Source organism: Lipophrys pholis (assembly GCF_963383615.2).
Source record: "Lipophrys pholis genome assembly, chromosome: 16".
Lineage (NCBI taxonomy): Eukaryota > Metazoa > Chordata > Actinopteri > Blenniiformes > Blenniidae > Lipophrys > Lipophrys pholis.
The window spans coordinates 10,684,792-10,827,661 of NC_137634.1; the positions used below are offsets into that span (position 1 = coordinate 10,684,792).

Here is a 142,870-nt window from a genome sequence, read left to right on the forward strand (position 1 = left end):
ATATTATGCCGTTTTCTTCTCTACTTATTTCTTTTCCCCTTTCTCTTTATTCAGAAAAGGGGAAAACACATCCTGGGGAACCTGTATTAATTAAACCGTAACATAAATTAATACTCATGCTTACGTTTCTCTCCGAATGCCAATGAAAAGTAAAAAACAAAACAATACAATAGTAGAAAATATGTTCACACCACTTTTTAATTCCAATTCTCTTCTTAACTCACTTCATTTTGTTGGATCCTGGTGCAGTGTATTGCTGTTATCATTACTTTATTTTACTAATACATGTTGCTTGTCTACGTTGTTGTTGTTCCTTTGCACATATTTCCCAAAACCAAACTTGATATAAGTGGGTTTTCAGGCAGAAAAGAGGTTCCTTTAAAGGGATGTATTCCAGTGATATAATACAGGCCAAATAAAATATCCTTTGTGTACACATTTGTCTCTGTTGAATAGATGGTAATGCCTATTGTATTATCACGCTTTACTTTCAAGTTATCTGCTATTTGTGCAAAAGTTAAACTAAATGGTGACTTATATCTTGAAATGAGTAAATCATTGAACTATTGGGTCTAAGGAGGAGACACCATTATCATAAAGTAATCAATAAGTATGTTTGTGCCTGTCGCTCGGGTGTTGCTTTGTGTGTGCTTTGTGCCTTTCTGGCCAGCGTCTCTGCTTGATGTAGTTAATGTCCATTTTAATATTCCAATGTACTGTATTTTGTAACAAGTAAAGTAAAAAAATAAAGCAGTTTGTTTCATATACAGACTTGCAGGAATACTGCTTCTTTATAAGCTTTTAGTTTTACTTTTTGGCAGCGTAGCTTTGCACATGTGGGACTTGTGTCATTTGAATAAAATATAGGGGAAAAAAAAGACTTTTCAGATTTAAAACTGTGGATTTCCTTTTGTCTTTGAACGTGGAAGCGCCTCTGCTCTTGCGAGCAGGCGGAGACGACAAACGAAAAACTCAGTGCGTTTGCCCTAATTTGCCTATGATGTCATCTTTTTCCTCTATCTCACCTGTGATTGGCTGCCTGGCACAGCATCTGCTCAGTCTCATGGCTAGTGCTTCTTACCCAAGGTGGAGGCTGATCTGAGGCTCTGTGAATCATGGCTGGTTGTCCTGACAACCCCTGTAATGTCGATTCCTCGCTGGAGAGTAATATGGCTGTTCTGTGACACCGCTCCCTCCAATGGAGGACCTGATGATAAGAGGAAGACGACATCACTCTTCAGTCTCTGAGTCACACCAGACAGTGGCTGTTGAGATCTCTGAAATAAATTGCACTTTATTATATATTAAATTACAAATAATTAGAAACTGGAGAAATGTGAGTCACTATGTAAACAATTTGGGTTATACCAAATGGGAAATATTATTATTATTATTATTATTATTATTATTATTATTATTATTATTATATACAGTATATTTTGAATTAAGTCATAATCCAATGCATAGTTTTTATTACCTTTGTATGCATAAATATTTGGATATATTGAAACCTGATCAAACACTGGCAGCTTTGACAAAAGAGAAATAAGGTAATGTGAGTTTGTTGCAGTAGTGCCACACTCTGAATTAGCAGAACGGCTGAGAGGCAAAGGCTGAAAAACACTCCTCAACCTGAGGCAATCAGCGCAACAAAGTTTTTAAAATGCAGAGTTATCACGTTTGGCTCGTATGGGCGGGACTGGATGTTTTAACAACATTACGACATTGTTGCCTCAAGGCATTTTGCATCATAATGAAAAAAGAGGAACATATGAAGCAAGAACTACAGATAACAATTTTAGCTTTACAGTCAGGGATACCTGCAGGAAGATACACAGACAGACAGAGACACTCAAATCTTTCCAAATCAATCACATCACATGTTTAAGACGACTTCATCAGTTGATTCAATATTGCTCCAATGCATATGACTTATGTAGATGAGGCCGTAATTAGAAACGTACACCGTAGTCGTTCTGGACCAGGCTGCTCTCCACTACAGGTCTCACACAATCTCAAACACTGAAGCATTTCACTGAGTTTCTGTGAACTCACTCACCTGACTTACACAAAGAGGAATTTAAACTATGAGAAGATTCAGTTTGAGATGTCAGTGCTAAACACTAAAACACCAATACACCACCAGACTGAATTTCCTGCTTTGAATTATCTATTTTTTTCCCTTTCATCAAACAATTCACAGATTTTAGTTGGTTATTGTAGCATCATTTATTGTGATGTGAAATTAAGCGTGACTCATCATGTGGTGCCTTGAACTGTCGCCTCAAAGCATGGATGGATGGATGGATTTTACCTTCACTTTCTTCATTTAACTGGAGTTAATAAGTAAAATGGACAGAAGATTAGACATCTCACCTGAGTTGATGCACAGCAAGTGGTCTGAAAGCAGAGCGGGCCTTTTCTGCTCTGAAAGAAGCAAACTGTGATGGCAACAATGATTAGAAAGGGCACAGGCTCTCCACAAAAATCCTGCGTGTTCATTTCACAGCCATGTGTGTTGTTGGTTTGCCCTTTAGAGTTCAGAACGCAGACCTGCTGCCTCATTGTAAGTCACAATAGATGAGAATGTATGAACCATTTTAATTGGGACTTGCACACCAGACAGCAATATAGGGGGGAAGAAAATCTCATTTACATTCATAGTGGCCCACTACCTACATCTCTTCTTGTGTATCTCGGTTACTGATCCAATTTCCCCTTCAGTCCTACCTGTTGCACTCAATCAGGCTCGCTTCTGTTAAAATTCTAAAAATGCTAAATATCAAGAGTGATGCTGATGGTTTTCTTAATGCTCAGGCTGACAGGACAACCTGCAGCTGCATGGTGGAGAATGATGGTTTACTAGTATCCATAGGTCTACTGTCAGTGATAAGGATTTTATAATGAATCCTATAAATATCCTGGGAAGCAGAGCACATTTCTCCGGTGACATTTCTCTGGGAGTCCAGAGAGATGGCTTTCCACAAACCTTCACTAACCTAATAAAAGTGAATTCTGACTAAGATAGTGATAATTAGACCGTGTTTATTATCTGCAACTGGGTTTCTTCTTAACAGAAATTCAAAGCTTCTCACAGGCTTGTTATTATATTGATTCCTCTACTTCTGTCAGAGGCCTCAGGTGGTTTGACCACTGCTGTCCTTCCTGTCTCATCATGAGTACTAAAGTGGCATGCTGGAGCTGTGGCTGGCAGACACACCTGAAATGGTCCCTCTGATTACACACTCTACCCTTGTATAAAGAGCCAGATGCATCGGTGCAGCCTGTGTCCTCCAGGCTACATGGTTTTGGTTTGCTTGTAATTTGGATATAAAATAGCTCAATTTGCATAAACTGAATTTGCATGCACACACGACACCCCTTCAACACACAGAAGTATTTTTGGATTTCATTTGGATTCAACATTGGTTAAACATGTTGCTTGCCTGTTTAAATAAAGGTCCGATGAACCAATAGACCGTGTTCAAATTCAGGCCTAGGTGCATGTTATTTCCACTACACCCAGAATCAAAATGCACGATGGTTCGGTTGATGGATGACTCTACTGAGAATGTGAGTCTGTGCATTTGATTTTGAGTGTTTGCCCTGTGCTCAACAGGCAGCCCATTCTTGTGCTCCTCTTCTCACCTAGCTGTGGTCGGCTCCCTCCCCTGGAACCATGCACTTAATGAAGTGGAGATGGATGAATGGCTGAAGCTGTAACAGCATCAAAAACAGGCGGAGGCTGGTAATCAATTAGCTTTAAGGAAACACCACAGGTCTGCTTTGAGGATACATTGATGGTTGAACAGCCAGCTACTTTAGATTCAAATCTGAACTGGAGAATCAATCGAGGACATTTTTCCAGTACTAGATGGTTCATCGCTGATCTGTTTTATTTTTCTTGAACATCAGGTCATGTTGTTGGCTTATGATAATATTCTTTTAAAACTAATGATGTCGTCAGAAGCATCGGAAACTATTCAGTGGGATTTAGATGCTGCACGTGAGAAGCTCAACACAGCTGCTGCCATTCAGGCAGCCTCCTATTCTTTCTATTTTATGCACATTATAAGACATATATAATGGATTCAAAGAGAGATGCACCTGGTATTGGCTTTTTTGATCTTTGAAGGTTTTTTGCCTTCAGGGTAAAAGGAAATGCCATGCACTGCTGCAGCATGCTCAACAGGTTCTCTCATTTTAAAAGCAGACAAGCTTTAGAGTCGAAATTCGGTCGTTTCGACTGGTTAGCAGATCTTTTGGTTTACCCTCCGAACAATGCCAGCAATGAATCCACCAGAAGAGGCATCTTTGGTTTAAATTTCTTCACAGTTTGTGTGCAGCATTTTAGGGAAAGCTCTCATCAGCATGCTGCGATGAAATTGATCACAAGTCAAAATGAAGGGATACAATTTGAGAAGATGGGTTGTTCGGTTTAGAAATCAAATAATAACACGACTGGTTAATCACAGGTGTATAAAACATATCTAATTATGGTCTGGATTATCATATTATGGTGGGGCTCTCTATGTCTTGGGAACAGAGATGTAGGGAATCCTCAGAGACTCGCAAGCCTCAAAGGAAACGATGATATATGAGACGAGGTGAATCCCTCAGTACAAAACATTGCTTCCTGCATGAGGCATCAATAAAACCTCTCACCTCTGCCTGAAAACACATTTCAAATCAACGATGCATTTTTATAGCTGCCATTGGGTAATGCGGTTTAGGAGAGCATACTCACATCCCAGCTTTGTGTTTTACTGGTTTCAAGCTTGAAAAAAAAGGCAATTTTTTACTGATTTGATGGAGCAGTTTACGATGATAGAGCAGGTCTTTGTGTAATGAGACTGCAAATGCCTGTTTTGAAAACAATTATTCCTTGAATGTGCAGCATGAATTTTCCATTGCAGCAAATATAAAAGTTTAATGTGACAAATGGGAGGCAAAGTGTTTTGTGTTTGTATAGAAAACTGCCACAATATTCATCAAATCAGTACATTTCAAATTAAGGCTGATGCTAATGGGGATAATGAAATAACCTTAAAAACAAAAGTAGCCGGACAGACAGAAAGATTTCAGCCACTTACATATAAGATAATGTATATATATATATATATATATATATATATATATATATATATATATATATATATATATATATATATATATATATATATATATATATATATATATATATATAAAAATACAACATTTCTATTGAATTCTATTTCTTATTTTATTTGCAAATTAACATGTGAATGTGAATACACTAATAGTAACACTAATAAATGTCACACTATTGAAATACTTAACACGAGCAGAAACCAAAACTGAAAAACTAAAAATGCTTAAAAAATGTTTGCTTAAATTTTATAAATCCAAAAACAACTGACCTAACAATTGTTTTTGTTTGAGATGCACCTGTATCTACAAATAAATAAAAAACAAAAACATAATGAACTCTCAAATATGTAGCACCAGCCTATCTAGTGTAGGATACTTTATATATTCATGTGACATGTGATATGTGTACACAGAAATATGGAGCAATAATATGCATGTGTGTGGATAAAGTAGAAGAGAGACGGCTGGAGCAGGCTGTGTATTATAAATGCTCTTGGTTTTTCCATATCAGATTAACTTCTGTAAGCCCTGCACTGGTATCTTGGCATGTAAAAGATAATGGGTCACGCTCATCCAAGCCACGGCTCCAGTCACAACCGGGGGAAACTTTCAGTGTGCCGGCACAGCAGAGATTACCCCCCAAAGGAAAATAATCAAGGTTAGTAGGGCTCCGTCCTGCTGATTATGGGTAACCTATTGATAGGTTACGACAATCACTCATTAAGGCTGCCCGTTTTTCAGAGAGAAAAAAATGTATTGGAAAAAAAAACAACCTCTGCAGTAATGCCAGCACTGAAAGCCGAGCACAGTAATTACAGATTACTGCACGGTTTAATGTTGTGCACTTAACACCTTGGCTGATTTGCCAAGATTTTAAATGTAGGCTACGTTTCATGTTTCAACCTGCTACTTCAAACAGGACGCAAAGCAAAAAGGAGGAATTTAGTCTGTCTGTCTATTCAATCGTGGACGCTAAACAACGTCTCTGTCATAAATGTGTGGCTGCCCACAGTGAAGACAGTAATTTGGGTTTGGCGGGAGTTTATTAATTTTATGTTGTCATAGTTTGCTCAAATTAATGGATGTAAGACCGCTGTGATATGTTTCATTTGAACTAAGTTATTACTGTCGATATAATGAATGACAGCCAATTTAAGAACCAACTGCTTCTGTGTTGGGTGAGATTATTTTTTTTTTTTTTAAATAGGCCCACAATTTTAGCCATGTGTCTAAAATCTGCCATCCTGCTGCTATTTTGGTCACGTCAATGCAACTTCTACTCTTCAACATATCACAACTCTAGATTACAGCACAGTCTGTTAAATCGGTTCTTAAGGGGGATTTGGGGATTTTTCAAATATAGCATTTGTGTGACTACAGGCTTACCAGAGTACAAACCAATTGAACAATTTAAGACTTTTTTTTTTAAAGACAATGAATGAGGGCAGTTCCTGGCTGTGATGGTTTGCAGTTTATACTATTCTATTTTTATTCATAAAACACATTCACAGATACTGGTGAAAAAAACTGCAAAGGTGTTATTCAATAGATAATAACTAAAGTAAAGTTAAAAAATAACAGATTAGATCAAATGATGTCACCCACTATATTATCTTTGGTCTAAAATTACGATGAAGTGTTTGATCGCACTGTAAGGGCAGATGTAACGTGGGGTTTTGACTCATAGTCTTAAACCATAAAATTCGACAGCCCTTGTTCTCCAGTGACTCCTCCGTTAGTATAGCACACGAAGCAGTTGAAATTCACACAAAACCTAAAACACCCAGCAAGGACATCGTCTCTGACTCTTCCGACAAGATGCATAGGGACACACCTATGAATGCAAAACAGGTGTGCAGAGGCCAAAGAGTTCCCAGAGGGGATTAGTGGGAGGGGCTTAGCGTGGGAGTGCTACTGGAAATATAAGTTGTTAGCTGCTTCACAAGTTTTTTGGAAATAGATTCAACGTGTGTTTTTCTGCATTGTCTTAAATGTCCAAGCTTGTGTGTTTTCCTTGTCGGGCATATTAACATATGCAACAGGATCGGCTTGGACAAACACAACCGCAGTGTATCCATATTCACTTCAGCCTTCCTGACATGACTGCCTTGAATAACGTGAACGTTGCTCTCTTTAACTATGCTCACTTGGCTGTCCTCAATCAAGCCTTGTGTCAATATTAATCAGTGCATGGCAGCCTCCCATAGGAGCACCTATCAGCTCTCAAAGGGCAGCAACACAAAAGTACTATCCATGACAACACTGGTCTGAACAGGCCCCTCCCTCTGACAGCTGCTTTATTGTGTGCTGTGGCTCTGAAGCGGCCTTGTTTCCCTGAGCTCGGACAGTTCAATAACTAATCACAATGCAGCGGACAGCATGTGGCTTTGAAAATGAGGAGGGCAGACTCGATGGAAAGTCAGGATCCGCTTGTCAGTGCTGGGTTAGTTAACTGGGAGGGCTACCTGATCGGTTCAAATGAGGATTCAAAGATGGGTCAGTAACCGTGTGGTTGCACAACCCTTGAGTATAAAAACAAAGTGAACGTAGTTTCATGAGTTTGCAAAGAGGAAGTGCTTCAACAAAAACGTCCTTGGGTGGCGTTGTGAAGGCTTAAAGACTTTGGTTTAATATTCAACAGCATGCTTTGCACAGGTCTTCTGGGGCACATTTTGAAGTTGTTTTACCTTATTCGACTTTGGATTTTTGCCGATGCACTTCACAGTTTAATCTTTAAGTTTGTTGCTGGATAATTTGCAAGTCATTTCAAAGATAATCGTTGCACGTTGGCAGCCATTCTTTGTAAAATTTCAGAGGACATTTTTGTCTGCCATTTTATCTGCCCCCAACATTATTGAACTTGGGAATGGTCGATCTGGTCTCCGGTCTTCAAGCCATTCATTCCATCTGGCACATGTCGGACACCCGGATTTGAATAATGTCAGTGAAGATGATGCATGTCACCAAAGCTTTACTAATTAGTTCACGGAGGGGAGCACATTCTGTTAAAAAATAAGATTTAACTGTTTATAAAGTGCAGTTTTTGTGTCGTTTTATATTAAAAGTATGTGTGTTTTTCGTCTATGCACAGTTTAAATCATGCCTGTTTAAACTCTTCATTTGTCTATGTCTCCACCAGACATAAAGATTTGGACTTGAATTGTGCCTTATATTCAAAGCAAACGGGTCATTCAAAACATAATCAGTCACAATATATATGACGTGATGCACTTCTGAAAACCCCACTTAAAAAAGCATGTTGACCTCTCGAATGATCTCTCATCCAACGGTTCTTTACAATGACATCAGTCTGAACGGAGGGAACAAATGCTTGCTGGCCCCGACGTTGCTGCACACGGGGCACGCGAGTGGCCTCCGCCCTCTGTCACACGCAGGCTAATGAACAGCAGGCTCGTGCTCTTGATGGCGGAGCCTATTGGGCCACAAGAACCATGTGTACTCGCCACTTTCTGCTTGGACACACACAAACAATTGGACACGTCTGGAGTGCTTGGGGCCCAAACCCTGAGGAAGGGCAGATGGTGCCCGGAATTGAGGACCGCACCCCCATTAACATAAGAAAAGAGTAGGCCAGAGGCGGGGGGGGGGGGGGGGGGGGGGGACAGACAGGTACCCTCTTTCCTATTTTCTCCTCTATAGAGATTAGAGAGAGGGGGGTAACTCATTTTACCCAAAGTCTGCAGCACTGTTTTCGAACCCAATTAGGAGCATTCTGTCAACTCGACTGCAGTGTGACAAAATCAAGAGTGAAGGGGGAGAAAAAAAAGGGGGTGGTCTTATCGTGAAACCATCTTGTGATTTGGGGAATGCTGGTTTGTCAAAAAAAAATAAATCTAGCCTACAGTATCAATAAAGGGGCAGAAGAAGAAATACCGATCTCATAATTAAATAAAACTCCCCTGTTGCCACAGCTGCAGATTGCAGTGCCGAAGCCACTCCAAGTGGAATGAGGCCTTTCTGTTGTTATGACTCATTAATCACACCAACCACAATGTCAGACTCTAACGACTACAATATTAACTTCTAAAAGGAAACACTTTCCTTGATCACTTTTATTACAGGATAAACCAACTTATTGGGAAAGCTGAAGTGCAGCAATTCATGTTTCAATATACTGAGATGCAACATGGTTAAGAAGAAATCTGCTCATAAAGAAAGGACAGGAATGAATTACTACCCAGGTGTGTTTCTCCACGTAATTCATCATATTGTGTCTCCTATTCTGAAATAATGTCTCCCCCTTGTGGCTATTTGAAGGACAGCTGGCATCGCCAGAAACTGCAGATGTCCTTCCAAGTCTTTTTACATAATTCCACTGGACACTACAAAGAACAAAAAAAAAAAAAAATGCATGAAATTTATTGCCATATTACTTATCTAAAGCTGAATATCAAATGTCTGGCATAAAGCAATTTTCTGAGTCGGCTGGAGTGTAACAAGAATGTGAGTTCTATTCATGACATTGGGTCATAAATTCAAATACAAATCAGCGACATTCATACAACTAAAACTTACCACTGTCACTTCACAGAAACATTATACCGAGCTCGAGCTCAGGCTGTGGGATCTTTCTTTGTACAGTTTGCATGTGTGTGGATTGTGGGCTGCTGATCTTTCCAAAGTATACCCTGATTTTCCCACCTGTCAGGAGGGATTTGCTCCCGCTATTCACAACGCTATGTGTATAAAAAAAAAAAAAAAAAAGCATAATTATGATTCAGGAAATAGGTCACTGGAATATAATGTACAATGTGACATCCTGAAAGCTACTGAGAACATACATTTAGAAGGTCAAATACATTTAGACTGAAATGAAATATGTCAATATAGCACAGTTCAACGGTACATATCTGACAATGCGACTCCCTAAAGGACACTAGCACTACGTTACAGTTCTTTAAGCAATTTATATTTAATGATTTGTATTTTATTTATTATGCCGTCTAAAAAAAGGATTGAAAGGTAGTTTAAAGGCATGTAACAGTTCCAGTGAAACGTTATATGGGCTTGATGCACAGAGCAGTCTGTCTAATCTTCATCTATCCTCTACATCGTTTTATCAGACTGAGTGTTTCAGGGCAGCTGAAGCCAATTATAGCTGACTGTGGGCGAAGGCAGGCCACAACCTGGACGGGTCACTCCTCCATCAAAGACAGAAACAACAACACGCGCACTCGCATTCACATCCATGGCCGTTTATTTTTAACCAGTTATCCTTAAATGTATGTTTTCTGACTGTGGGAGAAAACCGGAGCCTACAATAACATAGCGAAGGATGTGACAAGAAGCTACCACGCTAACTCAGCAACATTTTCTCCTACATCATATCCAGAGATCTAATATCAGGACTTACCCTAAACACTGGTCCCAGACACAAAGACAGGGAAGACATGCATGTCTCGTACAGTAAGCCTTCACAGTGTAACCACGACACCTCCATCTGACTGGAAAAAGACAATGATAGTAAAAATAGAACAGAATGAGGTTTGTGGGTTTGTCGATTTGATTTATGTTAAAGTGAATTTACTTTGTTACTCAAACTCACATGTAAAACGGCAGCTTTGGCGGATTATGAAAATCTCAAATACTTTTTCTTTGGGTGTAAAGTGTAAAACAAATACAGACATCGTCTATTAAGTAATAACAAGTCTCTTAAAGAGATTTGGATGGGAAATGTGAGACAAATGCAGGTCAGTGTTCCTGACCTGCTAAATGAGATCGAACTCATAGATGTATATAGAAAAAACTCAATTATAGATGTAAAATACTGCATTTTGAAAGCAAAACAATAAACAGAAGTTCATATCTCAATGAGCATGACACATTTATGTTCATGGTTACTGTACATGTCTTTATGATGATTATATCTTTTTGCTTTCTTTGTAGTTGGTTGGTTTGTCCCTGTGGTTATTTTATTATTACGTCTAGGTATTTTTGGCTCATTGAGATTATTTTATCTATTTATTTGATTATATGTGTCTTTAGGCCTTTATCAGGGGTTTCAAACACTTGGGCCACAAGAGCACCCAGTTAGTTCTGCAAAGTGTAACAGTTTAAAAGAGGACTAAAAGTAACTCCCACATCTAATTTGGACACTGTTGGTTTCACTGGTTTAAGGAAGGTCAGCAGACTCAAAACATAAAAACTAAACAGCCGATAGCAGTAAAAGGCTGCAGCTTATCAACTTTTTGCTAGTAAAGTTACATAAGAAACAACCTCAATGTGCAGCCTGAGAAGCTTTTGTCATCATGAGCCCTGAAGAGCATCACTGTTGCATGGAGGGATTCAGATACTATTTTAAAAAGGGCATTTCAAGCTGTTCAAAATACATTTTATGAAAAAGTGCACCAAGAAAACCTTAAAATTATCACATTATATCATAATTCACTGTGCGAAAACAAATCATTGAACTGGATTGACTCACCTGAAATAAACAGGGATATACACGTGGCCTCTTTACAAAAATGAGTTTGATGCTATATGGAGGTTCTACATGATCATCTTGCACCATTATGGTAAATTGTAGAGAGGAGAGTTTTTTTAATTTTTTAAATCTCTTTAAGTGTGTTTATATTCTTTGAGGACATGTTTTTGTGATCATTTTGTGTTTTCTCCTCTCTCTTTGTGGTCATTTTATAGACCATTGTGATCACGATTTTGATCATACCAAATGTTTGATACATTTGGTATCTCATTGTGGATGTTTATGTCTTTTGTTGTCATTTAATGCCACTTTGTGCTGGTTTTAAGTTACTTGGTGCAAGTTTTGACAAAAAGAGCAAATCTAAAAAATACATGTGGTCATTTGCGTATAATCTGTGCAAACTTTGTCAAATATGAAACATCTAGAAGCCTCGGGTCCTGAGGAAAAGGATTATTAAGTGCTGCTGTTTAAATAATTTAACTACTATTGCGTTTGATGGAAAGTTGTGTGTTTGGATGTGGGCCGTTAGACAATGTGATGTTGGTGGTTGGAGCGCGAGGGGAGGCTCGTGCTAATACCCGGAGAGGAGTAATCTACTCTTCAGCACCTCGCGGGCACCAGGCGGAGATCTCCGCCCCAGACTCGTCTTGGCTTCAGCTCGGAGCCCGGATGCGCCGCCATGCCGCTTCTGTCAGCGACTGGAGTAATTTATTCGCCAACCTGCCCGACTCTGGTCGACTAAACCTGGGAGTTCACCAAGCAAGTCGACGCGGCAGTTTGCGGAGCACCGGAGTCGACTCGTCGTGTCCGCTGCGTCGCGTGCTGGGCTCTGCCGCGCGCCGTAGTATCGATGCAGGAAGACTTGTGAGCTAGCTGCTAACGTTAGCACGAGTGGAGAGAGAGAGAGAGAAATAGAGAGAGAGAGAGAGAGGAGGGGGGGAGAGAGAGGGAGGGAGGGAGTGCGGGGTAGTCACAGTCCGGCCGGAGGCGGGGAGGAGGAGGAGGAGGAGGAGGAAGAGGAGGACTCTGCGAGGTGAGACTGTTATTTTGATGGTTGACTACACTGCTGCTACTTGCATGGGAATAAATAGGCTGGCCATCTGGGAAGCTCGTATCACTTTCACAATCGCGACTTGCGGTGTGTAGCTGTCTTCAGGCGGCGGCGTATCGATGAGTTGACGGTTTGTCCAATAACATTTTAATTTTTTGGGGGGCGGGGTGAAGCTGAACGTTTACTCGACGTTTCAGTCCTCTGGCCCGCGGTGCCGCTGGAGCTACGAGCTAACATGCTAACCAGAGGACTGCCGGACAGTCGGGGGCTGAGACTCCCAAACTTTTCAGGTCGGTGGCTGCCGAGGCTTCAGATGTCAGGTTACCGGTCGGAGGAGGGTGTCGCCCCGGACACACACTCTGCATCGGAAGCGGAGGCTTTAATGTCACTCTGAGACGATGTTAGAGATAACATGAAGAGTTTTGAGCAGGAGATCAAGCAGTGGGAGTTGGGGGGGTCAGGTGTCTGGACTTTACCAGGGTCTAATAGACATGTTGTCATTCTGCTTCACTTCCTGCTACTTATGATGGTAAATTTAGTTATTTCAAAAGAAATACAACACCTGCTCTTTATAGCCCCATTCTTTGTCAAACTTATTTTTACGTTGTTTAACTGTATATTACTGCTTCATAGCTTCAATGAAGCGCAATGGTTTTTTTAATTAATAAAAAACGGATTATTACACAGTCTATAACATGTAATAGCACAGCTTTTTTATTCCCCACATTTTTATCTTTAAAATAATCTAAATTAGTTGTTGATAATATGGGAATTTAGAAAGATGTGAAGTAAAAATTAATAGTTTTTATTTATTAAGGTGTTGATTAACTGAAAGCCCTTTTATTACATTTGAAAATGATTGTGTTGTACAATGCTGAGTTTATTTTTGCTTCTATCTAATTGCATAGAAAATCAGTCATCCTCTATCGGACAGTGACGTTATTATACCTTCTCTTATCTTTATGGCTCACTGAGAGATGTGAATGTAATGTACAGTGCTTTTTTATTGCACACAGTACATAAGATCCCATAATGACTTCATAAAAATGTGCGTGTGGTGGAGAGTGAGGCTTATCAGCATCAGGAAAAAGACATTTTACACCTTGGACAGATGGCTACACTTTGAGTGGGGTAACACAGAGATGGGCAATCTCACACACCTATACAGAAAATGTAGATTCACCCAAACAGAATGCTTTTGTATTGTGGCAATAAGCTGGGGTACATCATGAAAAATTCAGCTTCAGCAAAGCAAGAACATTAACTTCCTTTAGGTCTCATCATCCAGCTATCTTGCGGTGAAGCCACAGTGTTAACCACTATAGCATACCGCTGTACATTTGTTCAATTCCAAGCATCAAAATGGTTCAGCTTGATTGAATTAATTCAACTAGCTTATAATGTCAATTTAGAAATATTCATACAACCACTCCACTTAAAATGCAGGTTGTAAAAGAAAATCAACACATTCACCTTAATCATCTTTTTATGAAAAATGTGGAAAAGTAGGATCTGTTTTGTAAACCTGAACAGATCCTCGCTGACTGTTGCCGCTCAGAAGCAGGCGGTGTGTCTTTGTACGTTGGAATGGAAGAATAGGGGAAGATTTGAGGGTGTTGGTGTTTGTGCTTTATTATGTATTAAATGTATAATTACACCGTTGAAATACCATTAAATAACAGATGTGGTTATGTCAATGCAGCATTCAAGAGCCTCTTGGCATTGTTGACTAAACTTAGAGTGAAGAGTCCTCAGTCGCGGTTTCCCATTTAATTCTCGTAACTACTGTTTTCTTTCTTTCAGCTCTGGAAAAACCTGTGTGTTCAGATTTGCAAATCAACCAAGATGTCTGTTGAGGAGGATACTGCAAAAACTGGCTGTCCACAGTCCAGCTCAACATCACCTGTGCAGCTCTCAGATTGTACCGGATCATACGGCAATCTGTCCGTCATGATGGAGAGATCCGCAGCTACCCCTGACTTTGCTGCTGCGTGTCCTGTTCCAGGCACAACGGCCTCACCAAAGCACACCAGCACGACTGATGCGCTCAACCTTTCTGGCGAGACCAAACAGAGAGGCAAAGGCAACGAGAACAACATCAATCGTAGGAATAGCTTTCAACATTCCAAACAACAACAGGCGCAAACAAGAGTGACGAAGCGCCGCAACACAGCAAACTCTAGTTTTAAGCATCCAATGTCTGGCAAGAGGAGACGAAGGGCTAACTCTGAGAGCGACTCCGTCCTGCCTACCAACTTCCTCTTAGGTGGCAACATTTTTGACCCTCTGAATCTCAACAGCCTGCTAGATGAGGAGGTCAACAGAGCACTGAACGCAGAGACGCCAAAATCTTCCCCACTGCCTGCGAAAAGTCGGGACCCGGTGGAAATATTGATCCCCAGAGACATCACAGATCCACTCAACCTGAACAGTGGGATAGCAGACAGCAGCTTTTTGGCGTCTCCCTTCAAGAGTAGTGGAAGGAAGAGACACCGCAATAGACACCATGGGGGAAGTGGTGGAGCAGCTAGTGGTGGTGGGATTTCTACCACGCAGACAAGCCTGTCAGAGTCAGTAAAAAGTGAGGTCAAAACTAGCACATCTACTCCGCTTCCGGGTATGTTGGCTTCATCTTCAGCACTAGGTGTCTCCAAAGATTCAAACAGTTTCTCCAGCATCTCAGCGGGAAATTCCCATGAACTGACGTCTGACAGTTCAGCCAGCTTCAAGGAGGAGCTGACATCTGTATCTATTGAGGACACTACATCCTCTCTGTCTTGGGGTCCAAACCAGCACACAAGCAGACGTAAGCGAAGACGCAACTCAGGCAAAATGGAGCCTCCATTGACCCATTCTACCCCCTTTGGAAAGTCAGGATCTAACGAGAGGAGTTGTGCAGTGGGGCCAAAAAATTCCTTTCACACGCCAAGAAGTGGTTCCAAAACAGGCCCTGGACCTCGCCAGCACCAGCACCCCCACAATCAGGGCAAGGACCCGCACAAGAAGTTCCAGTTTGGGAATTACAACAAGTATTATGGCTACCGCAACCCTGGCTGTAGTGAGGACCCCCGTGTGCGTGTGCTTCGTCCTGAGTGGTTTGAAGGAAAAGATGTACTGGACTTGGGGTGCAACTCTGGCCACCTTACTCTTTATATTGCCAAAATGCTAAGACCTGCCCGCATACTGGGCCTCGATATAGACAGTGGTCTGGTACATGCAGCCCGTAAGAACATCAGACATTATCTGTCAGAGCTGCAAACTGAAGAGGCCAGGCGTGCAATGCAGAGAAAAAAGACTAAACAGGAAGAGAGGAATGGAAATGAGAATCACACGGCCGCAGAAAAGAAGCACAATGAAGCGGAGACCAGGGATGAAAATGGGAAGCCAGCGAAAGAAGAAAGTGGCCCTGCGAAGGCTGCAAATGACAATGACTCCTGTCACACAGATGAGAAAGGGACCCAGAGGCAGGACAGCAAAACAGAGGAAATGAAGCAGGAAGATTTTGATTCACCCCCTGCTGATCACGCTGTGAGCTGCTCCTTTCCTGTGTCCCTACGGATCTCCAGGGGGCCCATCGCTGCTCCCCCTCTTACAGAAACATCCACAGTGAAGCCCGGGGAGTTCCCCTCAAATGTGTCCTTCATCAAGGTAAGACAGTTTTGTTGAGGAGAACTTTTTCTGGAGAATTTCTGAGATTTCCATTTAGATATTTTATGTGATAAAACGGAAATGAGAGCATTTTAAGTACATCAAGAATAGGTTTTATAGTAACGGGGACATTGCTGGAAATAATCTGAGGACTGCCGATTTCTTCTTTCTATCTACCCTGACATGTTGATGACACTTAACTTTGAAACAAGTTTTTTTTATTTTATTTTTATATATATACAAACACAGTGTGTATCTGTAACCGGCTTTCCTCCTATTTAAACAACAGAACTTTTAAGTGTCACTGCTGGTAAGTATGCTTTCTCTAAAGAAATCCTATTTTGTGTTGTCCCTCAGGATTCTATTCCTGGTCCTTTATAGTTTTTCTGCTGCCTCTAGTTATAAGACTTTTTAAAGATATGTCGTATCATTTCTATGCTCATGACATTTAGTTATGTCTCCTAAACCTGACAATATGTATAAGTAATTTTTTTTGCTTGAATGTGTGAACTGCACAAAAGATTTGATAGGAGAAATTGTTTTGCAACTAAATGCTGAGCAAACAGACTCAACGTGTCACAACTGATGTGACTCACCATTTTGAATTTTTATGATCGGCTGTTGAACCTGAATTACACAAACCTTGGCGTCTCAGTTGACCATTCTTTAAAACTCAAGCAGCATTCGAACAGTTTCTTCAGTATTTTAGCTTCTAAAAAACAATGTTAAGTGGAAACGATCACACATGCTATTGTTTCATCTCGTCTGGACCTTTGCCACTCATTATTTACATAACTTGTCTCTGAAGCCGCATGTTTGAATCTCCTGAAAGTGGTTCAAAATGCTGCAACATGACTTCTGACTGAAGCTTACAGATGTCATATGGCATGATAAAGTAAGAAGTTGTATGATTTATCAGCAAAGCAAATGCGTGTCAAGAACACATGCACAGTTTACATTTTATTTTATGTTATTTATATATATATATATGTATATATATCAGTAGATATTTTTTGTCTTTATTACACAACTCCCATCATGTTTGGTCTTGTGCTTGGGAGCGATTATGAAGAAACCAGTCGAGTTGAGAATAGAAAGTTGGAACCTGAAAAGAGGAAACACTCTTTGCTTTTCTCCAAATAGTTTCTGTGATGTGACGACAAGCATTTTCACTCAATCTTGCTCCCGTTTGGGTGGGAACATTACCATTTTGTGCTGGATTTCTCGTACATAAATGAATAATTTACCCTACTACAATCCACAAAGGAGGGTGTAGGAAAGGTTCCAACAACTATGTGAATTGGTTTGATGTAGAAGTCCTTTCTGAATAAAAAAAGTTCTGGTATACAGGTAATGTTAACACAGCTGTACATTTCTGAAATACCAGGAAGCGTTCGGTTTAGTTTGGGATTTAAACCGTAATAGTGAGGAACCTGTCACTTGGCAATAAGCTTTCACCAGATTGTTGACGAGACTCTCGTTTTCTTCTATTATTAGTCTTTACTGGGTGATGGACCAAACCAAAGCTGTTATTAGTCAAACTTTTCCATTACTGTGGTCTGTCCTGATTATCTAGTTTACTAAACTTTGTTCTCTATTTAAAAGGTGTTTGGGATCAGATAACAACTCAACTTCTTTCCTGTTCTTCATTGTGCTTTTTCTAACCCAACGTCTTATAATGACACCTTGCAGTTATGCGTGTATCGTGTGTGTGTGTGTGTGTGTGTGTGTGTGTGTGTGTGGGTGTGTGGGTGTCGGTGTGTAATCTTGGCTCTACTGGTCAGCCTTTGCCCTTTCTATTGTTTACTGTCGGCTGTTTGTTGTGTTGATGCAATGATTTTGTTAGGCTTTTGCACTTCTTTTTTTTTCTTTTTTTTTTTTTTGAGGTCTTTGGTTTATTAAAGTTGTTTTCTGCACATATCAGCATCCATATCAGTTTGGCAAAATCTGTAAGTAAAATACTTGAATAAGGAGTGAAGTATAATCGTATGGATCCTCGCCAGATTAATGTAAGGTTTACGTCACTAGAGATAAATATTTACCACTTGCTTGAATATACAATCACAGAATGCATTGACTTTTCAGGAAGGAATGATAAAAATAGATACTATAAATCAGGACTTTGGTTAGAAGCTGTTTTTATTGGCGATGGAACTGGATGGGGTCATGAACTATAATTGACTGTTCTCTTGTGGTTTGTTATTCCAATCGAAGGTCAGTTGATGAAGACATTTTAGCACAGTAACAAATCTGAAGTCTCTATCTGTCCTGTGACATGTGTTGCTCTTTGCAAAACTTCTAAAGACCCCAAAAAGTACCATTATGAGCATCACTTGAACCTTCCACAGTTCAGGTTTTTAGCTGTACCCCTCGTCCAGCTAGTATCTTACGCTGAGTTTCTCTCGCCTCTTGTCCTTTCTCCTCCAGGCCAATTATGTCCTGGACAACGATAATCTCCTTGTGACTCAGCGGCCCGAGTACGACGTGATCCTGTGCCTGAGCGTGACCAAATGGGTTCACCTGAACTGGGGAGACAGTGGCCTTAAACGGCTCTTCAAGAGAGTCTACCGACACCTCCGACCTGGAGGCATGTTCATCCTGGAGCCGCAGCCTTGGGAGTCCTACGTGAGGAGGAGAAAGTTGACCGTAAGATCCCCAGAAACAAACTATTTCTGTAACAACGCTGCTCCACCCGCATGTAAAGCATGCCGCGTTGTTTTGCTGAAACATATTTAAGACTGAGTTTTCTCTCTCACAGGATAACATCAGCAGAAATTATCACAGCATCCGCCTTAAACCCGACCAGTTTTCTTCATACCTCGTGCATGAAGTGGGCTTTGCCAGTTTTGAACATCTTGGGGCCCCCAAGTGTTCAGTGAGAGGTAACTACCAGATAAATTCTCTGAACACTCTTGTGCACGTTCTTGACTATTTTTAGCTTCTCACCATGTTTGTTTATTCATCTCCAGGTTTTCAGAGGCCAATCTATGTTTTTCACAAATGACCGTCCCTGCCCTGAACATCATTGGATGTGAGTAGCTTAAAACGCCGCTGTACATTCACCCAGCCAGCTGCAGAGGGCTGCAGGGAGGCGTCTGATTCCTGGAGGGACACGGCAGCTTCTGGAGCGGAGGAGGAAGATCAGAGAGGAGACGGGGACCAAAAGTGGAAATGATTGTGTAAAGATGAGATCTGTCGTGAACGGGAGGCCGAACAGTGAAAAAGGTTGGACTGAACTCTTGAGTGCAAAATCTGGAGCCAAAAAACCCCCAAACCAAACATTTATTTGGCCCGCCCGTGGAACGGATGGAATATCCTTGGACTATCTTATTGCTAATGACGCCCCCGTTTGACACTTAAGGCCAAAAGTTGTTTGAAAATCTTTGGCCTCGTGTTTTCTACCTGCGTTTCACTGTGCCGCCGCATCACCGTGCATTGGCCATGTTAGGGTTGGGCAACAGATCAGACTTCAACCATCATGATGACACCTCCATCAACTGGATCCCAAAGTCATTTTTAGATGTTTTACACTGACGAGGAATATGTTTTAAAGCCACACTGAAGTGCAGGGAATGTGTTTCATGCTGTGTATAAGACTGAGCAGGCGCCGTGAAGGATGTACCTCACGATGACACACAAACCACAAACTACACCTTCCAGAAGTTCTGCTTAATTTCATCTCATTGAATTTCTCAGTCGTGAACATTTGACTTGTGGCTCTGTAGCTTATGGAAACTTTTCACTCCTAACATCCTTTTTAGAGATTCACTGGAATGCGCTTTTCTCCTCTAAATAAACTAAGTTTTACATCAATTACTTCACAGAATAATTTTTTTAGTATTTGTTAATGCTATCCGGCAATAACAATTTCCATCATAATTTGAGGTTAACAGATTAGCGACAGCTGCTCTTTAATCCACCTGGTCTCGATTTTTCCGATTGATTTATGTTCAATATGTTCTGACTCAAAGGTGGAAGGATGGAGATTTTCATTGCTGATAGCTTTAGCAACCTAAAATAAATGTTAAATTATAATTAAAGTAAAAAGGTTTTTTTTTCTTCTAATGACTAAATTATAAACCTTGTGGCATTTTCAGATTATTATTTGCCACAAAAATAAACAGTGGAGGTCGAGGCAGAAGGTTCAATGGCTTAACTAAACCCTCCACCGAAAGATGCTTTTTTTGTTTGTTTGATCAAATGATTAAAATCATAATCACACAAACACAGGGAAGCTAATGAGTGTTTTTAGAAAGTTGAGCTACAGAGACAAAATACATGCTTCAATGGGAATGAAAGAATCCGTAAGAATTTTTTAATTCTGAATTCTAATAATTTGAATGACAAAGACTCGGTCAAAGGAAGTCCTGCAGTCGGTGACATGGCAGCTGGTGTTTTTGTCTTTTCTTCCAACCCTAACATGTGGCTACTTGTGTGTTTTCTTTTTTTTTGTTTGTTTGTTTGTTTTTTATTTGCAAAATGTCTGAGAGTGGATTTTAAATTTTAATTTCATTGGAGCATTTGAAGTGTGCATGTCTGTATTGAAACCAGGAAGAGCCTCCCTCATTGCACAAAACAACCCGAAGAGGCGGACGAAAGAAGGTGGTCTGAGCGATGAAGACGATGTTGCACAATGTGAAAAAGTTCCCTCCAAACAATCAGACCCACCTTGTTCCAGTTTTGCTTTTGCACAGCCAAAGTATTCACAGTCGCAGTCCAGTACCTCAGAAAAGACATTTTGATCCTCCAAACATTAGATGATTCACATCAGATGGGCCACACGGTGGAGTAGTGGCAGAGCTTGCATATTCTCCCTGTTTACCCCAGCTTCCTCCCACGGTCCCAAAAAACAGGCCTGGCCGGTTAATTGATGACGGGAAAACGGCGTTGCTGTGAGTCGGTGACTTTGTGACTTTGTGACCTGTCCAGGATGTCAAAGCTTTGAGGCCCCGTGTGATATCCGGCTTCCCCCCCAGGGGGTCCCCGCTCCCCAGCTTAGGAAACTGGTTTGTACTGTAGTACAGGCTTGAGATGAGAAGTCATCATTTATTTCAACAGTTTGCCGAGAGTTTCGGTTGCACTGAGTTTGAACTTTTCACTTCATGGTTCTTTCTCGGGTGTCTCAGTGTCAGGGTGGGGGCGGGGGGGGGGGGGGCAAATTTGAGCTGTGATGACAGTGGCGATGTTAGTTTTGCTCCAACGTTTCAGCACACAGGCCTGCAGCAGTACTTTGCACTCAGCACGGCAGCAGGCGGCGGCCCGTTTCTTTACAGTCCAGCTCTTTTTGTGTTGCTCAGTTTGAGGCAGGAGGCCCCGGGGGTCTCTTCTGGACAGGCTTGAAGTCAATTAACCTGGCAGTCATTACGATGGGTTAAAAAGAAAAATAGATTATAAAACACAATCGCAAGAAAACGCTCCTCATTCCTTTGAAGGTGTAATGCAGTCATTCTGTTTTTATTGAAGTGCTGCCAAAACCTCCTCTGGCTTTTTTTTTGTTTTTTTTTTAAACTGCCGGTTCATCCACCTCTGCCTTCATCAGTTCTGACGGCTTTGAGTTACAGGTTGTGAGTGTTTGTTTATGTGTGTCTTTCCACGCGCACAGAGCGCCACTCCTCTCCAGTTAAACGCAGAAAACTTCTTCCTCCTGTTAAAACGACTTCTGTTGGATTATTTGGCGTGCGAACACAGCAAGCGATGGATAACATATGTTTCTATTTTGATATGTGATCTGTGATCAATGTAAATACATTTGGAAATTTTTGTTTAACTTTTGATGTTGAGTTCATAACTGCTTTTGTCATTTGCCAGTGTTTTTTTTTTTTTTTTTTTTGGTCTTGTTTTGAAACGTTTGCTGCCAATTGAAGAGCTGGGGTGTTTCTGTCCTGAAAGCAGATTGTTAATTCAGCTTTTAACAGCAAAGCAAACTTTGGAAATTTCTGTTGCGTTTTCACTTTGTTCTGTCCTGGCAGGCACACGGATTGTTAGATTAGTGCTTTATTATCTTCTTTTTTTTTTTTTTTTTTTTTTTTTCATAAATTGTTTGAAAGCAGCTTCTGTGTCCATGCCCTCTCATTTCACATCATTTTACATTTTTGAAAATGAAAAAAAAAAAAAAAACAAGGCTTTTCTTCATCAGACTTGTTATTTGAAGTTCTGGAAACGTTGATTAAACTAGTTATATATCACATAAGTATGAAGTAAACTGGCCTCCAGCTCAAACACAAGTCATCAAATCAGTGTCTTTGCTGTAAATGACACTTTGACATTTTGTCATTTACTGTGCTGCATGAACGCTGTGCTCCATTTGAACGTTTGGAAAAGTGTGAAGTCGGTGTAATTGTGCTTCTGTTATATTTAGCTGCTGCTGGAACCCGAAAGTCAAAACCGGCAGATATGTTTTGCCATTTATTTGAGTACATGTGTCCCCAAATGCAAAGCCCAGCGCAAGAAGAGAAATGTCGAACTTCCCGGGATCACAGTTGTGGTTCAGGACGTAGACCCGACATTGGGAAATTTGGTACCGACGTCTGTTGCCAATCGAGATGTTCCAGTCGTTCTTATCTCAAGGACACAGTGACTCCTCAAGCAGAGCGCCTCCTGCAGGTGTTTCATGTAACTGGTGCTGATGTACCGCTGACTCCCCGGTGCAGGTGTTTTCTGTCCCTCAGACTTCGGGTAGCAGGTCAGTCAGTGTACAGTACTTTTTAATTTACGTTTCAAAAATAGTTCCACTCTGAGGGAAAAAAAAATCATTGAAAACATTCAATAGCCAAACTTTGATTTTGGGTTGATTACAAGTAAAAGTTTAAATGTGGGGAAAAACAACATAGTAGGCTGTTCTGGCCTTTTGGAGCCATTAACATGTTTTCTTTTTCCAGGTTCCATTTAGCAGTTATGTGGATACGCATCAGGCCATCTTTGTGCAAAAATGCCCGTGTGAATCACAACTAGAGTCACATTTCTTAAATTCAAGATAACTTGAGCGAAAACACAAAGTACCCTTCCAGAAACTGCTGTCAGTATTGGTTTCTCTTAACCACTGGATGTTTTCTGATGTCCATTGCAGACTTTTGATTCAATTTACTTGAATAAATCTCTGTGTTAAAGCACATTTATCAGATCGAGGTTAGGTCTATAAAACTACACCATTGCTGTTTTATTTGTTAACAAATGTAGATTAAAATGTAAGTAGTAAACTTCTCATATGGACTTTAAACAAAATCTTAAAAAGTTTTAAATATTACTTTAAATTGTGAACGTACTCAGTCGAAACTTATGATAGATTATGTATGAGCAAAATTCCATAAAAAAATATATTTATATACTAAATGCACCTTAAAATGCTACTTTATTCCAGTAATGTCAGTTGCTTTGAAATTGTTGCATTCACTCCTGATGGCAGATAAATAAACACTGTTCTCACATTTTCTTGTGAGATAAGCGCTTTTACATCACGAGAACACAAACTAGACTACAAGTGCGTATTCATATTACATGACAACTAATATTGAAAACAAAACCTGTCGTCTCAAAACCTGGAAATCAGAATTTAGCAGCAGTCGTGATTAAATGTCCTGTAATTTATTTACTCATCACACATTATAGATTCTGAAGCTCCATTATAATGTTCACTGAAACCCTTTATTCATTTATTAAAATTTCAATATCTGTAATAAATGCACAAACTTAATGAGTCTACAATTCTTAGAGGCACTGAAATGTTCCTCTTCTTGTTGACTTTGTATTGACATGAAACCTGCGAATTAAACAGGACATTTTTGCAGTTAAAGTTTTGCATATTTTACCACAACTTGACCCGGAATCCATTTTCCTGTGACAAAATGCATATTTACTTTCTTTACTGTCAGGAAGGCTTGAAATGGTCATCCCTCTGAATAACAGAATATATGTGAGTGTTTGTCTGTGTTAAACATTTTATTTAAACTACTCCGTTTCTGCTTTCACTGTATTTTAAAGCGTCTCCGTCTGGAATGTCCTTTCTGACCTGTTTTGCTGTTGTTTATGCATTTGAATATCAAAGACCAAAAAAAAAGCAACTTAATGTGAAGCAAACACATCTAATTTAAGGGTTTCAAAAGCAGGGAAGGAGCCTGACCTGTTAATGTTGATGTGATGATTAGTTGGGCAATAGCAAATGATTTTTAACTTCAGAGAATTACATGTGTGATGCTGCATTTCGTACCATAAACAGACCACACATATGTTACTTTATGATATTCTTACAATAACATCATGCAAGAAACATTAAAAAAAAAATGTGTGAGACATTTACTTTGATAAGCCTTTGGGCTTAGATTGTCTATTTGCAGTTTTAAAAAAAAAGCAGCATCCACAGCTCAGGAATAAACACATGCCGTAATAACTGACAGCTTTGTGAAGACAGACGTGTAAACAGGTTTGGGGGGGTTTGCCCCCTTTGTGGCTTGGTCACGCTGCGCTGTCTGAATAGTACAAAGATTCAACCCAGATGACAATGCAGCGTACAATACAGCGGCTCGTGTTTACAAATAGCATCAATGCCTTTAACACCCGCCAGCCCAGGCCAGCCACCAACCATCTTCAGGTCCCGGCTGACAAAAAAAAAAAAAAAAAAGATAATAAAACCAAACCAAATGTTGCTCGCAGGTTGTCAGCATGTATAATTTATCCCACCGGGCTTTGTGTCGATCAGTAGTGATTCGGCATGGCAATCAGCATGTGCAAATGTGTTTTTCAATTAATTTCTCTGTTCTTTTTTTTTTTAATACGGAATGAAAAATGCGAGAGAGGAGGGGGAAAAAAATGTTCAAAGTTCACTCGCAATCTAACCTCAATCAAACTCAAGCTGTGCGACAGTGAAGTCGCGTTGCAATCAAGGCTGTTGGATCGTGACGCGTGTCGTGTGTCTGTTCCAGACAATGTTATCCAGACAGAGCAGAGTGGGGGAGATAACATAAACACAGACAAGAGACATTGCTCTTCATTCACAAAAGGCTCGACTCCATCACAGCTATTTGGGTCAGTCACTTGACCATCATTGTCTCCGGTCGGTACGGGGCCGGGGCTAAAGCGTGCCAGACTCAACTCAGACCGCTTTTCATGCTGTTGTTTCCCCGAAGGTCAAACTGACTGAGGCGGGGAGCGCCGCCGGGGAGCGCCATCGACAGAGTTTCTCTGTTTCGCTTACGGTTTAAAGGTTACATTTTTATCAGGAGCAAAGATCAACAAAGTAAACATCAGTGCCATCACTCTAACACATTTATTGTCAACACTGTGTTCCAGAGAGCGTGCGCCAGTGTTGAGATCACACAGCGTCACTATCAGGTACCAAGTTTTCAGCTGCACGCCTGATCGTTTTAAACGTCTTAACTACATCAAGACCACTTCAAAAGCACTCGTTGTCAAATCCCACAGGACGCCTGGAGGTCAAGAGGGGTGAGGGAGGAGTGAGAGACGTCAGAATCCAGCGGCGAGCTGCGTGAGTCAGCGTGGCTGGACACATCAGACTGCACACCGCCGCGTCTCTGCGAGCATCATCAGCGGACCGGCAGGGCGCTAGGACCGCGTAGCGCAGCACCTGAAAATGTGTTTAGGACAACCTGGGTTACTCTACCAATTATTGATTCTTGAGAGTAAACTTTTGCAATAAAAGCAGCAGTGTCACAAAACCGTTGCGAGCTGTATATATTTATTTGTGCAGGCCTACCTGTATCGCCGAGGGCAACCGTGATGGCCAACAATATACTCCTGGGCATAGCAGAACCGTCTGCAGAGTCCTCTATACCCACAGGTGTAGTAATGCATTTCGGGATCATTTCCTGAAGATAATAATTTTTTTTTTTCTTTTAATAATGATCATAAAGCCAAAATTTAAATCCCCTGAAAAAAAGTCAACCTGATGCATAAAAGTATTTATATGTTATAATGACAATGAATCCCTTCAATGTGAGGCCAAACAACAGTTTGAATGACTTCATGTTTCAGAAAAGTCACAATCAGTCTTATTTCTCCCCAGAGCATCACAAACAGACAGAGTATGATGATATTATTTTGTAGTTTTGAATTAGTCATATATTGATTTGATGTCATGCTGCTACAAAACGGGTGTATCTGTCGCTTACCCTCTCCGACTGCGAGCATCAGGAGGAGCACAAGGAGAACCAAGCTCAGTCCCTTCATGTTTGGGTACCAATAAGCTTTCAGACACTGCTGTTGACAGGCCGATGCTGCATTTATACAGCATTTCAAGCACGGGGGAGGAGTCCGTCGTGCTCTGTGTGAATCACAATAACAGAGTATCACTGAATGATGTGAGTCTGAGGGCTGAAGGTCATGACAATCAGCTTACTCAGCTTAGTCAACAGCTGCAGCCTCTTGAGACTTTGGGATTGCTTTTAGAATTCTTTTTTCTTATTTTTTTTTCCAGAAGAATCATTTTGTACTTTTCTACTCTCAATGTGCAAAACTCGGACCTGTTTACATGATAGACAGTCCGTTTCCTTTTCAACAAAACAGAAAACTGAATTCAAGAAATAGAGAGTTTCCTGGTATTGTACTTACATACGCCTCTATGGCTGAACAGAGGAGCGATAACAGACCACAAAGGATCCCTTCAAAGGAACAAACCCTTCAAAAGTGGCAGATTAAGATGAAGTCCTAACCAATCTGTTTATTTTAGGCACAGTGAGCAGCGCGCTTCAGTCCATCCCGTAGTATTTTCAGGTCTGCCCCATGTTCATCAACCGTTCCCCACATCTGAATATGGCTGTACTTCATGTGTTATTGCTGATGCTGTGTAACAACAATCAGACTGCACAAAACAGCTGCTCCGGTGACGCAGGGTGGGATTGTCAACTGAACAATGCCAAGGCATGAGCACGCAGACAGGTATGTACAGCGTGCCCCCTAGTGCTTATCTAAAGGTGCTTGTTAGCCTTTTTTATTTACTCTCTCACACATGCAACAATGAAGAAAATATAGTTGAATTTGTTTGAGATTATATATATATAATTTCTTCACCATGGTTAGTTTGGAACAAAGTAGAAAAGAACAGCGGGAGAGGTTCTGCAGGAGACTGTTTGCAAATTCAACAACCTCACGCAAACATTTGGAGAAACTTAATTCAATAACACAAATGAGAAGACATGGAGATGGTTTATTGGTGGCGAATGACTTGAGGAGTGTAAAATTAAGGTCACTGATACAATCAGATAATGAAATGGATTTATTGGACTGCTAAAGTGCAGAAACTCATCTCCATTAAGTGAGTCCTGACAATATGACACATCACACTTCATTCCAATTTTCCTGTAACTTTTCACTTAGCCTGAAAAGTTTACAGGGAGTTTTAATTGAGAAAGAAGTGGAGAAGTGTGGAATAATTCTACCACTGTTATCTGATTACTTTTAATTAAACACACACACACACACACACACACACACACACACACACACACACACACACACACACACACACACACACACACACACACACACACACACACACACACACACACACACCACCACCACTAAATAAAAATTACTACACAAAACTAGAAGAGAAATGTAAATGTGATGTAAAGCAGGAACAGCAACAAATCAAAACTTGAAAATTCCAGACGAAATTTTGTGTGCCTGCCTCTCCTTTTTTCTTAGCGTCTCCATGGCAACAGACGCTGCGCTCATCTGATCTCTTTTCATCGCCTTCCTGAGGTGCCTCTCCCATCCGCGTGGGATCGTGCAGGACTAGTTACTTGCAGAAAAAACGGTCTAATAATAATAATAATAATAATAATAATAATAATAATAATAATAATAATAATAATAATAATAATAATAATAATAATAATCAGTACTCCTTGCGCCTTGCCACTAACTCATTCACGAGAATCATGTCATAAACAGCTATGTAGGAATGTTGAGTTATGTGGACGTAAACTGCAGCGTCTTCATCTTGGCCTAGTTGTTTTCACGTGTAATGCAACTTCCTGCAGGACAGGGGGCGATATTCACCTTTGCACTCAGTTTTCAGGGAGAGAAAAAGAACGCAGCAACATCACAACACACCGGACGCTCTGCCCCCACTTCCAAGATGGCGGACCTCCTCGGTTCCATCCTGAACTCGATGGAGAAACCTCCGACAGTGGGAGACCAGGAGAGCCGGCGGAAGGCCAGAGGTACACCACGTCTTACCTGAGCGGCAACTTATTTTGAAACAGTGTGAAAGTCAATGCTATCTAAAACAGTAGAGGCCAGACGAGCGGGGGCTTTCTAGAGCTGCGATTGGCCACCGGTGCAATCCTGGGGTTTAGCACCGCCTCACCGGGACATGCAGCCCCCCCCTCTCCCTCCGGCTGCACACTGCCGCAGACAGTGTCCCGAGCCCCGGCTGCAGCTGCAGGACAGAGCCGCTGAAAGCTGTCCGACTACAAGCAGCAGTAGTAAATGTTGTTAAGTTTAACCTCTCGACCCCCTTACAGCTCTGCTACTAGTTCATTCCCCTCCTCGGTTACTTCAGATCAGCATTCTCCTGAAGTTATTATTGACTTTGTCCACTTTCAGCGCGCCACGGCGCCTATTTGACTCACAAACACCATTTAGCGCCAGAGATGTGGGTATAATATTTCAGATCAGGAGTTTTCAAAGTGTGGAATGGTCACAATGTACTCCCCTGGCTCTCATGCTGCACATCCTCTATTAAAAACCTGCACGTCTTCCTCTCTTCTAATGCTATTTACATGCTTTCTTTTGACCATAGCTGGTTAGCATCCACTTTTGGTTTCACACTGAATGTTGTTTTACATATTTAACTCTCTAGTACATTGACAATAAATTCGGTTAAAACTAATTTAGTTTTAATGGAAAATTTGTTACAGTTTTTACTTTCCATTTATATTTTCATTAATATAGTAGTTAAGAAGAAAAAAAATATTGCTGGAAAAAGGCCTCACCTCAAGAATTTATTTCTGATCCTGCACCTCCCTCAAACTCTTGTGCCCCACATGGGAGGCTCCCCCACAATTCCCTTTACTGGTTCAATCCCGCAAATGTGAGCGAATCATAGAAATACACAAAGAAGTCCGATTTCTTCCTGAACAATTATCTTCACTCACAATGTTTTTAATGATTAAATCCAGATTTAAGCATGCACAATAATTTCCCGGCATAGCATTGGTAGCCACCTGAGAGCGCCATGCATTTACAATGAATGTCTGATTAAATGTAATTAATCAAACTAGCCTCCTAGGGCAATGTGCACAGTTTAAACGGCGATTAAGGCAATGTATCCCCCAGAAGCCAGGCAGTATGAAAGTAAACAAAGTTAATTACACAACAGGAGAGACTCGATGCAGTCTGCTGTTCAGCATAAACAGATAATGGTAAACAGTGGTATGAAAAATCAGCTCTGGCATTTGGAAAATATCACTATAATGTCAACCAAAATTCTGCAATCTGGATTCCTGCCTAAAAACAACTCATTGTGTCTTCAGGAACTTTTGCCTTCATTGACCAATCAATTAATTCATTGTGGCATTAAAACTCAAACTGCCTCATGCCCCCAGTCACAGAGGCGCTTCTCGTCTGCTCTGTAATATTTCCTGTTAGCAGATGTAACGTTCAAAGCATGTTTCTCAAGCTGAGCCAAGCTCAAACTCGTAACTCTGTGCCAACGTTGAACTGGAGCGCTGCTACAAATAAACAACTTGATCCTCTTTCCAGTTGATGTGAGGACAGAGCCACAACACGGCTGCGATAAAAAAGTGACCAAATCCGTTTAATTAACCGTTAAGAGAGCGCACACCAATAAAACATCAGACTGTTTCCCTGCAGACACATGCAAACAAACAATTGTTGGATCTTCGTCAGCAGATTTGGAGACCTGAGTGATCTGGAAATGTGGTTTTGTGGCATCACAGGAAGTCTGTCTCTTCATTAGCCGCTCTGCGACTTGAGTCATTAGCGGAAACAAGTTGGGCCAGCGGTGGATGTGAATCCTACTGAACGGAATCAAACCTCAAGAAGGTTGAAAAAAAAACAAACAACCCCCAACTCATTGTCATTACAGAGCAGGCAGCCAGGCTCAAGAAGATGGAGGAAGACGAGAAAAGGAAGAAAGCCGAATTCAGGAAAAAGGTGAGAGCCGAAACGTGGCATCTGATGAAGGTGTGATTGTGTTGCGCTGCCTTGGTTTGTTTTTACCTCTCAGGCTCGCTGCATCTCTTGTTTAGATGGAGAAACAAGTTTCGGACTTCATTCAAGACAGTTCACAACAGAAAAGAAAATACAAACCGATGGGGAAGATTGAAAGGAGCATATTGTAAGAAGTTACTTTAATATGTTTGAAAAGCAGCACTGTTTGTCCCCACATGCCGTTTAATAATATTCATTTGTCTTCGAGGCATGACGTAGCCGAAGTGGCCGGTCTGACTTCTTTTTCTTTCGGGGAGGACGAGGAGAGCCGATACGTCATGCTTTTCAAGAAGGTCTCATTACTGTTTCATATCCCTTGTTTTTTTTTATATCCACTGTTAACTATTAAGGCCAAGTGTCATTAGAGTTGACCCAAGAGGAGATAACTGGTAACCGACTGACCGGCACCTCGTGCTTTGGCAGGAGTTTGCTCCGTCAGATGAGGAACTGGAGGCATATCGCAAAGGAGAGGAGTGGGACCCCCAGCTGGCAGAACAACGGCGCAGACTAAAAGTAAGACTGAAGGCTCGTGTGTGTTTGGGAACAATGAGGCTTTCTGTCAGTGTAAATGCCTCGGACAGCAGTGAAATCAGCCACTGTCGGTCGGGGTTTGGCTCAAGCTTTAAAGCTAAATGCTCTTTCAGTTTGGAGTAGTCAGGGAGTTCAGGATTCAAACTGGTGGGATCGCTCTCAGTTTTTAGTGTTTTAGTATCTTCCAGTTGTTTCGAAACTGGTTAAAAAAAACACACAAGGTGTAGTGTTTTTGCGTGGCGATAAACAGAAAAGACACGTCCAGTAAAGCTGTTCTAGTAAAGTCTTGTGTTCTTGCTACAGCAGAGCTTAAAAAAAAAAACTACAAACTGCTACATGTTGCACTGCATGCAGACCCGTTGGATAACTTACCTCAGAAATACTCAAAGTATTCTGAGATGGTCATGGGAGTAGCAGAGATGATTGCACTTGAGAGAAGGTGGAAAGAAACAAGAAGGTACAGGAATAGAATACTCTGCTGCAGTAACGCCGAACAGAAAAAAAAAAACCAAAACTAATAACTTGTAAGTTTTAGACCCTTCTTAAATTTGTCCCGCCCTCATTTTGTTCTTCGTGTTCTCGCCGCAGGAGCAGGCCGCATTGGAGGAAGCCGCCGCCAGCAAAACGCCACAGTCTCAAGCATGTCCCAACTCCAACTACAGGGACAAGTACAGCCACCTGATCGGCACCTCCGCCGCCAAAGACGCAGCCCACACACTGGAGGCCAACAGCGCCTACGGCTGTGGTGAGTTCACACGCCGCCTCACAGAAACGTCCCGTCGGTCAGTCGCCTCGCTCATCTCGGCGGTGTATCTCTCCTGTCTCAGTGCCGGTGGCCAACAAGCGGGACACCCGCTCCATAGAGGAAGCCATGAACGAGATCAGAGCCAAGAAACGGCAGAAGCGGGAGGACGCCCCGGCGGCGCACAGCAGCACTTCATGAGTCTCCCGTGTTTCCCCCTGTGCTTTTCCGTATGCCGTGCGAGTGTGAGCGAGTGAATTTGGGCGCTCATTCATCCTGTATCGTAGTCCCTCGTGCTTCAGACATCTAAAACTTCCCATTTACGTGACAGGCTGAGATTTGAACACGCGAGTCCCAGTTTTATTAAGGCTGTGCTGAGACACTCTCTGGTGTGTCTCAGCAAGCAGGTGGATTCGTCTGGTCTCCTGTCAAGTACTTCATTTACACAATGGAGGGACAGTTTAGGTGTCTTCTTTTTTTTTTTTTACTCTTGTTTTTAAGATAATGGGTACTTCAACACACCTGCTGTCGTCGTACATGCTTTTTAAACAACATATAGGAGATTTTTAATGCAGATGTGCTTCCACAGTCCTGAGCTGAAGCTCTATGCTCAGAAATATTGGCTGGTGTTCTTTCTTGGATTTAAGGCTCAAAAGCCAGATTTTAATCTCTCACTGGACATTTTTCAAAATATCAACTGCAGTTTTTAAGACGAAAGGAGGCGAGGGCCATGTTTTAGCCAGCTTTTGTTTTGATTTGTCTTTTTTTTGTCCATTTTGGGGGGAAAACTGCATTGTTGGTTTTAAATCAGGTCTGTTTCCGTTTCGTTTCTCTAAATCTGCACTGACTGTGAATTTTTCTGTTTCTCCAGCCTAAATGTTTTATTACAAAGCCATGTGATGGCTGAGGAGAGGCATAATGGTGGGAATGAGTGACTACATTTTGTTTTTTTCTTTTTTTTCTCTCTCTCTCTTTTTGTTTGTCCTGCCCAAGTACTGAGTCAATCACTGTCCATCAGCGCTCTGATGTTTGACTCAACATGGTTGCACAATTTTATCCCCATGTGTAATTATTAAAGGATGTATTGGTATTAGCTCATTCTCTGGTTGTTGCATTAATTTCTGCAGACCCTGATGATATGTATTTGATCTGGTTTGATTTCTAATCTGATGTGCATGACGCTTTGAATTTTCTCTATTTTCAGTCTTTATATTAGTAATACACATTTTTGCACCTCATACTTTTTGCCTGATGAGTACAGTGAACTAGATTAGGAAGTTATCTTAACTCCTGACATATAACACTCACGCAATATGATAGGCAACTGATATTTACTGGCAGGGTTTAATGTGGCAGAAAGCTACAAGTGGAACACATCACCACAAACAAAAGATATAAAAGAAAGTCTAATTACACACCTGACTGTGACCCGCTTTGAATTAAAACAAACTTCTGAGTCATTCTGTGGAAAACAGATGCCCGTTTGATAAGCGGAATGAGCTTTTACGTGCATCAAACGCATCATACAAGATTATGACCCTAAAACATTTATTTGTTTTGGACTCTGTTCTCCTTCCTGTTTTGACCTCGGGTAGGGCCAAAGGTCAAACGCTCACCCTGTAGCACCGTGTGTGTGTGACAGCGCTGTGGTTGTAATAATCATAGTGTTGTGCATCAGCATGATCAAGAGGCAAGTTTTGTTTAGATCTGTAGTCATATTATTTTATTGAATTCATCCATGATCAATGTACAAATAACTTTTTTGGTAAGTGATATGTCCATAATATAAAACTGCTCATCAAGACTTGCAATGTGTACACTATTATTATTATTAGTAGTAGTGATATACAAAACACTGCCAAATTAAGACTACGCTTTATAACAATGTAAGTATTTTATATTACACACCAGAACGGTTTGAACTTCTTCCTCCTCTTTTTGGACATGTGGAGAAATCAAATGGCCTTTTTTGTTCTGTTTGGGGCCTTTTGTGTTTTATTTAGTGCCTCACAAACTATGACCGTGCTAACGGCTGCTTCCCTCTACTGTCTAGTTTGCTTTAATAACAAATGTAAATAGAAAATCGGGATTTTGTCACATAAAGGACAGATTTATCAGCTAGAAAGGTCTGGGTGAATGCTTTGGATCATAAACGTTCTTGCACCAAAGTAGTAACTTGTGATTTTATAAGAAGAAAATCAGATTGCACTCTTAAATATGAGTAAAAAAATTATCTACGTGGGGGAAAAAAACCGGCAGAAAAACAATTCTCCATTAAAGTGAGCCTTTGAGAATACTTCAACTATTGAATGACAACCTTCTTTTAAGTTAATAAAGCAGTTTTTCCTTTCTATTGTGTGTCAGTCAAATGTTTTACAGGACCAACCTCTTTTCCCTCTTCTGCCATCCCTGTCTGTGTCCTGAAGAAGGCGCCATAGATTAACCCATAACCCAGGAACGTGTTGGAAGCGCCCCCCCCCCCCCCCCCCCCCCCCATGTAATCCCTCTTTCACACTGTCCTGCGGTGTCTGTCCTGCAGAAAACACACACTCACTGAGGACTCAGACACACGCACATGTCAAGAAATGAAGCCCACGTTTTTCTTCTTCCTGCTCCTCATTTGGTTTGCAGCTGCAGAATTAAAGCCCCGGAAAGGTAAGAAAGAACCGCAGCCTGCTTGCTGTCCTCCTGTCCTCCTGTCCTCCTGTCCTGATCCATCCACTCAATGAAGAAAAGAAAAGCATGAAATAAGAAGTTTGCTCCTTTTCCGTCACAGCTTGACTCATATTTGTTAAGATCACCGCCCTGTGCTGCTTTTTGTTTTGTTTTGTTTTTAAACACTTTTACTGTTTGCTTATTTGTCTAAGAAACATACAGAAGTTTGGTCACAAGTTATTCTGGCTGACATTCACAGTTTTAGGAATGACCTCAGAAGTGAATTGGTTGTATCCTCCCTGTTTTTGGTCCCCAGTCTCCGGGGTGGTTTGCACTTTTAAAGATAAGAGCTACAGCCCAGGAGACAGCTGGCATCCTTACCTGGAGCCCTTTGGATTCATGTTCTGCATGCGCTGTGTGTGCTCAGAGGTACCTCTCAATGTCAAACTAAAGGGAGATTACGCCCAAATTCCCCAGCCGCTTCCCGAGAGGCTGGAGGGAGGAGGCTCGCACTTGTTAAAGGATGATGTTGTTGCTCTCTGTTAAGACAGGCCACGTGAAATGTAACACAATCAAGTGTCCTGCACTGTCCTGCGAGAACCCGGTGGCTGAGCCCCAGCAGTGTTGTCCAAGGTGCACAGGTGAGACTCCCAGGACCTCCTCAGCCTCACACAGGAGCTCCTGGCTGTGGTAATGAAGACCTGCCGTGTCCTCCTCAGATCAGCCCAGGATCCCTGCAGGGCTCCGGGCCCCAGCCAGATCCTGCAGGTACAATGGGAGCGTTTATCAACCCGGGGAGACCTTCACTAAACAAGACCTGTTCCCATCCAGGCAAAGCAATCAGTGTGTTTTGTGCACATGCTCTGTAAGTTGTAATTCACCACTCTGGGTTTTTTTTGGGGGGGGGGGGGGGGTTAGACAGTGCAGGAAATTAGCTGTAAATTTTTTTTTTTTTTTAAAGCAGGGCAGAGGCTTCCTTTATTGACCATAAAAATGATATAAAAGTCCCCCAAAAAACGACATTAAAACCAACCGAGGTCTGAGATCTTCTCCAGAGGCCACTGTGTTTCTGATCAAATGCTTTCCCTCTTTAAGGTTTTTAGAAAATGTTTCTCATGATGTTCCTCTGATGAAAGGCGGGTTGAAAAAAAAAAAAATTGAAGCATAATATAAATCAGTATTTTACTCATTAAGAAACAACAGGAGAATCTGTAAGTGCAGCTACTTAAATTATACTAAATTACAAGTACAAACTTTAATTTAAAAATGATTCCTCTCAGAAACTGTGAACATTTTATTATGATTTATTTGACCTTAAGGTATTTATCCCCCCGTTGTGCCTCTTTGATTTACTTCTGAGAGAGTCTTGATTTTCGATGTATTTTTAATGTTGGTTTTTATGGCTGCAAATGTTCCTAACGGGACCAAGAAACTACCTTTGACTGCTTTATCAATAACATAGGATTTAACTGTATTTATACCGTATCTATGTTCAAGGCACATTTTTCATATGCACAACAGTTACAGCAATTTGCATTGTAGATTAATTTAGATAACTCCGTTTAGTAATAATTCATGATTGTTAAAGTACATGCTGCGAATTGTTAAGTTTGACTAAAAGTACATGCTTTGAATGGAACTTAATTATTTTCAATGTATTCATCAGTGCATGTATTATCACTGCTTATCTGCAAAGGGGCTATTTTCTGTTGCTTTTGTTTTGCTGGAAAAGGAAAAAAAAGGGGCAACCGAGTTATTATTTTCATTAAATTTATAATCCTTTAGCGGGTGGAAACATCTTGCTCTGGTTTGCGTTCTGGCTCGGCTCGGCTGTGATGGGTGGACATCAAAGAGGGGAAAAAACGGAAGTGAAGCCAAAACTGAAATCAACAGGTTGTCTTTTAAAAAAAAAAAAAAAAAAAAGTGTGATGTGATGAGAGAAGTTCGTTTTGTGAGTTGCTACAAGTGTTTTGTTGTCGGCAGATGTTTCTCGGGCGACGGGGGCAACAACAGTCAGCTCACGTAAACAAAGTAGTTGTGAACATCGTCGCGAACGAAATTCATAAACAGTCCTGGAGTGCGCCCACAGTTTGAAATAATAGTCCACATTTTTGATTTACATTTGTTCATGGACCGAGATTACACATTTAAAGGGAAACATCCCTGCGTTCTTTCTCTATTTGTTAAAACAAGTACACAGAAGTAATTAACTGGTTTGTCCTTTTGCTCGAGTATTTTTGAACAGCGGTACTTTTGCCTCCATGATTGAAGCGATGCGACGGTACCGATTCAGTACTTCTTACGCCTTCGCAGTTTGTTGACGATGCAAATATATTTCACAACAGATCACTTTGTCTCTTCGCAGAATGGAAACATCTTCTGTGCCCTGAAAACGTGCCAGCCCATCACCTGCTCCTCACCGGCGCCACATCCAGAAACCTGCTGTTTGGTGTGTAAAGGTAGTCCCACTCCTCAATGCTGAGAACAAAAAAAAAATAAAAATAAAATAGCCTTTATTCTCTTTCCAACATGGGACACAATAGTGTCAAGAAATTTATGATGTGCTAGAGTTGAGCTCCATCACTCATTATTACGACTGTTTATACCTTTTTTTTTTATCTAACAACACTTCTGCGCACAGCCTTTTGACAGCCGTGCAAAAATGAAATATTGCAACAGTAAGAAAAACTGCTTTGAAATTGCAGGCACACACACACACACACACACACACACACACACACACACACACACACACACACACACACACACACACACACACACACACACACACACACACACACACACACACACACACACACACACACTCACTCACCTGCCTTCCTTTACCAGCAATATTTGGTTTGTCCTGTTATCTGTCACCCCCCTTCTTTCTACTTCATGCAGATCAGACGTAACCCAACGAGTAATTTTAAGGTAAAGCGTCACCTGTGAGTGAATCTTAAACAATATGACAGAATTCACTTTATGGACAGCGCAGGGAAAATGACAATGAGTGAACCAAAAAAGGAAAACTTACACATTTCACCACACAAATACAATAAACATATACTGTAGGCATGAGCTCAGACCAATTGGCAGCACGTTAAGCTAAATTATATATTGTATTTCGAACAAGAACATTTATTTTAGTATGGCTCCAAAAACATCCTAAAACTTCATTAGAACCGGTAAATGTCGCTTGCCTGCCAGTCTTCCTGTATTTTCACATTAAAAGATATTGCATTCCATAGCTGTTAAGACTGAGAAACAGAACTCTTCCTCTTAGGCGTGATCATTAGTGAATATATATGTATACTGTATTTACAAGCTGCAATGGTCACTTCAGTCCTAATCATTCAATCATTCTCTCCTCATAGAAAGAAAGTCTTTGTTTCAAGCTTGAGTTAGACTCATGGGCCTTCCCGTGGGGAGTTTGCATGTTCTGTTTGTGGGTGTGTGGGTATTCCCTCAGTACTGTAGTTTGTAATATGATTGATTGGTGACCTGTCCGGGGTGTATCCTGCCTTCGCACGAACTCCCCGGTGACCCCAAAGTGGATAAAGCAGTATAGAAGATGTATGGTCTCTCCTCCCCAACCTATTTTATCACTTGAATTCACCCTGTTTAATCATATACTCACTTTATTATGTTATATTCAGCCCATACAAGGTGTGGCTTAGGACAATTGATTAATAATTAACCTCTGACTTTTCCCTTTGTGTTATGAACCGCCATTCTCCCATCCCCATGACAACCATCCCTCTCCCTGTTGTCTCCCACACAGGACACACTAATGCACTCAATCACAAAACAACTCCACATTATGATCAAACTGTAATTATATCAAATGACTGCCACATTTTCCACGTCACAGTGTAATCGTGCTGTTTTTCTCTTTTCCGCCCCGTCAGATCACGGCTCCAGCAGCGGGTCCTCGTCCAATGAGGATGGAAGCCAGCAGCTGAACAGGGGCGTTGTAGGTTCTCACTGTTTTTCGTGTTTTTTTTGTTGGTTTTTTTTTTTCATTCGATTAACATGTTGGCATTGCTTTAAAGTGGAAACTGTCCATGTTTGACCTTTTTTTTTTTTTTTTTTTTTTCTTTCTTACATTTTTTATAACGTATAACAAGAATGCAAAGTGGTGTCGTCAGTTTAGCAGCTGCACTTTCACTGCAGGACAATGTCCATGTCACTGGAATCACTGTAAAGAGTCAGGAGACAAGCATATCATGTCGTTTAACAAACCTGACGCCACGCGATGAAGACCATATTTGTGAAAACAGACATTTTGCTGCGAATTGTGAAGACGAAAGCTTCAAATGTCCCCCCGTGCAGTGTTTCAGCGTGAGGCCACAGTGAGAAGTGAGCCGTCGCTCAGATGTCTGGAGCCGGGCCATGAGCTGCTCCTTCAGCTAACACTCGTGAAAATGTGAGTCAAGACAACAGCTGAATAGATGAAGGATAACTGCATTTTATGATATCTGTGTTTACAATAGAGGCATTCAGTGGACCAGTGTCCTGCAGAGCGGAGCAGGGCGCGGTCCGACCGTGCCACTCCACCCAGGGTCAAGACTCCATCCAGAGGCCTGAACCTCAGCAAACTAAACCTCAAAGGGGCTTCGGAGACCACTGTGAAGATCCTGCTGCAGAGGAAACACCAAAGAGGTGAGACTCTGTCAAAACAAAGATCATTTATAGGTATTTTATTTTATGGACGTGTTCCTCACTACATTTACGATTGCTTCCATATGTAGCACAACGCTCAGATGTTTTCCATTTCTCGCAGCATGTTTATACAATGGCAAGACATACTCTCATGGAGACATGTGGCACCCAGTTTTGGGGAAGGTGCTGGAATGCATCCTGTGCACTTGCACCGATGGCCTCCAGGACTGCAAACGCATCACATGCCCCAGTCAGTACCCGTGCCAACATCCTATGAAATTAGCAGGGAAGTGCTGCAAGACTTGTCCAGGTAGTCCGACGTGTCTCCGAGACTAATGACCTGTTTATACCAGCCTGATGTTGATTTCTGTAAACATCATCTGCTCAACTTCCCCTTGCTTTCTTATTTTTTTTTTTCCATCTCTCCAGAGACTAAAGCTGAAAGTAACCAGACCCAGTGCTATCTGGGATATAAAAGTAACCTGTTGGTATACAAGGTGGACTCGTCTTTGAGCGTGGACTCGCCGAGCGCAGTCAGGATCATCGCTGTTGAAAGACAGAGCCCAGCCGAGGTCGAGGTGCAAGTGTGGCACACCGTGGAAGGTGGGCAACAAGTGGTCTCAACACTATAAATGAAAACAGTCATATATTGGGAAATGAGTGTGTTGTGCAGCAATGCCTTTTTTTTTAAATGGAAATCTGGCATTCAGGAAACCTTTGGTGACGGTAAAATTAAAGTCACAGTACAGATTTGAGGATTTCTCTGCCGCTTCAGTTTTATCTGAGTTCATTATTTTCACAGGAGTTTTGCAGTTGATGGAAATCGGCGACGTTCAAAGAAAAGACATCATGGATCATCCGGAAAATTACACATTGCTCACAACACTCAATGAAGGTTGTTATCAATGGCTTTTGTATATGCAGGTTTACATTTGGACTGTTAGATGTTGTGATTACTGGTATTTATTTTAGTGTCATTTTCATTGTTTCAGAGACGTGGAAGAAATTTAAAGAGGAGGGAGGAAACCTGGGCAAAGCTCCTCAGATCAGTGTTTGTGAAGACGGCATTCGGGAGATGGTGACTTTCCTAAATCCAAAGCAAACCGACGGCCTGTGTACACCCTGAACGTCCCTCTTTATATCAGTGTTTGCCAAAAACAACACGGCTGACCTATGTACTAAATGCATACATGTTGCACTTGGACGTGATTCCTGTAAGTGGAATTTCTCGTTTATATTTCTCTTTAATCCGTTAACTGTCTATCATGTTTTAAGCGTTCCATATTTCATTTGAGTTAAAAACTGAAAAAAAGTTAATCCAAATTCAAAAGTATTAATATGGAGGCTTGATCTAAGAGACTCCTCATCAACATATAAATGTGTTTAGGTTTGTATTTTCGAATGTATTTGGACAAGAGGTCACATTTTATTAAGAATATTAAAGTTTTTTTTTTTAAAGAATGGTTTGATCTTCAACACACTTATTTAAATACAAATTTGGTGTTTTCGCATCTTATTTAAAGAGTACTAATGCTTTCTTCATGCTTGTGTAAATACATTACAGTGTTGAAATGATTTCACTGTCTTGTACAAGAAAGAGGTATTTGGGGGGTAAATACACAATTGCTGATTGGAGAAAAAAAGAGCCTCCCTGTTTCTTTCCATCTGAAAGTCAAATTTAGACTCTGCAGCTTTTTTTCCATGCAGCTGCGGGATTCAGTTTGTTATCATAACCTGACTTTTTTTTTTTTAAAGAACTCCACATACCGTAAGTAATTGTATTTTACTGTGGATGTTGCTCAAGTCGCTGTATGCACGCTGTATCCTCTGCTGGCAGTTTGGCACCACAAATGTGTTTCATTGTGGTTTCACACCAGAAAAAATATTTGTTGTTTTTGGGGAGTTTCTTCTATATTCAAAGAGAAGCACGGCCTTCATGCGGCGGACCTATGGACTTCAGATGGAGATAGATGGAATATATGCTGGCGATATGGGGATGATCCGCTGATTCATCAGGGGTCTGCACGGCGGAGAGGGGTCCTCACGCCGCCATCGCCCCAAGGTTTCCGGTGAACAGATCTGCGGAAGGCCGGATAAACTGTGTTCCCGCTGGAAATGAAATGTGATCAGAGGTTAGGAAATCAAAAGCAGAAGTTGAAACTCCCGTCACCCTCACAACTTTCACACACTCACTTATTTTCACAACACCGGCATTCTCAAAGCAAATGTTATTATGAGTCGATGTCAATTGTTCGGTTGGTGTTTGCCAGGCTTTGGTACTCGGAGATCATTTGTCTGTTACTGTGGGGGAAGTGGTTAATGCTCTCACCTCCCAAAACAGTCAATCGATTTTATACAGCACGAAATCACACCGTAGCATGTTTGACTCACAAACATTCAGAGAGGAAAACTCAACAGTTCCTCATGAGTGAGTACAGTGGAAGAAAAGTCTCCAGATCGAGGCGGTGTTAGAGATAAATGAGAAAAGAATGAGACAGAGAAAAGAAAACAACTTTATGAGGGAGGAAGCACAGACATCAAACATCCAGTTCGGCGGTCAGAGATCCTGCAGGAGGGTACTGAGAGAGAGGGGAGAGAGCACAGTTCCAGGAATCACATAAAGGCAGTGACATACAATAATAACTTATGAATGTGTCGAGGGTGACGAGAGGAGAGCAGCTTGGCGCATTAAACAAGCCCAGACTTCTTGATTCACAGTTGAGAAAGAAGGTTTGGTTGTCTTTAAATGACCCTTCCTATTGAGGGCTGGTAGTCCTGACTCGAAAAATATAAGTCTTTGTCATGCCCTCCGAAGATTCAGTGTATCAACCAACTTATTCATAATCACCGCATCTATCGGAGGCCACTTGTTTCACTTAATCAATCGCATAAAAACCTCAAACTCAAACTTTCCTTCTTATTAGTTGAAGTCTTAATAGAAGGAAATACAAATATGTTTTGTATTATGTGTACTGACAAGCACTGCATGCTTCCAATTTTGTGCAATAAAGCAAAATCTCTGAGCCAGAAAGCAGTAACACCCTCCTGCAAATTCCAGTCTACTGGCACAGTGAATCATTTATCCCTTTGTAATAGATATTATTGATTACATAGTCACATTACATAGTTGAAGCTGCCCTTCAAGGGACTGGTAAAGTTGCTTTAGTCCATGTTTTTCAATCCATAAAGTATTGATTTATGCTGCCTTTTAGGTGATTATGGGGGTTTTCTCACAGTGACTTACCATTAAAAGTTATTATTTAACTCTGCAGCTCATTCTCAACTTTGGATCTTTACAGTTTTTCATTGTTTTTATTGTCCGACCCAGAATTCTACTGTTTTGATTCACTGGGATGGCTGTCATAGTGACCTTTTCTGCAGCTGTTCACAAAAGAAGCTCTTAATACTTTCTGTACACATTACGCTCAGTATTAAAGGACACACAGCAAAGTATTTAAGAGCGTACACACTTTTCCAGACATTGGTAAAGGCAAATTAGAGCCTAGAAGAAATTTATATTATCGCTGCAGATGACCAAAACATGACTCTATATAATGATGTTTCTTAATCATTAGATGTATGAATAAATAAATATAGGTCGTGCTCACTGCCCTCAAGTGGTCAAACAATGTGAGTGGAAATATAGGCCATCTGTTTTTTTACTCAAGACAGAGTCGAGGAAGCAGATACCTCAAATCTACATCCGTGCCACCAAAAAACAAGTAAAAACTTTAAAGTCATAGTTCTGTTAAGCTCGTACCTTGGGTCATGGAAAGAATGAGCTCTCAAGAATGGCTGAGCGAGATTTGCGCGAGTGGTTTCGGGGCAGCAGCGCCGTGTGCAGTCTTTCCACAGGCCTGCTTGATCAACAGGTGTCAAATTATCACTGTGGTTCCCATGACTCAGTCAGTGTGCAACTGCAGGTTCTGGTGGGCCGAGTGAGGGCTCACCAATATTATTGCTTCCTTTGTCTGTGAACTCCCGACATGCTCGCTGACAATGACTCATTGTGTGTGTGTGTGTGTGTGTGCTTTTCTTTTTCTTTTTCTTTTTTTTTTTAACCACTCTGCACCAGACATTACTGATCATCCCTGGCTTTGTTACTCTACCTGACAGTGGAGCTCACAGTTCACAGCATAGCTCCCCCATTTCTGCTAATATAAGAAAAACTGTGGCAAAGACATGAGAATGGGACATTTTTAATTGGACGCTGCTCATCAAATATGTCTTTAAATGCAAATGCACATTGCCCTGCTCGTCCTTAAAATTGACTTTTGGTATCTTACTCTGCGGTTTTTGATAGAGTCCACGTTTCATGGATTCAATTTTTCAATTCGTCCCGTGGGCTCATTCAGCTATGCATGCTTAGTCTTGGCTGTGGCGATTGTAGCAGCTGGGGGCAGTCAGTAGGTATAAATCATGCTGCTGGTTAGCTCTCTGTGTATGTGTTCTCCCCTCTGCTGCCCATGCAGCCCAGACTCAGTGAAAGGAGAAGAAAACTGGAGACCCGGGGTCACGATTCAACTCAGGACTGGAAGCCAAAATTGTGAACAAAACTTATTTACTGCTGTTTTACATGTAATTTCTTCTGGGCCATCAGAGGACATAAATCCTGAGAAGATCTTTGACAAAGATAGAGTTCGTATTGGGTAACCAGGGATGGATTTTTGTAGTTTTGCAATATTCAAACAAACAAAGCACTCGACTTGAATTTATTTCGATGCAACATATCATTGTGTGCTGCAGCGGGACAGCCCAGCGATGTGTGCAGTGTTTGCGAGGAGCTGAAGCATTGCAAATCAATCAGACAGTTTTTCGATTCACAGGGAGCAAAACTGTGTTAAGTTGATTAAGTCTGATAGATGTGTTTGCTTTCATAGCTGATTAAGGTGCTCACCAGAACCCACCGAGTTTATACCTCAAAATACTTCCGAAATCTATCAAGCGCTGTGTTTTTTACACCCTCGCCCCCTCCTTAATTAAGTTGGCCCTGATCATTTTAGCTGGTGATTGGAGCGCAGCCAAGGAAACATGAACAAAACCAGGACACACGTCGTGAACACTTTAGTCTGAGCGGTTGAGCTTAAAGGTCATAATTTTAAACACATGCTTGTAATGACTGTTCACTATTAAACACAGACCACAGTGAGGTGTACTGTTTTTCTTTTTCTTTTACAAGATAGAGAAGAGAGACAACTTTACGGTCATGAGCTGCAATTAATAATAGCCTCCTTTCTGATGTCAGCCGGAGTGTTTGAAGGCTCCAGCGGATGATTGTGTGTTCAGGTTCAAATGTCCATCAGGAGAAATAATGAACAAGGTCCGTTCTGGGGTGAACTCATTTGGCACTTGTGTAATGAGGAGCGTTGATGAGGTATTCATGCCTATTCTTCCTGAGCCAAACCTGGTGTCTGAGCCTCCGCAGGGTTATTCTCGAAGCTTAACTGTTGGCCCCTCAATTTGAGAGTCAAACAAATGTTAGCCAAACATTTCTCAGGCTTGATTGCTGTGATGAATGCTCCAGATGTGAAACTGTACTGTGTTCAAATATACAGAAAAGAGAGAAAAAGAGAAAAGAGGAAAAAAAAAAAGCTCCACACAGATACATAAACACAGATCGTTTCTGACTAAGACGCAGAGCACTGATGCCTTTTCTCTTCATCATGTCTTTTGTTATTATTCCTGCCTTTGGACAGACCATCGTGCGCCGCTGCCAGATTGTCTTCACTGAGAGCATTGATGAAATGTGTTTTCAGTTAATAAGTCACTTCAACAGTTTTTCATGTGAAAGGGGGAAAAAAGAAAAATACATCAGAGCCTTTTTTTGTGTGTTGATTCTGTGTTGACGCTAGAGAGATTCCTCCAGGAATAAAATGAGACACTATTTGCTCCTGGCTTTGCGCCGCGGTGTCAAATAAACTAGCTTTCAGCTCGTTACACTGAAACTGGGATAAGTTTCCTGTATTTATTGTATATATAAACCTGGACTGTGTAATTACCTTCATCATGCATGCTGCCATTTGATCAGATAGTGAAAATAACATAAAACATATATCTTAAAGGAGCATTCAGACAAAGAGTAGGTGAGTTCTCTCACTGCGTTCTACTGAAAAGCAGTCACACACACAAACTGCACCCCCCCCCCCCCCCCCCCGACATTTCATGAGACAACTCCAAGACCATCAAAACCGTAAAAATTTCTTCCGCGGTCTCGGAGATGTCCTCAGTTGTGAATCGAATCGAGAAGTTGAAACAGCTTCAACATCTCAAGCCAGCTGCTTTTATGACACAATTATGACAAAAAAAACAAAACAGATACAAGAGATATAAAAACAACAGCTAACAAGTGTTGGAGGACATTTACTGCTCCTTGGCTAATGCATCATAGTAACAGCAATGTTTGTTAGTTGTCTTTGAGCCACAGAACTTTGTGCACAAACTATTTACTGTTATAAAGCCAAAAGTAGACGTGTTGTATCCCCAGTAAGCTCCAGGGTCATGGACTTCAGGCTGTGTGCTTGAGACCATTAAAACACATGGTTACAAACTGGAATGGGAGATTTCTCGTGGTGTCATTCACCTTTAAATATAGGCTGTTTATTAGCATATAACCTAAAGTCACTGTATTTCTGGATTTACTGCTTTCCATTTGCCCTACTTCCTCGTCTGTGTCTTTCGTTCACGGCCTTCATGTGATGCGCTCAAAGTAAATCGAAGCTGACTTGTCAACCACAAAGGTTTGGAAGTAGTCTGTAAGAGTATTTTGGGTACGCCTTATATCTGTTCCGAACAAAAGCATTTTCTGACGTTGTGATTATCGTTGTGAGCTTCTTTTGTATTCAGCCGCCTGTTTTGAGTTTTTTCTCCTGATGCCAACATCTTCAGAGATGAAAACCAAAAAAAAAAACAACGTTTTACTGCAAGCATGTGTGTGGTCGGTCAGGATGGACTTAATGCCTGCGTCCAGTTTCAAGACGTACCGTTAGGTTTACTCCTCTGCTTACACGTAGAGGAAGCCGTTTTGGTAGGTTTGTAATATCTGGGCGCAAATGGTGAATAAGTCAAATGATGAAATGTGAACTTTGTGAAGCATTTGTAAGGTCACCTTCGAGTTTCATGTTTGTGATGAGGTCAGTGAATGTGTCTGGAACATAAAAGCCTTCAGCGCGACTGATCATTGCCCAAAACTGTGGAGAGGTTAAGGTGGAGAACAACCTCTCGCACGATAGTATGTGTTCATTTAGTTGATTGTTTTTTTTATGACTTCAAGGAAGCCCAACATCAAAACAAAGCAACCGAAGGTGAACGAAGCACTCATCATTATCACTTCATAATTGCGTTGTAACGGCATTCTGGTGAGGTGAAATAAGACCAAGCCAGAACCCACTGGCACAAGAACAAACTCCAGCAGGCAGGCAAAAGTCATCTGCTCGAGTCAACACTTCAAACTGTCAAGGTACAAAGAACATAACAGAAGCACTGAAGGATTTAAGAAGATTCGGTCTCTAAAATGGTTGAACTAAAAATCCGTCCGGAGAGAGACAAACGTGAACTACGTCCACCAATAACATTATGATCACCGACATATGAAGTTAACAACACTGATCGTGGCACCTGATATGGCTGGCAGGTGGTCATAATGTTATGGTTGGTGTATAGTGCTGTTCGGATATGAAATGCAGTTATATCATAGGAACAGATAGAGTTGATTCCATGCAGCCCTGCAACCGCTCTTAAAAGAAATGATTATCACATTGCACGGCCCTGCTCACAGTAACTGTGAGGCTTTCGCTGATTGTATGAAGGAAGCACTTTGGTGAGTGTGTGCACTTCATAAATTATGTACGGTTCAATACATACAGAGGCAGAGATTAATATAAAAAATGTACAATCCCCGCGTATTGATTCGTTCCACCGAGGCTGAGCGTGCATTCCACATCTGCAGCCCGCTCTGACCACAAATAATGGAAATCATATGAAGCAGAAGAGCTTGAAATCAAGAAGAGGAAGGAACAACGGAACAGGACTGGAAGCTTACGAAAGCTTCTGTTGTGAGCTTTTCGATAGGATGATAAAGATAAATTGAAATTATTCATAGAATCCAGCAGATCTGTGGACCCTGAATAAATCATCAATCTATTTGTTCTTACAGCTCCACTCTGTTCTCAAACCCTGCTTGTCCGTGGCAGATCACGTGCAGCTGCTCCAAAACGTCCGACTCACAACAAGTAACTTGGTCACCTGTGCAGGTAAAATGCCCATTGTTGCATTATTGCATTGGTGCTGTGGTTAATAGCCGAACTTAATAGTCCCCATGACTGATTCATTAACTTATAAAAGCTCAAAGTGTTCAATTCAAAGTGTTTTACTGGCAAGGGGAGACTTTACAGAACACCTTTCCTCGTTTATGAACAAAAGAAAACCGAAAATAAATAGCAACCGAACTAAACGTGCAGAAAATACAATCTAATATAGAGGTGAGGTCGAATCTTCTTTCGCTGGGTTTATTTTCTCATGACTTTAGCTGGTGTCGGAGTCAAAGCTGGTGACGTCCTCCATTGCTCGCTCATAAACCAGCTTGTACTTCGCCCCCAGATCCTCCAGCAGCGACCGAGCTTCTTCCCATTCATCCTTGTCATTGCCGGTGTCGTGCATGGCGCTGCCTGTACACAAGGAGAGAACGCTGAGCTCATGAAAAGTAAAGCGCTGGATATTTTTGTGAGGCGGGCTTACCTAAAGCCACCGCTTTCATCGTGCTGCTCTCTTTGAATCCCCTCACCATTTCCTCAACCCTCACGCGTGGATTTCTTAGAGTTTTTAGAGGCGGCAGTTCCTTAATCTGCGTACAGGGATTGAATGTCGGTGGGGCGATTTATTAGATTTTGACCATCACGGTGTGGACAGGTCATTTCAATGTGCTGATTCATCAAACCCGTTTCTCTTTTTCCCTGTACGGCTTCTGGACGCTGTCCAGTTTTGGTCTCGAGTCTCTGTAAACATTAAGATTGTTGAGCGTGTGCTTCAGCATCCAGATAGCTGGCTGAAATCCTGTTGACAGTAAGTGAGAAGAATGAACTCTCTGGAGTGGCTCCGTGGCCAGACTTTTGAGGATAATAACAATAATTAAAAAAAAACCAAACAAAAAACCCCACAAATGAATCAGTTGCAGGTGAAACTACATTCTCACCAATGGGCTTCGCCGCATCGGGGATTGGTTTTTCATTCACCAGCGTTTTAGAGTCTGTGAGTTGTTTCAGGCCGGTTTTGTTTCTGTTCTTGTTCTCTGCAGCGTCTTTGTCCTCAGATGAAACATCCAGTTGAGGAACATCTGCTGCCTGAGTTTAAAAAAAAAAAAATAAAAAAAAAAAATGGAAATTCTTTAATACTTCCCAAATCCTTGAAAACTGCACATGTGCACACCTGAGTGATGAAGAAGTGCTCTGCGTGTCGGGGGGAAGTGGGACGCCGGCGCTCAGACGCTGCTGGTCCCTCGGTGGGGGACTTTCTCCCGTCGGCCGGCGACAAACTGCGTGAGGGACGACTCGCATGCATCAACTCGGATTTCCTTGACACCTTCGGGACTTTCTCCTCCACCTGCGGTACAAAAATGTCAAAGAAGATAAATGTTGAGGCAAATTGACCTTTACGGTAGTTTTGGGGCCGACGCTGAACAATTCCTGGTCGCACGTCCCGTTCTGCTCAGTGAATACCGGTACGACTCACACACACACACACACACACACACACACACACACACACACACACACACACACACACACACACACACACACACTGATAAACCGTCACAGAGGGAGTCGTCCAACCTTCCATTTGAGAGAAGTGGACAGAGTCAGCGGGACCTTCTTGACCTCCTCGATCTTCTGGCGCTTGATGGCGATTCCCAGTCTCTCTTGGAGATACAGCAGCAACGGAGAGTCTCCTACGTTAAAGCGGACACGAGATGGTCCATGAAGTTCTGGATCAATCTTCAGGAAATTGTCTTTGACAGAGGAGGATTACCTCTCCTCTGGGTTGTTAGAGGGTTCGACCGAATATCGATTTCGTGAAGCATTGGGAAGAGGGCGGCGGCCATCAGCACTTCCTCTTTGACGATCTGATGACAAATCACTGATGAGACATCGTGTTAAAAGTACACACACACACACACACACACACACACACACACACACACACACACACACACACACACACACACACACACACACACACACACACACACACACACACACACACACACACACACGCACACGCACACGCACACACACATATAATCTCCACACCTTGTTGTTGGCCAGATTGAGGAAGCGGAGCTCCGGTAAAGGCTGCTCATGTTCTCTGCAGCGCTCCTCCCAGTTGTCTTGCTGGAAGATCTGTGGTGTCCATCAGGTTTAATGCAGAGACTCAAATTGGACAATATAGAAGCAACATAAGACACCAACTTTAGACTGACTCACCAGCGAGATTACCTTCAGATATCCGTCCGTGTTGGGGTCTGACTCACTGGGGGCTGGATAAAAGAGGGCAGATAAAAAAAAAAAAAGGAGAGCGTCAATATTTTTTCAGCGGATGTTGAAGTACTTCTGACAAACAGGTGAAGAATGAAGCTATTTACACATGACTGCAACCAGATGTCGGGCAATTTACCAAGTGCCTCTTTTTGGGCTTCAGTAGAAACCGGTGCAGGTTTTGATGAGCCCATCAGCTCCATGTGTGGTATTTCAGAAATGTGGTTCCCCTTCAGGTTTAAAACCCTCAGCCTGGAAATGAAGAAAAAAAAAAAAAGGAAGAAGCAAAACTGCATCATGAAAGTGTCCATGGTTGATATCGACGCGTCATAATGTGCTTTGTTTGGTCAAATCCTAACTTTTTAAGGTGTGTCAGACTGCTGAAGACTTCCGACGACAGCTTGTTGTCGTCAAGCATCAGGACTTCAAGAGACCTGAACGGCGAGTTTTCCTCTTCAGATGGCCTAAACATCAGCAAGCCATGAATAACAGATGAACCAATTCACATTTTCAATTGATTCCATAGACAAAGAGTCACGAAATACCAAGTCCATTTGATGAGTCAGTTTAAACTAAGTATAGTTGTTGTTTTTTTAACATGAAAAATAAAATCTCAGTGAACGTTATTTTTGTGTGTTTGTATATTTATCAGGCTGTGAGCTTGGGAACTTTGATGGGTTATGGGTATTGTTGTATTTGTTGTTTTGAAATACAGAATGACACACAGTAAAGATATAGAGGAATGTAAAAAGATTGGCTCACGTCACAAAAATTATTCATGCTCCGAAAGAAAAGAAAATCACTGTCCTTTATTTTGAACACATGTTTTTTTTTAACTTCAATATGAGATATGTTTGTGTAAAAATTAATTGTCGATTTAACGGATTCCACTAAGTTATATTTACTTTTCAGATTGATTTTTCTCAGTCTTCACTGGGTAGGTGAATTAAATGTCTTGACAATCACTTCCAACAGTCATTAATGTGAATGGCGCCCCCTGTTGGTCAGTTTTAAAACATTACGATTGTTTGAGATGGTCCTCGTCTACCGTCAATCCATTTTCTGTCCTGCTTCTTCCAGTAGTTTTCTCACATACAGGTTATTTTAGAGTCTCAGGTTAGCATCAAATGCATTATTTTTTTTTTTTTACTGTGGACTCACAAGCCTTAATATCCAAATAAAACCATAAATCATTCCTACGATTCTTTTTAAATGGTTGTTATTATCAAATTATTGTTTTGCAGTATTTTTTTCAAGTATGTAGCTTTACTCAGACTGAAGTGTGACTGACATCACGTAATGTACTGTTCTAGTTTTTAAATCACAAGCACAGACTGTTTACACCCACAATGTGAATTCATATTGTAGCTATTTGATATGTAACCAATAAATGTATTTCTTGATAGATATCTAAACATATATATGTTTTTTTTCCTCAGACCAAATTGGCAAATACCACAGAAGTGGATTTATCGTTCAGTTTTTCATCATTGAACAAACATGAAAGGCTGAAACTATTACCAGATATGAACAAATTCACCATCTGAGTTGACAGCAGCCGCTGTTCTACAGATACAGTGTTCGTATTAAGAATGCTATAAATAGACTGCAAATCCAAAAACAGACTGTGTGGTTTTGTGAAAAGTGAGGTACTTACAGCTGAGTGGGATCCTGACAGGAGGAGTCCGGTCTGGGAGGAAGACGGCGGAGTTGATTTCCACTCAGGTGAAGGACTTTCAGCCCCGGAAGCCGACTGAGGGCCACAAAACCGTCAGCTGACACACTGTTGTAGGACAAATCCAGAACCTGTGAGAAGAAAGAGACAATGATTGAGATGATCGTGCTGATGCCCAGAGGAGGAAAATCTAATTGACCGGTTTATCTTACCTCCAGATATGGGAACTCAGCAGCATCAAACGTCACATTGCGAATCCCATTTAAAGCTAAATTGAGTTCTCTTAAAGACCTGAAACTGCTGAAAGATCCTGTGGAATAAGTGCAGATTTGTGAAGTTTTTTGTTTTTTTTGCAAGCAGCAGATAAAGTAAAAGATGAGCAAGACCATTTCACAAGAATCACCCAAAGAGAGCGAGTTGATGGACGCGTCTATGGAGGTTACGTGATCAAACACCTTGAAGTCCTCTGACTTGGCCTGCGAAAGAACGTCATGAAATGTTCCTACACTTTAGTGAAGAAAAACAGCTGAAAACGAGAGAAATGTTCCTTACAGAAGTCAGCTTGCGTTCACTGACGTCAACAGAGCAGAGCTCAGAGGGCTCGTCCGCACAATGGAGCTGCAACTATGAAGAGAAAATAAACATTACAGCTGTTTATTCAACAAAAAGCAACGTTTTTATCCAATAAATGACTGTATGCTTAGCTTTCAGTTCCATACCAGGAGAGGCCCATCTAATGTAAAACCACACTGAGTATGAGCCGCACTGTTCTTGCATTTTCTACTGGTCCTTCTCGCTTTCTGCTGGATTCTCCTGTATTTCTGCTCCTCTGCTTCTCTGTAAGCCACCAGCCAGTGACCAGCACCTGCAAAGAAACATCGTGATCCACTCACGCGCAGTAAGAGTCCTCTCAGTTTCATACTGAGGATTTGATATTTTTCCTCCGCATTTTGAAAATTTTCTTACAGATAGTTGGATCCTCCATCCATCCTAAATGCTCTTCTTTTCATACCCAATCATCTTGATAACCTGTTGTCTAATGATGAACCAGTATAGGTTTTTTTCTATTACTACTCCCTTTTTACTTGCATTAACTAAGTAATGATAACTTGATTTAAATGTTTTCAAATTTTTTAAACAAGTCCAGATGTCCTTCAAGACAACAACAGAAACCCCTGTAGGCTTATATTACTGCATTCTGTTTCTGTTTACACTTTACACATGACCCTAACGTTTTGAGGTTATTGGTATCTGTCTGCTAAGCGCCGATGACTGAATTTCCCTACTTCAGGATAATAAAAACTGTCTTCCTTTTGGTTTTGAACCCACCATCTCTCCTTTTGCGGTTCCCTGCAGCGAGACTCTGTCCGGCATCAAAGTTATAGGCTGCTGAAGTCATCCTGTCTGTACTCCATTTATCACGGAAGAACTGTTTCTAATATGAGTTGTAAAGCGTTGCGAGAAGTTAAAAGGTGTTGGGGAGTAAAAAAAAAACCCCGTTAACGATGTTTTTCATGGGCTGAACTGACAGTGTGGTGCTCTGTATCCTAGCAACAGCATGTAAGACGAGGCGCCGCCCCTCCTGTCCGGGAGGGGGCGCCGGCGCGTCGGTTCACAGGGACAAAGCCGGAAAAGACCAGCGGGTCTGACTTATCAAAGATTACACACAGGGACAAGATAGTTCACCCCCAACCCGATGAAAATATGTAAAACCGTCAAACATGCTAAGTTACAATACGATAGCGGGTAACTTGTGATGTTACGTGGCAGATAATCACCATTAAAGACAATCTAGCGTCGGATATGTGCGCGTTTTTGACGAATTCAGCTAGTTTACTGCGGTGCGCAGCAGTGAGCTGCCATCGCAGTTAGAGAATCAATTCCTAATTTCATTCATGTGACTGTGTGAAGGTGTTTCCTCCTGACGGTGCAATGACAGATGAATCCTGGCGCTCCACCCCGACGTTCACTTCCGCGAAGAGTGACCCGAGCGAACACGGAAACGACGGCGCGACTCCCTCTCGTCTCGGCGACGTCTTGGATTCTGATGAACCCACAGCATCAGTGTCGTGAACATCAGAGGTCCCCGGTTTCGCGTGCAATTAGACGGTATAATGCCGTTCACGCAAAGCTCGGGAGTGACACACGTGAAGAGCGACGAGTGAAGGTAAGGCTCGTGCTGTGCGTGCATGACGTGCGTGAGGTGATCTGTTTGTAACGATGCACTCGTGTGTGTCTACGAAGGGCTTCTGGACTGTGAACTCTTCCTGGGAGTCTGTGCTAAAGGTTATAAAAGACTGTGGAAGGAGGTCAGTCACGTGCAACGTTTTTATCTGTCTGCAGGACGTTTTGATCCACCATGGGAAACACGCCGTCAAAGAGTGGCAGTGGAGACGAACCTGTCAAAACAACTTTATTTGAGAGAGAACCAAGTGGGATCACATACAGGATCCCTGCCCTCATCTACCTGAGACACTCTCACACCTTCCTCGCCTTCGCAGAGAAAAGATCCTCGCCTGCTGACCATGATGCTAAAATCCTTGTCATGAGAAGAGGAACACTTAAAGATGATGGCTCTATTCAGGTTATTGTTCTCACATGATAACCAACTTCAATACTAGTGAATGTCAACTTGTTCTGTTCTCATTTTAATTTTATTTTTTTTCTCAAATTCTTGTTTTTCCCCCACAGTGGTCGTCCAGTCAGGAGTTGTCATCAGCCTGTCTACCAAACCACCGCACCATGAATCCATGCCCAGTGTATGAAAAAAACACCAAAACACTGTTTTTATTCTTCGTCTGCATCTGGGGCGACACCACGGAGATGAAGCAGATCTTCACAGGTAAGAACAAGACGCGCCTCTGCTGTGTCAGCAGCACCGATGACGGTCAGACCTGGAGTCAAACCACAGACTTAACAGAGAGTGTGATCGGTGGCGCCATCCATAAGTGGGCCACATTTGCGGTGGGTCCCGGTCACGGTGTCCAGCTGGAGAACGGTAGACTGATCATCCCCGCCTACGCCTACTACGTGCCCTACAGATGCTGTTCCTTCCCCATTCCCTTCACAGTCTACCCTCGTGCGCTGTCGGTATATAGCGAGGACTTTGGGCAGACTTGGCACATCGGTAAGATGCTTCGGAAGAAGTCCTGCGAGTGCGAAATGGCAGAGATCATAGACCACGAGGGTAGGAGTCACCTTTACTGCAACGCTCGCCACAATGGAGGCCACAGATGTGTGGCCCTGAGTGAAAACAGTGGCGTCTACTTCGATAAGCCCCACATGGCCCCAGAGCTTGTTGAGCCGCCGTCCGGCTGTCAGGGAAGCGTCATCGGCTTTCCCGCGCCCGAATTTGTCCCAAACGACGACGCCGAAAGCAAAGCTTGTGGCACGTCGCTCTTGTCGCCAGACTCGCAAACCTGGCTCCTCTTCATGCACCCGACAAACAAGTCCAGCCGAAGGGACATGGGCGTGTACTTGAACCGGTCTCCTCTGCACTCGTCCGGATGGGACCGGCCCAGGATCATCCACAGCGGCCCCAGCGGCTACTCAGACCTGGCCTACAACGGGGACAAGGATCAGTTTTCGTGCCTGATGGAGTGCGGTGTCGAGAGTGAACTCGAGCAGATCGCGTTTGTGTCCTTTTCACTCAACGATGTCATGCAGACGGGTAATAAGAAAGACAAGAAGCTGCGTTGAAGTTTGGTTGTTTGATTTCTGTATTAGTGAAGCTCTCTACCATTGTCCTGCAAGCTATGAGAAAAAAACAAAAAACAAAAGAAGAAAAAAAACAACAACAAAACAAGTCCAAGCTAAAGCCACTAAATATGCTGTGCAGTTACATCTGTCTGTGTTTACTATTGTTCCACATTCTGGAGATGATAATGCATGCATGGTTTGTGTGTTTTGTTGTCTCCTTGTTTACATGAGAAGGTAAATCAAGTCTTAATATTATTGATATGCAACCAGCTGTGTGAAGAAAGGAAACTATTTTTAAAAGGATAAGACCGAGTGGTTGAGTTGAAGCATGCTGTGCTGGACTGTCATTTTTTTTGAAAACCGGCTTTGTGTGTAGCATGTTTGATAAGCACTTCATACCCATTTCTGCATCCTGTTTAAGCTGTCAGTACTTTCTGAGCGGCGGGGAAAGTTTGCCTACCTCTTTTTATTTTCATACGACGATCATAGCAGGCCTTGTAAAGTAGAGCGTAGAGTTGCCTCCATGCTCGGGTCTCTCCTTTACATTTAGTATACTCTAATTCACATATGCCTTCTACGCCACTGTTTGAACTTGGGCTCCGCCTCAGCCTTGTGAGTGCACAACCTTTTCCGTGGGCGACAGTGGGTGCCATAAGATGAATCAAATCGGGGAGAAAAAAAAAAGGTGATCGTGTGCGTTTTACTGGGAGCTTATCAGTGGGGAGACCGACCAAACTGAACCACATCTGTGAGTCTTTATAGCAGCTGATAGAGAGACAGTGTGAGAGAGAGAGAGAGAGCGGTACTGTATGCAGATTTTTATTACATTCATTTTCAAAAGCAATATTTTTCTCAGCTACTTTCTTCTTCTTTTCTTTTTTTCCTCTCTCTCCCCTGCCCACACATTCAGCATGATTTTATGACCAGGCTTTTTCTCCCCCTGTTATTAATCATGTGCAGCATTACGCTATGATTGGCTTGCTGTTGGCGATCAAGTGAAAGCATGTAAAAACAGACGAAGACTCTCTATTTATGAAGCCACTAGAAATTTGCACATACAAAAATATTGTACCGAGTGACTTTCACATTCTGTTTTTGCCTATCGTTGTGAGGTCCGATGCCTCCAGGTGGTTCTAGTTCAATTGTGTTCCTGTTGATTATTGTGGAAAGTGACAAAAACCTGCATGAATCATGTATTTTAGTAGAAAATAAAAGTAACTTGTGATCTCTGGATTCATTGTTTGTCTTTACTTTAGTTTTTTTTTACAGAAAACGTTAATATTTAAATGCTACAAATCTTTAAAAATCGAGCTGTAATCAGATGTCAGACGGGGTGAAGACAAAAAAGAATTGGCCGGGCATGAGTGTTTGTTATTTTTCTTCTCCATTTCCCCAGCAGCCAAGAGAAGCTAAGGGCTGCAGCATGTTGAAGGGATGTCGAGGACTCTGTTGTGATGCGGCCTCTGGGGAATTGAATGTGATTCAGCAGATGTGCAGACGGCGGGGATGAATTTAGGACGGGCAAAACGAAGCGTTATAGTTCAGGATTGCACTCCGGATCTTCTGTAGGTTTTCGGTTTCAAAAACGATACACGCTTACAGGATTATTTGGTTGTTCATAAACCCAAATGAACAAAGGAACCAAAGCGGCGTCCCGTCACGTTGCCGCCGCCTTCTGCAAAATGTATACAGGCACATAACGACGCAGAGCGATTAAAAAAAAAAAAAAGGGAGTCATGAGCGTTCCTCCGGACTGATACAATCCTGCATAATGTGATGACGCTTATTTTATGCCGCTTGTGCAGCAACTTCCAATGAGGCGCGTTAACGTGTTTGACATGCAGAGAAGGAAGCACGTTTTATTGAGACTTTTGAGATCCTGGATTCACCGGTCGGAAGAAAGTGGCTGTACGGGTGTGAGGCGTTAAGCACTTCAACTGCACAGTGAAAACAAACCAAAAAAAAAAAGAGTTTGCATGTTCTCCCTGTGGTTCCTCCTACAATAAAAACAAAACATGACTATTAGTTTAAATGTCATGTCCGCTGTTTGATTATTAGTGTTTGCCTTGATGGACAGGGCCGAGCTTGGGTTAAATAAAGGTAGAAAGTATATATGCATCATAATGTTTCTCATTTTTGTCCTTGTTTGTCTGCTGATAGGTGGTGGTAAACGTGCAACTATAAGAAGAACCTTAATACGAAGGAAAAGTTCATTATTCACATAACTTTTGTTTTTCTTTGACTAGAATTTGAGCTCTTTTTAACGGGGGCGACCAAAGGAAGTCGTCACTGTGATAATGTTGCATCCATTATAGACAACAGGAAGATGATGATGGTGTTGACTGTAGGGCGGAGAGCTCCTGGTGAACGTTCAGTGGGACAATCAACAGGAACATTTCTCTGATCAATTATTCAGAAGGCAGCAAATGAAATAACAGAGAGCTTTATGGCACAGTGCTCCCATCTCACGTCGACAACGTTGCCGGTCAAGTCTGTTTTGGGCTTCCAGCTGGTTTCCTCTGTGTGATTGTCGACCGCTTCTGCGTTTGCTTTCTGATGGCTCCTGGGTGTGTTGTGCCTTCGCCCAAAGTCTGCTGAGATCAGCTTCAGCAGGCCACGATCCTGGTTGAAGTGCTTCGATATAAAGTGGTAGATGGATGGCTGGGAATGCATTCTCTGCTTTTCCATGGAAGAAGTCGCACCCATTCCCACTTGTTTTCCGCCTATGGATACCATTGCATTCTAAAAATCACTGATAAATCAGTGTGTCTGCATATTTCAGATTTTTTTATTTTCCTTCTATCAACATAAATACTAAAGAAATTGATTATAAATTCATATTTTTTAGTTTGAATTTGCACGTCAATATACTTAATTTCTTTTCTCTTTTGCTCGTTTTTATTTTAGAAGGCTTTTAGCTGAATACTTTTCTCACTTTTACTGTATTTTATGAAGTTCGTATGTTCTGTTTTATTACACCCATTTTATGTACAGCCCTCTGTGATGTGCGAAAAGCACTTTATCAATAAACTTTACTTACTTACTATTTCGCAGCTGCAGATGAAAACGCATTTGAAACTTGGATGGTGTCCGCCGACGTCGCCTGCGTTGGCGTATTAAACGTTACGAGGTGACTGATGGTCATAACTGGTTAGTTAGTGGCAGCCTTCCTGCCAACACTGCCCATCCCTCACTTAAAATGAAAAAGTAAAAAAAAAAAAAAAAAATTACAGTTTGTTCTCAGCTGCCCGATATTCACCGAGAGCACAAGTTTTATTAAGAAAAATGTAATAAAAGTTCAGGAGCCGAGCTTTAACTAACACGGGCTGTGTGGTTTCATTGCACATTTTCGGGTTGTGAGGAGACTTTAGGAGACATCCGAGCCCTCAGGAGCGTCAGCGGCAGCAGCTCGAGGCTTCCTGGGATTTGAGTGGCAGGTCTGATCACAAATTTAATCACCACATTGACAGGGAGAGAATAAAAAAAATATAAAAAAAAAACCAGGAAAGGTATGAAGTGTGCTTTATTAGATGTGGGGGCTTGTAGATCTCCGATGTGCTTATCAGCCTCACGACTACTTCTTTTGCTGTCTGTGTTTTTTTTTTTTTTTTTTTTTTTCTCGCCTTGTCCAACTTGCTTCTTCGCACAAAGAATGAATCATGTGGCGAAACCTGTTTCTTTCCCACAGTATTGGCGTTGAGGCAGACCACATTTATTCAGCGCATATGTTTCATCTGTCACTCCGGCGACACTGGGGGATCCAGCGACAGAGTGACTCCACAGTGTTGGCGTCACAGATGTTTTCTGTTTACGGTAAGCATGTGTGCCGTCCCAGTGGGCGCCGCTCTCGGTGATGGACACACAGCAGTGATATTGTGTTGGTAGCATTCATTAGAGTGACCCCGAGGCCCTCAGGTGGGAAGCTGCCAGACATTTTGAAAGGATGTGAAAATGATATTATTACATTTGTGGTTTTTTTTTTTCCTCTCTGTTTTCAGACTGTGTGATCAGACTGTGGACGTGGACGTCATAAACCTGGGTAGAACAGGTTTTTGAGACTCTGATGTTCACAGATGATAACAATATGTTATCCTGTAGGTCATTGAGCAACACCGCTGGGGTGAATCATAAATTGAGTTGTTTCAGTTACATGCACACGCAGGGAAAAGGTTTGATACGGACAATTGCTGTGATGAAATTTCTTGTCTTTGGCTGATCCATCCAAATCATTCTCACTACACAATATAGGAGCATATATTTCTAAGATACAACAAATCTCAGATCCATCAAGAACTAAAGTTATTCCCTACCAAATAACAAATACCAACCCACTGTAATGCACTTAATGCAACTTTAAAAGCAAACTTTAGATATGTTGATGAACCTCTCAGTGGCTTATTCATTGAAATACGACGCTTCTCAAACTGATTGCTTCATGCTCCCACTGTCATTTTATCAAATCTGAGTCTTTGTTCCAAATATAGTGAGCGATTGTGTAAAAAGCAAAGCTGATTGTCACAAATGTCACCATCAACAATGTGCTAGAATAATAAATTGACTCTCTTTGCCAGAATGAGAAGCATTAAGGAAATGAAGTGACTGTTCAGTGCGAGTCCATATCGGCTCTGGCAGAGACTGTCAGACTTCACAAAGCTCGCTGCTTCTTTGTCTCTGGAAAGTCTGAAGACCCAGACGCAGTGGAGAGACTGCTAAGAACGTGCAGCAATATGTGGTAGACTTAAAGACAATAATGTCTTTTCTATTCTCTGTTTTGGGTATTGTTGTTGTCTATATCTGGGTTTTTCTTTGTACTGGATATTCCAGAGGTCTGTGACATGAGAGCGTCCTCACATGATAAGTGTGCGTCATGCTCTGAGATGTTGTCTACTACCATCTGCCTGCTTAGGTATGAAAAGTTGCTTGCATTCACATGTTTGTCAACTGACACTATCTCTTAAAAACATGTCCGTGAGCACCCGTCACCTCGTGTTTCAAAATATTTTGCCCCGGCTGAATCCAGCGATGAACACGCAGGAAATGTGCTTCCAAAGCGACCACACTCAAATAGTCCTCCTACTTCACAAATAGAAATATTCAAACTTACGACGGTTTTAAACACGTACGTGAAGCGACAAATAACGAAATACAGCTGCCACAATTGATTTGTCTGCAAATACAAAATCTGGCCCCTAAAGCTGAACTCTGACTGCACCACCCTGTCCTCCACATAGATAAAACTGTTAAGTCTGTAAAAAAGATCACTGCACCACATTAAACAAATAAGAGAATCCAATATACATAAATACAAGAAACCTTTTCAGTCTTGTTGAATTTAAAACCGTATGTTGCCACTGCCACTTTTTTTTTCATTTGAAATGTGGCAACAGATGTTTGGGAGGAAAAACCTTTTTAAAATGTTTTCTTACTTTATTTTTGTAGTTTTAAAAACATCTGTAGAATTATTTCAGAGCTGCCAGGATCCTACTCAACCTCTGCAGAGGGTATATGTCTGCTTTCTTCTTGTCCTCCATTTACCTCCAAAAATAAGCCTTCCAGGTTGATTGGGGATTCTAAATTGGCTGTAAGTGGGAATGCGAGTGTGTCTCTCTGTCTTTGCCCTGCGATGCACTGCTGACCTGTCCAGGGTGTGTACCCCCTGCCTTCTCAGATAATCTGCTGGGATTGGCTTGAAGACTCCCCGAAATGCTAAATTTGATAAATCCCTATGGATGGCTGTTCAACCTGCCTCCATCAGCATGTTGCACTGTGGATTAGTATCTTCATTTTAGACATAGCTAACATATGTGCAAATCACAAATTGATATCCCTGTACGTATGCACAAATAAACAGTTTATTTCAAATATTAACATGGATGTTTCGCTAACTTTGAGGGTTAGCTGACAGAAAGGTTCAACATCACAGCCGCGGTTTGCCGATTTCCAGCTGAAACGATCGAGGCTGTGAAATACAAAATCTTATCTGGCTTTCTACAAACAGGTGATGCTCCCGTCGGCCGGCTTCAGTGCCCAGTGTGAATGTTTGCATGAACACGTTCAAACACACACACAAAAAAAAAAAAAGAATCAACGTTTTGGATAAATGTTATGTGCTTTGTCCCTTAGACAGGTTTTGAGCAACGGGTATAATACATTCAATATGAGTTGTCTTGTATCTCTTTTTTGTTTTAGTTTTTTTTTTTTTTTTTGGTTTCTCTTTGTTGCAAGACAGTAAAATAAGTGATGCAGGCAAGGTTACATTTTTCAGGTTTGATTGCGGCGTCTATTTACACTGGAAGCTACACTCAGTTAGACTGTACATCGTCACAGAGTCAAAGGAGACACTTCTCAGTGGCTCCTTGATGATTTAGAAATGCAACCACCTTCTTGTTATATCACTGCTAAACAGATAGGGACTATTTACAGAACAATGTAACCCCTGTGCTAAAACTAAAACAGCCTCATATATCAAAAACTCCGCCCTGGAGGCGAGTGTTTTTCATTGCAAATCGCCCCAAAAAAAGAAAAGAAGAATCGCCCCCTTCTTTCACATTACAAAAAGTGGAACTCAGTACAAAAACTAAAGGGTAAACACATGAAGTGCACAGAGTAAAATGCAACGTGCATGTAGTGTGAGAATAAAGAGAAAGAAAAATACAGAGAGGACTCCCAGAGAAATGAGCAGGAGAAGCTATATTTTTAGGCTTCCACAAAAAAGAGAGAGAGAGAAAAAAAAAGTACATTTGCTAAGTTTTACCCCCAAGTGACCTGTGGCAGGAGATTTATCACATTTTGATGAACTCGGACTTATTTATTTCCTATCACTTGAAAACGACAAGTTCACCACAGTGTGTCCAAATCTTTGTGACCTTTTCCATGTAGTCAGACGGTCTCGGGGCTTCGAGAACGACGACGACGACGCTCGTCACAGAAATGGCATCTTCGCGAGTGATGTCAACATCTTTTCATACAGTTACGGACGATACAAAGATTATATGTTGGATGGACACAGAGCCGTGTCGTTGGTCTGCTGAGTCTTTAAAGCAAGAGTGCCCAGCAGCATGGACGCTGGGTCAAACTGCCAGATCATTTAGAGTTTAAAAAAAAAAAAAAAAATGGCTGATAAGGGCACTGCAAATCTACATAAGCCATAAAAGCCATGCCACATTTACACCCTGTTAGGGCTATTCTCTCTTAAAGGGACATGCGCACAGTTTACAAACAGAGGAGGCAAAAAGACTGCTGAGGAAGCAGCAGGGTTGGGAAAGTCACTCTCAATATCTCACCTCTAATAACTAAATTTGACTAACATTAAGTTCTTTTTTTCAAGTAATTTTTGCCAGGATCAATGATTATTATTATCTGTCTTTCAAACCAATTTGTCTCTTATTTCTTTTTCACCTAAATCATGTAATCTGATGTTTTTTTAAAGGTAATACCAGACTGGATTAGATTTTATTCAGATCACTGTAATGACTACAAGTAATCCATTGTTCCCAACCCTGTAAAGCAGTGAGCATGGCAGACCAGTCACATGCACACTATGGGAAATGTTCGGCTAGACACAAGAGTACTAACCTTCGGCTCTCTGGCTGCTGGGTACTAAACATCATACAGAATAACAGGCAGCTGCTAGGGGAGGAGACTCACATGTCCAATGAAAGCACTGTTCATGCAGTCGAGTTGCATTTTTATTTTCTGATTAGCAAGAGTCAGATCTGCAGCGGAGTGTCTTTCACCCTGTCACTCTAGCCAGCTCTAACCTCCCTTTAAAACAAAACAAAACAAAACAAAAGAATCAGTCTGTGAACAATCGACATTGAGCAATATGTGATCTGGTTGTTTTTTTTTCTCCACAATTTGAGTGAATTCCTCTTTTTTTTTTTTCTTCTCCCCCATACATGATACAATGTACTGCGCAAAATGGTTATGCGCACATACTGGAAGCATAATGTTGCTGAGGACATGCAAGTTGTTGAGTATACAGCAGAGCAAAAAGCGATGTTTCCCCAACGCCTTAATCTTCTTCATCTTCTTGAAACATCATCTGTCACTCAGATTTGCATCTTCAAGCGCGCGACTCTTTCTTTGAGTGTGGCTTGTTTCCCAGCAGGGCGTCGATCTCGGTGATGGTTTGGGGTGTCATTTGGGATAAAATCTGTAAGGAGAAAAACGGAGAAAGCTGCCATTTTCAAACGTGATCTCTCGGATTTTGTGTCAGACTTTCAGGTTGTATTGAACATAAAAAAATTGTTTTAAATGGTATTCTAGTATCATAAATCAGGAAAAAAGGCATTGATGTAGCTAAGGGAAAAAGGGTTGGGTGGGAGGGGGGGCGGGGGGGTGTTTACCCGGAGGGCACCCAGGTTCTCCAGTAGCTGGTCTGTATTAGAAACACCCAGAAGTACTGAGCTGACTCCCTCACTGCGCAGACACCAGGCTGGAAAACAAGACAAACACACTAAAATCAGGCTCAGGTAGCAAACTTTCCCAAAAAATATTCATCTGGCATCAAGTCGGACGATTTTGTAATACCAACTATCACAAACTTAAACCTAAATATTGAACAAACAAATGTCACCGGTTCAAAGCCTGCTGTGAACATACAGTTCTTCAGGATGTGTATGAAAAATGGCAGGAGTGAGTTTATTTCAAGGTGAGAAATACCACATTAAAACTAGTGACAGTTCACAAAGAACCCCTTGTGGTAAACACACCAAGCCCTCAGGCAGTGGAGATGAGATTTTGAAGGCCCTCACAATGACCAGAGTCGCCCTACACTGTTAAAGCAGGTGAGTTTCCTGGTTCGTACCGATGGCTAACTGTGCAGCGGTGCAGCCCAGTCGGTCCGCCAGTAGATGGAGCTCCTTGATTTTAGCGAGCTGCCTGCGGCCCTCCTCACTGTTGACTCGCTCCTTCAGCCACTGGTATCCCTTCATCAGGACCAAACAGGGAAAAAAAAAAATCACTGACACAGTACTGATTTCACGCTGTAACACTCCCCGCTGAGCAGGCGGAGCTCCACACTGAGCTGGAGAAAATCACAGGGCAGTGCTGCTTCAAATCTGTCTGACCTTCATGGCTGCTCTGGAGCACTCCGGAACGCCATCGCTGTACTTCCCCGTGATTAATCCGCAAGCAAGCGGAGACCAAGTCATGGCTCCCACACCTGAACGAGTGAAGAAAGGGCAAGTGAAGAAAATGAGCCGGCAGATTAAAAGAAAGTAGAACCAAACCGAGCTGTGATTCTGAAGGATGTCTCACCAATCTTGTGGTAGAGTTCAGGAAGCTGCACCTCCACTTTGTCCCTTTGGAAATAGTGATACTCTGCCTGCTCGCACACAGGTGGTATCAGGTTGAACTGGCGTGCCACTGAGTAAGCCTCCTGGTGCCAGAGGAGTGGAAACAGAACGCCTGCTTACTGATCAGCACTTATTCCAAAAAAAAAAGCTGACAAGCGGTACGTTTGTAAAGAGTGGGCCCTGCAGAATGAGAGCTCTGCACTCACCATGATCTCCATGGCGCTCCAACGAGAGGTACCCCAGTACATGGCCATACCCTGGTTTATTACGAACGTCATGGCCCGGACGATCTCTGCAAATCGCAACGTGTAACATCTCACTAACAGTCCCTCTCTCATGCACCCGGTACAGTTTCTGCATAACACAGCGTGTAATCAGAAAAGTAGATCTTTTGTATCATTTGAATTCTAACTACTGCATCTTTTTAACCGTTAAATCGTTAACAACAGTCGCTGCAACAACATCATTGGAACAATACAATCTTTACACAATCTCTGTGTACCACAGCATGTGCATCTAATCACTCACTATAAACTTAAAGGTTTCAAGCATCTTTTTATATTTAAATAAAAATAAACCAGCATTTTTTAAATTGAAATTAAAAAGAAATTGAATTTTCTCTCTCTTTTTAAAAAATGTATTTCTTCTAGTTTAAGAAATATGGGAGAAACATCTATATATTTTGAGATACTTATTGACTTATAAGCGTAAACTACAAAGCTTAAGCCACAGGAAGACGTGCAATCCTTCTGTATATGTTTAATTTATCTACAATATAGTTTTAGAATACTTTGTAGTGTTTTCAATCAAATTCTGTATTCAGACTTTTTCTGGTGTAATATCTCATTTGAAATATTTTTTTTCATTTATTCAAGTGACTGCTTTTTTTTATACTAAACCTACAAATCACAACATTCTATTTGTTTATATTGCATCTTCTCAATGCATAAAAGACAAACCCGGTTTTGCCTGTTCACAACATGTGTACATTCACGAGCAAAAATACTTTTCCAAACATGAAACTGACCTTCCATCGGACTGTTGACGTCATTTCTGTTTGCAAAAACGATGTCCACGTAATCCATCTGGAGTCTTGATAAGGACCCTCTTAAACCTGCGGTAAACATTGAACATTGATTAGCGTCACAGTCTTCAAACATTTTGAAAATCAAGGAGAGGTCAAGGAGATCCAGCTTTCTTCCACATTCCACAGTTTATGTCCTGTGTGAGAGCTGGGAGTGCGTGGGTCACTTTTTGTCTCTAAATTGTCCCCATTTCTAAATACACAATTGATTCATATCATACTTCAACGTATTGTGGTCTTTAGCAATATAGAAGCCCGAGAACCATTTGACTAGAAGCGTTGGAAATATATTAAAATAAGGGCAGAGATCCAATGACGGCAGCTACAATTCATTTATATGAAGTTTAATAAAGAGTAAAAAATTGGGTTGAAGTGGGAGTTGCACTGAGAATACAGAAGCCATGCCTATGTTGTTATGAGAAGTGTCGAGAAGTGTGGTACATTTTTATAGTCTCACAATTCAGCACAACTATTTCATCATGGAATCTGATATCATCATTCATTTTTTATTCTTAGTTTCAAAGTGATGTAAAGAATTTATCAAATCTGGCAACTCATTTGACAAGGGGATGCTCTTTCACATTAGATTCTCCTAACCTCCCATAATTTCCTCTCTAAATCTCTTCTTTAGGGTTTTTTATCAGCTGTAGCTAATAGCAGCAGCTGCGCTGTCTTTATGATGAGAAGGTAGCGGTGAAATTTCAACCAGTCGTGCAACTGTTTGTAACGTCTTCTCAGTAGACGACGTGAAACCACAGTCCTTCGTCCGAGATGAGCCAAAATTGTGCGTGCTGTCCGAATGTGAGCGCGTCATTAGCTCGCATGCCGTGAGAGTCTTGACATCAGCACCTCGTCCACTCGTTACGCAATGACCTCAAATTAAAAAGCTTCATGACAATAATGGTTAAACAGCCCACTCAGCTTCTTAGTAAATGGTCGCCTCAGGGCGATGCGACTTGAAGAACAAACCAGTGACCACATGCAAGCCAATGGCCTCTTGGCTTATTTTAGGATTATTTTTGGATGAGAACCACTCATTAGGTGGCTGAAAAACAACCGTCTTCAGATGCTGTTTGCATCTTCCCTCGTATCCTCACCTGGCCCTCTGTACCGTCTGTCTTTGATCCGCTCGCCTGACAACAGCAGCCCACCTCATCTGCATCAGCACTCTAAATGATCATCTGATGAAAACAGGCCCCTCATATCTTACAAACGTCACTCCTCTAACACAACCTCAGAACGGCTGCAGAGGAGAATTCTTCTTTTTTGCTTTAGCCGGGATGAAACCCAGACATTTATTAGATTTTATGGCCAGCTGATGTATTTACTGTGACGTTGTGACATGAGCAAGACAAACAGCCCTCCGACCCGCAGATTAAGAGGACATCAAATGATTTAGTCGCCGTCCATTTAGAGGTTGAATGAATGAACATTGAAGCGTTTTAGAAACTATAAATATGCAAAGCATCCCAATAACCTCTGGACTGTGTTCAGCTCTTTCCTTGATTTGTGATGAGCAGGAACACGCTGAGACACTTTATCTCAGCTTTTCTTTAACCGTCTGTTAGTGGGTTAACAATTCTATACAAAACAAAAAACAAAGCTGGATGGTTTCTGGATGATTATATTCTACCTTCGATAATGTGCTTTCTGGAGAGTCCTCTCTCGGTCTCCGCTCTGTGGAGTGAAGAAGATACACATATTAGTCATTATCTAATTAAAATAATAAATGTTAAATAGCTTATTTTGCCATTTCATCTTTACTTACTGGCCTCCCCAATATATCTTTGTTGTGACGACAAAGCTTGAACGCCTGGTAGGAGCAGATTTAAGAATATCATGAGCACACGTACATATTTCTATTTTACTACTATCTATGCTGGTTAATGGTCACGTTGTTCTCTCTTGTGCGTGTTAGCGTTAGCATAGCCCATTAAAAATACATCCATGCGTGTTCTTTAACCGTTTAGCGAGTCAGAGTATTGTGATGTGGCACTTCATTTTCACTTGAAAACATCTTCATCTTTTTATAGTCTTTTTGAGGCTAAAGCACTGCACGCATTCTAAAAAAAAAAAAAAAAAAGACCCCTGAGATCACTTAATGGCATGTCCCTTCCAAAACGTAATACAAAAATCTTGTGGCAATGCATTGCTTTTCAGAGAGGGATTATTGGGGATTATTTAAAAACATCTGGGATCTAATGGGGTTAGAAAGCTTTTATCATGTGTCCGTGAGTCACTCTGGTAAAAAGGAGTAACATTACCTCCAGCCTTTCTTCTTAATAATGTTCCCTAAAGTGATTTCAGCTCTGTGGACAAACACACATTTGATTGCGATGAGTTGATGCACACTTGAAATCTCTTCACGACGACACAGAAAGCAGGCAGGAAAGTCTGTGAACGCTGCATGAATCCAAGAGACTTAATCACATGCTTATTTTAGCGAATCATTTGTCTCCATGGAGGAAGACGAAATCGACAGAAGAAAAGTTTTAATGGAGGCTCGGTAGGACAAAGTGCTGTCTGACCTTCCAGAGGCGTACACCTCCGCCGTGTCAAACAAGTTCACGCCGTTCTCATAAGCTATGGTCATCAGGTTCTCAGCCATCTGAGGGAACACAAAAATTGAGACCAAGAGAGTGAGACGATGGATAAATTCCAATTACCCAGGGGTCGTTCCGTGAAGGGCGCCACGCAGGACGGATAATACGGTCGGGATACAGACGACGTCTCACCGAGCAACTGCGGCTTTGAGGTCTGAGAGACTTTGAAGCAATTCTCTACTAGACAACACTGAGATTTCTGCTCAGCGTGCGTACGGTTAAACACAAAAATTCATACAGAGGAACAGCACAGCTCTCACCTCATCAGAGATCTGTGATCCGAATGTCACCCAGGTGCCTGACAGAGAGGACACACAGATAAGGAGAGGTTTGGTTTTGTTTGAAGGGTTTTAAGCGGATTGATATTTTTGCTACCTTCAAAGCAACTCACCTAACCCGAGGCAGGAAACGCGCAGGCCTGACTTCCCCAGGTTCCTGTGGAAAAAGGGGAAAGAAAAAAGAAAACTCTGCTCAGCTCCAAAAATATCACAGAAAGGAAAAAAAAATGTGTGATGTGTGGAGATTTATAATACAGCTGTACCTACAACACTACACTGGCTGATAATATACCATTATAAGCAAATGCAGGTGATGGTAAGTATAATAACGAACACTCCTTCCACTTAAAATTTGGTTTGAGGTGTTTCTGTGTGGAATTTGCATGTTCTCCCTGCGTGTGGATTTCCTCCAGGTACTCTAGTTTCCTCTGAGAGTCTAAAAGACAAAGTGTTTGAAGTCTGTCGACTCTAAACTGCTTGTAGAAATGAACAGGAGACTATCTTTCTGTGTTTTTGCCCTGCCAGCTGGGATGGACTGGTTGATAATGATGGATGATGACTTACAAATAAACACAAAGAATAATCAAATGAAACCACAGTAAAAACAAACCAGGTGTTACGAGTAACACAACACAGGATGGAAAGGTAAACCCTGATGTCTTTTTTTCATGTGGTATTCCTTGATACTACTCTACACCTGCTAAGTGAGTTCCTCGCCTGTGGTTAAACTACTGCCCGTGTCTTAATTATTTCTAAACAATTGACCTTTCATCCTTCATATGTTAACAGTTCAGTGTATTACAGTGGGTCAGTGAAACAGCTGGAGGGGACAGAGCTCGGCTCGATGAGAGCCTCTCTGGTCAATACTGTAAAAGGCCTAAAATGTTCCATAAGCTGGAGAAGGAGTCCATTACCCAACACGCCACATCTGATTATCCAGACAGCTGAATTTTGAAGGGCGGCAGAGCTGCGTTCTGACCGCAGAAGCATGTACGGCTGAGAATGATGTTGGCTTCATGCTCGCTCTCCTCCTCAATGTGTGCTCTCCCCCATTCTAATTAGCCGGGGAGGCAGCTGGAGAAGAACTGCAGTGCAACTCGCTGCTCGCCGCCTTTTCATTTCCAGCGCCTCTCCCCTCTCTGCTCGTCTGCCTGTCTGCCTGCGTCCGGCACAAATAACCAAATGTAGAAAGACAGACTGTCAGAGCATTTACACTCAGTCCAACGAATCCTGCTTTTATTTTCCCGGTCTATTTTTAATGCGCGACCTAAAGCTATTTTTAGATTCCTGCATATGTAAGCATTTGTGTCCCAGTGTGTGCGTATGTGCCGTGTAATTGTGTGTGTGTGTGTGTGTGTGTGTGTGCGCGTTTGAGGAGCATCGGTGTGCTGTGTGTGTGTGTGTGGGTGAGAGTTGCATATTGTTTGTGTCATTACGTTAAAGTCTGTCAAAATAGCACATGAGTGGAAGGTCAGGGATGCTTTATGAAGGGAAAATGTGTTTGTGAGATCTTTTTATGAATCCTTGTATGGTAATCGCCGGGCTCTGGTTCACCGTTTGTCAACCAATGACAGCTCTCCCTGCTCCAGCACACTCACAGTCCCTTTGAACACGGGGAGTAAATAGAAATGAGGCACATGGGAACAGCACAATTCAGGCTTGTTTTTTTTTTTTTTTTCAAAACCGCCGCCCCTCCCCGCCCCCCCCCTAATTTTTTTATCGGTTTCTTTTTTCTTTCGAGGTACGTTTTGTGACATTCATCAAAATATGTCTTTTGTGCCTCAACTTCAGTCAGGGCAAGTTAAAATGAACATTTGACAAGGTTGAGCCAGCAGCAGCATCATAAATATGCTCCCTGCAGTTTAAGCTACAAAACTGACTAAAAATAGCTGGTGAAGAAAGCTGATGTAGCTCCACCAGTCAGCCATAACTTTATGACCCCTTTGCCAAATACTGTGTTGGTCTGTTCTTTTTTTTTTTTTTTTTCTTGCTGCTGAAACACACCTGACCCATCCACGAGACCTCTGGAGGTGCGATGAGGTATCTGGTCATAGTAACAGTGTTTTCTATCGGCTGCAGCTCATCGAGAAACACTGAGAAAAACCAGCACATCACACCGAGTCTCTGTGCTGCTCTCCTCTGTGTCAAAGGATAGACTTGGCCCCTCCCTGTGTGTCAGGCCTCCTCCACATTACCACATCCTCCTGCTCCCTCAGATCCTCCTCCTCCTCCTCCTCCTCCTCCTCCTCCATCCACCTCACTTTGTCTGGCTCAGCACTGGGGGGGGGGGACTCACTCACTCCCCCTGGATATCCGCAACACCGAATACTTTCCCCTATTTGAATCCAGGCTCACCTGTTAAAGACTGCTTACTCACTGTGATTACATTACTCCCTATTTTATTTGTTATTATTATTTTTATTCTCATCTTTGTACAGCGTTGTTGAGTATTTTATACAGCGTTTGAAATAAAGTACTATTTTTGTGATTTCTTCAAAATCTTGTTACGTTTCTGTAAATCACTGCAAGGTCTCGGTCCTGAATTCCTCTTTGATTCACTGGTAGTTTATGAAGCTCCCAGACCCTTCAGATCATCAGGAATATGCACTTCTAAGTTTTTGTGGAGCTCTTCGAATTGCTTTTTGCCTGAATGGTGCCATACAAAATAGACTTCCCTTCCCCTATCATAATGTCAGCAGCAGATCCTTTAAATATGAGAAACTGTATGGTGGGGCCTCAATGGTACCAGTGAGCCTCGGATGAAGCTGATCCTGTAGCCAGTTTATCTCGCTTCCTTTCTTGGATGACAGATACTGCCCACTGCAGACCAGTATATCCTTGTAATAGCTGTAGATTTGAAACCTGGCTGACATATTATACATCTGATGGATGGATTTACTTTCATCTCTATCGTCTACGTTTTGGGGAGATTTTTAAGTATAAACCTTTGGATGTTTGATAAAAATGATGGGATTTATCCTGAGACCCTCCTCCACTGGCCAAAAATATTCTCAGAAAGGCTGTTTTCCAACTTAATCACAAATAGTCTACATCTCCCTGTCCAAATCGTACCACAGTGACATACAGGAAAGGTTATGTGTGACAAACAGGAAACAGCGAATCATGACTCAGCACAAGGAGAATGTCAAGTGTCCACCAGCATCCATAGCCTTTTCTGCTTCTGCGTGCTTCTAATCAACACACTTTTTAAAGATGGAAAACAAGTGCACGAAGCTGACAGACTGATGTTGGCTGAAACGCCGCGTGTGAACACATCAGGACTGGAAAGCGGCGTGAGTTAGTGGGTGAATTCCATTAATGCTGTGTCACATATCATATTGGAATATAGCCGTTCATTTTATTTCTGGATGGAGGATGTCATTGTTTCTGTGTGTGACAACTGGCCGCCTCCTCCCTGCTCTCGACTCACCGCTCTCTGCAGTGCTGCAGTCTGCTAAATTACTATCAGTGAGTCTGGAGAGACACATGCTCTCTCTTTCCTCTCACTATCTTTTTCATGACCGTCTTTCCCACTATCTCTGTAACACATGCATGCAATCACACACACAAACACACACACGTACACAGATACTCAGTGTATATTTCAGCTGACGGGGGATTTTGAGCGACGCTTTGACCAACAAATGAACGAGATCTATACTGTGCGAGCAACTCAGGGAGGCCAGTCGATGCTTTCACGTGAATGTTCACGCTTGATGGGAATTACACTCAAACAGAGGCACGGATCTACATACGGACATGCATGAATGCACTCGTGAGCATGCCCTGCAACGCAGATGCTTCTCAGTAGCCTTTCATAAGTAGGGCTCCCCATGTTCTCTTGTCTATTTTTTTGTTTCCTTCTGTGATAAGTCATGTTCTCCAAACAAGGTGATTATAGGGACTTGGCTGTTCCCCTCCATGCATTATTAATGAGAGAGAGAGAGAGAGAGAGAGAGAGAGAGGGAGGAGGCACACAGGTGCTCTGTCATGGTGTAGTCAGCATTTTAACCTGTGCTGACATTTACAGTTAGTTTTCACCTGAGACGGGGGAAAGACACGATATACAGATGGTTAGGTGCAAATGATGGATTTTCTTTTTTCCAGCAGTTGTCATAAAATGCCACACACATGCTGAGCGGGCTCTTCTCCAGAGGGAAGCACACCTAGATATTAATAACACTCGCATCAGTGTGTGTGTCAGCATGTGTGTGTGCTTATATATGCATTTTCTTTCTAAGCTCAAACTGTGGGAAGATGGTGGACTGTCTGCTCTCTTTGAATAATGCTGTATTCACCGTTTCAGGCTTGAAAGGGTCACTTCACCCTAATTACAAGGAGCATGTTTTCCCGCCCATGCAGAGATGTATGCTTTCGCTTCAGCACAACAGTGCTGAATTTATTTTTCCAGGATTTTGTTTAGAAACCAACAACAACAACACGTGCTCTGTATAATCAGCCGTCTTTGTATTTGCAGCGATCCAGACAGCCGTGCACAGACAGCACATACAACGCTGCACCAGCTCCATTTATGAGAGCCCAGAGGAGACAGGAAGCACAACACAATAAACACATTTACCTGTGGTAATGATGTTGAGAGCCACTACTTAGTTACTCAAGCATTTCTGAATGTTACCGGATGCCTTATTTCTGGTCAGCCATGACGTTGCACGACAAATATTTGGCAAAACACTCAACTTTGAATTTTCAGAGTATCAGCTTCTCTCGCAAATCGTAAGAAACCAAATTATCTTTGTGGCTGAGTAACAGCTTCAGTGTGATTTTCTCTTCTTTGGCTAAAAGAACCTCTGTAACTGTGAGGGACAAGAAACCAGAGTTAACCCTGACAGAGTGTGAATTCTCGTTTCAGCTATTTCTGAGATAAACAACAGACTTATCGTGTAATGTGATGTTTTTAATTTGGTTATATTAAAACTGTTAGGAAAAGTAGGTCTGTGCTAATTATAAAATACTCAAGCTGCGAGTGGACTAAATGAAAAAAAACACAAAAAACAAAACAAAATGGCACATAGACAGTCATTCTCACTTACACACACTCAGACACACAGAAGCACAATTTCAGCTGCTGTCCTCCAACGCTGCATATCCTCTGCTAACACTTTATTAGTGGTCGTGACTCTCCTATTAACTGAAAATGTACATAATGAAGTTGCACAGGAAAGAGGGCATACAAGCTGATCTTAAAGTGACAAACAATTGTGGATAGTATCAAAGTTTGGGAGATGGTGTAATGATCATCTACATTAAAGTCCTGCGGAGGAATCGAGCGTGAAATTTGCCCCGAAGCTGAAATGACACAAAAAATAATAATTTGTTGAGTCATTTTTTTACATGTTGAAATGTAAATGAAATCCTTTGTCGGAAAAGGTCATTGCACTGTGTTGCTACCTGTTTTATGTCTGGAGGAGGAAGAAGAAGGGTATTTGAGCAATGTGGCATTTTTTGTTGTTTTCAGCCTCGTAAGTGACAGCTCAGTGGATTTAAAATGATGAAATATGGCCACTAAGACAGGTTTGAGCGTCATGTCATGTTTGGTTTTTCGCCTGTGCTTCTTTCAAGTTTGAAGCTACTTTGCCTCTATGAATTAAATAGCAAAGACAGTACAAACGGTGAACGTCAATGTTACAGGATACTACTTGCTGGGGGACGAGAATGGCTCTTGATATATAACTGCTATTTGTCAAAATACGAATAGCTCAAAAATGTACATGTGGGGGTCAGGAGGAAGCAAAAGGATTTTTTTCCCCATGAATTTCTAATAAGAAGAAATAAATGGAGGGGTGAACAAATAATTTGTAATGTATGTTATTGGAGGTGAATTAAAATTAGACCATATGTTCGCCATTGGATGTTAATGTCTTAAAATGTGACGGTTTTCATTTAAGTCTGATTTGTCAAAGAGGTTTAAGCTTCATAGAGCGATAGAAATCTGTTATGCTCATGTACAGAAGCTTCACCTCTAGAATGTGTGTTTTAGCGCAATATCAGTAATTCCTGCCTGAATTATTTTATTTTTAAAACTTATAAATGATAGTACCCTGGCAATATTTTATACCGTTATTATATTTTTACCATCTCTTGAAAATGTCTTCTTCTTTTTGTCATCACAGTTTAATTTTGTATTTTAGCTTCACTGAGCAGAATTATGTTGGTGCTGAATTCAACACCTCAAGGACAATATAAGACCATTTCAAAACATGGGACCAAAAAGCAGGATCAGCTTTGGAGCTGAGATCATTTCAATATTCGACATGCATGAAGTATAAACATGAAACTTTCTGTGCATATTTAGACTAAAACATTTTGAGCGTGTTTGTGATTAATTTCATTATAATTTTCATTTTGAATGTCAAGATAATGTGATTCAAATCAAAGCAATATGTTATAGATCCTAAAGCAAGTCTGCTGTTGATCTTTAAGAAATATGTGAGGCATTTCCTGATTCCCTCTCTCTCTCTCTCTCTCTCTCTCTCTCTCTCTCTCTCTCTCTCTCTCTCTCTCTGTGACTCTGCTCTGTCTTACATAACAACATGCAATAATGACTTTGACTCTGCCAAGAGACAATATCAGTCTTTGACTTTGACTAGACAGACTCCTACGAAGACGTGACGTGGATTTTGTGGCCCTGATTATGACGCTCGCAGCTCAGAACTGGCCTTCTAAGTCTTCCTGCGACCGTCTTTAGTCGATTATTGACAAATATAAGCCTCGTCAAACAACAGTAACCCAGAGGTCCATTCACGTTTTCCAGAGATTAAGTGATACGCTTTATGTACCTTATAGAGTACAGTGGTTTCATTTTTTTTATTTTATCTCTTGACATATATGAGAAGAGAACTTCTGGTATAATCAGCTAGAGATTTAGTGGATATAATTTCATAGTTTTAGATGTTCATTTTCCACCAGTTTGATTGAAATCAAGCCAGAGAAGGACTTTGCTTAAACCTTGTTGGCCCTCAGCATGAGTCACTAATCTCTTCACTCAGTTGGGGGGAGAAAAATCCAGAAAGAGAAAGAAAAGAAGGAGAGTTGAAGGTCAAGGTGGTTACTGCCTGCTGGCTTGTTTTCGTCCCTATTACACAAACCATTTATTTCCTATGATTACTAATCAGGATGGCAATATGATGCCAAATGATTTAATTAGCACTAAATCATTAATTATGACGTCTCTGCCCTCAGGAATCCATCCACTGTCTCATCAATGTGGAGCATTTATAACGAGTTAAATACAAGTGAGTTTTAGTTGAGTGAGTACTGTGTGTATTGTGAAGCATAAACGTTAACTGTTAAACTGTGACGTGAGATTCTAATTTTACAATAACAACAGGCCATGCTGTGAGGGCACGAAGACGGAGGCTGGATCACCGTCTCACAGCGCTCGGTGATGACAATATATTTGTAAAAGCATCAGGACCAGTGATTCAGCCGTTACATCACCAGCTGCTGAAAGTTCAGGCTTTTGAAACTCACCGGTTCAAGTGTACTCGTTTGAAGGACGGCACCTCTCGGAATGTCAGAATGCTTCAAATCCTGGCACAAACGTGCAAATACATGTTGCTTTTTTTTTTGTATGCAAGTGAATATCACCTCAGAAAGAGTCTGAATATGGTACTAGAATAAGATGGACTTAAAAGGAGGTTCCATAGCTCCTGAAAAAGCTTGTAAATGAACACTATATTAGGACTGTAGACATACAACTAAAACAACTACAGTCACGCAAATTTTAACACGTGTTCATTCGCGTTGCACATTCACAATGAAAGGCTGCTGAAGAGCAGAGCTCGCTCACGAGCATTTTATCTCCTTCGGGTTCAATCCTCACAGGAAATAGAAGAGCAGAAGTAACAAATTCCTTTTTTACCAGGTTATGGAATAAATGTGTCCGACCCAGAGATTTCCAGGCAATCAGCCGAAACTCCTCATCTCCATTTTTTTTGTGGGAGGCTAAACTAACTCGCTGGCATCACACATTTGGCACACAGACTTGGGTGTGGTATCAGTCTTTTCTCCTCACTCGCTGCAGCGAATATCTGTATTTCCCCTAAACGCTAAACAGGTCTTTTGATGTATGCAGATCTGATGCACAGGTCCATTATTCGGAGACTCAGATTTAGACATGAAAGCACTCAGAACGATGCTTTTGTGTGATAAATATAACAATGTTTTACAAACAACCAACAACGGCGTTTGACCTGATCTGAGTGTTGAACGTTTTCATGGCTTCTTTACTGACACTAGCCACCTCTCACTCATGCATTTTGATAACAGGCATCCAGTTGTCATCACACCATGCCCCAAAGGGCTATCATCAAGATCTGGGAGAAACAGTGGTGCATTAATGTATGCCGGATACAGACCTTTTATAAAACTGCTGAGGATCAAATTCCCAATAACCTTTCAAACTTATACACCCGATGTTTGTAAACACCACAACTCAAAATCAGCAAATCTCAGTCAATTTGATTTAGAATATTGTAAATTTGACTTGCAAGTTTGTTCCTGAAGCATTTTTTAATGGACGACGATGATGAAGCCACATTATAAAAAGTTTTTTTTTTTTTTAGCATATTGGCTCTTCTGAACATTTCAGAATACTGTATTTCTATTTTGAGTTTTCATGTATTTTATTTAAGTCATGCGAAAAATAACAAACCTGACAAGATATGTAACTGACCAGAGACTGAGTGAGAAAAGTGAAAGGATGACTTTTGTCTTATCTTAAAATATATCAACCCAGACACATACAGTGCACACACACACACACACACACACACACACACACACACACACACACACACACACACACACACACACACACACACACACACACACACACACACGCGCACTAAAGTTCATTATCAATGAATACAAATCTAGTTTGAATGGTAACGTGATCATAAAAGGTGAACTATAGGGGGGGAGCTGATGGGGAGCTAAAGCAGACTGCAGGGCCATCGTCTACAACTTGCCAGTGAGTGATAAACATTATTCAAATAGTGGGTGGATTCAAAAACATGTAGCCACACCCAACAAATATGTTCTGTTGCCAGGTGGTGGAGCTTCGGGCAGACTCGGATGCAGAAAGGACTGATAAGCGACAGCAGTGCTGGCTGATTAGAAAATAAGACAAAAACTAAAGGCAATGCCTGGGGTGTTGCCAATAGCAACTGGAGCTGGCCATATGCTGTATAGACTTATTGTGCTGCTGCACTTGCATTTAGTGACACTTTTCGTAAACAACTAGGAAAATCCGATCTCGCCACAAGTATATATGCATTTGTAAAGTTGGAAGGAAAAAAAAAAAAGAGTAGCGCGGATATCCCCGTTCCTTCTTGGCCCTTATTCCCTTTTTAAGCGTCCTATTAAATAGAAACTAAATTGACTGAGGAGAATGGCAGCAATTCAATCAACCTGATTACCAGGAAAACAGGTCGTTAAAACTCTCCTCCTAGTTATTGAATTGTAGTGTCTAAATGACGGAAGCATATGGGGCACATGAGGCTGTGGTCTGCAGGGTAATATTGAAGTGCACACATTTTCTTTTTATATGCACATTCGTATACATATGCGTTTAAGTCCCAGTGCTCCAGGAACCCCTCTGTGAGTGAGGTCTGCATGAACAGCCGGCCTTGTCAAGCTGACGCTCTAATCCATCAAGGTGAACTGAATATAAGTCTGACAAAACCCAAAATCCAATTACTTTTTCTTTTTGTTATTTTTTTTGCTGTTTATCTGCTGATTTTTTTATTTTATTTCCTACGTTCTGACTCAATGCATGCAAGGGTGGTTTTTCTGTGCATAGAATACTCTGCTGCAACACCATTGTTTGAAAATTAAAAGCCTTTATAACCTCCTGGAGACACTGGGTGTCTTGGGGTGATTTTAGCAAAGCTGTTATTGGAAAGAGGCTCTTTATTAATCTGTTGCAAAGAGCAGGAGGCGAAATCTGCATAAAGTCTGCAGCGAATGCTCCTATGTGCATACTGTCTGTTGGACTTTGATAACATTATGGCTGTTTGCTATGGATTATGAAAGCATTTTTACATCCATCAGCGTAAGCGTTTTTCGGGAGTAAATGTCACATCTTTATAATGGCAGAGGAGTCACTGCTGGATGTGCACTGTCTGGGGTGTTTCTCACCGCCTAATGGATACGTAGGCAGTCGGCACAGTGCACTGCAGGAGTGCATGTTGGTGACAGCCTAACCTCATAGTCACCTCACATCTCCACAAAACAGATGCACAGAAATAGAAATTAAAAAAAGAAAGGTCAGCCTGGTGATGATCATGATGGTGGCTGGAGACTGTCACCTGCCAGCAGAATCTCTGTTGTTGCTGCTTGTCATACTAATCTGAGATAATGTGTAGGCCAAAAGGCCGCAATGATCAAAAGTGAAATGGATCCATGTGACGTGAGGGAACTCGCAGCTCCTGCTCTGCTCCTCGGCACCTCACAGGCCCACATCCTCACCTGTACTTCATGCTGGTGTGTCGCCCGATGGCCTCCTTCATGTGGGCATGGCCCTGCGGCGTCTGCCGGGACCCGGACCCCTCCCTGATCTTGACGGAGCCTTGGGTGATGTAGTTGCCATTGCTGCCCTGTCCTCCTCCCCCACCACCTCCACCTCCACTACCGCCACCCCCTCCACCTCCTCCTCCTCCACCTCCACCCCCTACTCCTCCACTGCTTCCTCCAGGAGGTGGAGCAGTGCGAAGGCCACAGAGCCGGTCCTCACTGCGACTCTTGAGGTTGTGCTCAGTGCATGCGAAGGACACCTGCATCTTGATCTGCGGTGCCTCTTGTTTCGGGGGGAAAGAAGGGGTGCAAAGTCACACAAACAGCAATGTCTACAATGCAAACTGTTGATGCCGCTTGGCCACGGTCTCCTGTTGTGCTGTTGTGGCAACGCAGTGATGCTCATACAAAGAGCTCAGACAGGGCAGGTCAAAGATGCTGGCCCGGAGTTGGAGGGAGCAGGCGAGAGTCCAGCCTCTAACATGACACACACAGAGCCACCGTCTGCTCCGTCTCCTGTCTGGTAATGCAAATCTGGCAAAAGGCTCTTTGGAGGTTTCACACTCACAAGATGCATCAGGGCTGCCCTCCAAAAATCCTCAGGAAGCTTGTAAGCTCACAGCAGTCCTCAGATGAATTTAGGGATGTTGTGGCAGTTCTTGGGAAGCCCCGAAAAACCTCAGTGCAACAGAAACCTCCCTGGAGAGTGTCAGCCTCTTGGCCTTTTCCCCCACATACATGCACAGACTCCTATGGCTTATGTTGGGTGATAAAGCACTTGCCAGCTTGCTGTTTTCCCTTCAGCTGAGGTTAGTTGAGTCTGTCTTGGGCTGAGGAGCTCCGGAGTGTGCCGCAGCAATGACACAATCACAGCTACAGGCATCCTCGCACCCCGCGTCGAAATAAGGCATCTTTCATTTTTTATTTAGATATATCGCAAGGTAGTTCTGCATGATAGCAGAAATTTAAAAAATTAAACAAAACAAAGACCGGCTTGATTGCTCTAATTTACATTGCCGAGGAGAAACAGTCCGAGCAGGGTAAACACAGCTGATGTGATGCGAATTCACACAGTCAAAGTCCGCCGATGCATCATCGCCCGGCAGCTTCACCAAATAGATGCGGGAGGAGAGAGATCAGCAAAACACTGAGCGGCGTTTTCATCCACCCTCAGCGCGTCAGAGAGTTCACATACCGGCAGCAAGTGCGCACGTCTCCCGGTACACGAATGGATCTCACGGCGCGCGCGTTTGGAAAAAATGCCGGCATAGTGGTCCGAAAAGCAGCCGCAGCCGCAGCAGACATTTCAGACGCCCGATGCCGCCTCTCGCCTCTGCTTCAGCATCATCCGCCTTTTTTTCCCCCTCTTCTTCTTCTGCCTCCTTTTTTTTTCTCCAAATGCTCCAAAATGTTCACGACACAGGCAGTGTGGGGGTTTACAAGTCTCGAGATCTCTCTCTCTCTCTCTCTCTCTCTCTCTCTCTCTCTCTCTCTCTCTCTCTCTCTCTCTCTCTCTCTCTCTCTGGTGTGATCTGTACATTTTTCATCACACTCGTGTACACACATTTCATACCATCGTCACATCAGGCTGGAGCTTCTGTGCTTTTTGCATCTCAGCTGAGAGTGCACCAAAATCAAAATGCATGCTAAAATGTAAGCGTTTTGATTCGATTTGATTTGATCCAGCCTCATGTGACGATGGTATGAAATGTGTGTCCACTAGTAAGATGAAAAATGTATATATATATATATAATGTGTGTGTGTGTGTGTGTGTGTGTGTGTGTGTGTGTGTGTGTGTGTGTGTGTGTGTGTGTGTGTGTGTGTGTGTGTGTGTGTGTGTGTATAGCCTCTCCCTTTTTTTCACTTGCAGCAATCCCTCTCTTTTCTTTCTACCACACCCATGGAGCCAGTAAAGGCACAACACACACGCACACGCACACACACGCACACACACACACACACACACCATATAATGAGGGCAGTATGGTGCAGTGGTTAGCACTTTGGCCTCACAGCGAGAATGTCGTGGGTTTGATCACAGGGCCGGGTGTGTGGAGTGTGCATGTTCTTCCTGTGTATGCATGGGTTTCCATATTACAATCCTAAGACATCTGTGAAGAGTTAATTGTTGAGCGTAACTGTGTGTGGGACTGGGTGTCTGTCTCTGTGATGGACTTCGCCCATTGCTAGCTGGGACTCGCTCCACCCTCAAGTGCATGTTCAGAACCATAATGAGAGCATGTCATGAAATGTGCTCACTGTATTTGATAAGCATAGATTTGTTTCCATTGTGATAATTTTGTCCTTTAAATACAAAATTTGGATGATGTGCCTGTATCTCTGGATCAATAGTGACGGCTGCTGGCCAAACTACTGTATCATTCTGGGCGTTGCACATGCTCTGTTCCAATGCTTCATTGATGATAAGAGGAATCAGGTCTGTTTTTCCTCATTGTTATAAGATGGAGTTTTTCTCTAATAATAAAAGGAGTTCTTCCCCAAGTAAGACCTGCACCACTGAGAACCATTTCATCTACAGCCAATCATCCCAGCTACCCTGAGACACTGCCATTACTACCTCAGTATTAAACAGCAGATACATGACTGGCGAGTCACATCGCATCACATCACACCCCAGCATAGCATGGCGTGACATATCATATCAAACTGCATCACGCATCAGACCAAAACAAAGCCACCCTGTCATTTGGTGGCCAGGCAATGTTAATGGTCCCTTCAAGGCTGTGTTTGTGATCTAAACCATGTTTGCCATATCTTAGGAGAAGACTGTCAATCTAAAAAATAAAGTTCCACTTGGTGTGCACTGTGTGCCCTCTGCTTCAATCAGCAGGGCAATCTGCAAAACCCCTCACATGTGCAAATAAAACTGCTGGCACGCACGCACACATTCATCATTTCTGTCAATTTGTTCTCTCATCAAACGAAGTCTTGTTTTTTTTTTCCCAGCGCAATCTGCAGTCCCAGAGCAGATTGCATGGCAGTCAGCTGCAAGCAGACTCTGACTCTGAGTTGGCAATCAGCTCTTTTTAAAGAGCTGATCGGTTCAATGTTGGGACGGCGAAGTTTCCAGCTGTATAGACCCAAAAAGGAGGAATTGAAAGCCACCCGCTGTGAAACTTGGAAATGAGGGGATGGTTTAATGATTTCCACTCTTCTTTAAGCACTTTCCAGGAATCGTGGTTTTTGTGTGTGTGTGTGTGTGTTTATCCCAACCTCAGTTTAATCATGTTGACTTAATCTTCGTCTCCACATGGGCTTAACCTTCACCTTCACACCAAATAATGCCCGCCACTTTGCACAGAAATGGCGCTGACTCAGTCTGCTCGACAGTTCAGAGGCTAACATTGCACTCGAAGCGAGGGTGTCACCAGCACTTCACTTTCATGCTCCATCTTGAAGTTTTGAAGTGACACGGAGCTCAAAATTAGCATTTCCATTCATTTCTCTGCAAGTGTGAAGGCTGGAATAAAAATGATGTAAGGAATGATGTAAATGCTGAGCAAAGGTGGTCTATGTTCCGGCTTTATACAGCAAGACTGCCTAATGCGAATGTCCTTGAAAACATCATCATTAACTATATCTATTATATTTTCTGGACTTTCACAAAACTGCAAAGTTTCCGTCTTAATTGAAGACTCGGTCCTATTTGCAAAACAACACAGATTGAACTCGTCAATAACTCTATCGGCTTTAGATCAGATATAATCTTTATTGTATCATATGTTACAGAAGCAAAATTTCAAATGCCCAAATAGATATAAGGAATGCAATCACATACGCACAAGACGTCAATCAAGTGAAGTGAATACGGGGAATAGTTTGATGAAACACCTGGTAAAAATAATAATTGCTTAAAGCAGCAAGTCTAAATGCAGTAAAGAAGATCATCTCCCACGCTGAAGCATTGCTTTTGGCTGGATGTTTCGCTGGTTATGACTGAAATAGAAACTCAATATTGCTGAGAAAAGTTTTTTTGAGCACATGAAATGTGAATATAGTTTAAGAAAGCTTAAGGCATTTGTCTTCAGTCAAACTGTAACTTTGAAGTATTCCCATAGACGTGTTGTTCGTCTTGCGGTTTTTGTTCATCTTTTTAAGCAAAACAATCTGTCACAAAAACAAAAAGGAGGGGGGTATTTTGGAGTGCTTTTAGGAGAATTACTTTAATATAATCCATCAAAGTGTAGTCTCAATCGACTGTAAATGTTTAAATATCTCAAACCTTGAAGCTTTTCTGTTAAAAGATGAGGATTACGCATTTAGCTCTCGTAATCTGTTTGTAAAATTGAAGTTTCTGCCCGTTTTGCTTTAATACGTTTGCCCTGCACTTAGGGGATCAGCAGATTTTTCTTGGATGAGTGCTGAGTTAGACGCTCGCTTTATAGATAATCATTTTTAGTCACATGGGAGATCAAATGTGATACATCACAACAAAAAGTTCAATTTAAGTGATAGCAGCAGCTCTGACAGTGGAGGCTGAAGAATCAGCTGAGTCACACTCTGATAAGTCACTTATGTCCTTATTTATTTAAATAACAGTACATAAATACAAGAATATACGCAAGATGTAAGCATGAATGTTTCTCTGAGATTGCAAATGTCACTCTGGCCACCACAGTGACTCCCCTCAGGCTGTAGATGTTGTTCTTTTTCTGGGTTTGAGTCATTATATCACAAGGCTGGCTTGTCTTCACACCAGGGGGACACTGCCACCTACAGGCAACTTAATTGGACTCGGAACGCTTGTGTTGAATCTATTTGAGCTGTTTAACTGTCCATCCAGCTACTGTGGTTCATCCAGCTCAGGGGTCATGGGGCGTTGGACTCCAGAGCTAAGTTACACCCCGGACAGGTCGCCAGTTCTTTCACAGGGCTGACGCAGAGAGACACACCATTACACTGACTCACCTGCAAACCTACGGGCAATTACAGGGTCACCCCTTCCATTATGATGCTCTTTTTTTCGGGGGGGGGGGGGGGGGGGGGGGGGGGGAAGAAAGTGGTACACAGAGAAATGTGAGGGGAAAAAAGGCCCTAAACCAGATGTGAGTCAGGGATATTCCTGTTACGACTGAGAGTCCTAACCAACACATGACCCTGTGTCATATCAAAAACACATTTCTGCAGATTCACCCTCAAACAGCTAAATTACTCATGTGACACACACAAAAATCACACTACCAGAACCAACTTACTAAACACCTGCAGTGAAGGTTGTCCTAATTTTGCTCTAAATTCAATTAATTCCAGGCAGACAACGTCACCGCAATTCTTTCATCCCAAAATAGCCAATCCGAGCGTTTAAAATGGAGAGACGCAAGCGCTGCAACAACCAACTGCCTGTCCCCTGCTGTCAAATCACGCATCATTAAGCCTAAACTTCTGCACCACTGATGTTGACCCCGTCAGGCTGTCTTTCGGAGGTTGAAATTAGACAATGGCTCATGTACGAGTCCTCATCAGTGATCCCGAGCGCACAGATGCTTCGGCAGTCCGGCCACGTTTATTCAGCAGCCCTCTTCTTTAAAATCTCATCAAACGCCTGATTTTTCTTTCTAGGTCAAAAGGAAAAAAAATTAATAAAAAATGCAAATATATTTCTCTCTTTTTTTTTTTCCTTCACCCACGAATGATGTCTCCGCTCGCTGCCTTCAATTGCCATCCTCTTCAAACACTCAACTCATTCATGCATTAGTAATGTATTAGAAAAATATTAATAGTGTTATTTAAATGGATCATCCACAGCTGGATCGGGATGGTTTTATATTCTCTTAAATTCCCCAAAATAAGTTTGTCCTGCAGTTTATCTACAAAACAACTCAACATTGTACCTAATCTGTGAACATGGAAGTCCACTTTAAAAGTAGTCACCATTATTTATTGAGGCAAAATAAGAAATCAAGAAGTTATAAATGCAATCATGACATCCTCTACTTTTCTTGCTCTTTGCGCCTCGTTGCCTCTCACCTGTATGGCATTGCAGGGCGCTCGGCCTCGCACTCGGCCAGTGAGAGGCCACATTCTCTCAGGTAGAGCTCCAGCCGGCGTCGCTCCACCAGCCTGTGGGCCGCCTCCAGGATCTGGGAAGCCAAGGCCTCTGACTCGGTCCTCTGCTCCGACGTCTTGCTGCTCCGGGCTCCAGCTTTAGCCACGATGCTCCCCGAGGAGGACGACGCCTTGGGCTTCTTGCTGATGCCATAGAGGTCCTCCACTGAGTATTTCCCCCCTTTACCTCCTCCTGCGCCTCCACGGCTGGCAAACATTGTTTTCTGGATTCAGGTGCGGGAACTGATGAAAATGACTCTTCTCCTCCTCTTTTGTTCGGTTTTCACCTGCTACATCTACCTTAGGCAAAAGCAGCCTGTGAGTTAGAAACAAAACAACAAGGCAGGGCTATTTTGATAGAGATTCATGAAGATTTGAAACATCCGGCCCGAGGATGTCAGACATCAAGCTGCTAGAAATACAAACTTAAAGCTCAAGAAGAAAAAAAAAAGAAGAAAAAAAATCAAAAAGTCTTGATTTGTCCTTTGTGGAGTGGAAATCTAAAATAAAACAAAGGCAGTCCTAGCATGTCAGCAGCAGCACCCAGTCACAATCAATGACTCCTGCTGATGTGAGGTGCTTCTTTGAGTAAAAATGAATAGGAAAAGCAATCAGTATCTTCCTCTTTTTATCTCTGACAGGAGGGACAGTCAGGGATTTGTGTTGAAGCTCCACCAGCTTACATTTGTTCAGATTAAGAGAGCGCCCGGATGAATTATCCTTACTTCTGCAGCCACTACATAATCAGTGGTGGCTGTGAGAGTTCAGCTTATCTGACCTTTTCTCCAGATCTGAGGAAGTAATGATTTTTATTCTACTCTTTATTCACCTCCGTGGATATTTGATCTGTTGATACACGGTGGCAGTATCATCATAACCAACACTCCCGCTGCCTTCCAGCCCCTTGTCGCTGAGACAAAGTGAGGCTGGCATCCTCTCAGAGCCCGGCACTGGCTTCAGGCCACTGCAGAGTGCTATTGTCGGGGTCCGGGTTAATGCGCTCGCTAAAGCCCCTTGTGAACGTGACTGTTTTTCACACAAACCAGCAAAAAAAAAAAAAAAACTAAAAAGAAACTAAAATAAATGCGGTATGTGTGAACCTCTTTGCACTGGAGAAGAGGAAAAGCCCCACCCTTCTGTTCATGACAAGAGATGGGACACCTTCCGTGCAAAGGATTTGGACACAGGACGTTGATGCCGATGGAGAGGATTACTTTGGAAAACATGTATGCAAAGAAATCCACCTTCTAATCTCCTATGTGCATAACTATAAAGTCCCAGCTTAAAAGGCATCAACGGAAACGATCCATAGTTGAGTTTATTCCTTCATCAAACGCATGCAGGACATTAATTTGATTCCCCAACATACACATACAACATCCAAGCCAAACCCAGGGGATGACCTTGTAATTAGGACAATTTTTCAGTAAAATTAATTCCTTTTTCCAATTATGTCCACTGGATTGAGATTAGTAGACACATCACAGCACTGAAACACAGAACTAAACGGGTAATTAAGTCAGTTGCTGCAATGAAATCTCGCTCCGTTACAGCTGGAAAAATTACTTTAGCATCAGATTCATACTGCGGAGGCGAGTTAGTGAGAGCATGCAGGCTGCAGGTTGAAGAAACGTATGACCCGAGCAGCGACAGACAACCAATGTCTTTGTGCTTTGCCCTGTTTTCATGTTTTATATTCCCTCGTGGTCCCCGAAGTCCTTGTACTTCATGTTGTTCTGCTTTTCGGTACACGTCTGCTCTCTTATTCAATTCCGTGTCTCACTGCTCGTCCCTCATGTCCTCTGTGCTTCTTCAGATTACCTTTGATTGTTGTCAGCTGTACTTCATTTCTGTCGGTGCGTCTTACATGTGGTTTGTCATTTTGTATATATTATTTAAAATGGATTTGACCTTTTTTTTTAATTAAACAGTTCCTTTTGTTTATCATTCTTAAATACTGAGAAACATTAAGGTTGTTCATAAGCAGTTTGGTAAAAAAGTGCATTGATATTGAACACGTTCAAAAGTGTAATCTCACGTCTCCACACTGAAAGTGGGGAAGAGATTTATTTTGAGTCCATATTTCCACGTTTCCACGCTACAGTTTTCCTGGTTGAGTTCATCTCAGACTGGATGTGGCCCCTGAACTGCAAATGTGTTTGACACTTCTGCTTCAAAAGGATTCGATCAGCTGCAATTTGGAAGTAATCGAGAATGTTTGCTCGCACACTCACTTCCGCCGGCCTGCGTGCGCTAAATGGCCTGGCTTCAAACAAACTATCAATGACTTAATGGCTGAATGAGAGTGCGTCTGAGCACTGAGGTTAAGCTCACTGACTATCTCACAACCCATTCATGCATCTCTTTAACTCTTGCAGTCGCAGCAGGCTAAGGGGCACTATTCCGAAGACATTTCCCCTTCCTGCCTTTGCCGCAGTGGCTTTTAGAGGCAGAGCTCATCTGGGATTAAGCCGCTATATTCTATCTTTGGATTGACCACAGTCACACAGGCAGCTGGTAGAGGTCAGTTTTGATCTTCCCAGTGTGAATTACAGCACACTGTGTTTTCCAGAGGCGGGATGGAGACCCGCTGGCCTCCATCAGCTCTCGATAGTGGGATTATTAGGATGTCTCAGGGAGGAGGTACCAGATGGAAACGTATAGATTTGAATTTCCGTGAGCAATGGCGGTGTCAAGATTGTATAACGGTGCGATATCTGGGTTAGAGCAGAGAAGTTTGTTTTTAGTGATCGATTGCATAACTGTGCGAAGATAGATTTAGCCCGTCCAACAATATAGTAACTCAAGAATATGAAGCACAATACTGTGATGGACTCCTACGATTTTTATTTTTTTGAGGGGCCATCTTGTACAAACTGCATATCGATGAGAAGGTGGTGAGCTCAGTCGTTTGTGGATAGGAGTAGTGGGTCTACTGCAGATGGAGACATTTTCACGTGTGTGGCAAAAAAAACAACAAAAGAAACAAGCTTCAATCCAAAATCAGGTCACTGCTGTTGAAAAGGCTCACCTATTTTCAGTTTTACTCACTCAGCAGTACCTCGAAACACAGTGGCACACAAGGATGTCAGCTTTATTTGATTGAAACTGTGGGAGTTTTATGATGGGGATTGTGTCAGGAGGGGGCAAAGCACAGGATCACACAACAGGGCAGCACGGAGCGCGGGTCATTTCTTTGAGTCCTGTAGCTGGAAACAGCTTTTCATCACATCTGCTTGAACATCATTTCACAGATCTTACACATCTTTTTCAAATCACTCTCTAAAAAAACCAACAAAAAAAAACCCCGTTCTATTTCCTGATGTTATCCTACAAATGCTGCAATTTGTTTGTGTTCAGACAAAATAAAACATGCTCAGTTACATGAGTTTAATAGAAATGTTTACACATACTCATATGTATGACATACACACTGGCATTTTAATATATACGCTTGTAGAACACAATACGATGCTGTTACATCATCAACAACGTAAACTTCTAGCTACGTTTTTGTAGGTGTTTGTAGTTTGCAGTGCTGGAATGCATCATGATAATAGGTAGACATGACGTGGGGACCCGTAAAACAATTCTCTTGAGAATTGCTTAATGGGTTTTTTGTTTTTTTTTGTTTGAATCAAAGTGGTTTATGGATGGATGACCACATACACACTGATAGACCTGAACTTACACACTTGATGGTGATCATATTAACATACACACAATTAGACTGTACATGTATGACTGTCCGAAGATTTTGTCTTCATGTATCATATAATGAGGATAACGACACATTCTTGTAATTAAACAACTGGACCAGGTGTCAGCTCTGATATCAATGTTTTTTACACTGTCAACAACTCCAGATTCAGCAATCAATAAGACCGGCGTCAGATTACAGGCACATAAAGGTTTCAGATTTAGCACTGAATCACTGGTTACCAGGAAGAAGGTGGACAGTCAGAAGAAAGTGGGCGGTCATGGAGGAGTGGAAGAGAGTTTAGAGGGAAAAGACACAAAGCTTACGCCATTTCGATCGACTACGACCTTGCATGGTGTAGAAGACAAAATGTGGAAGCACTGTTTTAGTGACAATAGACAGTGGACTTCTTTTTTAATCCCATTGATTTTTCCAAAATGGTATCATATATAAAAAACATTAAACTAAAAAAAAGAAAAAAAAGCACTGAGTTGTTGATATTTAAAGGTTACCCTGCTCTCTTTTTGCTCCTCTTGTCCAATTAAGACCAAACTGGTCTGTTTGTGGCCCCTGAACATCTCCGATTTAGAAGTGAACTCCTTTGTGTGGATTTCATTTTCTGACTTTAAATGAAAAATTCAGTATATTGGCAGTAAAGTGTCCTTTACTGGCTGTGGTCACATTTTAAAAAGGCTAAATGCCAGTCTGAAACAGGAAGTGAGTCTCACATAAGGAGAGTTAGTGTTTTGTTGGCCCGTCCCTCCACCTCTCTTATCACATTATGTGACATCCACTCTTACTATAATTATGATGACGTCATAAATGCTCTTTCTCGTAAATATACACATATGCCTTACAGAAGCTCAAATGTTCTTGTTTTATAATTGCTTAAAAAAGTAAAACAAGACATTCAATTCTGCATGACCCACATTCAGGTTTTATAGTAACACCGTTGTTGTTTTCTTTCTTGTGCAATGATCTAAACTGTTTTATTTCACTGGACTGCCTGTTTTGTTTTGTTTTTCTATTGCTGTGAGGGATTGATCTGCTGTGTTCGCTGCTGCTGCTGCTGCCCTGGAGGAGAGTTGTATTGTTGTTAGTGTTTTGTGTGATGTGCTTGCCGTTTTATGGCATAATGTAGATGTGAAAAGGAAAGGGAGTAGAGACAATGGTTGGTCAGAGTAAGATTTACGTTCGGCCGTCTTTCCATCCAACTGTTTTATCCCAGGGTTGCAGGGCGCTGGAGCCTATTACAGTTAACAATGGTGCAGCAAGGGAAGGGTACATAGTTAGATCCATCACAGAGGACACACACATTCACACCTTTGGGGCAATTTAAGATCACAAATTGTGTGTACAGTGCGAGAGGACACGATAAGACTTTACAATCCAAATTTACACTCACCACAATTCACATGTGACCCATCTGGCGAGCCTAGTGGTCCAGTGGTTAGCAGTGCTGCCTCACATCAAGAACATCCAGGTTTGAGTTTCCATGTGCTTCCTGTGCATGCGTGGGTTTTCTACAGGTGTTGTGGTTTCCATCCAAACACATGCTTGTTTTGTGATTGGGTGACAAAGTTGTGCATATGGTGTAAAAGTGTTTCACTGTGTTAATACTGTGATCCCTTGCTCAGTGTGCATCCCTCTTTCAGTCCCTGCAATTGTGCATTCTGGAGGAAGCCGGGGTAACAGTAGACGGATGGGTGATTTCAAGACTTCTTTTTATGTGGAGGCTGTCCTCTTTTCTATTTTTCTACTTATTTTTTTTTTTTTTTGTCAGACCAGACACATGACTCTGCTTTTCTCTAAAGGTGTCACAGTGCAGCATGGCCCCTAGGAGGCGACAAAGCAGCACAGCTGAGTATCCCGGGCACTTGATTCAAAGTTACTGAGTCACAACAACAACATGGCAACATATTGACTCTTGTGCGTAACACGTGAAGCAGACACACGCTGCGAGCTTAAATGTAGGTAAACACTCTTGTCAATAAATAGAAATCCCACTTCGTGGATGCAAAGAGCAGATTGTAGATCAGTGGAGGAGGAAGAGGAGGAGGAGGAGGGGGGGCTCCCCCGTCCGTGTTCAGCGTGTCTCTGTCTGGTTTTGTCGCTCCAGTCCAGACAGACAGGCTGGAGATTTTTTTCTTTTTTCTTTTCTTTTTTTATGAGATCACACCGCTCTCAGACTGTGGCAGACCAAACTAATCAGACATTGAGGGGCTTCGGTGTGGGCGTGACGCCTGCTTATCGTCTCAGCCAGCTCGTTTTGGTGATTGTGAAGTTGCCCTGATGACGGATCAGTGTTTGCAGAGAATCTGCATGCAGCTGCTGGACTCGATCACACCGCCGCAGCCTCTCATACTGTTCAACCCATCCTGTCCAAACACAGGTGAGGGTGTGATGGGGTAGAGCAGGAGTAACGTGCAAAAAACGCGAGTGTTTTTCTCCTCCGGTGTTGTAGAATAATCCCAGACTGCACTTTGTGCACGCTAGAGGGCGCTCACAACACAGCAAAGACTGCGCTGTTTGCATCCGATCCTGGTTTTGGTAGCAATGTGAGGACCTGACTCTATTTGCATGGTTAGATTGTAAATTACTTTCATTCGCCAGGGGACAAAGAGCAAGTAATTAAATCTTAGGGTGACTATTTAAGAGGTGAGAAATAATAGCTGTATGGGTTTGGTGCAAATCTCCAAATTGTGATGGATGTCAATGATTGTGTGTGTTCGGTTGTGTTGTTCTGTACTGGTAGGAACTAAACCTGATTGCAGACTAACCCATTCGGACGCACTGAAATTGGAGTCCCCATTAAAGAAAACGATAGCTATTTCTGGTTTTACGCTCATATTGTGATTGGTTGGTGGTAGTAGTAGACAATTTAAGTGTCGGTCTATAGCAAATAAAGCCAATGTTTTCTACTCATATGGAATAAATACAGTGTGTGCGCACATGTGTTTTTTCTTTTCTGTCTTGTAGGAATCAAAATCCAGTTTCCATAAGAAAAATACTAGTGTCCAATGTTCTGAGTGAAACCTGCAGGAAATGAATGGAAATTGTTGCAAAGTCCCCAGAAGGCATAAACACTTTGTGTGTGTGTGTGTGTGTGTGTGTGTGTGTGTGTGTGTGTGTGTGTGTGTGTGTGTGTGTGTGTGTGTGTGTGTGTGTGTGTGTGTGTGTGTGTGTGTGTGTGTGTGTGTGTGTGTGTTTTATTCTATTCTGGGTATGTTACATATTTGGTGATGGTCATTGAACAGAAGGGCTCAGGTTACAGTTTTTTAAAAGAAAGTAATCTGATTACATTCGTTACCTCACTCACTCACTAACTCACTCACGCACTCACTCACTCACTCTCTCACACACACTTCGTGAACCTTTTTGTATTCCATCCAGATGCCAGTTAAATCATAACCATATGCTCCTTTGCTCAGATTTCTAAAGGGGCTCTGCTCACTTCAACATGACACACACACACACACACACACACACACACACACACACACACACACACACACACACACACACACACACACACACACACACACACACACACACACACACACACACACACACACACACGCCGCCGATGCCTTTGCAGACAGTCACAACGCCGGCGCTAAAAACACGTTTGTTCATGAGGTCAACGCTAAACGTGAGTGGTCATGTTTTCAGAGAATAATCAACAGTTCTGACGGACTGTCATTCCAAAGCAGGCTGAAGCAGTGGGTGTCGGTTTTGGTGTGGGGGGGTACAGCACGGAGGGGGTGTAGGAGTGTTGTAATCTCTAGGCCTGCGTTGCGTGGAGGGACGCGTTCATGTGAACCAGAAAGTGACTGGATAAACTCTCATCTTGACTTTGGAAAGACTTTGTGGTCTTGGAGGTGAACGTCCCCTCTGTGCATGATTGTTTATTTGCCTGTTCATTGTTTATCGCTCATTTGTTTGGTAACCGTTGATTTAGATAACTCATTGAGGCTATCGTTGGCGCACTATAATTTGAATGTAGAAAAAGACGGGGAGACATCCAGTTAAGGTAAACAGCTTTAACCACAATACAAATATAAAGATCTGCCCTCACTGTAATCATGAAAAACAGAACAAACCAACAAGTCTGAGCACAATGGGCACAGCCCTCAGACGGTGTTGTTTAGTAGTGTCTTTAAATGCTGAGAGTTTCACAAACTTCTGCCTGAAAACTACAAACCTACAAAACTGGCTGGTGTTCTGTAGGAGGAGGCTGCGTGCTCCAAGTTTGGTCCATGCACATGCGTGTTTCAGCCGAGGGTGAAGATTTATACTCGTGGGGTTCAGGGGTTTGGAGGAGTTGGGTTGAGTTGGGATGCAAAGGTGAGGCCTGTGCGGGAGGTTAAGCACAAAACCGAAGCGTAAACTCATCAATCTGAGTTCAACAAGACGAGTTCATGGAGCAGATCAATCACGCCGACAAGAAACATCTTTAACCCAGAATGTTTGCAATTTCTGATTAGAGCTGGCGGGTGAACTTTACCCCACTTCAGACACACAACCGAAGTATTTTCCGCCGCGCGAAGCCTCGAGACCTCTTCTTCTGACGTGAGGAGCAACCTAGTTTTGCCTTACTTTTAATTCACCTCCAGCATGGCGGGTCCTTGACGCACGTGGATTGAGTTTCAGAATATGGGGTGATTCACACGGAGAGGATAAGGAGTTGGGAAGGTCACACTCCTCTCATTTCCTCACACAAGGCGAAGAGCACATCTTAGCGGAGTGGAAAACAAAAGGGTGCCACAGGGGAGATGGATGGCTGCTGAAAGCCGAGACAGAGCAGGAACCTGCAAACACCTTTTAGGGGCCGGGCTGCGGATCCTGAAGGTGCTAAAGCTCATATTCGCATTTTTCATTACTATAACACCTCCATCAAACAATCCGTGCTTTGAAGTCAGGTGAAGGGGAGCTGGCGACGGGCTGTATGTGGCGTGTGGCTGTTAGAGGCTTAATAGGTGTTGCTAAACCCTGATTAATCCATTTTTATGAGTAAACAAATATGCAAGGGGAGCGGGCTAGAAATGAATCTTTATCTGTATCAGTGACGAGGGGGGGGGGGGGGGGGGGGGGGGAACAACATGAATTCACAAAAGTCAAATAAATTGAGATTACATCAAAATAAATTAACGGCGGAGGTGACAGCCTGGAGGTAGATAATATAACAATATTTGAATACTCTTCTACATCAATATCAACAGTGGGGAGACAGCAGGGGGCTGTAATCTAAAGGTTTACATTGATTAAAAGGATTAAGGACATGATGAAAAGCACTTGGCTAATTCCACAATAAAGTGTACTGCAGCCTGAAAGTATGATTAAATTCTCACTACTTTTATTTGAGCAGGTGGGTCAGCAAAGAACAAACTCTTATTGACAGCGATGGCCTGGCACAAGCTCCCGCAGAATCAACAGATATGCTGTCGAGCAGCGAGGAGTGACAACTTTCCCGGCGATCAGATTTAATACGAAACAGAGTGGGAGCGCTCTGCCGAGCAACGTGCCTCCCATCTTTCAGCACAATCACGCTGCGTACACAGGTGAAAAATAATCTTAGCGGGCTGCTCGCTGGATTTGCTCAGAAATACCGGGCCATTTTGATCAAACTGTCGGCAAGTCATCTCAGAGGGGGGAAATCTGGCACCTGGAGCGGAGGGAGAGAGGCCCCCGGGAATGGCAATCTCCAAACTTAAATTTCAATCTTCAAGCTACCGCTGTTTGAGAAAAATCAAAGCAAGATTTAGATAGAAATGGAATTAGGGACGTGGTTTATTTTTAAATGATGCAGGTTTTCATGTTAAAAAAATAAAATAAAATCAACGGAAAGCGACTTTTCACAGCGAAATGTTTATTCTGGAGAAGTTTGCCTGAAACAAAGTAAAAGCTAAAAGGATTGATTCCTGGCTTTTTCCGTGTGCACTTCCGTGTGTGTCACTGGGTTTTCTCCTGGGACCCTGAGTTTAATAAGATCAAAACTACGTAGCTTGACGGATGTCGTTTGGAAAGGAGACATGTTTCTAAATGTTTCACTCGATGTGACGTTTGCCGTCAGTAATAAAAGTGCATCACGCTAATTATTCCAAAGATTTCAGCCTCAGATTTACACAGTTTGACCGATCTGGGTCCTGTGATTCTCCAAACTTCGTGGAGGAGCTCTCCTGTTGCTGGACCACACTTTTAACGACACACATCTGATGCTGGATCACACTTTGCTCTCCAGAGTTGTTTGAAACTCCAGACAGGGTAAAACTATTTCAGCTGATCTACCCCCCCCGGACCCCCGGACCCCTCTCTCTCCCTCTCTCTTGCCCGAGCCCCCTGCCCTGCACCACACATGTACCTGTCGGCCCCTATGGTTAACCTCCCCGCCCCCCCCGGCACCACCACCCACACAAGCCCTCCACACTTGAATGCACAGAGGAATGCGGAGGGAATGACACAATCCACCCGAATCCTGAAAAACCTGGCCGGCCTGGTCTGCTCCCTCCATGAATGGCCATTCAGATTCGCAGACAAAGCCGAGGCTGGATCGGCGCTATACGGTGGGGTCAGAGGTCACGCAAAGCACCGACAGGAGTGGAAACCAAAGACGAATGCCTTGTCTCTCTCAAACACTGAATCACCACAACCAAAATGCACTGTAAGATAAACCGCCCCCCCCCTAAACATTGCTTACAGTAATCGTTCCTCTGTGTTATCTATCTCCTCTATGTAGAAGCTCTGTGCAGGTTTATAATCTGACGGGTCTCATGGGAGCAACAGAAGAAGAGGAATGAGTCAGTGAAACAGTGATAATCAAAGTGCCTTAATCAATGAACATAAACACATTTTGAAGTACTGGCAGCTCAGTATGGTTATTCCAGCTCTGGAAAGAGAGGGGGGGGGGGGAGAAAAAAAAGTGTGTTTGAGAGAGTTTAAGCCTATGCGGCGTTATAAGCTGCTCTCAGCCCAAGGCACAGGAGAAGAAAAGAACATCTCTTCGTGATTAAAAGGGCTGAGGACCAGGAAGGGAAACATAGGAGAGGACAAGCTTGGAGCCCTGAGGGATAAAGACTCTCCGGAGAGACAGAAGGCAAAAGGAAAGGCTGCGAGAAAGCAAAGCTGAGAAACGTAAGGGAGGGGGGGGAGTGAAACTTAATTCTTGCCCTCACAGTCTCTTGTTTCTCTCTCATTATTATAAACGGGGTGACGGGGATAGATGAGAGGCATGTTTGCAACCAGAGCCACAAAGAAGACAGAAAAAAAATACCCCAAGAGACATTTTACTTACATGATCTAAGACAGCTCAGTGAGAAACATTATCTGACCAAAGATGAAAAACAAGACCACCGAGTAACATTTATTTCGTTTCTGGCGGAGGAGGAGGACTAAATGAGAGTACGGCAGTTCAGACTCATCCAAAAAGTGTTTTGGCAAAAGGAGAGCTGGGTTGTTGTGTACTTAACTCCTTTGAATGTGGGACAAAAGTAACCAGGGTCACTGCTCGGAGCAACCAGTCATCGGACTGCAGAGAACTCAAATATGTAGATTTTTTTCATTCCAGGTCATTCAAGGTCCATACTTTGACATAAGTGCTTTTAATACTGTTCTTTTTTTTTAAGGATCCACTTGTGAGAATAGTCTGACCCTGTCAGGAGCTAGGAAATTAGTTATTGATGGTTAAAAAACAAACAAACTGCAATATTCATTATGAACACCAATGGGAGATAAAAAAAAAAAAAACATTTCCCAGAATGACTAAACTCATTTAACTATCGAAAACATTTTCACTTTTAAATGAAAAAAAAAAAAGAAGGAATAATTTGAATATTTAATCAAACATTCACAAAAAAACAAGATCAAAATATTTTATTTTAGTGAAATTAACAAAACCAAAGCATCAAACGTACTCCTCTCACAAACACCGACTGCTTCAGCTATTTTCTTGCGGCTGAGCTGGTGGCGACAGTGACGTCTCCTCCACGCCTCCCATCCCTCCTGAAGCCGGTTTCTGACGCTCTTTCACCGTGATATTGTGTCGCGTTTGCGGGCCTTCTTTCTGCACTGGCAAATTTCAGCCCTCTTCAAAAGGTTTGGAGTTGGAGTTGGATTTAGGTCACTGCTCATTGCCGGCCACTTGGAGAGAAAGAAAAAAGAAAAAAAAGAAAATCCATCTTCTTCTTTTCAATCATTCGTTTGTGCTGCGAGCTTCAGCTCGTGGTTCTGCTGAGGGACACAAGAGCTTCTCCTCAAACACACTTTTCTGACACATTTCTCTCTGAAACGTCTCGGTAATCTGCACATTTTATTTTAATATGTTCGGTGGCTCGGGCCGCGAAGGGCCCTCACAGCTTGATGGTGCCTCCACCGTGCTTCGCAATAAACAGACTGGACTATTCTTTTACGGATTATCAGCAAACTGATGCACAAACTTTATTCTAATCTCAATATCTGAACTCAGTCCAGATCCTTTTAAAGAGCACATAGTTCTTGTGGTTTCTTCAGTCGAGGTGTCCTTCAAGGCCTTCCAGCGGAGTCCTGCTTGGTTCAGTGTGCAGCACATTGGTAAAAGCCGGAAAGCGGCTCTGTGGATTGTTCCAGCTCAGCCCGACGCTCGATACGTGTCCTTCATGGGTGTTTTAACCTTCACACGCTTCCCTCACCGAGTTTCTCCCGAGCTTCATGTCCAGGAAACATCCCGACAGTAATGCTGTAGGACATACAGATTTCTGGAGAACTTTACCCACAGCTGAAACAGGGATTTGAGGATTTTTCTCATTACTGTGCAGCTTTTGATTTAGTTTCTTTTTTTCTCTGTTTTCACTGTATTACCGTTGCTCTCTGATGGCCCCATCGCCACGTAAAAATAAAAAGCCCTTCTGTTGTGAAACAATCATTTATTGGCCAAATCTGGTCATTTGAAGGGTTAACGTGAAGGTGAGTCTCAAGAATCCCCGTTGATGTACGTATATAATTTAGTGTCTTGCTCCAGTTTCCCATGTGAAAGTTTTTTCATTACTGTTGTTCTATAACTGTGAGCTTGGCATTAAATATTCATATTATACAATGCTGGCTCATTTGCATTTTATTAGTCAAGATACTCTAAATTATGTGCTCCAACATTCAGGGTGCAAGTAATTCTGGGAAGCACTGTACTTCATGCCTTATTTCAAATTTGCTTTCACAGATATCTTCAATGTGGAGACTGGCTTTTCTTTACATAGCAAGTACTTGCTTTGAATTCAACAATCTAATTTTTTTTATCACAGAGAAGTTGGCTGCAGCGCATTGTCGCTCTGCGCCAGTGAGTTAGGCTTTAATCAGTGGCTTGTTTTTGGGTTAGCAGTAGCCAGATTTGAATATTACATATCAAAATATTTAGATGAAAGTGATATAATTTGCACCTTGACACCTTTTAAAATTACAACAAAATTGAGGGAAGCCATAAAAAGCCAACTCTACTCGTCAAACTTGTTAAGAGGACAGGCAAATTTATGTGGCGCGGAGAAAAGTCAGACTTGACAACTGCAAAAAAAAAAAAAAAAAAAACCTGACTAAACAACGCATTAGAAGAAACACTTTCATCGAGGCATCCACTGGAACAAATTCAAAACCATTTGGAAAAATGTGACACTTTTCACTTTGTATTCAACAGTGTTGTTTAAGTGTGTTTTGGGAGCGGTTTCCTGATGCATTGCAGGTCTGCGAGCAACCCAGGGAAAATTATCCACAACCCAAATGTCAAGAAGGCTGCTATAATCCTTCAGCAGATGCAACATTGACATTATGAACTCCAGTTAGTTATTTGTCTTCAACAAGCACTCGTACTAACGGAGTGGCGGATCTGTGTGGGTGTGAGAGGGATAATCGAACAGTTCTGTTAACATTCCACACAAAAATCCAATACGACCGCGGAGCCGACTGCAAGTCCGCCGTAAACCACAACACATTTGTGTGGTTTTTAAACGGCAGCTTCACCATCTGTACAATTCATCTTTAAGTGCACGTCAACAATTGATGTAAAGTAGAAAAATGGGACAGTGATCTTGACTTTTGACCTGAAACCACAGTAATCTACACAGAACACCCTATTGTTATTATGCTATTGCTATTATGTGTGAAATGTGAGGAAATTCCCTCAGACATGAGTGAAGCCTCTGCATTATTAATGTGTTTTTCTTTCACTAACATCGCATAAAGGAATATAACACTCTTAATTCAAAATGAGATGGTTATTTCGTTCATAATAAGTAGTATAATCTGCGAGTCATCCATCTTGGACAATACTGTCAGTTAAAAGTATATCCTGTTAGCAGATCGCTGTGAATAATTCTCCACACTAAATATGAAAAGAGCATTCTTGTGATGCTTTGGGGCATAAACAGAAACACTGTGCATGGTACACGACATCTGATGATGGGAAAAAAATACACTCGACTTCAAAATGTCAAAGTAACCCTTTAAGGTACATTCAAATGAGACAATATTGAATCACTCATGAGACTTCAGCTTTATAAAATTGGCATTTAAGTTCACAATGACAAATGAATGGCACTGGAAAATGGAAAATACAGAATAAGAGAATTAAAAATGCACCATTAATATCATGAAAAACCCAGCCAGATGATTTGCTCTGTGGATTTCCAGACAGAAAGCCAGTTCTACAGCGTCCTCTGGTCTCAGAGTCCACTTGGTCCATTTTCAGTGTGACGAGAAGAATCCCGAGCTGCCACCACAAACTACCAGGAGAAATGACCAACCGCACTCCAAAAGAAAACTCATGGAGTCACCGAAAAATACAATTCACTTCAAAATGACAAAAGTGCTGATATGTCCCTGTGCCTTTCTTCGAGACTCGCGCGTCACGGAGCAGACGGGGAGCGAGTCAGACGGAAGAAGATGAGAGGAGTCTGATTAGGGCCGAGTACAGCTCGCTCCGCAGTCTGAATTACACATCACACCTGAGTAAAGAGGAGGTAACGTTGAAATCAAACGGGGGGGGGGTAAATAAATCCCTCAGTGGGAATGTTCAGTCTTGATGTGAAGTAGTGAAACTCAGACGGATTAATGGAAGACACCCAGGGTGAAAGCAATTCTTATTCGTCATTAACACAACAATGAAAAAACATGAACGCTTAGATTGGCATTTCTTTTTGTCTCCTTTGGTGGTAGATCAAAGTGACTTTTTTTTTTTCTTCCTTTTTTTTTTTTTTTTTTTGAGGACAACAAGCCAGTAAATTGTCTGTAAAATGACTTTAAACGACACAAACTGTAAACTCTGGTCTGTTGCTCCTTCTGGTTTGGCATGTGGTCCCTAACCTTGGGCTGATTTGAAAACACTGACCACAAACTGTAAAAATGATGCACAGTCCGCCCCGTCTGCACGACTTCATCTCTTGGCCGCTCCGGCTGATAGGAACCTGCCAGTCTCTGGGCAACTCTGGCATCAGTCATCCTTATCTGCTGATGTTTTTCTCTTCTTTTTTTTTTTTTCTTCTTTTTTTTTTCTTTTTCCTGGTTGTGAATAAACTCTCCAATCTCCGTTGGAGTCCGTGCTCAAAGTGGGCCACAGGGGAGGATTCAGAGTGCTCTCAGTACATGGCTGCACCTGCGCGCCGGTGTTCCTGTCCAGGGAAGTAGGCCTGCTAGAAGGTCACAGTTGCGGTGCTCTTGTTCCGAAAGGTCATAGTCTGGATGCTGGAGAGGATTTTCCTCTGATGCCCGGCCAAGGTCACTCCCATGTGCAGCAGGTCCCTGAACAGATTGGGGGGAAAAAACAAAAATCAAAACACTAATTGGATAGGAGATTAGGGGAAAAGTGAAAGTTAAGCATTTAATGGTTGAAATATTAACCAGATTCACTCAGACAATCCGCACTCCTCTTTTACTTAAATGGAGATTAAAACAATGTTTCAGCAAATCCTGATTTAGTTTGTTTGCAGTTTCCACTACTTCTCAAGTTACAAAGTTAGATCCTTGGTGTTTCATGTGAATGAATTACATACATTAGAGCCTGTCTCGGTTGAATGATTATTGATAATATCATGACTGGAACCAAAAGGCTTAACTCCTATTGTGCAAGTTACATCATTTTAAATCAAATGATGTGATTTGTTTTTATATATTTGCTTCTGTTGCTTCTTATTTTTTTGCTCTAAAACTTTTTTTTTTTACCATTCTAACTTCTAGTAAAGCAAAGGCTCAACTCCACTTTGAAAACTACAGATTAAGAGTTGGGTACTGACTGTGTGGTGATCTGAGCCAGCTGGTCCACGGAGTTGAAGCCGGCCTGCAGGAAGCTGTCCTCGTAGCGCTCCATCTTAATGGCCCTCAGCCATTCTCCTACTGAAGCGCACGGCGAGAGGGCTAAAGGTGCACGCTGGTCCAGCAGGGGGTAGGACGGCCTGGGGGGACAAAATGCAGGGACAAATGAATAACTGAAATACGCTGTCACCGAGACAACAGCGAGGAGCTTATACATGTCCTGCAGCAGCATTCCAGTTGACAGGCAGAGGTGTAATCTGGGGCTGAGTGAGTGACAGGGACAAACAATGGGACATGTCAGGGGTGGAGCGTCCTCTGCTGTATGTGGAGGAAGGGAAATGGGCCCAGCAAGTGGCTGACAGGTCCCAGCGGGACACTGAGGTGGTACATAGGAATGGGCAGTAGGAGGGTGATGTTTGCTGCAAGACTGTCACAACATTAAACGGACCACAGAGAAAGGGCCTTTACGCCTCTGTGTCCGCGTGCGTACCCAAACTAAATGTTTCGATTCATTGTCGTCACATCTGCTCACTCACCCCGCTCCCTCTTGAGCCACAATTTTCAGCGATGCAGGGTTGCGGATGAGTTTGTCCAGGGCGCTAACGAGGTCGGTGAAGCGAGGTCGTGCCGAGCGGTCCTTCTGCCAGCAGTCCAACATCAGCTGGTGCAGGTGGGTGGGGCAGTCGGGCGGCGGGGGCAGTCGGTAGTCCTGCTCTATGGCATTGATTACCTGACAAGGAAAGTGACGACCAGTCATACAAACACATTCCCCCAATGGTTTTTAGATCAATTCCGACTTGCTTGAGTGGCCAAGAATCTCGCAAAGGTTAAAAAAGAAAGAAAGAAAAAAAAACAAAACAACGACAACAACTGCACAAAATTACCCTGAACGGCTGTGTTGCTAGGCAATCACAGGATTACGATTAAGACTTAAGCACTTCATTGACAACCTGAACTGTCGAAGCGGCAGCTAACAAAACCTTTAAAAGCCTCGTACAGACTGACCCCACATTTCTATTTTTCATTTTTTGCTTAAACTTACGTCCTGGTTGCTCATGTCCCAGTAGGGCCGCTCTCCAAAAGACATGACCTCCCACATGACAATGCCATAGCTCCACACATCTGAGGCCGAGGTAAACTTTCTGAAGGCGATTGCCTCCGGAGCTGTCCAGCGGATTGGGATCTTCCCTCCCTGCACACAGAAGTAAACAGACAGGGCTCTGAGAATTGTGAAGCCAAGTAAGGAAAGACATTTTCACTGACAATATAATATTTTTAACAACTCTAAAGCAGGTGAGTGAATCGAATACCTTATCCTTTCTACAGCGACACTTTTATATTCAACTGGGAAAGGCAGTTATAACACAATATCACATTAATAACACGAATTATCTCTTCGGATTTCATTTGCGTTCCTTTGCATTAAACTTATTCCGTTGATAGTTAACCTCAACTACACATAAAAGGTGAGCCGTGCAGCCCCCAGGGGGCTGTTGGGAGTTAAAGGTCTTGATCAGGGACCTACAGCGGTAACATGAGTGCAAATCTCAAATCAGCGAGCCTCGGGTCACATAAAACGCAGATAATGTACCATAATTAACGCTTTCTGCGTGATTGCACTTATTGACTGAACTGCATTGATTTCTCTTTACATCCACACAATCTTAACGTAAACGTTTCTTCTTTCATTTAAGAAAAAAGCTCATTATCTCCGCCAAGGACGTTAAAAAAAAAAATCATCTTTCTGTAAGCAAGATTACGTCAAAACTACTGCACAGATTTAGCAAAAATTTTCACCACAGATAGAAATTAGGCCAAAAAAGATTCCCTTCAATTTAGGAGGTGATCTGGAAACATTTTGTTTTTTTTCTCAGTCCTGGTCAACCTTTGGCAGACGTCAGAAATTTCTGATTGCTCTTGTTATAGTTCTTTTAATATACATCTTAGAGGGGATATTTGATTTTTTTTTTTTTTGTAGATTATGAGCAACCGCCAGTAAAAGTAAATATTTTACAGTAAAACTGTAAAAGCTGCTCTGGGCCAGTGGTTCACTCTCAAGAGACTGTGTGTGCAGTTTGAATGTTCCCTCTGCAGGTCTGGTGCTTTTCTCTGGACGGTTCAGCTTTCTCCTGTAGCCCAAATGACATGCTTGTTGGGTTAATTGGTGCCTCTACAATGCCTGTAGGTGTGAAGGTGTGTGTGTGTGTGTGTGTGTGTGTGTGTGTGTGTGTGTGTGTGTGTGTGTGTGTGTGTGTGTGTGTGTGTGTGTGTGTGTGTGTGTGTGTGTGTGTGTGTTAGCACTGTGATGGACTGGCAGCCTGTCTGATGTGGAGCCTGCCTGTCGCTGAATGTCAGACCAGATCAGCTCTTGCCCCACTGTGACCCCCACGCTGGATAAAGCAGGTATAACAGATGGATGGTTTGTCGTTGCGGGCATGAAGAATAGAAGCACCAGGTCCTTCAATGGGATACTTTATTTTGGTACTTTAAAAATTAAGTTAGTGCTGATACTTTCCTTATGTCTTTCTCACACAATCACACAAACCCTCACATTGAATTCTTATGAACGATTTGTAAGAATAACATGCTCAATGCAGACATCCAGTCAAAGGATTTCTTTCTTAAGCATTAACTGAAGAGAGCCACTGTCTCACCAGAGAGCTGGTGTAGGTCGGGTCAGAGGAGTTCTCCTGCAGGAAGCGAGACAAGCCGAAGTCAGACACCTTGCACACCAGGTTGCTGTTGATCAGGATGTTCCGGGCAGCCAGGTCTCGGTGGACGTAGCTCATCTCTGCCAGGTATTTCATGCCCGAGGCTATGCCGCGCAGCATACCCACCAGCTGGATGGGTGTGAACTGGCTGTCGTTCAGCTGTGGAGGGGCAAGAAGAAGCAGTTTAGTCGGAGGATGAGTGACACGGTGGCGTGTTTCAGGGTGCGAGTGGTGCAGTGTCACACTGACCCGCAGGAAAGAGTCCAGAGCTCCGTTCTCCATAAACTCTGTGAGGATCATGACTGGACAGCTGGCTGTGATGATGCCCTCCAGGTGGATGATATTGGGGTGCTGGAATTGTCCCATGATGGATGCCTCAGACAGGAAATCCCGTCTCTGCTTATCTGTGTATCCGCCCTTCAAAGTCTTGATGGCCACGTAGTTTTCTTTTTTTCCTGGGACCCTCAGCCGTCCTCGACACACCTCCCCAAACTCGCCTGCAGCGTGCACACACATAAACACACATTAGCGCTGTTCTCTGCCACATTATGAGGATGACTGTTGTGTTTAACAAATGCAAAGCTTGCTTGCAGCTAGTGCTGCCCTTTGGTTTGAATGAGGGCCACTAATATTGGCAACATATTTATCAGTTAATTGCTTTATTTCCGCAGCCATATTGAATTTTGCCTGATAAAGACGATTCCAGACAATGGCTTTAATTGACACTAAATCAATTTAGCTGTGTAAATGAAATACATTTTAATACTGTTAGCTTTACCAGAGAGGGGAAAAAAAAAACCTCGCTCACAGAAACGGATGTCCAAAACAAAGTTAAGACATTAAATAATTATGGGAAAGGCGTATATCTGGGGCTTACCGGCACCGATAACCTCCTCTATCTTGACGAAGGAAACATCGATTTCCTTAGCAAATTCTCGCACTGCCTCATTCGGGTCCTCGTAGGTGAAAGGGTCGATATAAACCTTGACCCCTGTGAGAGAAAGACAAACAGAGTCGTGGGAAAGGAAAGAGCAGAAATGTTAGAGAGGCAGCAGAAGCAAGGAGCCCCGTCACATTCAAAATGAATTCCCCAACGTGAAACGAGTTGTAAATCACAGCTGAGGCTTTTGCATGAATGTCCTTGATCCGTTACCTTGGCCGATGAGGTACTGGCTGTTTTTGTCACTCAGCTCCGGGTCCTTTATTCGGCTGTGTCGGCTGCAGGTAGCGAAAGATCAGAATAAATGCAAGGAGATTAGGATGGCAGAGCAGTTATCAGAAGAATGGATGTTTGATTTGATTTTTTTTTGTGTGTTCCTGATGCTTTATCAGGCCAATGTGATGCAAATCAATAATATAACAATGTGTGGGTTCCGATGCAATAACGTGGGGCCTCACGGATAAGAATGAGACTTTAAGGGAAGATAAAACACAAGCTAAAAATCTCCCATCATAAGACTTTTTTTATCTAACGTTTCAAGAGAAGCTCTGGGAAGCTACCGCCAATTGTAAAGTATGATAATCCACTGGCGCCTTGAGGGAGCACGCCGCTATCTCGGCCCCATTTTAGTCACAGGTCGAAGGTCAGCTCGTGTGCGGACAGCAGCCCTCAAAGCAACAGAGATGCAGTAACTTCAAGGACACTCTGTTCACTATACACCTTCATTATTTCTCTTTTTTTTTTTTTTTTGACACAGTAACTGCTGTTTGTGAAACGCTCCTGCCGGCCTTCAGGAATCCTCAGCGATCCTAAAACACACAATAGACGATGGCCCGTGGAAACGGTTGGATACCTGTGCCAACCCCTATGGTTTTGCTCTTTGACACGAGCAGCTCCATTATAATTCTGCTGGCGCAAACTCATCCCTACAAGACTGTAACAACCCTGTAGCTACTGGATCTCTGCCTTACTCCATCTCTCTCTCTCTCGCTCGCTCTCTCTCTCTCTTCGCTCCCACCTCATAAGCCTAAAATAGCAATAACGCACCACCCTCAGTTAGTGGCAGATCTGGGCCTCAGTCGCTGGTTGTGTGTGCCTATGTGCTTGTGTGCATGTGTGTGTGTGTGTGCGTGTCACAAGGTCACAGCTATTGTTCTCCTGTCCTGTGGAAACAGGGTTGGGACGCCTGCATCCTGTCTTTCCCTGCCCTCTACCTCTATCGTCATCTCTTTCTCTCCCGATGCATGCACTTTCCCTCTCTCTCTTTCGGTGATGGCATCCAACACTATTTACTCAAACAATGACGCCTAAGGAAAATGTTCTAATGAGCAGGATAGCTTTTAGCTGTGTAAGCAGAAGAAATCATAAGCATCGCTTTGTGTCTGCACTGCTTCTTACAAAGAAAAAAAGAGGTGTGGGTAACAGAGTGCAAATCCACTGTTGATAAGATATGATTTGTATAAACAAAAGAACAAAGTGGTGCAAAACTGTAAAATTGGGGTCACGGTTGTTATTGGTTTTCAATCCCCCCGTTTTTTTCTGCTCTCTATTTCCTGTTATTTTGTCAGCTCCCCCACTCATTGCAGATTCATCTTTTTTTTCTGCCTCTCTTCCTTTTCCCTCGTTCTCACCGTATGCAGTAGGCGGCCACAAAGACGAAAGTGACAAGCAGCAGCATCCCGACAGCGATAAGGATGCCAGGTACCAAGAACTGGGAGGCAGAGTCGTGTCCTGAGAGAGACGACAAACACAAAAAAAAGAGAGAGAAAGAGAGAGGGAGAAAAAAGGAAAAGAGGTGAGAGGCACAAAAGTTAGAGCGGTGCGACGAGAGGAGCCATGACAGGAGGTTTACATTGGTAGTTAAGAAAAGTATGAGAGAGGGGGAAAAAAAAAAGACATGACGGGAATATATAATACTAAAGCGTCTCTATACAAGGACACTAACTTCACACAAGGACATTGGCAATAAATTCATAACAAGAAACTGTGCAGGGATTTATTATGCAGAAAAGAATATAAAAGAATTTCCCAATGGAAATGAAAAAAAATGAAATAAAAAATGGAGTAATGTGTGCCGACTTGTGTTGAAGAGAAAAAACCAAGAGCTTTTCTCACCATCAGGCAGCGTGCGGAAAACAGCGGCAGGGCTGAAGCTGCCGTAACCGGCCATGGTGCGCGCCCGAACCTGCACCTCATACTGGGTGGCTCTGCGGAGGTCTGTGAGCACAGCCTGGTTTCTCTTACTCTCCGTATAGTGGCACTGGTCCTCGCTACGTTGATCCTGCAAAAGTAGAGAACAAGATGAACTGTGAATAAAACAGGAATACGGGCAGGAAATTACAGAAATCAAAAGTAAAAAATGCAAAGGTTCACTTAAGCTACAATTCCAGAGATGACCCGTTCAGCATCTTGCATTAAAATGTCCTGAACTAAACCTGACGCTTCATTCACTGAGATAAATACACCAAAAGCATGTAAAGTACTGCATTAAGGATTTATATATATGAGGCAGACAGAAATATACACCCAATAACACTGAAGGCTGTTTGAGACATGAACAGGAAAAACTGCAGTATCAGTCTCATACAGTCATATCCTCAACCTGATTTAATGCAATATATCATTTAAACTGTCCAAATGCTAACTTAACATTTGTTTAGATATATAGAGAAGATTTCTTTTCACTACGAAGGAGTTGCACATTTTCTCCAGCACCGTGCCACACCCTGTTCACCACATCTGCATTGTGACAAGAAAGCCTTTGAATCCGGAGCCATTGTACGACATGCAAGTGAGAGTCTGAGGAGAGAAAAGAGAGCAGAGAGCAGAGGGATGTTGAAAAGAGGCTCTCACCTTCTCACAGTAACGCAGCTGATACTGCAGGACGGTGTAGTGTGGCTGGGCTGGGACTGACCACTGCAGAGTCAGGCTGCTCTCAGTGGAGTCACTCTTCCGAATCACAGACACCAGCGACGGCACTGCACAGATGGCAGCAGAATTATAAATAACACCTGAAATTCAGACTATTTATACCCGTCTTCCTCCTCTCCTTCACCTCTTACCGTTATGGCTCGTGGTGATGTTGACACTTTCACTGGCAGGGTCCTTGGTGCTGAGCCGAGACACTCCGTTAAGTGCCTGAATGGTGAAGGTGTATGTGGTGTGTGGCAACAGGCCCCACACCTCCACGCGGCGCCCCAGCAGGTCGTCCGCCGCGGGCCGATAGCTCACGCTGTCTCCACAGGGGATACACGCTCCTTTGGGTGAGCGGCACACGGAGCAACTGACGGCGTAGGTCAGGTCTGTTCTGCCGCCGTTGTCCAGAGGCTCGTTCCACTCCAGGCTGAGCGTGGTGTCGTTGATCTGTGGGATGATGCTGCGCGGGGCTGAGGGGGTTTCTGCAACGACAAAACATTTTCTAAGCTTAAACAAAGTTCACTTTGTCTGTATTACAGGTATGGTGAATCAGTAGTGTCATTCAAGCTCCTGTAAACAAGGAAACAAATCTAATTACACAACGCACATTTTAGTCCTGTGGTTTTCAGTCACTCCTCCACTGCTGCTTTGTTTGACAGACGCACAGCACACTGCCTCTGCTAATAACAGACCAGTGAGCTAAAACCAAAGATCAAAGATTTTTATGTTTCATTCAACGCTTACAATTAGTTTAACAAGTCTCTTATCACAACATTTTGTATTCCTCAAAAATGTACCCTGTACAGTGTTGGGGTGGTTAAGTTGTTTGCCTCATAGCAAGCTTGTTGCCGGTTCAAATCCAGGTTGGACTGGCGGGCCTCTCTATGTGAAGTTTGCATGTTCTCCCCGCGCATACATGGAAATTCTCCGGGTAGTCTTGTTTCCTCCGAAAGTCCAAAAACATGCATTTGAGGTTTTTTGGTTAGTCTAAATTGTCCACAAGTGCATTAGATGTGAAACATGCATGCAAGCAAAATGTCTGTATGTTTAAAAGAATACATTTTCTATAGAGATCAGGAAAAACAAGACAATAAAGTACACCTCTAGTTTTCATGTAAAAAAGGGTTGATTCACCTGCTTTGTTTTTTTTTACATGGGCCACCATAGCAAGTCAATGACACTTGCACTGTGATTAGTCCTTCAGCAACCCGGATTCGAAGGTCAATATCTCATTTTTCATGTACTATTCAATATTATCGACTTCAGTGTTATTGAAATTGATAAAACGGTATGTGAAAAGCAATAAACATAACATTTAACAAGTGTAAGTTGTTATTTATTTCTCCTTTCTTGCTATTGATAAATCATTAATCTTCACGTCTCCCCACATCACCTTTAACAGTTCAGCAGAATCAAACTTCATCATTTCTAAAACACAAAAGTGGGACATATATTAGTAGTTTTTATAATATACAGTGTCAGAACAGCTATGGTTTACCAGCTTTATTAGGAGGAAAATCCAGATAAACCATCACAAATCCAATTCAAAAGATAGTATTCTTATGAATTTATTATAGTGGTATATGCAGAGAGTGACTTTAAAATGATACATTTATTTAAAAACAATCATCTAGTAATAAAAAAAGACTGATAAAAATAAGCATACAGGTAGGGAATAGTAGTAATAATAGAAAGTCTGATACAATACAGAGGATCATGTCATATAAAAACCGAACTAAACCAACATTTTTTTGAAGCTGCACCTTAATATTGATTCCACAGACACGACCGTGGGATGTTCTCATCCGACTCTTTAAACAGCTCATATCTCCCCTAACTGTCAAACTACTTCCTCCTTTATATGTTGTTTCCCTGATCCTGGGAGCAGTCAGATTCAAGTGCTGCGGTTTTCTAAATCAGCCCCACTGATTCAGCAATGTCATTTCCGTAACATTACCTTTTCTGTTTTCCCTGTGACTAAATACCTTCAGAAAGCACCGGGAGTTTCTCTCCAAACCAAACGCTGTCACATTATTCAGTGAGGAATGTCGACCCATATTTCATTCTTCAGGTGTCACGCAGCACCGGTATAATCACAGTGTACGAAAGCTCTCTGCTGATCTCTGCTGTCTGGTTTTTACTGCAGCTTTACCTCTCCATGACCCACACAGACCATTTATTTATGATGCATATAAGCTAAAGACATTTTATTCGGTCTCCATGTGCAGTCACGAAGCAGAACAATGCTCTTGCAGTGGCTTTGCGTCACAGCGGGAGCACATGTGTTGCAGAATTTAACTGGTGCAATTACGTTTGTCTAAAACGAGATGATAATGATCACCGTCTGAAAATTGTAAGAAGATAGCTATTGCCTCAAGCCAAGCATAACTAAACAGCAAGACCACTCAGGCACTGTGAATGAGTTTCTGTTCCTGCCAAGGAGACAGAGCTTTGTCACTGAGCCTGCAGCTAACTTAAGTGCTAATGGTGTTCTCATTGGAAAACCAAGTGGGGCAGCATCACACTCAATCTGGGCACATATGAATTCTGATTTCCACGTTTGGAAATAGGGAGTTTTTAGAGGCGTCACATTTGAAGTCTTTGCAATCAGAAGTCACGTCATTAAAAACCACCAAGGATGTCAAGAGTAATGCGGAACCTTTATTTTCAGGGGAAAAAGGTCTGCGCCATTCACAGATGGCGTGGCCGGGTTGAAATTTTGCATACAAATTGAAAATATGTGACGTGCAAGATTGCACAGGCAATTCAGTTCAAAAATAGAACATATAACAGGAATTGCCTAATTAAGTGATTAATAATTAAGATAAAGCCTTTGTAATTAGAGTTATCGCGAATAAAAAAATTGGAGGATGCAATTGCAAGTTGGTATTTATATCACACCTGCAGAGAGCAGACGCTGTCAAGAGTTTCATATTGTTTCACCTCCTCTCCACGGCCATTGAAAAAGAGTGCTCCTAATTAAAAAGTCCCTCCCATTTACACATCCAAAGTGTGGCTGAATTGAAATTCCTGAATCTGCATGGAGGTGTCACTTCAGACAGTCAATGACTACTTCAGTTGAGAAAAAGAGTCCCGCACCCCCCAGAAAAACCTGTCACAAAAGACATGCATGTCAAAGCCAAGCAGCAGGACAAAAAGACCGCAAAGCAGCTTAGAGGAGCCGGGCTAAATGACACCAGAGGAGAGGAGAGAAAAAGGAAAAAAACAAAAAAACTCGAGAGATGTTAAACAGACTGAAGACGAGCACAAGAAAATAATGAAGGGAAGTTTGCTTCTGCTACCGTGTGGCACCTCTGTGTTTGCCTGTGGATCAGTGAGCGTTAAGGAATTCTCATTAAGTAACATATTTTTCGTAATGACCCAATTACTAGATACGACGGCTCAGGTCATGAGTTCCATCACAGGCCAAACACAGAGACGAAATCTCTCCTTGTATGATCCACCAAACTATCTCTCTTAATCATACCGGACAGAACCAGTACAAAGGATGGAACTGTGTCACTTCTTTCACACTATATATTGCCGATGCCCACATGTTGAGCTTTTTCAGACTTTTGTCAGCTGAGTCACTAGTTAAGGGTTTGTTCACTCCTCATATCATTTAGATTATTCACTGTAAAGACTACCTGAAGAATCAAGATGGAATTGTTGATGCATTTGGAGGACACGTATAAAATGTGAAAAACAATAAATGGTTAAAAAAGGAAAAAAAAATAAATAAATACAGAAAAGACAAAAATAGAAATATTACAACAAATAAGAATAAAACAGAAAGCATTCATATAGTTGTGGAGACGATTTCTTTCTTTATACTGCTGAATGCGCAAGCTGTTTGATTTCTCCACATATTTATGATGTTTTTGCGGACATCAATACACATCGCATCACCTATTTATCATGTCTGCTGCTGTCTGCATTTTATCAGTATATCCCAGCTGTTTATATGCCCAGACCTCTTGTTGCCATTCATTCATTAAATTCTTTCTTTTGAGAACAGGTGTTACAGCGAGCTCTGCATGAGCTGGGAAAACTGCTTCCCTGGTGCTTGAAAATACTTGAGTTGAACTCAAAATAAAAGTAGCATGTGCGCACCGCAGTTTGATTTTCCAACGACTACAAAGGCAGTATTGTTGAATATAATGACTCAATCAGTGATTTTTCTGACCCACAGCTCAGCTAACGCACCATACAGCGACACCACAACAACAGGGATGTTATCAAGACAGGCTGAACTGAGCGATACAAGTAATGGACAAATTACTTTCTCAAGGATTAATAACACCACACCATTGCTTTATCTCTACTTACTAGTGCATGGGGTGTCGGGCGTGTCCGATTCTGCGCGCAGGTATCCGGAGTGACACGTACACACTGACGCTCCCCTGATGGTGGCTTGGCTGAACCTTGGACAGCTTGTACACGGTCCCTCTGAGCCCGACTTGAAGTGACCCACAGGACAGGCTGCAGAGGACAGGAGGGAAGAATTTCATTATTTCTGATTTCTGTGGACATGACCGGCAAATATTACTGTACATGGCAGAAAAATCTTCACACTGGCAGTGTCCTCAACAGACCAGGGTCAAACAGAGTTTGCAAATACATGTTTTTTTTTTTCGAAAGTGTGCTTAGGTGCCAGATGGTGGCAGATTGACTGATAGAAGGACGTAATAAAGACTATAAACTGGGACAATCTCAGTCATGAGTCTGACACTGATAGTCGATTCAGTGGAAAAGGCAACTCACTGCTTATCATTGAATTTACCTGACCCGATCTGAATAACGAGAGCAGACAGGTGGGAGTCCTCATGGAAACATGGTTTGTTTATCAATTCAAATATGGTTCAAGTCTACTCTGCAAAGCCCGATGCTGTACTGTGGTGCTAAAGATGTAAAGAGACAGGGAACTGAGCCTGAACTCATGCTGAAAGGATTAGCTGAATAATTAGCTTGAGTGACAGAAAACCAATTAACAGCAATTTTGTCAAACAAGCATTTGCACTTTTCTCTACTCTTTATTAAATGCGGGATGGGGAGTTGAAATGGCACTTAAGTTTTGATACTTTGCACTTTGGTTAATGTGCGACGTTCTGTTTATTTACGAAGATGAAAAAGTTGAAAATAAACATGTGAAAACATCTCTCTTTCCAGAATTTCATAGACAATTTCCTTAATAATCTGAAGTTACAATCCACTCTGTTCCCACACGGCAGCCGTCACACACATCCGACACGTGATTGTGTTTAACACGCCGTCACGTTGTGATGCCGCATATAGTCACAGAAACCTGCAGTTGTTTACGCTTTGTTGTCAGGCTGGCAGCAGCAATGCGGCCTCTGCGTGAAAAGAACGAAACAATAAACTTTCACAGCAACTCCAGCTCCGCTGCTGTGAACACCGGCACTTTTCACAGGGTCCTTGCTCCCGTCGATCTATTCCTACTCCCATTCTACTGCCACAGGAATTCTCAACACACGAGAGAAAGGTATTAGTGCGTGTTGAGAGCCGCTGCATAACTCGCAGTGCTGTTGGGTACAGCCGTTCAAATACCAACGACTGTGATAATACAAGCCGAACAGAGTAACCTTAGTTGTACTGCCAGAGCCCACAAAGTGACACACATAACACTTCAGCAGGCACTATTGATTGTTGAGCAGCAGTTCAGTGAATTCAGCTGGAAGAAATGTTAACAACTGAGGCCGTAAATACAGATTCAAGTCATCATTTTGTACTGGTACCATAAGCAATGAGACATTTCTACTCTGCTGCCTCATATAAAGCAGTTTGGCATCTCTGTTTTATTTTATTGCATTTTGTTTTGTTTGGGCTCACAGTGGTGATTTGAACGCTCGGGTCGTAGAAAGATCATCAGCGATGTGCGTTTGGTATACTTCTGCGTGGAATTTGAATATTCTCCCTTTGTCCGTGAGGATTCTCTGATGGCGCTCTGGCTTCTGGTTCAAAAACATGCGTTTAAGGGTAATTGGGGACTCGAAATTGCCCATAGGTGTGACTGTTAGTGTGTGATTGGGCGAATATTTTATCTTATTTTCCATGGTTCATTCATAGCTCTGAGGGTTTTTGGGGACTATGGGCAGTGGCAGGGTAGACCCTGGACAATCCTCAGAGAAAACCCTCCCCTGTACAGGGAAACAAGCAGAACTATTTTATTTTGTTTGATTTAATTTCCTTTCATTATGTTTTCTATATTTGACTTTATTGCACCTTCGTTCGTTTTATTTGATTATATTTTCTTCTGCTATCCATCTCCTATATTTGCTAGTTAGACCAAGCAGACACTGGGTAAATGATACACTGCGGACAGATCACGCGTGGCTCAGAGCCTTTTTATTCCTACTACCTCAGTTGTCATCCTCTCTTTTGCCAATCACTTGTGTCCTTGTTGTTTTTACTGCACCCTGGTTTAGTTTGTTAGAAATTTGTTTCCGAGGCTTTATTAGGTTCAATTCTCACCTTGTCAACAAAAGCACTTTATGAATAAACCGGTTGTTATTATTGATTTCAGGATGAGAGGCATGTATAAGCTGATGTATTTAGGATCTCTTCTTTGTAAGAATTTGTTCTGAGTGATGTGCTGAGACTATAAAGGAAACATCTCCCTCCCATGTAGCAGCTTTTCCAGCTTGCCGGAGGTTCACTTCAAAGACATGGTTTAAATATTCTAATAAGGCTCATCTGAGAAGCTAAATCAACTTGACAGCATTCATAAGTTCTACGTCAGATGGTTGTGTTTGACCCAGAAAATATATGTATTGTCTCTGGGAGATAATGGTATTACAGCAAAATGAATTTAATTTTAAACCAAGATGTCAATTTCATTTTCTGCTATGACCGGCCTACGAAGCAAATTAACTGTCCAATCTTTCTGTGAAGGCAATTTCCCTTTATGGCCCAATGAGTGTTTCCCCCCCACTCGCAGCTCTCTTCAGTGACAGAACGCTGGAAATGCCACTTCACCAGAAGCAAAATGTCGGAAATTATTTTTTGTTATGAAGAATCATTCTGCCTCCCACAGAGATCAAACTGAATCCTACCTTCAAACACAAGAGTGTTGAAACTGCACATTTTCAGGAGAAAGTGTGGCGTTTCTGCTAGTGTTTGTTTTTAGTGCTCTCAAAATTTATCTGAGTTGATGCGATGCAGCGAGTGTGCGTGTGTGTGTGTGTGTGTGTGTGTGTGTGTGTGTGTGTGTGTGTGTGTGTGTGTGTGTGTGTGTGTGTGTGTGTGTGTGTGTGTGTGTGGGAGGGTGTTCATGCACGAGGGTCTTTAATTGGACTCATTAGACGGAGCTGCTGCAGTGCTCCTGAGAGATTCCTCCTTTTTCTTCTTTCTTTTTTTTGTCTACTTTGCTTTGATGTTCTCAAAGTGATATGATCTTTACCCGGAGCAGCACCTCCCCTGCCTCGCTGCCTTCACCTCTCCAGTTCTCCTGTGCTCTCGCTATCTCGGCTGAACCACGAGTTGTCGCAGCGGTACTCCTTTGACCCTGCTCTTCCTCTCTGAGATAAGTGCTGCACCACCTGACCCCTCTCCCTCTGTCCCCTCTGTGTCACAGCCGTTCCCCTGCCTCATTAACTTCCTCCGTCTCTCATTTCCTCTCCAAAGCTTCAACCCTCAGTGAACCCCCGCCCTCATCTCACCATTGTTTTCTTGTTTAGTCTCCCTGCCCCGCTGCCTATGTGGGTGTAGCCTCCATATATACACACATATCTGTTTACTGTGACTGAAACTCGCCTCCTTCTTACCTGTGCACCGTGTGTGTCCCTCAGCGGGTTCAAATCCCGGTAGGCAGGCGCAGGTGGTCGTCGGCTGGCCCACCCACTGACCATCTTCCCCACAGAAGAGCTTGGGCGGCCGGGGCCGAGGCCCCTGCTGAGAGGCGTGCTCCACGCACACACCCTGGGCCTGCTGGACGAGAGTGCGAGGGACGGTCTCGGGGAAAGAGGAGAGAGTGCTCACCAGGGGAGGACACTTCTTGAAGAAGACCCTGACGGACAACAGGGCCATGCAGGCGCCCTGAGCCTGGAAAGCCAAATAGAAGCCTCTCTTTGAGAGAGTGCCGACTCGAAAGGTCTTCACATTAAATTTCCGCTCGCCGTCTTTGCTCAAGAGAAAGTCTGCAGCCACTGTGTCCACCTAAGACAGGAAGAAAGAGAAAGGACTTTATGTAAGAGCCGCATTCCTGCTCAAAGGATTCCGCCCTGAAAAGAACCAGACTGCTAGTTAAGCATGTTTTAGCCATTTTACCCCATTAACCACACATCACATGCTTCACATTATTTCCCATTTTCCAAAGCATACCACTGTGATTTCGGATTGATTCACTGCCTTCCTGGCAGCCATTGTTTCCCATTCGTTACAGCACGCTTTGAACCTCAACTTGCAGCAGCCTAAGACTTGCAGCAGAGAAACGTAATTCATCACAGCGGACATTTCATCACTTTTATTTTTCTGTCAAAGTTACATTATTAGGTGGTAATGAGGTTGAGGAACGGGGACTGTTTTGGCGTCACTCTTTGGTGCTGCGTTCCAAGGACACAAAAACATCAGAGGTTTGACAATTAGAGGCCAAAATGCAGCCCATCCACAAGCTACGTGTGTGGAAAATGAAAGCCGGAGGATAAACTGATAAATGTCCACAGCAATAAATTACACTACTACAGCAACTCTTTGGTCCGAGAACTGATTTCGCAGAGAATCAAAACAAGCCAGTTGCATATTGTAAACAAACACACTTATCTGAAAACTCGGATGCTTTAGAAAACTGTCAGCAGTCTTTTATAGTACAAAAGACACACATCACACAACAGGTGACAAGGCAAATAAACCGTAAAATGCCTGGTGTGCGATGACGAGACAAGAACTGTTTTTATTAACAAATCCCTCACTGGATTTTCACACATCGATATGAACATCATGCATCTTTATATATCTTCCAGTGTTGATGGAGGTAGAAGTACCTGAATTCTTTGGAATTTTCTGGTTTCCCGCATTACATTACCTTGTCTCTATTGAACATATCTATTAACACATGCATGGTCCCAGTAGATTCAGGCCAATTAATGCAGAAAAGCAGGAAAATCCAAATGTTCCACATATTTTTTTCCACATACAAACTATTTAAGCAATAGCATTTTATTGCAACAAACGTCAAACTATCCAGAGACTTATCCTTCAATAACAGCAAAACAGAATTTTTGGATAAATCAATAATAAAGTAAAGCCCCACGGCATATTGCATATTGGCAAATAACATCATACAGCCATCCTCCAGGGCTGAGCAGTACACAGCAAACAGAATAGTGTGAAAATGTTTGGAACCTTTACTTTGTCTAAACTGGCAGTGGCAGAAGAGGAGGGGTACCTTGGTGTAAGGGTTCTCCATCCAGGGGGGGTAGGTGTCTGTGGCCTCGTCGGAGTCTGCCTGGTAGTAGTAGACGTTGAACGTCTCCTTGCAGCTGCGGTGGTGCGTGCTGGTGGAGGAGCACTCCATCATGGTGAACCGCAGCTCCACGTAAACCTGCGAAGCAGCTCGCCGCTGGATGAAGCCGCTGCGCAGCCAGTGGCTGGATGAACTGTCGGTCTGGCAGATCTGATAGATCCTCACGCTGTTGCTCTCCTCGTCTAAACCGCTCACTTCTTCCCACTGGGAGCAAACAGAAGAAAGTGCCGCCAGGCCACATGTTAAAAAGACAGCCGACCCAGAAAACGTGGGTGCCCCGAGTAGATTTAATCCACAGATGAAGCCGTTTCACTGGGGTATTCAGGTAACTGGTTGAATTAACAGTCCTATAGCTATGATAATATTGCAACACTGTTCGTCCTGTGCTATACTGCACCTGCCAGCGGCCCCTGGGACAGATCTGGTCTGCTGTGGATTTTGATTGAGCCCAATTCTGAATGTAGGTTGTTAAATCATTCCTCCCACTGAGCCGCGGCACAGCTAGTGGGAATACAAGTCTCACTTGTCAAACAAAGCACACCACTGCACACGGCAACCAAGACAGACACAGCTTTCACCCCTCAAACACACTTATAGACCGAAATACAGGAATACAGGGGGGATATCACAAAAATGTACGAAGGAAAAACCCTCCACTGAGGTCTACGCTTGTTTGGGAGTCAAATGCAAAGGAAAAATGCTTTAATGTTTGACTTCTGCGTCAACAGCAAACATGTTCCCCATCACTATGTTCCCAAGAGCGGGAAACAAGCAAGAAATTAACATACCCGGGGCAGAATTTAGCAGATTTGCTGAACTTGAGGCTCAGAAATTCAGTTATGTAAATATGTAAATCTTAAAAAATCCATTTGCAGATGATGTGTTGAGTGAGGCAGAATACTGGTCTGAATGAATTACAGAGCAGCAGAGCACCGAGAGTCAAAGTCGAATCTCCCGAAGAGAGAATTTCCCCCTTCCAACCCCCAAAAAATAAATACTGTAGAGTTTGGCAGCACGTGTGACTGTGCGCAAAAGGTTTTCTGTGATGAAGATACACAAAATCTCCAATAGAACTCATCTGGTTTGGGGAAAAATATAATTAAAAAAATTTACATCTGTTTGGAAAGAAAATAAGCAAGTGAGGAAAAAAATAAATAAATGTAGCAGAAATATTTTAATCTGATTTTATGTACAAGGCAACATTTTATTCATCTAAACTCTCCCTGAGACTTCTTTTGAAAACGTTTCAAATGCAAATAATCACAAACTACATTAAGTGGTCCTAAACATTGTTGGATTAACATAAAGCTATCTTAAACCCAGACCATATGTGAGCCCTATTGGTTGTTAGCATTCACACCTGAGCACTGTTATATCTTTGTTGCTGTGCAGCTACTCTGAAGTCAACCACTGAGTTTCAAGCGACTGGACACGTTACTATTTTCGTAATAAATAATAGGCATGAAAAAAGCTCACATCCAAGGATCGTAAAGTTACAACGGTTTTGGTTAACCTGACGGTACCTTTTCTTGACTGATCTAAAACTTACAGACTAATTGTATGTGCCTGTAAGTGAAATGCAGTTTTTGGGGTGAATTACCACAATTCTACCAATACTAGCTCTTGTGGTCAGCATGCAAGTGTTAGATTTTCTAAAGTTGCATGACAGTAACAGACAGTCTTGCTTTAAAATTGGTGAGTTTTGGGTGTAAACTTCAACTACCCCTCTGAAAAAAAGAGTGTCCAATAGTTGTAATGGCTACTGTACTAGTGACACTTAATAACTCATCGTCAACATTACTGTAGATTCTGTATAGATACGTTTACATACAGTTAATAATAATAATCCTATCACTTTGAAGTCATATTGTCTTGGCAGCACAATATTACTTACAACCCGCAACACTTCACTTCACTTATAAAATTATTTTAAAAATATTATAATGTCCCTAAGAGCTTTAAGACAGCAAAAAAAAAAGCTCAGACTACTTGTGTGTGTATCCTATGAAGTTTGATGTTTGAATGTCGCTGTGAGTTTAACAAACTTTTGAGTGTGTTTTAGGAATGTCACTTTAACTACAAGTGAAATGAGCCACGGCTCGATAATGCTGCAAGATTACACTTCCTGTTAACTCAACATTAGAGTGCAGCCACTCTGTGAACAACCATCTCAACTGAAGACCACCATGGAGAAGTGCAGGCTGTGTAGTGGTTCAAATTAGTCATCAACAACATCCCCAGATCGAGTCCAGGTTCAGACAGGGAGCATTTCTGCGAGTGTGCATGTTCCCTGCGAGTGGTTTTCTCCATTTTGTCCTGTTTCTACAAGTATAGATCTATCTTTTATAGCACAAAGCATTATAGAATGAATGGCTTGATGGGCTCAAACACATTAAAAAAATTAAGTCTCTGCTCTGGACACGAACACGAGCAGAGCATTTTTGAAATCATGATATACCAGGTGTAAGATAGAGAACTTTTAACTCACCAAATACGCATTACATATTGAATACTAATTACTTCTCCAACTTCTCAAGATCAAAAGTCATTTGGCACATTACTTTTATTACTGTCCGCCGTGTCAAAGGTGCTTTTAAACGACTCTAAAGGCTTCACACCCACATGTCACTTAACTTTCTGTGTTCAAGACCACGGAAGACCAGTCATTACAGCTGAGTGATAACACTTCCAGTCTTTTATAACCTTATTGTTTTAAGGTTCACACGAGACCAATCACATTTTAGTAGGTCATATAATTACTTCAAACTTAACACCAAAGAACTGATTTTGACGGCCATGTTTTGCATTTCTTTCTGCACAAGGAGGCTTGAGTGAGTAAATGACACTGCTTTGACACAAAAGCTGCTTATGATGCATTCACTGGAGGTTTGATATGAATACTTGCTTTATTTGTCCTATTCATGAATAATGAATGTTCCTACTGACATTAACCAATAATGTTAAAAGTATTATTATTATTTTTTTTTTTTTGAAAATGAGAAGCCAGTAAATTGACTGACTGCTTTAGAACTTTCCACAAATATCTATAATAAGGGTATCATAATCCTTTAATCCTAAAAATAAAGAACCATATAGTAACCCTTTTATGTTTGTGTTTTTTGATGCCGACAGCTCATGGCAAGTCTCCACTGCCGCCTGTCACCATTCACTAAATCACTGTTTTTATCCGTCTCCATGCCAAGTTAATGTAAAAAAGAAAAAAGAAAAGGAAAAAAAAAAGGGAAAAAAAATCACAGACACTCAAGACCCGGCCATGTTTTTGACAACGTGAAGCTTTTGATAAACTGCTTCAAATGATAAGAGCCATGCAAACTATTCAGAGGCAGTGGGGCTGTTCCCTTTTTTTGTGCCTTAATCAAAAGCAGAGACACATTTGTTGAGCTCTGCCTGCTTCTAGAAATCTCCCTGCCAGAATCACTGTGACCATTTTCCTTCTGAGACATCGGCGAGTTGAGCAGTTTTTGGTCACCGACACTGCTGGCAAAAATAACCGAGCAACTTCTCCTCAGATGATCAAATTACAAATATGTCTTTTTCTGGCTGCAGCATCCAAAATTGTGGGCAGCCACCGACTTCGACTCCAAGGTTGACGGGATATATCAAAGCATCTGCTTTCAATATACTTTAAATCCTACATTCGCTCTGGAGTTTCCTTTCTTCTGTCAGTTACCTGCCATATAAGGAATCCTTTTTCAGCCAAAGTAACAAAGGAACAGCTGGAGGCCAAAAATCCTCAGTCACCACTCGGTTTGTGTTAGGAATACAGATAACAGAGTGAAGCTGGGATTACGTACCTCAGGTTTGGCGCGCGAGAAGATGGTCCATTTAAGATCAGAAGTCTCCGTCTTTGTGTTCATCAGGACCTCTGAAAAAGACAGAAAATATAATATCACACAGCGGGAAACGCAAAAACGACACGGCTCATTTACATTCAGAGAAACACACAAATGCATTGAAAATCACTCTCTGACAAGTATCAGCTATGGCTTATACCGGGATTAGGGGAGAAGATGGAGCTTCACCAGTCAATTACATCCACGGGAACATTCCCACTACCCCACTACCCCCCCCCCCCACCCCCCCCCCCCCCCCCCCAAACTTGTCTTTCTTCTCATGTTTGTTTTCATCCCCAGAGGTCCCCTCTGTTCCCAGCGACACGCCGTGCCTGTGGTCACACTAAACCTGCAGAAAGGAGTCTTGCTTTGGTCCGGCGACAGCGGGGACAAGTCGTTAGAGCAGCACAATCCACCAGACTTACTCAGAAACAGAAGCACACTCACATATAGACAAAGATTTAGGCTCTTCTGGTCACGATCTGTGATTACAATAGAATTGATTTTTTTGTAATCTTTTAAGGGACCGGCTGCCAGCTCACAAACAACCTGAGCTGCTCTGCTATGATTCAGTATCCCAATAAAATCTGAGCCCTGAACTGCGTGTAACTTGAAGGACAGTTTGATTTGGGCGGCGGTACGGCATTTCATGTGAGGACATCTTTTCTCCCGCTAGCTGTCTTCACAGACTGAGGTTCGTATTTACACCGATGTGATGAGGTTTTCTCTCACACTTTTAGAGCTCTACCTGTTCCCAGTAGAAGCTCATCTCACGGGTCAGGCAGTTTGGTTTTTACCAATAAACAAGATTTATTGTGGCCACAATCGAGGAGTGCACATGCATGGAAATGGATGCTGGAGGCAACGGTGGGGGGGGGGGGGGGGGGGGGGGGGGGGGCAGTGTGAGTTTATCATGGGGGTTATTAAGGTACATTGTTGAATTATCCCACCAATATAAGGTTCAACAGTTAAGTCAGCATCTTATAACCCCATAATACACAATCTGTCCGCATGGGCAAAGATAATACAACATCTGCCTCTGCACTGGAAAAAGTGGTTTTACTGATTAGTGTAGCACCAGTCTTAGATTTGCCAAATTGGCAAAAGCAACCGACACAGCCGATCAAAACCTTGATGTGGGCGAGAGGACCGAGGACACTGCCAGGCAAGACGAGACAAAACTGCAGCAAGTTAATTCAAGCAGTCATTTTCTCCATCAATCTGATTGATTTGGCAATGCCTGTGATAAAGAATATACTGTTGCCTTCAAATGGCTTTTTAATCAAATTGAAAGTCGCATGACACAAATGCGCGTGTTGTTGCCTGCTCCTGTAACTTTAAGTGACAGACACCACAGAACAGCTGATTCTTACATTCATAAAAATTAATGATGCTTCTCTGTAAGTGCTGGCTGAAGCCACGGTGTTGCTTTTCTCAACCATTAAGGATGTGTTGTTTCCACCTCCCACTTAATCCAACATGTTGCTTTGTTTCACTAAACATCTGCTCAGCATACATCTGTTTCCAGATCAAGCATGGCATAATTAACACAGAGATGGGCAACTCTGATGATTGTTCATGCCACAGAAATGTCACCCCAATAATATGAATTAGTCCTTCTACCACAAGGACGTATGGAAATTATGGCGACGGAGTAAAATCAAAAAGAGCACACTGTGTAATTCTAAATTAACTGAATCAACATGCATGCAAGTGATATTTTTCACTCTAAAATGTGTTTAATAATACGGTAATTGACCTTTCTCCTCTGACCACCTGTGAAACCAATAATTTATTGACTTTGGCACACAGCCCACAAAGGACACAACTTTCATGATTGTATCTGTTTATACAAATCTGGCCGACTTTAGTTGTTTAGGGTGGGGTTTTCAAGGATATGAGCAACAACACAGCAGTATACACATGGTTGCAGAGGCATCTACTCGTCTGAGGAGCTGTAAATATTTGTAAATGTGCAAGTACATTTCAGTCTGTTATTAAGGCTCAAAAACCCGTAGGAGAAAGATTCCTCACTGTAGATAAAGATATATGGACATGTAAACCCCATGAAATGAAAAATCCTCCAGTTTTTAATCTTGTGGCTTTGGGCTAATTGCTCAGTCATCTTTTGATCTCTTAAGAAAGCAAAAGAGAAAGAAATTACGATGGAGTATCTTCACATCAGACTCATGCCTTTTCTCTTCCCGGTGTCAAATCTGTGATGACTCATCCTGCACTGGAGGGTGTTTCCCAATCCTGCATCTAAAATAATGACAAATGCAGCTTCGCGGGTGGATTTTCCGCACCAACAGCAGCTTCAGAGAACATCTCAAAGTGGTGTTGGTGTGTCACAATCACACAGTGTGATTCACTACTGAAAGTGTCAATCTAATCTGGATACGTCCATTTTACTTTGGCATGTTTTGTGAGAGGAAATATGTAATTATCCAGAATCCAAAAATGCTCTGGTAGTCTTTAAAGTAACTTTGAGCAGGTGTGGAGAACCCGGCTCTGCCTGCATCGACGGCCAGTGTGACAGAGCGCTGTAAACACTGTGAAAGAGGCCCGAGGAACACCGAGCTCAAAGGCATCCGCAACTGAATTTAAACCCTCATAAACCAGCCCAGAGTAACCTGCAGTATTATTCATGCTACGGGCAGATGTTCCTTTACTGTCCAGCTAAGTGGTCCTCTGAACCGATAGAGGACCACACAGCGTGTCATGAGAGACTGTTGTGTTTGTGCCTTCCTGCTGGACTCTGCGGTGCCTCCTTCCCCCGAGCCATCAGGACTGAGAGCTCCCTCGAGAGCCTGTCTCTTCACCGTGGGGCAAGGCAGACTAATATGTTCGCCGGGGGGATGCTCTGATTAGTAGTGGTTGTCTGATTTTTCTTGTCCTTTAGTTGTATTCTTTGAAATAATTTGGCTAAGTAAGTATTCCAGGATGCATACTGCCTTCACTCGTAGTCAACTGGGATCAACACCGGTGCCACATGACCCTGACATGGACAGAGCGGCATAGAGGGTGGACAGATGGGTGTGTTTTCCAAAATAATGCAGACTCCCTAATACAGAACTATGAACTATGGAAGTGATATGCAAGTCAGTCTGATTTTAAATTGCTGTTGTCCTTCAAGCATGTCTTCTCTATTTTGTTAATGACTTTGCAGTGGACTCATTGATATACATGAAAATGCAAATTTTTAACATTACAGTGTTATTGATGGGGATTCTTCTGAGACTTTTTAAAGACTCCAAAGAAGAGTTACAACAATAATGGGACAACTATATACAACAGCTTAGAAAGAATAAAACAGACGAGAATCACACATATGTTACCATTAATAACTTTTTTCTTTAAAAGTGACTAGATATCTTCAAAAAGCTACTCAGTCCTGTTCAGACATCAGATATAAAACAAAATCGAGATCGAGAGACTAAAAAAGATAGGACTTCTTGGACATAATATGCATATTTAAAAATGTTGTTTTTTGTCCATTTTTCCAGCTTTATGTCCACATAGCATATGAAGAAAAAATGTCCAAAATTTTGATTTCCTTCAACATTTTTAAGTGAATGGAATCAATCTGGTCTGCTGGTAGGATGATATACTTAGCTCTAGTAAACATGCATTAGAATATGAGGAAAGTAAAGCAAAAGGTATCTTGGATTTATTTATTTATTCATGTCTTTACAAAGCAAGGCATAGCTCAATGATCCAATCTGTGACATTAACTTACAAATGTTAATTTGGAAGAAATGCGGTTATCAAATACAGTCACTTACTCAGTTAGTATCCAAGATAAATGGTCGGTTCTAATCTAAAAGTAATGTCTCTGAAAGGTGCACCACTGAGAAAACAGTGTGGAAGAGTAAGACAAGAAAAATGAGCAAAAACACTAAACATGCTTCCAGTTTGTCAAACGTGTGAAATTTGGTGCTTTATTCAGCAATGCCAGGATAATACCTCCAGCTCAGGGACGCGTGTGTTGAGCATTCATTCAAAGAAATGATAGATTAATCAATAAAAAATAATCATTATGAGCATGCCTAAAGTAAAGAGAAATTCTTGCATGTAATATATTTTTTCAACCCACCTTCCGCAGATTGATGAGTACCACTGTCAGCGTGATAAACGACACTGCCAAAATCACGAGAATTCATCCTTTCAGTGTAATCCCAACATCACAGTCTCAGTTACTTTCATTTCCTGTTAAATCCCAATGAATATATAGAGTTGCCCGAGGAAGACTGTATACATGATGAAAGGATGTTTAGGGAAAACCTTTTACACAGAACATTATGAAGATGTGAGGCCTGTCAGAAAGTCCTTTTGCTCTTTGAATACATTTTGCACAACACGGCCAAACACCGACACTTGTAGTAGTTTACAAAAATAACTGCAACGCCTACGCTTACTAATCTCCGTGATCCGGTGTGAAAGTGAGCGGCAATCACATTTCCCACTTACATACCCAAAGCCAAATGAAACATGTAAAAAGGTACGGGAAAGAAATCAGGAGATGAGGAGAGACTGAATCGTGCTTCCTACAGAGAGAAATGCTGCAGCTGCAGCCGGCCAGGGATCGCTCAACACTGATAGATGCTCAACTGCTGGTTTAAGATCAGATACAGATAATGAGGTTTGTGCGGGGTGTTTTTAGGCCTCCCGTAGGTGAAGTCAACACCTGAATATGAAGAGGCATTTTTGGTATTCCGTGCGTAAATCTGTGTGTTCCTCTGTTTTGCCTAAAGAAGCTGATACAGTCGGCTTTATCACTTTATTTGCTGTTTTAATGAATTATCCGGCATCCCAGAATATACTGGTAAATATCAATAGAATGAAATAACAAGCAGAACAAAGCAGCCTCAAAGTAGATCACAAGTCTGGGTTTCTACAGGAAAATAAGAATGACACAGTGCAGACTGTTTTGATACCCGAGTTGAATAAACATGTGTCACTGTCGACTCCAGAAAAACACCAGTAGAATTGCTAAATTGTGTCATCTATAAATACCCCTTGTTTTTTCCGTAATGATTTCAATGATCACTCAATCATGCCCACCGCTGCTCACATTTTCGCTCCTAATTTAATACATTTCCTTTGTGAGAAATGCACACAAACACAGGATCCATCCCCTCCTCAGCCCGTCTCACGCTGCCGTGCAGTCGAGTCACTTAAATCTCCCCCACTGCACTCCACTTCTGTGTCATTTTCTTGTCCTCAATCAGCTGAGCGACCCGGCTTGTGCACTGTGCACATAAAAGCAATAACAAGGAATCACTAATCGTCAGGGCTGCATATGCAGCAGGTCTGCTGCTGCATCACATGCAGGGGTAAATGGTACATGTGACTCCTCGCTCTGTAACCCCCCCCACCCCCCCTCCCCAATCTCTCATTTTCATCCCTCTGTGAAAACTCCTTTTGAAGGAGCACAAACATCCCCGCTTTTAAACCTCTTCCACTTCAAAACCGCAACAGCTTATAGCAACAATCTCGGGCGATAAAGTGAAGGAAAGGAAAGCCTGTGGAGGGCAGAGAGAAAGAAGAGAGGTGCATGAGGAGGATAATTGGGTGTCAAAGTTCAGGTCGGTGCTTTCCCTGCATTTAGTCCAGCTCCAGTTCACTCCAGCAAAATTTTGAGGGAAAAAAAAAACAAACCTGCCTTCATAACACGAGGCTTGACTGTACACCAGCAGCCTCACCTCCACCTCTAATATGCCCACCTGCCCCCGTGTTCATATGGAGATTTTATTTATTTTTAGCGGAAGGGGGAATGCGAGAAACATCCCCCCACCCCCTGGCATAGTAATCACTGTTTATCGCTGCTCTATCATTAAGGTTTATGAGACAGGATGCGTGAGTGTGAGTGTTTCTATGAGATGGTGAGTGCTTCTATTATGTGCTTGCACGGCCTTGCCTTTCGCTGAAGTAGATACAGTCTGGAGCCCTGTTAGAGGAAGCCGGCTTTTCCCCTACATTCTTTCTGCAGCGGCGGCCACCCACCGCCGGAAAATTGCCCCGAGTGCTAGAAAAATCTACGAACAATGAAAATTCGTCATCTGGCTGTATTTAACACCCAAAACAAACAATTGTACAGTAATTACAGGACAATTGTCGATGCTGGGAGACACCAGAGAAGTCTAAACTGATACCAGCCAGATGACTGGGGCCGAGCCGTGGAATTACAATTATGAAGAAATAAGAGCAACTCGGGGCTGATTTGGGGGATTAGCATGGTAAAGTTTCTATTTTAATTGCCACCCATGTAGGAAAACCACTGAAAAAAATCGTATTCAGTTTGAAGCGTTAAGTTTTCCGTGTGAAAGCGAAGCAACAATAGAGAGTTTTCTGCAAGCTTTTCTTTTGAAATGCAAAACCTGACCCTGCACTTTTTGACAAAGATGAACAATACTGAAACACTCTTCTACCTTCATTTGCTATACCGCTGTCTACAAGTTTGAAACGAGTGACCTCGAATTGGAGAGCAGATGAAGTGAATCCCACTATTCACCACTCTTGACTCCTGTGTTAATTTCATCCCTGCGTGCCCTTTCCCTCCCTTATTTTCCACTTTCTCCGTGGCTCTGGAGTGTGATAGGGAAATTATAGGCCTATGAACATTTGCCCTGCTTCGGCTACAATTAGACCTCATTTTAATTAAAGAAACAGAGTGCCAATTACCCTCACACACCTGGAGGAATGGAGACACGGGGGAAGAACAGGGATAATGAAGAAGAGGACAGTAAGAAGGGGACGGTCTCAGAAGGTTTGGGATCTACAGATGGCAGATGTGTGAAAACTATATGGGCTTATCAGAGTATTTTCCAATATTACAGCTCCATCCACTGGGCTGCTGGCTCAATATCAAGCCTGTTCGGCTGACACAAAGCCAGGCTGCTGCCATCCACGCTGTGTGCCTTCTCTCTCTCTGTACTCTGGTGTGTTATACAACAGCTATATGACGCCGTTCACTTATGATTGCATACTAATCACTTCAAAATAAAAACACTGAACCCAAACGCAAATACAAACCTTACTTTTTTTTTTCCTGCCCGTCAACATGAGAAGCACAAATAGAATAATTAATAAAGCGCTGAGTGGAAGAATCCCATCTGCTTGGAAAACATTTGTTTGGTGGTTTGGGATTGTAAGCTGCTGCCGTCTGTGCTTCAGTTCATACTAAGACTTTTTTTTAGTAGTAGTGAAGTCATTTGTTTTTAAAATAGGAGGGCTACCGTCCTCTAGCGTTAACAGACAATCCCATCAATCACAAGGGGATCCTGCTGCCATGTGTGTATTTACCTGAAATCAAATGAGTGAACACTCATCATCCATTACATCCATAACCCCCCCCCCCGTTTATTGGACTAAAAACAATATTTTAATTTTCTACGATTTTGGGAGATGCTTCTGCTTGCTTTCCTGCCAAGATTTATGTTGGGGCTACACTTTCTTGGAACTACTTCTTAAGACATGCTGTCTGATGTAGTGAGATATCAGATGTGTTTAAGGCTGTTACGAATGTCCGTGCTGGTGGATGGACGGAAAAGCTGGTGTTTATGAAGAGGATGGATGGACGGACAGACGGGATATTGTTTGAAATGTGGACAATGGTGCACATTTTCAGACAATCTCTCCAGGGACAGATAGTGTTGGTTAAATTAAGGGCGATACACATTGGAAAACCTAAAACTCTCATAAGGCATGCATAGTTTCAGGTCAGTTACATTTTCTTTTGACGTATCTTACAATCAAAACAACCGTGATAGTTGATTTTTCCCCATTTATTTATTTTTAACAAAGGGTAAGTTGATGTCATCTATATATGACATTTTACCACCATTTCATTGCATTATTAAAATAATAAAAAGAAAAAAGGAAAGGTTAGAGGACTACAACACCCAGCTCTTCGTTAAGTTAACTCAAGTGTGTTAAAGAATGGGTGCAGCTCTTTTTTCTCCATTTGAAAACGACTATTGTTTTACATGGAAACAAAACAACACTACATGTAATTCACTTGTATTTGGACCATAAATGTGTTTCATCGCTTGCCAATTGAATGACATGTAATTAAATAAGATCCAGTTACACCTGATGAGCGACAAAGACGCCCCGCTATAAGACGTTAACTGTGCGAGTTTCTAAAGCCCGGCGACCATCCGACACGAAGCTCAGACGAACCATTAATCCAGCTTTAGATGAGAATATTGATGCTGCTGTCACGTCTGTGTGGTTAGCTAAGCTACAGAGGAAGAAGTGACTCTGTGAGTATTAACTCCAGGTATTACTGAGAACATGTTACAGAACATTGTTGGATAGGTTATCTACCACAGTGTGCATAAAGACAAAGAATAAATGATTAACAAGGAAGAGTGATTTCCCATGAAGTTCTTTGGGATTCAGTGTCGTGTAGCTAAGGCAGGTTGGTGTGTGTATGTGAACATAAATGTTTGGAACATGATGCATTTAAAGTGTGTGTGTGTGTGAGAGTCGTTTTTGTGTGTCTTTGACAAGAGTTGTGTCTAGAAAGATTAGACATCAGCTTCCTGTAGTTCCCGTCCCCTTCCTGTCTCCTGGTCTGGTGGAGGCGGCCCGCCAACACGCGCGCACGCACGCGCGCACGCACGCACGCACGCACGCACGCACGCACGCACGCACGCACGCACGCGCACGCGCACACACACACACACACACACACACACACACACACACAGACTGAACCTAACAACAATTGTAACTTAAGTCCTAAAACCACATCTTATACAAACCTATAACATTGTGGGGCCCTGCATTTTGACGCCATATGGTAGGAGGAGCGGGCCCCACGAGTCTGTAGCCTCCGTTTTCAGTCCCAACAAAGGGATCAGAGCATGAACATGTACACACACATACACATACACACACAGCCGAGCAGGACATAAGAACAGAGCGTCTGCTGTATAACAAAATCCTCATGTGACACATTTGGATGACCTCTGCTACTGTGACTACGTGTCATGGAGTAATAAGCTAAAAAGTGCAAAGTCCGAGATGTAGTAAAGGTGTTAATGCTTGACACTTTTTTCCCCCCTCTCGTCTGCAGGGATGCATATCAATAATAAGTGTTGTGGTTGGTTTCTGTCCCAGGACAGGATGTGACCCAGTTTTAAAGCTTTGAGCTGGACACAAACCAAAGATACCCTAACCAGCGAGGATCAACCGAGCTGTGAATCAGACAGACTGAAGATGAAGACCAGGTTTCTGATACCTGACCTCTGAGTGTCTTGGCTGAGGTTTACACGGTGAATGGAGACTCACTCGCCAAAGTCGTTATGTTAATAATTTCCAGGTGAAGATGTTTTCCCCACAGCGTTCACGCTAGGGAGCGTGCATGAAGGATTAGATGACTTTTTTTTCTATTTCCCTCCGCAAACAATAAATCCAATACATCAATGAGATTGTGTGGATTCGTATTTGTTATTCAGGCGAACATATGTTCTGATCCCCGGGCAAATTACTGTTTTAATCTTTTAATTTGTGTTAAATGTTAAATGTGAATACATCACAACACAGGCGAGGATTTAACGAAAGCTTCTCTCTGGTGCTGGAACGCAAAAGAAATGTTGATTATGAAAAGCTGACGCATCTCAAGGTGCAACCGTGTTGCACTCCTCTTCCCTTTTAATCAACCGTGGTCAAGTGGAGGGATAGAGAAAAAAAAAAAACTGCTGCATTATTCACGTCGCACGAGTTCAAAGCGAATATTTACTTCTAATCACGGAGGTATAAAAAGTTCTGACCCGCACATAGGAGTAGAGGTTGAGGTCAAGAGGATATGAGACTTGGAATTGGTTCCGCGCTTTTTCGTAACGTCGCCTGTGAGTAATGAGTTTTGACCTGTGGTGTCAACTGCCAAACAGCACTTGTACATCTTTGACTCAACTCGGCCTTTTTCCCCTCAGACACACCGAGAGCTCGTCCTAAAACTGAAGTCTGGGAACTAAACTAGGAGAGAAAGTATACAGAGGGGGCATATTATGTGCGCCCCCCCCCGTCTTAACTATCAATTATATAATGTAGAAAAAATAGATTTAATGTGCTTTAAGTGCGAGTTATTTTATCCCCTCCTGTTGTGAACATAATCAATTTCAAGAGACGATTTATAAATAAGTGCTGGTAGAGGCTTGATTCATTAAAAACCAGCTAATATTTGCAAAATGGAAAAACAGAAGGAGTGAGTTTTAACTTTTATTTACCAAAAGAAAGTAAAAAGGGATAAATCTACCACACCGTGGTTTAACCGGTAATGACTGAGAATTCGTTAGCTCTAACAGGTAGCATGATTGGTTAAATTGACTTCCTTTGCAGGGACATTCGGCTGCTTTCGAATATTGATCTGCCACTGAAAGAAGTCACCTCCTGCTTCTTCCAATTATGGGCACCTCTTTCTCGGGACCTCTTCAAAAAATAACCCAACTCAGAGAAAAACTGAAACTCTTCTTTAGAACCCAGTTGCAGGCTACACCGACTCCCCAGTGGCTCCCAGACACAGAGTCCTATAAGAAGAGTGAATTACAAAGGAAAACTTGAAAAAGGCTTTTCCCCTTATCATTAAAATGATTATTTATTTGGAGGGGATGCTACACAAAGCTCTGCTTTTCCACGAATAAAGATGACTTCTCAGGGTTAAAAAAAAAAAAAAAAAAAAAAGGTGGCACTTTAAATGACAATCTGCAATATGGAGTAAACGAAACAGTGGCGTGTGATCTATTGGTTTTTGAGGCAGACCATTAGTTTTATCGTTTTCGATTTATCGAGACTTTTTCTATTTTCATCATTCATACAGATTTGTTTTCACTTCATTATGTATCGTTTGATTTTCTGAAAGAAGCACTTTGTGGATGGAAAGCATTGGTAATCATCCAACTCTCAAACAAAATGAGGGTGTGAAATGTAGAATGCCTGACATATTGTTTAACAAACACAGAGAATGGAGAGAGCAGCCTGATCTCCTCCACAATGAGGTAAATCAAAGGATATGAACTAACCACCTTACAAGCTATTCTCGATGCTTTTGTACATTTCCAGCCAGTCTGGCATACCGCGACACCAATAACTTCTTTCACATCAGAAAGTAAATCGGTAAATGCATATCACCATTACAAGCATTTAATATGTAAAATAAACTTCTGTGTTTGCTTACTTTTCCTTAGAATTCTGTTGTTGTTGCAGCAGATCATAGAAATAGAAATGAATCTAAAAAAAATAAATCCATTCATATATAATTTCTGATACCACACATGGTGATGGTGCAGCAATTTCCAGAAACCCTGCACAGATTTGTAATAATTGTGGAACGCATCATCTGTTTTAGGATTCTGATCAGCCAGGTGCGCCAATGCTTGGAGTGTGTCTCAAGGTGCATTCATGCAGCTAGGAACTGGGATCGTTACCAGTTGGAAAGCTCCTATTTCCCAGTTTAGAGTGGTTATAGGACCACAACAAACAAGCAACATGGCTGTGTGCTGGCTGTGTGTATGAAGGGTAGAAAAGAGAAAAAAAAAAACAATTGTCACATAAATCAACCACAAGGGACAGAATTAAACTAAGAAGGTACAAATTAATTAGAATCTACATTTATCCACATTTGCTGGCGACTTAGTTCTGGTAAAATATCAAAGACAGCGAGTATCATAGTTTATGCCGAGTACAAGCTAAAATAAGATCAAAATAAAGGTTTTTTTGCAGATAGACAATATATTGTGTTTCCATTCAGACCCGCTTTTGGGTACACTCCCAACCTCACACATTACCAGTGGGAAATTCCCAGTTATACCACATTCAGATGCATCTGTCCCAGTCCAGTAGGTATATAAGCTTATCTCTAAATATTGCTATCATTCCCCCTGTACAGTATTTATTGTAACATCAGTTACATGAAAGTTACATGAATGACTGTAGCATCGGCAGCTGGCGCCTCTGAATCAAAGATTTATTCCTTTTACAATATTATTTTACTAAATAGGCAAAAAACATGCAAACATGACGAAACAGAGGATTTATTTATTTTTTTTTTAAATACACATCGGCACAACTTTTAATCTTTCAGCTCGTGCTGTAACCTTCTTCAAACAGAACCCTGTGTATTATGTTTAAGACCTTGATTCTACACTACTGAAAGCCGAGTCCTTATGAAATGAGACGTGTGCTGCATAGTACATTATAGTACTTGGGTCTGTTAAAAAAATAACACTTTTGTGATTATAGTGTTCTCAGATATAGTTGTTGTAAAATGGTTCACTTTGTTAGATGCTGTCAAAGGCCGCGGTCTATAAAAACTAAAGTAAAAAACCAAAATGTCACCCACTTGGAGAGGATGTTTGCATTGAGAAATGTTTATTGATTCATCATCTGGGTGATGTGCTAGCCGACATCCGTGAGAGCATTTCTGCCTCCTGTGATCAGAACGAGGAAGAGTCCTATTTGTCTGATGGCACGCTGACAAATGTCACATTTTCAGCTCGTTACACAACTGAAAATTTAAAAAGGTAATATTTATCATCAAGACTTCACACGCTTCAAGGGGATAAAAATCTATCAGCACATCTGGGGTTTTTTTGGGGGGTGGGGTGGGGTGGGGGGTTGACCGCAGCACCAAAATCCTTACGAACCAACATCAAGTCTGACAACTGTATACAGACACTTCGCTGCCCTGATACCTGGGAGCTATCACGCATCATCACACGGTGGACAAATCTGCTCTCTGAGAAGCAGCAAGCCACAAAGCTGGCCAATCTTCTTTATAGAAGGCTCGGAGGCAGCTGAGACTCTGCAAAGCTGGAGAGCTGACAAAAGCACTATGAGAAAGTGCAGGTTATATTCTTGTTTTCAAACACTTCAGCCTTTGACGAGGATATTCATCCTCTTGTCTTCTGCTGTCAGGGAGGCCGAGGCCGGGGTCACTCATGTCGGCACCCCTGCAGGGTCGGCACTTTGGAGTCATGCGGCGCTGAAATCTGGGATGATCTTCCTAACCAGCAGGGATCTCTGCCACCCCCGTGTTGGCTGTGTCTTCCAATAATTAGACCAGATAGTTTGCTAGTTAGACGACTATAGATTAATTATGAGCTTGAGTTTTGTGTCCTTTCATCAAGACTACAAACGAGTGGGAACTCTTTCATTTAAGGAGCTGGAATGATATACCACAGAGTTTCTGCCACAGATATGGATTTGTTAAAGCCGAAAAACTAAGGAAAACAACCTTTTATATAATAATATAAAACGGGTGGCCTATATTATTTTAAATTTGGCTTGATGAAAGACCTGCACAGCCCCATCTACTGCTGTGATGCATCTGACAATCTCTCCATGAGCACCAAAAATGTTGACTGCTGTACTTTAAACACAGTTTTTATCAAAGCTTTTACTAAAGCAGAATCTACAATTCATTTTTGGAAAAAGTTGCAGACGCACACACACACACACACACACACACACACACACACACACACACACACACACACACACACACACACACACACACACACACACACACACACACACACACACACACACACACACACACACACACACACACACACACACACACACACACACACACACACACACACACACACACACACACACACACACACACACACACACACACACACACACAGCTTTTCCAGTGACTAATCTGCAGTGGGAGGTGGACAGCTTGAAGCTAACAGTGCAGACTCCAGCTAAATAAACCATCTAAAGATTGACACATCTAAGTAAAGATAGAAGAGAAGAGACTCTCTGCGAGAATCTTCTCTTTCATTGCGACACAGTCACACATTTCCATATTCCACCGACGACACACACACTGAGAGCTAATTCTCTTCATCAGGCCGTGCATTGCTCCTACAAGTCGGCAATTGGGTGATTGTGTGGCGCTGACCGTCATATCCGGAATAAAGATAAACTCATCATCGGATGTGAAGCCATTTGCTGGAGTACAAAGAGAATCATTTCGCCTTTTCCGCCAGCCATATTATGTTTTCAGCGGGGGGTCGATTTAGTAGTTTACAAACTGTTTGAATTTCAAAACTACACTTTTTCCCAATTTAATAGCATAATGACTCCTCTCCAATGACTGGATGGGAGTGAGCAGGGATAGCAAGCACACGAGAAAATGGTGACTATGAGGTGACGGGGAAAAAAGTGAAGCAGCACTCCTTAGAAGTAAGATAGTGTGATACCAGGCTGCCAGCAGCAGGTGTTTTAATGCTTCTTTAAGAGAACTGACCCACTCCATTTTGGAGCATGACTTGCTCTCAAAGCTCTTAGCTGTGTGAGAGCTGTAGGAGGGCAGCTAACGCGCAGGAACGTCTCTGTTATGCCGTATATAGCGGAGCCCACAAGGTTCAGAGCAGGTATATGAAGGCAAGCCCTGGGAGACATGTTGAAGACGTGTGCACGCATACGAAGGTGGGAGCGACCGTGCACGTGCTCCGCGAGGTTGACGCCGAACCAAGTGAATTGCATTTCGTCTTAAAACGAGTTATATCAAACACAAGATGTAGGTCAGCCCGTGACGCAGGGAGGAAAATATCCCAGGCTCAAATCGAATCCAGTGTGCTGATGGCAAACGCTTCGGGCAGGAAATATTTTTTACATCAAGGTTGTTTTTTTCAATCAATTCTTGCACATCCAGCCACAGACGTCTCCCGCCCCATGTCGAGTCTTCCCCCTTCAACATTTTATTCTATTTCTGAATGTAGAGACAAAAAAAATAAAAAATAAAAAATCACAAGGCATAGCACAACAATGACATGCAGAAATCTTTCACAGAGGTTTTTTATTTTTCATTTTTCACCTCGACACAATGCTCAAATAACCTCAAATAACAGCCATGATTAGCTTACAAGATAAATGAGAGAGATGGACCTGAGATAAGTAGAGCCTTTTCTGTTGTTGTCTCCTAATTAAGGAGCCTTTTTAATCCCTTTATTGTAATCTCACATTCAGCCTGCTGCATATATCTCACACATCTGGCCTCAGGTGTGGGTGATTAAAGAATGCAAATAGGCAGTATACGTACTTAGCTCATTATGCATCGTGCAGACGTGCACACACTTGCACCCTCCTTGCCCCCTCTGCACTCGTTATTATTTCGTCGACTCATGCCGGTCTCCCCATCTCTCCTTGACTCACTTCAAAGAGAACCCCCATCCCTCTAAAAGTGCCATTCTCCTTGGTGCTTATGGCTGATAGGCTGTGGCCTCATTCCCTCTCCGCTGCAGCCTGTCCCCATTGTGTCCCACTCTCAGAGAGCAGCGTGTGGGTGGAGGACGGACTGGCTCTCCGAGCGAATGCCTGACATGGATGTATGGGCTTGGAGGGGGTGTATCCTCTCTCCAGGCTAAACTATCATCCACCTGCAACTCCCAGCTGCCATATGCATCCTTCTCGGAGAGGGGAACACAGAGCGCGTGAGAGAGAAAGCGAGAGGGATGGACTGAGAGTACTTGTGGCACTCGGATGCCTGTTTAACTCTTGAGGAAGCTAATCATCGGATTGAGGTAGTGGGGATGATGGGCTACAGGCTTTCAGAGAGGGGGGAGGTTGCTTTAAATGCAAATCCCTTTCTTATAAAAATCGGTTCCATTTAAAAGGATTTCTGGGAAACGATCCACATTTCCACGGCAGGGGAGACAGTCAGCAAGAGAAAACAGCATAGCACCAGTCAAACATCAAGGAGACAGAGGACGTGGAAAGAGTAGCAAAAGAAAAGGGTACATGTCTGTGAAAGAAGGGATTGAGGCTCAAGTGAGGCCTCTCAGATAAAAACATCCTTTCTGCGTTTCAGACACTTAGTGAGGTTTAGTTTAGACTGAGAGGCATTATACTATTCATCATACCAGTTGTGCTGTGAGAGAATCAGGAGGTGAGAGAATAAACACAAGTTATGAAAGGAAATGTGTGTTTTGAGGGCCGTCCCCAGTCTCACCCCCCACTGCCAGCCAGTCTGATGTGAGCAGATGATAAAGGAATGAGTCCTGAGCGTCCTGTTTAATGTCGTATTAAGACGTTCAACCGTCGCAGGTCTATTTTATCTCACGTCAATGAGTCAATTTATACCCAGAGCTTTTATTAGCCTCAATCTGGTAATTCAACCAGCCTACATTTGAGACCAGAGTCTACCTTTAATGATTTTCACAAACAGGTGTTGCTCAGCCGAAATGGGAAATACCACTGAAATAATTTTTTTCCAACCGGTAAATAAATAAGCCTCATGTCAACCCCCCCCCACAAAAAAAACCAAACAGTTATGCCTTGAAATAATGAACGCTGAAGTGCTTGTTGTTTGCTAAAACAACACTTTGAATGTGAGTGTTGCTCCTCTTTCTCTGAGGAAGACATTGAAAGCACTTGAGACTTCTTTATTCGTTAAAACGCCTCTCCACACCCGGCCTGTAAAAAAAGGTTTATGTTTCTGAGCCACTGTATGGTAACAGCATTAGCTTGTGCGGCGCGTGAGCACGACTGCACAGCCAAACCTTGTGGGTTCTTGTTTGAAAGAAGCACCATGTGGAGCTCTTTGAAGGTACAGAGTGGAGAACTGTTTGATTGCAGCCCACATCACAAAGGGCAGCATATTATGGGAGAGTTTTTGGTGGGATAAACTTTCTGAGCTCCCCATCTTGTTTCTGCAAATAACCATAGTGCAAAACTAGTGAAATGTGGCTAATTGGCGTCCATTACTGAGCTAAACTCTTAAACTTTACAATCTCCAGTTAGACAAAAAGCATCTGGACAAACACATGGAACGTTTGCTAGAAGAGACTTTCAGAGGTTTTTAACTCGTAGTGAGTTAGTCACTAGAACAACTATCTGTGTGTATTAATCCTTAATTAATCATGACCAACCTAACTCCAACCAACGCGTACTTCAATACAATTTGGTGCACATATTTCATGTACATGTTGCTCTGTGGGCTGTAGAACTGGTGAGAGTTGCAGTATTTAGGTACAGTTGAGAAGCTGGGCTGTGTTGACCTTTGAACCCAACCATTACCCATCAACACCACTTCATAAAAACCTTCGCAGTGAGCAGGGGCTTGTGGGAAGAAAATCTGGCCGCCGTTGTCAGGGACTTATTACAGACTCTGTTTTATTTACAATAAGATCGAAATCACACGACTTTATTTGAATTGCTCATTTATGACTCAGACTCCGAGTCACGCCTGTTTTGCGTCTGGTCCACCAGCCCGTGTCTGTTTGAGCTTATTGTTCCAAATGGAGGCCGCATGCGAATCTTTTCAGGGGCCAAACAAAAGGATGTCGGTGTCACCTCTTTTGTATGGCGTTGCTTTGGTTTTGAAAGAGAAATATAGAACTGCAGGCATGTAAAGTTTGTGAAGGACAGAATGACAATCCGCTTCTACGTTTTCCTGTACCAGAATCGACAAAAAAAATGCTGTCAGTGTTTTGCTTTTTTTTTTTTTTTTTTTTTCAAACCCACCAAGAAGATGGGCTTTAGCTAAACAAGTTACACTGGCAGCTGCACTCTCCCGTTGAAAAGACGTGAGAAGAGACGACTTGTAAATAGACGGAAGTAGCAGCTGCTGTGACAATCCATACTGCAGAAGATATCCCCCCATTGCCAGTGTCAAGATTTACAATCATGAACCAAACGCACTCGGTAGGAGCCTCCCGGTCGACGCTGCGACTGCAATGCGGAGCATAAACTTTTGGGGTCCCAGTACTGATCCCCGATCAAAGTCTATGTAACAAGGGCCTCATGCGTTTCATGCATGAAATGTACAAGAACAAGCTGAAAGTGTGACGCGAACTGGTGTATTAAATGGAAAATATAAACACTGCCTGTGAGAATGTCAATATCTGCGATTGTAAACCTGCTTGGATAAGATCGACTTTAAAATCTGTAGGGAAAAATGGATCGTATCTTTTCTTCATGTGTTATTCAAATGATCCTATTATAAAAAACGTATAGACAAAGAAATGTTTCTACACATACCGCAATTACTTCGATACGTTATTTTTTTTACTCTTGCAGCTTTACATGTTTTAAGTCACATTGTATTTCACCGATTAGGACATGATTTGAATTTCATGATAACAAATAGTTTTAAAAACCAACTGTTTTGCTGTTACTAACAACCAAGTAAACATTGGTTAAAAAAAAAAATCAGAGGTGGAGGACTTCCTGTGTGCAGTCTGCATGTTCTCCCATGGTTCATTCGAAGTCATAGTGGGAGCAGCCGCAGCGTTTACAATGACAATAAAAAAGCTTTTCTCTTGACAACAAATATGAACGCCATATGTTTTGGTACAACACGCCTACGCTTTAGTTTGTTCGAGATAAGGTGGCTATTTAACTGCTTAATTGTATTAGAATATGGAAATGCACATCAGTTTGCATTTCCAGCTTCCTGATTATTTCATTAAACTGTGCTCTAAATGAATGCTTGAAGTGATATTGGAAATAGCTTCCTGCAAACCTGTTACACCTCAGACGATCAGAGTGATGATTCATTTGCACTCGCTCTCAAAGAAATGCCTTCAAGCCATGCATATTAGACAGAACAGATCACTTCTGACAACAGCGTTAGAATTGTTGAAGCTCTGGACCCGAACAGGTGGAAAAAGACTGCAGTGCCTGTGTCGCTGGCTGCTTCTTGCCAATGGTGAGCGAGAGAGTGAGAAACTGTATGTGCGAGGAATAAAGAGGGGCCAGGAGAAAAACAAAATGGGTACTTTACAGGTTGGGCCTGTGAGTGGGAGGATAAGAAACCATTATAGAGTACATTTATGAAGCCAAATATGTGTTCGAATGACAGTGGATCTACATTAATGGGGATTATTAATACTGGTTAAAAGGCTTCTGCCTTTTAGGTTAAAGGCCTCATTTATACTTCCTTGTACATGCATTTTTTATAATATATGCAAGGCAAGGCGGGAGGAACCGTGTTTGTTTTCCTGTGTGAGTTTGTGTGTGTCCTCATTACAAATTTCCACCCAAAGCGTGTTATTAATTTCCAGCCAAAGTAATTATCTGATCAAGAGGTGTGTGTTTTAATCTTCACGGAGGCTGAATGACGAGAGATTCATGCGCTGAAACAGGCAAGCGGTGTGTGTAAGCGAGTCATTTATCCTTTAGTTGGAAAAGGAGGAGAGATTTGGCAGCTGCGAGCCTCATCTGCCCTCCCATCGGTTCATTACAGAATTCCCTACTAGGTGGCGAACAAGGGGGAGAATGATCCAGAGTGTGTTGGCAGAGGAGCGGGCCATTACCCGAGATGCGAAAACCAGACATCTTGTTCACACTTGGCAAGAGACAGATGTTCTGTAGTCGGTCGACAAGGCGCTATGACCCCCAGCTCCCGCCGACACGCCTGTTCTCCACATTGTGTCGGAGCCCGCACCTGTTTGATGCGGGCCGCTTGTAAACATTGGAGAAAGGTGATGAGGAGCCAAGACAAGGCCGTTTGATTTTTTTTTTTCCGGGGAGTACCACCAAAATCACCTGTGAGGCATCAGCTCCCACACACACATGAATCTGAGGTCAACTTTCTGATGTGTCTCAGAAGAAGAACATTTTAAACAAGAGCGAGAGGTCAGGCCTCAGCTGCAGCGCCGACATCCCCAGCTGAAGAGAAAGCCCCGGCTCATCTAACGACCTGATCCCAAGTAAACTCTCACCAAAACTAAATGTCTGGGAAAGTCCCAAACCTCTCTCTCAAAATACAAAGTCAACAAAGTCTTTCCCGCAAGAATTCAGCCTCTCGGTCGCCGCAGTCGTTAAACATCTTCCTGTGATCGCTGTATGTACATGCAGTGAAGCTGATCTTAATAAACACACGTGATAAATGCACGTAAGCTACATCTATGTGTTTTTTTTCTTTCTTTTCTTTTTTTTTGCGGGGAATATTAGGAGACAAACTGCAAGCCTCTGTGAGAACACGAAAGGTTTTAGGTCTCAACCCAGACGCAGTTGACAGATTTGTGTTCCTGCCACAGAATTTGTGAAGCCATGCATGCTCATTGTGTTCCTGTTTACCACTATTTCTAACTGGAAAGAGCACACTTGGGGGGGGGAAAAGTTGCAGTTGTTGGGAGTTCTCATTGTTTTCACGCCAGATGAAGGTACACACCTACATCCTGGTGCAGCAGGAGCTGGAGTCTTGCCGTTTGACCGGCTTTTTGGTGAATCTTAATTTGATGATGATTGCACTTAAAACTACTCAAAACAATGCTGCTGTAATGACACGTACAAGCACCAGTCCAGAGATAAAGAGCACCCGAGTGAAAAGGGAGTAAACCTTCACAGGCGAACAGCAGCATGCAGCCGACACAAGGATGAGGTGCCTTTAAAAAAAAAAAAAAAAAAAACCCAACAACCTGTAGTTCAACGGCTCTTAAAGAAACCCAGTTGTGATCCTTTGATCCTCTGTAAACACAGGCCCATTATTTCCAAAGACCGTCTTCTATCAAAGGTTGTGCAGACTGATTTTCTTTTTTTTTTTCTTTCAGAGGAACTCTTTACAAACTCACTCGTTCGCGGCACTAACGTCACAAAATGACAGAGATGTGCCCAAATGTTCAAAATAAACACACACGCGCACACGCACGCACACGCGCGCACCCCCGTCTGGTTTGTCAGTGGTGTAGCTCACTGCGAGTCAATCTTCCACCCTGGCATTAAAGCAAATTATCCAGACACTGCCCCTGTTGTTATGCTGATGATGTTGAGCTATACTCGCTTGTGAAGCCGGACCATTTGAAACCATCATTTTCTTTAACATTATGACAGATAATTTCAGAAGGTCTCATTTCTCCCTCCCGGGTTCACAAAGCTGATCCAGGGCTATTTGCCTGCGACTGTCAAGCCTGCTGCCAGAACTGAATATAAATGACGATCCGTGTTACATTCTCACGACAGAGTGTTTCATGTTTTGATGTTGATGTACGAATAAAAACACGCCTCCTGTAGCTCTCTGTTTCTAAAGCCACTGAAACCACACAAGGCCTCTATGCACTCAATGTTTTAGTATTGATTTTAGGGTGGGCTGGTTAATGGTCCACCTGGAAGCACGATGGGACCCTTGTGATGCCTTGGAAAGTAAAAAAACTGATAGTGAAATGGTTTTAGTACGAGTCTTTGTGAAGATGCCAAGAGGGAAGAACCAACAATTGCTTTTTTTTTTTTTTTAAATTAAGTTAGGGCTGCACAATATATTGATTTCGAGATATCAGCATGTGCAAAATAAATATTGCAAAATAATTTATTCGATTTCAATGCTATGCATGTCAACATATTTGGCTAATCAGATGGAGCCTTCCTGCCCTAGATGCCCACCGAATAATAATAATATTATTAATACAATCTATATGTAATGCACTTTACATTTGATAAACAAATCCCAAAGTGCTACAGTAAAAGCTACTTAAATGCTTGTATATATTGCAAAAACATAACATATTGCATGTAACTGAAGCACTATATATATATATATATCTCAAACAGCTCACTTGAAGATGCAGAAAAACATATTCACCACAACATGGGGTGCACAGTGGTGTAGTGGTTAGTACTCTTGACTCACAGTGACAATATTCTCAGTTTAATTCCAGGATTTGTGGCCTTTGTTTGTGAAGTTTGCATAGTCTTCTTTGTGTGTCTGGGTTTTCACTGGGTGTACTAGTTTCCTATCTGACTTGTCCAGAGTGTACAGAGTGGACTGGGATCCACTCCAGCACCCTCAGACCATAAGATGAAAAAAAAAAAAAAAAATGCATAGAAGATGGATGGTTTCCAACCTGGTTAGAATAAATGCTGCCCTCATATCAGAATACTTGAGTGGGAGAGTTGGCTTGTGGTTAAATCCATATTTCTACGATTGCCCCATTGAGGATTAGGTGAATGTCTTCTCGAGCAGCATGCTTTTCAATTGTCCTGTGGTTTCACCGAGCTTCCTCTGAGTTTGAGAACAGGATGTAATACTAATTGAATATTTCACTCAGCCATGCAACCTCGGGGAAACAAGTCCAGGCACCATGGGGAAGAAGAGGAGAAAACCAGACTCACCTTCCTCTGCAGCAGCCCGGAGAGTCCAGTCCAGGAAGAGGAACGCCAGCAGGACGAAGCTGCTGTATATCAGCTCCATGGTGGGGTTACTGCAGGGGGACGA

General features: G+C 42.3%; 7 protein-coding genes across 12 annotated transcripts in view; 4 read left to right on the forward strand and 3 right to left on the reverse strand.

Annotated features, from left to right (window-relative positions):
* Positions 1 to 12,588: 12,588 nt before the first annotated feature.
* On the forward strand, positions 12,589 to 20,089 carry LOC308121303 (7SK snRNA methylphosphate capping enzyme-like). 2 transcript variants are annotated; one of them, XM_080482480.1, is made up of 5 exons: positions 12,589 to 12,608; positions 14,430 to 16,274; positions 18,702 to 18,920; positions 19,033 to 19,156; positions 19,244 to 20,089. In XM_080482480.1, exons 2-5 carry the CDS (start codon positions 14,472 to 14,474, stop codon positions 19,276 to 19,278), a joined length of 2,181 nt encoding a protein of 726 aa, XP_080338606.1. In that variant the 5' UTR covers positions 12,589 to 12,608; positions 14,430 to 14,471; the 3' UTR covers positions 19,279 to 20,089. The 2 variants fall into 2 exon arrangements, with proteins under 2 accessions (XP_080338606.1, XP_080338607.1); XM_080482481.1 differs by having other exon boundaries at positions 12,606 to 12,756.
* Positions 20,090 to 28,314: 8,225 nt separating this feature from the next.
* On the forward strand, positions 28,315 to 32,835 carry spag7 (sperm associated antigen 7). Its single transcript, XM_080483956.1, has 7 exons — positions 28,315 to 28,450; positions 30,340 to 30,407; positions 30,503 to 30,591; positions 30,673 to 30,757; positions 30,888 to 30,977; positions 31,584 to 31,740; positions 31,823 to 32,835. The coding sequence occupies exons 1-7, from the start codon at positions 28,366 to 28,368 to the stop codon at positions 31,936 to 31,938; spliced, it is 690 nt and encodes a 229-aa protein (XP_080340082.1). The 5' UTR covers positions 28,315 to 28,365; the 3' UTR covers positions 31,939 to 32,835.
* Positions 32,836 to 34,254: 1,419 nt separating this feature from the next.
* On the forward strand, positions 34,255 to 40,518 carry chrdl2 (chordin-like 2). Of its 2 annotated transcripts, XM_080483687.1 has the most exons (11): positions 34,255 to 34,392; positions 34,709 to 34,821; positions 34,940 to 35,033; positions 35,112 to 35,257; positions 36,758 to 36,851; positions 38,304 to 38,368; positions 38,889 to 39,057; positions 39,179 to 39,367; positions 39,487 to 39,660; positions 39,860 to 39,952; positions 40,050 to 40,518. In XM_080483687.1, exons 1-11 carry the CDS (start codon positions 34,323 to 34,325, stop codon positions 40,181 to 40,183), a joined length of 1,341 nt encoding a protein of 446 aa, XP_080339813.1. In that variant the 5' UTR covers positions 34,255 to 34,322; the 3' UTR covers positions 40,184 to 40,518. The 2 variants fall into 2 exon arrangements, with proteins under 2 accessions (XP_080339813.1, XP_080339814.1); XM_080483688.1 differs by lacking the exon at positions 34,709 to 34,821 and having other exon boundaries at positions 34,286 to 34,392; positions 34,944 to 35,033.
* A 6,890-nt stretch (positions 40,519 to 47,408) lies between these two features.
* xrra1 (X-ray radiation resistance associated 1) lies at positions 47,409 to 52,820 on the reverse strand. Its single transcript, XM_080483952.1, has 17 exons — positions 52,588 to 52,820; positions 51,978 to 52,123; positions 51,811 to 51,882; positions 51,662 to 51,734; positions 51,471 to 51,568; positions 51,241 to 51,389; positions 49,943 to 50,047; positions 49,723 to 49,835; positions 49,533 to 49,585; positions 49,359 to 49,448; positions 49,078 to 49,171; positions 48,882 to 48,997; positions 48,478 to 48,651; positions 48,245 to 48,392; positions 47,990 to 48,105; positions 47,791 to 47,896; positions 47,409 to 47,720 (listed from the first exon to the last, which is right to left on the reverse strand). The coding sequence occupies exons 1-17, from the start codon at positions 52,655 to 52,657 to the stop codon at positions 47,578 to 47,580; spliced, it is 1,866 nt and encodes a 621-aa protein (XP_080340078.1). The 5' UTR covers positions 52,658 to 52,820; the 3' UTR covers positions 47,409 to 47,577.
* Positions 52,821 to 52,905: 85 nt separating this feature from the next.
* On the forward strand, positions 52,906 to 56,189 carry LOC308122241 (sialidase-3-like). 2 transcript variants are annotated; one of them, XM_080483955.1, is made up of 4 exons: positions 53,238 to 53,425; positions 53,602 to 53,842; positions 53,950 to 54,100; positions 54,329 to 56,189. In XM_080483955.1, the coding sequence occupies exons 2-4, from the start codon at positions 53,618 to 53,620 to the stop codon at positions 54,955 to 54,957; spliced, it is 1,005 nt and encodes a 334-aa protein (XP_080340081.1). In that variant the 5' UTR covers positions 53,238 to 53,425; positions 53,602 to 53,617; the 3' UTR covers positions 54,958 to 56,189. The 2 variants fall into 2 exon arrangements, with proteins under 2 accessions (XP_080340080.1, XP_080340081.1); XM_080483954.1 differs by having other exon boundaries at positions 52,906 to 53,425; positions 53,950 to 56,189.
* A 4,609-nt stretch (positions 56,190 to 60,798) lies between these two features.
* Positions 60,799 to 85,515, reverse strand: LOC308121812 (voltage-gated potassium channel subunit beta-3). Of its 3 annotated transcripts, none has more exons than XM_080483335.1 (14): positions 84,747 to 85,515; positions 68,335 to 68,378; positions 68,204 to 68,241; positions 67,869 to 67,948; positions 67,605 to 67,649; positions 67,109 to 67,153; positions 66,974 to 67,017; positions 65,284 to 65,370; positions 64,463 to 64,548; positions 64,219 to 64,339; positions 64,029 to 64,123; positions 63,767 to 63,887; positions 63,306 to 63,394; positions 60,799 to 63,112 (listed from the first exon to the last, which is right to left on the reverse strand). In XM_080483335.1, the coding sequence occupies exons 1-14, from the start codon at positions 85,040 to 85,042 to the stop codon at positions 63,023 to 63,025; spliced, it is 1,281 nt and encodes a 426-aa protein (XP_080339461.1). In that variant the 5' UTR covers positions 85,043 to 85,515; the 3' UTR covers positions 60,799 to 63,022. The 3 variants fall into 3 exon arrangements, with proteins under 3 accessions (XP_080339461.1, XP_080339460.1, XP_080339462.1); XM_080483334.1 differs by lacking the exon at positions 84,747 to 85,515 and adding an exon at positions 78,713 to 80,258; XM_080483336.1 differs by lacking the exon at positions 84,747 to 85,515 and adding an exon at positions 79,953 to 80,217.
* A 13,457-nt stretch (positions 85,516 to 98,972) lies between these two features.
* Positions 98,973 to 142,870, reverse strand: part of LOC308121510 (ephrin type-B receptor 4a-like) — a 44,241-nt gene continuing 343 nt past the window's right edge. The window contains exons 1-17 of the mRNA XM_080482772.1: positions 142,768 to 142,870; positions 120,652 to 120,722; positions 116,759 to 117,040; positions 115,140 to 115,530; positions 111,685 to 111,837; positions 107,502 to 107,837; positions 107,293 to 107,417; positions 106,555 to 106,720; positions 106,071 to 106,170; positions 104,653 to 104,717; positions 104,377 to 104,490; positions 103,749 to 103,996; positions 103,443 to 103,658; positions 101,831 to 101,980; positions 101,325 to 101,518; positions 100,770 to 100,928; positions 98,973 to 100,278 (exon numbers count right to left, since the gene is read on the reverse strand). The exon at positions 142,768 to 142,870 is cut by the window's right edge and continues 343 nt beyond it. Coding sequence (XP_080338898.1) covers positions 100,170 to 100,278; positions 100,770 to 100,928; positions 101,325 to 101,518; positions 101,831 to 101,980; positions 103,443 to 103,658; positions 103,749 to 103,996; positions 104,377 to 104,490; positions 104,653 to 104,717; positions 106,071 to 106,170; positions 106,555 to 106,720; positions 107,293 to 107,417; positions 107,502 to 107,837; positions 111,685 to 111,837; positions 115,140 to 115,530; positions 116,759 to 117,040; positions 120,652 to 120,722; positions 142,768 to 142,846 — 2,958 coding nt within the window. The 5' untranslated portion in view covers positions 142,847 to 142,870 and the 3' untranslated portion in view covers positions 98,973 to 100,169. The remainder of the gene's footprint in view (positions 100,279 to 100,769; positions 100,929 to 101,324; positions 101,519 to 101,830; positions 101,981 to 103,442; positions 103,659 to 103,748; positions 103,997 to 104,376; positions 104,491 to 104,652; positions 104,718 to 106,070; positions 106,171 to 106,554; positions 106,721 to 107,292; positions 107,418 to 107,501; positions 107,838 to 111,684; positions 111,838 to 115,139; positions 115,531 to 116,758; positions 117,041 to 120,651; positions 120,723 to 142,767) is intronic.

Excerpts from the sequence above, each read along its gene's own strand:
- LOC308121812 (XM_080483334.1), bottom strand. The coding sequence starts at position 79,023 with ATGCAGGTGTCCTTCGCATGCACTGAGCACAACCTCAAGAGTCGCAGT. Across the intron at positions 64,549-65,283 it reads CGTCAACAGTCCGATGGAAG|AGATCGTCCGGGCCATGACG; the intron begins GTCAGTTTCATG and ends TGCGATTTGCAG. Across the intron at positions 63,888-64,028 it reads GCTCCAGAGCAGCCATGAAG|GGATACCAGTGGCTGAAGGA; the intron begins GTCAGACAGATT and ends GTCCTGATGAAG.
- LOC308121303 (XM_080482480.1), top strand. The coding sequence starts at position 14,472 with ATGTCTGTTGAGGAGGATACTGCAAAAACTGGCTGTCCACAGTCCAGC. Across the intron at positions 16,275-18,701 it reads CAAATGTGTCCTTCATCAAG|GCCAATTATGTCCTGGACAA; the intron begins GTAAGACAGTTT and ends TTTCTCCTCCAG. Across the intron at positions 18,921-19,032 it reads TGAGGAGGAGAAAGTTGACC|GATAACATCAGCAGAAATTA; the intron begins GTAAGATCCCCA and ends TCTCTCTCACAG.
- LOC308122241 (XM_080483954.1), top strand. The coding sequence starts at position 53,618 with ATGGGAAACACGCCGTCAAAGAGTGGCAGTGGAGACGAACCTGTCAAA. Across the intron at positions 53,843-53,949 it reads AAGATGATGGCTCTATTCAG|TGGTCGTCCAGTCAGGAGTT; the intron begins GTTATTGTTCTC and ends TTTCCCCCACAG.
- chrdl2 (XM_080483687.1), top strand. The coding sequence starts at position 34,323 with ATGAAGCCCACGTTTTTCTTCTTCCTGCTCCTCATTTGGTTTGCAGCT. Across the intron at positions 39,368-39,486 it reads GTGCTGCAAGACTTGTCCAG|AGACTAAAGCTGAAAGTAAC; the intron begins GTAGTCCGACGT and ends CCATCTCTCCAG. Across the intron at positions 39,661-39,859 it reads AGTGTGGCACACCGTGGAAG|GAGTTTTGCAGTTGATGGAA; the intron begins GTGGGCAACAAG and ends TTATTTTCACAG.
- spag7 (XM_080483956.1), top strand. The coding sequence starts at position 28,366 with ATGGCGGACCTCCTCGGTTCCATCCTGAACTCGATGGAGAAACCTCCG. Across the intron at positions 30,408-30,502 it reads AAGCCGAATTCAGGAAAAAG|ATGGAGAAACAAGTTTCGGA; the intron begins GTGAGAGCCGAA and ends TCTCTTGTTTAG. Across the intron at positions 30,978-31,583 it reads AACAACGGCGCAGACTAAAA|GAGCAGGCCGCATTGGAGGA; the intron begins GTAAGACTGAAG and ends TTCTCGCCGCAG.
- xrra1 (XM_080483952.1), bottom strand. The coding sequence starts at position 52,657 with ATGACTTCAGCAGCCTATAACTTTGATGCCGGACAGAGTCTCGCTGCA. Across the intron at positions 49,836-49,942 it reads AGTCTGACACACCTTAAAAA|GCTGAGGGTTTTAAACCTGA; the intron begins GTTAGGATTTGA and ends CTTCATTTCCAG. Across the intron at positions 48,393-48,477 it reads AGCACTTCTTCATCACTCAG|GCAGCAGATGTTCCTCAACT; the intron begins GTGTGCACATGT and ends TTTTAAACTCAG.